General features: G+C 45.1%; 1 protein-coding gene across 2 annotated transcripts; it reads left to right on the top strand.

The window, feature by feature from the left end:
* Nucleotides 1-50,420: 50,420 nt before the first annotated feature.
* Nucleotides 50,421-119,305, top strand: Vrk1 (VRK serine/threonine kinase 1). 2 transcript variants are annotated; one of them, XM_038337802.1, is made up of 13 exons: nt 50,421-50,528; nt 79,030-79,194; nt 84,940-84,995; nt 91,672-91,741; nt 92,558-92,645; nt 96,365-96,473; nt 96,588-96,680; nt 98,992-99,124; nt 99,846-99,966; nt 100,334-100,392; nt 103,808-103,986; nt 114,140-114,227; nt 118,907-119,305. In XM_038337802.1, the coding sequence occupies exons 2-13, from the start codon at nt 79,035-79,037 to the stop codon at nt 118,936-118,938; spliced, it is 1,188 nt and encodes a 395-aa protein (XP_038193730.1). In that variant the 5' UTR covers nt 50,421-50,528; nt 79,030-79,034; the 3' UTR covers nt 118,939-119,305. The 2 variants fall into 2 exon arrangements, with proteins under 2 accessions (XP_038193730.1, XP_038193729.1); XM_038337801.1 differs by having other exon boundaries at nt 114,137-114,227.
* The last annotated feature ends 24,438 nt before the right edge of the window (nt 119,306-143,743 follow it).

Raw genomic sequence — 143,743 nt, 5'->3', positions numbered from 1 at the left:
TCTTTTTTTTTTTTTCTATTTTGTCTCCATTCAAGGTCTTTCTGCATCCTCTCCTTAGAGAACTTCTCACGTTTAGAACAGGGCTTCCCCCGCTGTCTCCTGGTCAGAGCCAGCCCTTGTTCTTATCTCTTAGAATGGGGTTTTATCATCAACAGGACATTGACACAGTTATTACAACACCCCCAGGGTTGTTTCAGCAGGATGGGGAGTCTGGCTGTGTTCTCTAGACAATAAGCATCTCTTTCTTCAAAAATAACTGTGATGCGATTCAACTCACATTTTACAGCCTATTTCCATTTGCAGGCATAAAGGACAATGGTCCCCAGTGCAAGGTACTCAGAAGCCAGGAGGCCATGGTAGTTGGCATTTCGATCGCTGTCACTCCAGAAGGCGTTTGCTCTCTTCCTGATGGAAGTAGCGGCACTGGCAGGTTGTTCTGCCTTCAGCTGTTATTAGTCCTCTATATGGACTTAGCTGATAGAGGAAACCCGAGAAGAAACAAATGTTGTACAGAAAGAAGTATTCCGCCCTTTTACGACAGTACCGAAGAAATGCTTCCTCTCTAAAGAAACACGTACCTCTCTGAGACCTACCTTCTAACGCTTCTCAATGTGCTTGATAACTTCCAAAGAGAAAGCTTACATTGAACTAGGAATTAAATTACCAAGCTAACCCGAGCACTCGACACCAGGAAGTTGTGCTGTGGATTGGCCAATGTCTTATTTGACCGAAGAAATATTTATATCAGGACCTTGCCTAAGGTATTTTAGAGGGCAGGGAAGCAAGCAGTGAAGCGAAGGGGTGTCTCATCCTCAGCTACACCCACAGGGAGCAGGGTGACCATCCGGAGGAACCTACCCACCAAGTCCTGTCCTCAGCTGTGCGGCAGCAAGGGTCACAGAAGGCAGCCAGCAGCCCTTTCTATAAAGTAACATTTGCTCCTTTTAGAGGAAACAACATTCAATCTCAGTGTGGGGGACAAGTGTGGAACTTTGGCATGCCTGCTCTTTATGGAGCATCTTATACTCCTTTTTTCCTCCCGAGCACCTCTTGGGCTGCTGAAGAAAGTGAAGAAAGATCCCCTCTCAAAATGCAACATATACATCTTAATGCAAGAACCAAATATCCCTAGCCTGTGCGCATTCTACCTCATCTGCCAAAAGAGACCCAACCGGCCTTCCATACTTTTTTTTTTTTCCTTTTTGCTTAGGCGCCTGCGGTAGCAAGCAGTTACAACAATCTGAAAATTAAGTTACCACAATTAGGAATTAGAAGCAGGTGGCATAATAATGGTGCTTTTTTTCATTTCATTTATTAGCAAAAAGAGGGAGAGGCGCTTCATTTATTTTCATCAGCCCTCAGTAAAAGCATAGCAATTTGCAACACAAAATCATTTCAAGTACCTCAGCCTCGTGCAACCTCGTTTTCCTTTTTCTGCTTAAAAGCCTTTTAAAGTTTGCCCCCCCCCCACCAAAGTGGAGTGTGTGTGTGCGCGCGCGCAGTAAGTACTGGTGGAATCAATCGGGCTGTTTCTCCCCTTAAGAAGTTTCAGAGACCACGGCTGGAGACTGGGGGGGACACTAGAATGCCCTGCCTGCCATTGCTCATTCTCTGTTTCTCACAGCTTGTTTCAATCTTGCAAAGATTTAGTTTAGGTACAACAACAAATAAGACACTTGACAGCTGTCTGCATAGTCCCCCAATCATCCACCTGGGCCGCGTCCGCATCCCTGCACCCCTATTATGTAGCCCAAAGATGCGCCAGGACCCCACAGTGAGACAACCCTTGCGCGCCCTCTAGCGTTAGTATCTGGGATCACCACGAGCCGGGCATAGCTGGGCTGCCTGCAACCCCGTGGTGTGGGAGAGGATGTGGAATGAATCCCGTTGCTGGATGCACCCGATGTGCAGGTGGATGGAGAGCACCCGGCTCAGGGAGCTCCTGGAGTCGAACGCATGCGTTTGCATGAGGCCGCTGCAACCCCGAGATGGGAGGTGTTAATTGCACGTTTTGGGTAGCTCTTTCCATGCCTGAGGCTCCCTTTTCGAGTTGCCCCCACATCCCAGGGGTAGGTTCCAGGTGAACCGCCGCCTGCTTTCCTCCCAGCTTTCAGCCTGCGGTTCCTTCCGGTCTCGAGGAGGTTGCAGTGCTAGGCGGTCCCAGCTCTGCGCACCCCTTCTCTGCCTGCGCCCTCAGCCTGATGCAGATTTGTCTTTGTCGTCTGGGATATCTCGCATCACGGGACTTCCTTTTCTAAGTGGTCTTGTTCCTGTTCTCGCATAATGCCACCTTCTAGGTCCATCCGTGGCCACCCACCGCAGGGCGCGGGATTTCTGCTTTCTTCTTTGCTCTGTACTTTTTCTTTGCATTCCAACCTTTGGTTTCAGCCTGCCTCTCACCGTTCACGACTAAAACGTGAGAAATGCAGGAAGGAGACACAGGCTAGGGGACCCCGAAGCTGGCCTTCCGGGGGAGCCCTCTGCAGGCTTCTGTGTCTTTCTCACATTAGTGTAAAGTTTGCTTGGTTTCTGTCCTTTCTGAGACTTTGCAAAGTTTGATTTGAGGAACATAAAGCGGCGGGCACACCAGCGGAGGGGGTCGGGGAAACAGATAAAAGTAGGCTGGTGGAACAAGAGAGGGAGGGAGACTTGGGGAAGCGAGGCAGCACTGCCCTTTTGGAATGAAATTTGGCAATTCATATCAAGAACTTTTTACACATTATCAGTAATGCTACTTCTTGGAATCCAGCCCAAAGAAATAATATGAAAGGTTAAAAAAATATTTTGGACCCAAAAACTGTTAATCATGGGCCTATGAGATAGCTCATCAACGAAAGAAGAAAGCCTGCTCAGCAAATTGTTCTCTGACCTCCCCAGGACGCCATCAGACTCACAGACCCGGCCTTCTGTAATAATAAACTAATAAATAAATGCAGTAATTTTCAAAAGAATCAAACTACAGGAGCACAAAGGAATCTTGGAAATACAGCAGTCCCTAAATGTCCAGCAGCAGTGGACTGTACCGAGTGGACTGTGCCGCCATTTCATGTTGACGCTGCCAGGAGTCATGGTTTTAACAGTGCCGATCCCAGGGGGAGCAGGCCATGGAGTGGTCAGCCTGAAAACAGGACTCAGGCCAGACCCAGAGCCCATCCTGGTGAGGCTGGATACAGGTGCATACAGAAAACGGCCCAACGGTGCCTGTCCTGGCAGCTGGAACAAAGGGTGATTTCCGTGATGTCTTCTTTCCCAACTTCTCTTCTGCCTTTCTGGAGGGGAGCACCCTGTTTTATTTTCAGATGGCGTGAAACAGCGACCTCTCTATTCCCTTTGAGAACAGTGAACCCCTGAGATGGAAGCTGGGGAAGGGATAAAATCCCAGAAAAGTGATGGAGATGAGGATGTCAGAGCGTGGGTTTGGGGAAACTGCCTGCACCCCATGAGCTGGGCAGTGCTGGCCTCCATGGAAACTGTCTGCCATACTGACGGTCACGGGTTCTGCTGGTTTCTTTGTTTAATGTTTACAGCTACATTTATTTATTTATGGGTGAGGCATCTGCTTACGATGGGGTGTGTGTGTGGTGTATATGTCTGTCTGTCTGTCTGTCAGAGGATAACTTGTAGGAGTCCTGTCCTTTATGTGGGTCCCGGGATTTGAACTCAGGCCATCAGGCTTAGCAGCAAGCACCTTTACCGACTCCGCCCACCTTGCCAGCCTGAGACTAATTCTTTAATGCTGATAAAAAATGAAGATGTCTTCTTCTGGCCTGGGGTTTTAATCAAAACCAGCCCCCCGTCTCCCGGCCCCTGACCACTTCTTTCAACAGTAGTCACAACTCCTGGCTTCTCTTGCCGTAAAAAAGGCTGTGTGTAGACAGGCACGCCTTAGAGCATGCTCCTTGTCCCACAGCTGGGCCAAAACACTGCGCACAAGAATGAACACCCACTGTGTGCCAGAGCTGTCAATTCTACACATGTGCCAAGGGCATGTCTCCTGCAGGGATCTCACTCCACACCCTCACTCAATCTGTCCTTCATCCGAGCTGACCCTTCACAATGAAACCGGAAGCTGAGGGAGTTCATTTCCCGTGACCTCTCACCTTCTACATCAGAGCTTCTGACCCTGCCTTCCCCTCCTCCATTTGCTGCTGTCCAGCAAGACATTGGACCATGATAGAAATATCCCTTAATTGTGCTGCCCATTATGACAGACACCCACCACATGTGACCAGTGAGCACTTGAAATGTGTCCAGGGCGACTGAGCAATTGAAGCTGCATTTTAATTAATTTTAATTGACATATCAACATATGGCTAGTAACGGCAGTATTGGACGGCACGGCTCATTCGGAACCTGTCCTTAGCTCTGCTTGTGACTCTGTCACTTGCATCTCGCCTTTCTGTGCGTCTGTCACTACCTCTGCCGTCTGAATGTCACTGCTGCGGCACGCCTGAGCAGGCGATGGCTTTCACCAGCTTGTGCCTGCTTGTGAGAGCCCACACGAGCATCTCTTCCAGTTCTTCAGGGACCATATGAGGGCTGTTAGCCATTGCGGAAGTCTTTACACCCTGGGAATGGGCATGGACAAGTGCGGTGAGAAGTTTCTTCTCCTTGGAGAAGCTCGTGCTGAACACCCACCAACAGCAGAGCCAAGACTTGCTGCGAGCAGCTCTAGCAAATGCGTTTTAAATTTTGCTCTCTTGGAACCTCCCTGTGACCCCAGTCTCTCTAGCCCTACTGAGTACCCCCACACCCAGCTTCTCTGCCCCGTCTTAGGTTGGGCCCAGCTCTATGATCCTGCAGCTTTTCTGTTTGATGTCTGTGTTTGTATCTGCCTTCTTTATTAAACTGAGAATCCCTGCAGGACATCCTGTGAAGACTGATCCCATGGGATCCACTGCACAGTGGGTATTTCATAATATTGTATGTGAATTAGCACAGCACACAGTATGTGCTCCTTGAGAACATACAAAAGCACAATACATGCATAGGAGTGTATGTCAGCCGGGACTTGAGAGCTGGCTCAGCAGTTAAGTGCAAAGGTTTCTCCAAGGACCCAGGTTCGATTCCTAGCCCCCACATGATGTCTTGCAACGTTCTATAACTCCTGTTCCAGAGGATACAACACCTCTGGCTTCTTTGGGCACCGGGCACACATGTGGTATACATACATGTAGGCAAAACACTCATACATATAAAATAAAAACGAAATACTTTTAAAAGAATAAAGTGGTTAAAAATAAGAATGTAACTATGAAAAAAGCAGGCACAGCACACAGTGGGTATTTCTATGGAACATGTATAGGAAACACAAAGACTTAGGGGAACGACTGTGTGGCTGGAGACCTAAACCTGGACTTCTGACTTCGACTCTTATTCCTATTCTAATGAGTTGTGTAATATGAGATACATCCCTGGGCTCAGTGTCCTTGACTGTTATTTCCACGGACATTCTAGTTTTCTTTCTGCTCACCTCATGGGGATACCGTAGGAGCAAATAAGATACCGTATGGTTTTTTTCTTTTTCCTTGTTTGAGACAGGGTTTCTTTCTTTGTGTAACAGTCCAGGCTGTCCTGGAACTCACTTTGTGGACCAGGCTGGCCTCCAACTCACAGAGATCTGCCTTCTTCTGCCTCTCGAGGGCTGGGATTAAAGGTGTGCACCACCACTGCCCAGTTGGTATAGTATGGATTTAAAAGGCCATTCCCATAAACAAATTGCTCTGAAAACCTGAAAACCTTTGAGTTCTTTTTTGACCTCTGGCCATTCTGTGCATGACTTGTCACATGGAGGAAAGTGGACCAAGGGTCTCTACTCTCTAACTGACTTACACAGAAACAGGACCAGCGCAGTAGCTAACATGCCAGGCAAGGAGGGTGTAGCTCACTGAGCACCAGTCCAGGGCACAGCTTGGAGGTCCTCACTCTTCCTCGGAGGGAAGTAAGGGCTGGCTGTACTGGAGGAGGACTGTTTGTCATGAAGGCGGGGCCCCCGGGGGAAAGCCAATCTCTCAGATGGGAACTTGTTCCTTCTGACTTTTAGGAAGTAAGTTTTCTCCTGAAACCCACAGATCTCTGTCACTTATTTCCCTGCTTGAGAATTTCTTCCAATCTGTGATTCTGAGAGCCGCGGTGGGCATCTGTGGCCTGTGTCAGTTACAGCGTCACCAGGACTGCTCCAGGGGGGTTAATTGCATCTAAGCGTTGGAAAGCGACTCTCTAATTAAACTTTGAAACGGAATGGCGAAATCACTGGGTGACAGACTGTCTGTGGGAGGGTCCCCTGAGGTGCTCTTCGTTTGTCGCTAATCATCCTCTGGGCCCAGGCTGTGCCTGTGTGTGGTGGGGCCCATGTTTAGACCTCACTCTCTAGAACTCTGGATTCCATTGGAGTTTTGTCAGACAGGCCCCCCACAGTGCTCTGTGCCCTGCCTGAACCGCACAGTTGGGCCTGGATATCTTGGAAAGACTTTCGTTGCTTGTCTTCGGCTCTCTGATTTCTATTTAAAACCAAAAGGTTATTTCTATACTTAGAACCATGACATCAAAGAAATTTGAATGTTGGAAGTTAATTCTGGATGTTTGTGAGTATTGCCCAAGAGACCGTTGGCACCAGCTATCAAATTCCCTCACATTGAAATCCTCAGGTTTGTTCGGCACCCTAAGCTAGGTCCCTGCCAGACATTTTTGGGGATGGCAGATGAGTCTACAAAACACCCTGCCATGAGGCTCCCTGCAGAGAGGTCAGGCAGGCCAGTGGACACTTCACATCATCCAGAACCATCCCGTTTGCTTCCCATACTTCCTTTTCCATTGCATGGGTGAGAACATTGGGTTGTCTCCTGATGAAGTGGCTTCTTGAACCACTCAAAGCCAGACTTCCCCATGGTAGGGCCTGTGCTTTTTTTGGTCTTTAACCCACTATAAGCATTAGTTTATACTGGCTGCCATAGAGACCCAGAGAAGATGGGGTTCATTTCTGCTAGGGGCAAAGTTTTCAGAGGGATGGCCTTTGGGGGCCATTTGATAAGAGGAGGGCTATTGCTCTCTCATTGCTGCCACCAAGTGCAGAAGAGGCAAACTAAGGGAGGCAGACTTACTTTGGCCTACAATGAGAGGGGACACCTCGCATTATGACAGCATCACGACAGGGGAAGGCATGTGTGTGCACATGCATGTGTGTGTGCGTGCGTGTGCATGCGTGTGGAGGTCAGAGGACAAACTGAGGGACCAAATCCTCTTCTTCTACCTTGTAGGTCCTAGGGCTTGCACTGTGGGCATCAGGCTGGTTGATGCCTTTATCCATGGCGCCGTCACTCTGCCCCCTTATGCTTTTTCTTTTGAAAGGATTCCTTTGCCCTGCAATGAATGTTTATCAAAGGCTGTGTTAGTTGCCCCTTTCTTGCTGTGCTAAAACATGATCAGAAGCAACTTAAAGAAGAGTTTATTTTTGTCTGTGGTTCAGGAGGGTAAATCCATCATGGAGAGGATAATATGTCAGCAGGCCACCAAGTGGAAAACTGGCTGATCCCATTTCATCGTACCAGGAGCCAGAGAGCGAACTGGAAGTGGGGTAAAACCATACACTCTCCAAGTTCTCCTTTCCCGCAGTGACACGCTTCCTTCAGCAAAGTTTTATACCCCAAAGGTTCCACCACCTTCCCGAACAACGCCACCAGCAGGGAACCAAGGGTTCAAACCCATGAGCCTGTGGGGGCCATTTCTCTTTCACATTACAGTACCCATCAGGTACCAGGGCCTGGAGATGAGCAGCTCTAAAAGGATGGGAGGTGTCCTCGGAGCATACAAGATGAGCATTGATCTGGGTGAGGACAGTCACTGTGGCAGAGGATGGCAAAGCTGGTGACTGGGGCGGAAGCTTGTAGACCCTTGAGAATGGCCAGGGGAGCCCTTTCTGAGTGGGGAGGTTTGTAGGCAGCTGGAGGTGCAACCTCACTCCTGTGAACTCTCCTGTCTTAAGCTCCACCCCCCCCCATGATTGCCTCACTGAGAATTTAACACATGTCCTTAGCCAAGGTCACACCGGGTGTCTGAAGAGCCACCCCACGAATACCACAGAATTATCTTATGCAATGACTATTAGGGATGTAGCACGTTACTCTGCTCAGTGCCACTTATGCAGATGTCCCTATGACAAATGCATGCTAGGGCACTGGGCCAAGAAAAATTGGTTCTCCTGACATCCGTTTGGATCCCAGCTCCAGTGAAGAAGAACACCACGGCCTGCTTGGCAGTGGGTAGGAGGAAAGACTCTGTGGGGAGGGAACTCAGAGATAAGGGTGGGTTGTGAATCTGTAATATTACCTGGAAGATTATGTCATTGCCCTCCCAGCTTGATCTAAGTGGTGTGTGTGTGTGTGTGTGTGTGTGTGTGTGTGTGTTTCTGTGTGTTTTAATCGTAAGCTGTTCTTTTGGATAAAGAAAGTCGGGGCAGGGGAGTGGTAAAATCAATCAATATGTGGTTTAGAATAGCGGATGGCAGCGCTAAATAGTTTGTAGCTGTCTCTCAAATGCCATTTGCTGAACTCCGTTCTGTGACACACAAAGCCTCTAGGAGATGCTCACGGGTGTTCCAAAGGCGAGAAACAATTGAAACTGATGGTGTGTGTCACCTACATCAGGAAAATAACAAATATCTTTCGAGTGCTAATGACAGAGCATGAGAGGCGGGACAGCGGAACAGGAGTGTGGGCTCTGGAGCCACAGCCCCCAGGTCCCATTTATCCGGAGAAATGACTCGATCTGCCTGTGCGTGCACATGTGCATGCATGTGTGTGTGTGCGTTTATGCATGTGTGTATATGTGTATGCATGTATGTTTTTGTTCATATGAGTGAGTGTGCACAAATGTGTGTGGTGTTGTCCATTTGAGTTTTTCGTTTGTTTTTGTTTGTTTGTTTGTTTGTTTTGGAAATAGTCCCTCATAGGAACTTTCCTAGCAGGCTAGCCTGGCCAGCAAGCTCCAGGAATCCCCCTGTCTCCCTCCACACACCCAGCAGTATAAGCACACACTGCCATGCCCTTCTTTAACATGAGTGCTGGGGATTGAACTCAGGTCCTTATGATCACAAGCCAGGCACTTTACGGGCTGAGTCATCTTCTCAACACGCTTGCTTGATCTCCTGAATGAGTTTCTTGTCCATGAAATATCCCCGGTTTAGAAGCTGCCTCTGGGGCTTAGGCCAGTGGTGAAGAGAGGGGCGCCCACAGCTTGAAGTAATGGCTTTTCTCACGTGTTTTTGTCTCTTTGGGAAAGGGTCCCCCGAACCTGATGACAGTGGTAGGAAGTCACATGGCAGATCACCCTCTTAGGAAGGAGGACAGTCAGCAACAGGCTGGGCTTTCCTCCTACCCATTGCCAAGCTGTGTGCTTCCCTGTTGACAAATGCCTATCTTTGCTACGCCTTTTATCTTGTAATTTTAACATTTATTGGTGCAATTATTCAATGTTTACTTTTTATGATGCATATGGATCAAATTTTGATCACTTCTCACAGCAATTAATTCTACTTCGAGACTTTTTTTTGCCGTCTCTGTTCATTTAAACAACACATGTGAGCCTCTGTTGGCACCCTGACAAAACAGTATCATTTAAATAACAAATACATCGTGGTCAAACAGGTTTGGGAAATGCTTCCTGGAGTTATGGTTTAGCTGTGTGTGACCTCTGTGAGAAGGACTGCACCAGCCGGCTTACGTCTTTGAAGTACCACCATCCTTTGCGTGAGAATGAGATCCTGCGAGCCATGGTGGGATTGTGGTTTTGTTCTCAGTATTATGGGGGCTGAACAGGAAACAGCCACCGGCTAGAAGCTCTTTGTCAGATGGTTTAGGTGGAGAGGCCAGCAAACCTCCATGTTCTGATGCTTCCCACACTTCCGCCCAGTTGTCCAGCTGTGCCTACAGGAGCTGTGTGTGTGTGTGTGTGTGTGTGTGTGTGTGTGCAGAAGAGACTATAAAAAGGAAGGGAGATGAATCTCCATTTTCCATTTCTGCCTCAACTTCCTCTTTCACCATTAAGCCTCTCTCTCTCTCTCTCTCTCTCTCTCTCTCTCTCTCTCTCTCTCTCTCTCTCTCTCTCTCTCTCTCTCTCTCTCTCTCTGTTATTACAACACCACAAAGGGAAGCAGGGTTCCACCCTGACAGCTGACAGACCACCAACCAACCAACAGCTATTTTTATGTCTATGGACAGAAACAGGGGGCCCAATCTCCACAGTAGAAGGGATCCATAAACATGAACACTGTATAACCAATAGAGGGAGGAAGAAAATCACCAGGGCATTATTCACACCCAGTAAAAGCTCAGGACCCCTGCCTCACCGAGAGTCATCAGTCTTTCTGGCTCTGGGAGCCCTTCTCTACTGGAGGGGTCAGTACACTTGCCAATAGACACTTAGACTTGGCACTGAAGTGTTTTCCCACCTTCTGATTCTTTAACCAACAGAGAAGCCCTAGCCAGCATCACTACTAATGTCCCATGAGTTAAAGCAAGTCCCACAACTGGGACAAAAATCTCAAGGAGGCAGAGCCCTCGTGGGGCTGGGAGGGTTCATCTGCATTGTTAATTTAGTGGGATTCGGTTACCGTGGAAATACAACTATGTGGGGCCATGAAGGCCTTTCCAGAGAGCTGTAAAGAAGGGAAGACACAGACAAGGTGAGCCCCCCCCCACGCCACCCCCCATCTCCCATCCCCAGCCCTAGACTACAAACAAAGGAGAAAGCAAGCTGAACATCACCAGCCTGCCTTTGGGCACATGACCAGCTGCCTCTAGCTCCTCCCACCATGGTTGGCCTGCAGTGAGGGACTGAGCGGGGAACAAACCTTTCCTTCTTTAAGCTGCTTCTGTCAGGCATTTTGTCACAGTAACACAGAAGAAAACTGACCCAGGGCCAAGTAAAGTTCTTCGGGCTGGGCTGCGTCCCTGTGCTTCTGCTGAGACAGTGTTACCTGAGCAGGAGTATGTACAGGAGGTAGTGAGCCCATCTCAAAACAGGAAACCAGAGAGTGAATGGGGGTCAAACTCTGACTTCTGTAATGATGGGCGCTTTCCAGAGCTAATCCAGTATCTCCTGAGAGGATCCTTAATCCCTTCCGAGATGGGTCTCCTGTGATATACGGATCTCACTAGTCTTCATCGCTCAAGATTCTAAGGCCTCATATCACTACCCTGGAGACCAGGCTTCCAAAATTTGAGCCCCTGGGTGGCGCATCATATTCAGGCTGCCGCGCGGAGGAAATAGCTAATTGTTTGTTTGTTTGCTTCATGGTAGGAATTCTAGACATGGTGCTCACACACTCACACACACCCCTTGCACATTTGTGAACTACATATCCCAGGCTCCTTTGTAATTAAGGGATGCCATATGACTGAGTTCTGGCCAATGGGATGTGGGGAAAATGATGCACAGGCTGCCCTTCCTACATGGCCATGGAAACCCGTCCTACAGTCCAATCCCCTAGACTCTTTGCCTTCGTCCACCCGCAGAGCTGATGGGGCAGTGGCAAGGACTGAACAAACCAGAGTGACTTCACCCATGTTGGATGGGGAGCATGCTGTAATAGGATACCGCTGTGATGTGAGAGTTCAGCATAGCAGATGGCTACTCTGACCTCAACAACCACTTCCCCGCTGCTAGGGCAGACTCCTCTGCAGACCAGGGAGCTCCATTAGGCTCAGGTCTCTGTGGGAGAGGACGGTAGCATCAGGTGGAAAGCCAGGCATGTGGTGGAGAGGAGGTTGTCTTCTTGATTGGGTTGATCTGGTGGAATCCCCAGGCGCACTTGCTAAGCATGTAAGTCTGACAGGCAGTAGAGGGGCTGAGAAATGGGGGTCCCAGTAAAAGACTCCAGATGGTGCCAGAATTCTCAGCAGCCATAGAAAGGTGACTGTTGAGGAAGAGGAAGGGAGGCCAAAGTCGGGATCTATGCTGGGCTCAGGTCAAAGTGGCTGAAGCGGAAGGAGAGGGATTCAGGCCCAGTACAGATGCAAAACACTTGGGGGAGCTCCTCGCGGCTGGGCCAGGATGTGAGTGAGATGAGGTGTCCTAGAGTACCCTGCTTCATAAAGCAGAACCCCACCGATGCCCTTATGGAGGAAGGGGCTCTCTTCTTCCTCCCTTCATCGTTCTGCTGAGACAATCGTCATCCAGGCGCCTTCTGTGTGTCTATGCCTGAGCCGGGGGTGGAAAGTGCGCCCAGTCCGATGTCTTTAAAGCAGAGCTCCACAGAGGGAGGGAAGAGGTGGGAGTAGAAGAGGCTCTGGAAGCCTGAGCAGGTGGCTGCGATCACAGTAGCTGCCCAGAACAGGAAGTGAACCCCCTCCTCCTTAGCCAGTTAGAGGGAAGCTGTGCTCTGCTCATTCCAGAGTGAATGAATGCCTCATTGTCCCTCTTCCTCTGGGAAGGACAATGACGTGGCATGGTCCCTTTATGCTCAGGGGCCAGCGGGCTCTTAGCAGATGTTAAATGCAATAACACCCACATGCGTTAGCAGCTTTGGTGCCACTGGTAAGAGCGCACGTGTACTTACACACCACCACACACACACACACACACACACACACACACACACACACACACACAAAACACAGAGCCGTGAGGTCTGGCAGATGCAATTAGCCTCTGGGTCCCTCAGAATTAGATGCAGGTGGCTAATTGTCCATGCCAGGAGGCAACTGTGGGCACAATTAGTCATGTCTCTTTCCCCACTTGGGGCTAATATTGGGGGATGGTGATGAGGGAGGGAGTCTGAGAAGCCTAATTTCCCTTCTCCATGGGCTGTGATGGGTGACTTTTGGTGGGGCTGTTCATCCTATGGGCTTGGGGGATGTTTTTGGAGTGGTCAAGGGCAGGAAGGCAGAGGAGGGAGGGTGGCAGCTGTTTTGAGAAGTCCCTGCGTTTGCCTCCTCACCCCGTCAGCACACTGGGCTCTAGATACTGACGCTGGGTTCCATGAATCCTCAAAGCCCTATGCCTGCATCATAGCTCCAAAGCCGCTCACTTAGCATGAGGCGTCTCCATGACATCCATTCTCGTGGGGGCAGAATGGTGGAACCCAAGCCTGCTCTTGTCAAGCTCCTTGGGTTGCTTTTATGTTCCTTCCTATAGTTTTTTCTCTCTTTTTTAAAAATTTATTTTATTTGTTATTGATTTTGTTTTTATGAGACAGGGTCTCACTATATAGCCCTGGCTGTCCTCAAACTCATGGAGGTCTGCCTGCTTTTACCTCCTGAGTGCTGAGATTAAAGGCATGTACCACTAGACTGACTCTTATTACTTTTTTTTTTTTTTTGTCTTTCCTGTCTGTACTGTCTTACCAGTCAGAGGGATGACTCCCAGGGACTAGTCACTGGCTTAGAACAGAGCAAGCCTGGGAAATTCCCAGTGAGGGGCTGAAAGTCTGCCCTTGCCTGCAAAGCTCTGGGGAAAAGGGCCATGGATGCAGAAGGCCCATGAGTTTATTACAGTCAGTGCAGAGAGCACGGGTGCATAGCACCCGTTATACGAGAGAGATGATGATAAACACTGGGTCTTACGAGAGAGATGATGATAAACACTGGGTCTTTCCTGAAGTTCAGTGACTCACTGAGTGTCGCCTGACTGTGCCTCAGTTTCGCAAGCTGTTAAAGTAGAGTGTTGGACCTCTGTAATGGCTTGGAGTCTACCCAGCTCTTTCTGTGGAGTTCAGGAGGGGATGACCTCTGAGTAGGAGAGGGAATATGGGAGGAGTACACTTAGAAGGGGGTTTGAGGCTAGCTTGGCAGGTGGGATGGAGGTGTGTGTGAGGGCAGAGCAGGTGGTGCCATGATGTAGGCTGGCTTCCACATTACCTGGGGTGGCAAGTGCCTACGAGCATCATGGGGAGTACACGGAGTGGCACATTCTAGCCTCTGCAGAGGATTCCCAATGTACGTTTACAGATCAAAGAAGTTAACTCCCTGGTTAACCCATAGATGCTACCTTCCTTCAGGGTCAGGCCTGAGCTATACAGTTTCTAGCTTCCTTTCTAAAGCCAGGCACTGTGTAAGAGGCCTCCATGTTCCTGTAGGCTGCATGGACAAGAGATGCTTCACTAGGCCCCATCCGGTCCAGAGAGGCTAACACTGCCAGCAGACATGTCTGTCTGGATAGCATCTTGCAAACCCACTTATAGAACACAATGGTATCAGGGGCTCCAAGCAAGATCCACATTGCTAGAAAAAAGAAAGAAAGAAGACCATTCCCTGAGTTGATCAACCCATACCCAGAACCATGAAGATAGTAATTGCTGCCTTTTATTGCACATGTGTTCACGTGTGTGCAGGTGCCAGTGTGCCAGTGCATGCAAAAGCCTGAGGTTGGCAGAAGCAGTCTTTCTGAATTGCTCTCCATCTTATTCATTGATGCAGGGCGTGGCACTGAACCCTGAGTTCACCTATAGTTCGTCTAGCCAGCCATCTTGCGCTTTCTCTGTTCCCCACTTACAGGGGCTGGAACCACAGGCAGGCTGCCATGCCCACCCTGGCCCTGTACCCCACTCCTCCTCTTTGTGAAGCAAGGACTTTAACCACTCTTCCATCTACCCAGCCCACATATTACTGTCTTAAGCCATGACCATTTGAGACTGTATGAGATGAAGCAATCACTGACCATAAAAGTCCAGGGAGGGCTGCTTTCAGACGGGGCTGGGTCTGAGGCCCAAGTAGCATTCCCTGGCTTTGTTTGCTTTCTCCGGTCTCACTCTCTTTTGTGCTGGTGTCTTTCCTATACTTCTCTGGTGATCACCCCTAGACCTTCTGCCTTGTGCCACCCCCAACTCTGACACCAGTAGAGGATGAGTTTTTTGTCTCAGCAGCTTGGTCACATGCTCTCTCTGGGACATTTCCTGATTGGCAGAGTAAAAAAGCAGAGGAGCACCCTGTCTCCCTCACGAGTGTCCAGTCTTTTGACACTACAACACAGAGTTGCTATCTCCAAAGCTCATGCACAATCGAGTTACACACACACACACACACACACACACTCACGAAATAATCTCATAATGTTTTAAGGAAACAGACAATTTTGCTTTGAACCATGTTCATCGCTATCGTGGGTTTGTATGCAGTCCATGAGGCACGGATTGGGCATGCCAGCCACGCTGTGATCTAAAGTCACTTGATGAACTTGGGCAAGAGCCCCACACAAGTCATGTCTTCAGCTTCGAAGCAACCCCTTCAGAAACGATGTCTAAAGGGGTTGGGCGTTACCCAAGTGCTGAAATGAATCCCGAGTAGACATAAACATATGTCCATTTCTGTGGCCCTAGGGACAAAACGATACTTTCCTCTATCTTTGTTTCCTCTTAATGTAGAAAAATTCAGGAAATAATTCTTGACAATCAACTTTGAGACAAGCCCATGATGACAGGGGTGACTTCTGGCCCTTGGTGGCTCTCTCGAGATGGTTTCAAAGCAGAGCAGTGTAGGATGGGTGTGAATCTTCCAAGCCCAAGCCTTCTCCATTGTGTGAGGAGGTTCCGCAGGGGAAGGCAGGAGGGGGCATGCTCCAAACAGGAGTATCTCCCCTGGGTTCTCAAGCCACATGCTCCTGCACTAGTCAAGTTTGGGTCCTCTGAGGCTTCCTGGAAATGAGTTCTTCCTGACTGTAAAGAAATGGGAAGAATCCCTGGGAGACAAAGGCCAGGTGGAGAAGCAGTCCCTCTCAAACTTACAGTGAATCGGAGACATTGCCCTGATGGCCTAGCCTGATCAGTACACCAATGTGTCCTGATTTTCTATACTGATTATCCTCAAAGGCCCTAAGCATATCTCAAGCCAAGGGAATTTTACTTTGAGCAGGAACACAAGACAAAAGCTCAAAGCAATATTAAAAATAAGAGAAACTCAGGCTGGGGACATAACTCAGGTGGTCGAGTACTTGCCTAGCATGAACAAAGCTGAGTTTTGTTTGATCCCCAGCACCACATAAAACCAGACATGGCGGCATGTGCCTATAATCTCAGCAGTTGGAATGTGAAGACAGGAGGCTAAGGAATTCAGGCTCATTCTTGGCTACATACATAGTGAGTTCCAAGTTGCACTACATGGGACACTGTCACAAAAACAAAGCAAAAATTAAAAATTTTCAACAGAAACTGAGCCCTGGAAGTAACAAGACCAGAACTCTTTCCATGATAAAAGCTACTTGAATTCTTAAGCTGAATTCTTAATTCTTCAGATCCAGGGTATAGTAATTGGTATCTCATTGATATGAGGATGAATCTTTCCATCAGCCAACCCATTCATCTATCCATCTACCCATCCATACAACCACCCACCCATCCATCTACCCATCCATCCATCCATCCCTCTATCCATCCATCCACCCATTTAATCACCCACCCACCCACCCACCCATACATACATACATACATACATACACACACATCTATCCACCCATCAACCTATCATCCATTGCCTTCATCATTCATCCATTTACCTATCTATCCACCATTCATCAACCCATCCATCCATCTTTAACTCACCCATCCATCTATCCATCATCCATCCATCCATCTATCTATCCACTATCAATCCAATCAATTCACCATCCATTCATCTACCCATCCATCCATCCATCATCCTTCCATCCATTTATCCAGCCTTCCACCTATTCATCCATTCTTCCACTGAGCCATCTACCCACTGCTCCATTCACTTAATGAACTACTCAGCAGGTCCTATCCATAACAGCATCAGTGAGAGAAAAATCCCAATGCCTGGGAAAGGCCTGGAGGAAAATCCTCGGAGCAAGGAAAAGGTTAAAATAAATCAAAATAAAATTGGAGCTGGCTGTGGGGTTTATTCTTAATGACACATGGAAGCAATAAAGCAGCTATGCTATGTAATGGACCACTGAGAATTTTTCGCTCTCAGTCAGTCCGAGATGTACCGAATCCAATATTCTATCAGTGATTTGATTTGTTAATAATCAAATTGCAAATACCTTTTCATTTGGCTTCAAAAAGCAAACAGCCATTCGGAATAATTTTTATGGGTCTTGGAATGCAAAATAAACTTAAAATATTGTGTTTGCAAGTCCTACTGGCATGACCGTATTATAATTTATATTGGCCTATTTTGATGTACAGTGGCGTAATGAAACTTTAAAAAATATATTCTGCAAAGCTGCATCTAAGCCCAAGCCGGCAGCACAGATTAATGTAAGAACATCATGGGGATTCTTTGCATATTTTGTACGGAAATTTCTAGAGAATGACTGTTCACCGAAACTTCAACATTGTGGGATCTGCAGAGTCTTGTCAGCTTGCCTGGCCCTCGGTCTGAGTCCTTCTCTAGCTCCGATCTTCTACCCCCAGCCCTCCAGCCCCTAAACTCCACCGTCCCATGCTCTGGACAGGCTGTGGTGTACACATGTCTGTATTCAGTGTTTTATATCCTCTGTCCTTGATACCTTTCCATTCCTCTCTTCTTGGATGGAATCTTTCAGACGCTTTCCAGCTTCCAGCTCAAACGCCATCCTTGTTGGGGCTGAACTCTGACCCTCCCGGATGTCATCACATCCTCTCTTCCACAGAAATTTGAAAGGAACTCAGAGGTAGCTCTTGGTAACAGTGCGCTATCATTTGTTTACGCTCACAAGACTGACTTCCTTGACAACCCAACCAAGACATGCTCAGTTCCAAAGCCTCAGCCCTGTGCCCGGGCACAGCTGTTCCCCTATAGATGTTAGTGTCACGGTGTTGTGGGTAGGTGGGAAAGTGGGTGAGGGATGGATGGGTGGACTTAGGTAATGAAGGAACATACAGATGGAAAGAGGAACAAGTATATGGGATACGCTGGATGGATAAATGAAAGGACGAGTGGGTTGCCAGTGGGTGGGTGGGCAGATGGATGGATGAGAGAATGTAGGGTGGGCTGGAGGAAAGATCGAAAGAACAGATCCTTCTAGAACATGACAATGTCTCTGAAACTGGAAGCATTCAAACACAAGCAATAGAGAGGCCTTGGAACATGGATGGGTGGTTGGATAAGCTAATCCATTCCTGTAGGGCACGCCTTAGCACACATGTGTTACAGAGGCTGACTGCCTTCTGGGCTTTTCTACAAGGGCCAGGAAGAGCCTCGCTAATAAGAGAACATTGAACAGAATCCTAGGGGAAGAACTTAACAGACATGGGAAAATGGCAGAAGGCGGGGTGGGGGAACTACAATATACCTGAGGTGAAGGCATGCTTAGACTGCCCAGAAACAGCTCAGGGATCTGTGTGGCTGAAGCAGAGGAGTGGCTGAAACTGCCCACCTCATGGCTTCCGTGTTTTGTGTCTCTCCTGGCAGGGTTTGCAGACTCGGCACTTAGAACTTTGCTCTTAGATCCTAGGTTTAACTAGACTCCATTGCATGATGGTGGACCATGGTTTCCAGCCTGGTTGGATTGAAAACCACCTAGCAGATTAGGAAAGCCCATGTCTGGGTGGATCTTGAGGATGTTCTTATTGGATCAACTGATCCTCTGGTGAGGTCACAATCTGAGGCAGTACTGTGAGAGGCAGAGCCTGGATGGAGGAAATTAGTTGCTTTGGGCGTGTATTTAGGAACTATATCTTGCCCTACCCCTTTCTGTCATGGTCCATTCTACTTTTTCTACCATGTACTCCCTCCAGGATCATTTCCTCCTCACTGCACACAGGTCCAGAATCTATGGAGCAAGGACTGTGGATCAAAATCTCTGAAGCCATGAATGAAAATAAATAATTCTTCTCTTTAAGTGTGCATCTCAGGTATTTGCCTTAGGTATAAAAACACCAAACAAAATATGTCATAGGACTTGAAAATTATTTCTAATGGAAAAAGTTGTCCCAAGGATATTTACTGAGCAGAGCGTTCCACCCTTTCACCAAGCGTCACCAGGTCCACTGCAAACTCGCCATCTGTCCAGTTGTTACCTAGGTCTCCGTAATGTTGATCTATGTTACTTGAACTACTGAATAGAAGCACAGGCCTTTCTGTAGCAGAGCACAGCTTCTACAAGCACTTTAGTATTCTTCAACACGACACACACATTTCTCATGGTAGCTATTTCTACATGTTTGTCCATTTGTTTGTTACAGTTGTTTGGATTTGGGTGAATATAACATCTTTTCCATTGTGTTGCTTAATTGGTCATTGTATGTATAAGAAAGCTGTGTGTGTATTGGTGTGTGTGTATTTGCGTGTGTGTATGTGTGAGTATATATATATATGTGTGTGTGTGTGTGTTGTGTTTATGTGTGTATATATTTGTATTGTATGTATATGTATGTGCTTGTGAGTGTATGTGTGTGTATGAATATTCCAACCACTTCATTGATACCTTTGTTTCAGTAGGAAATCAAAGGATCATATTGCTTATATATAATGGAATTTATTTAATTATTTCCATTGGTGTTTTGCCATGGTGTCAGGTCTCCTGGAACTGGAATTATAGTCTGTGAGCTGTCCTATGCTGGGAATTGAACCCAGGTCCTTTATAAGAGCAGTCAGTGCTCTTAACTATCGAGTTATCTCTCCAGCCCCCATAATGGAACTTTAGTTAACTTCTTTCTTACACTGATTATTTTTGTTCCTTTTCTGGCCTTATATCTTGGCTAGGACATGCAGTGCTGCAGTGTAGGTGTTGCTTCTGCTCACAGCCCATTGGCTGGAACTTACTCACCTGATTGCTTCCATAGTGAAGGAAAGCTTGGAGAAATAGTTTCTAACCCAGTGGCCAGAGACCCAGCTAATACGGGGTGGGAGTGGGGGGTGGGAGTGGGCAGTGGGTGAAAAGGGAGTGGGTGGGAGGATAGGTCCAATTATAAAAGGAACAAAGTAAAAAAACTAGAGCAAGCTGTCACACATAATAAAATCAACTTAATTTCCTTCCATTTTTGAGTAACAAGTAGTATCACTACTGGGACTGTTAGGAGCTAGACTCTAGCTGGAGGAAGTGGTGCCTGGGGGCGGGGTCCTGGAGGCTTTAGTCCTACCCACTTCTCCCCTCTGCTTCCTGATCCAACCAGATGCCAGCAAGCTCTGGCGGGTAAGCCCCTCATGCCTCCACCACATCTTCCCAGTCAAGATGGACTCGGACCGTGCACCCTTAAACCACAAGTCAAAAGAAATCTTTCCTCCCTCAAATGCCTTCTTGACAGGGATTTGTCCAAAACAATAAGAGAAATAAATAACAGATGAAGTTTAGTTTGTCTTGAGCCTGGGACTGGGGACTCCATCTTCCCAGATGTCGTTAGAGGTAACCACATGGTTCCTCTCCACTCTGTGGATGAAGTGGACACCTCAGTAGCTGAACAACTTCCTGTTTCTGGATGTAGAATCTGCTCCATGCTGCTGGGTTCCCTTAGCAGACCATGGGACATAGTTTATTTAGGGTGTGCATCTATGTGTATAAGTGCTGTCCACGTGCAGGTTTTTCTCTGCTAATCTTCCACATGAGGGTTGCACTAACCTGAAAGAGTGAGCTGGGGACTATGTCTCCCCCCCAAGTTCTTTCCCAGCTCCTGTATCTGCAACTCTTTTTTGAGAGTTTGGTTGGGAGGATTTGTTCTCGAAGCCATCTGGCGTGATGACTGTTTCTAAGGCTATAGCTTTGGCTAATGTGGCAGAGACTGCTAATTGTACACAAACAGGTTTTCTTTCTGTGATCAGAGAGCCCTGGGCTTGTAGGTGGACTCACATGGTTGGAATGAGACATTTGTCCTCACTCGCTTCTCTGATGGCGACATGTGGCTGAGTTTTCAAATTCAGACTGTGAGAGATTCCAGGATGTGGATTGCAGAGACCAGTGATGTGTGGGCCTGGAAATGTGGGCGCATTCTTCTCCCCTCAGTCTGCTGCCTGGAAGGGGGCCTGATGAAGAGGTAGCTGGCAGCAGGTCGGCCTGGCAGATCCAGACAGCAGAAGGAACCTGAGTCTGGGGTGCAGAATGGGCATGTGCCGGCTCTGGACAGTGACCTGACTGCGAAGCTTTCTTGGTTTGAGCCACTCCTGTGGTTCGCTATGACCTTTGAGTCTGTGCATAACGATGGAAGCTACCCTTTCTTAGAGCCCGTAACTATCTGCTCCAGACTATGTGCCTCTTTTTAGATGATATGTTTTTGTAGAAAATTCCCATTTCATCTAGACTTTAAATGTATCACGGTATAGCTATAATGTTTCTTTAGCCCAAAAATCGACACTGTCTCTAGTTCCATCTAATTCTTTCCCTTTCCTTCCTTCTCAACAGGATCTCTACCGCCAAGGCTGGTCTTGAACTTTACTACACAGACAAGAATGACCTTGCCTTCAATCCTCCTGCCTCTCCCTCCTGAGTCTTAGGATTACAGGCAAATGCCCTATTCCAGTTTACGTGGTGATGGGGACAACCCAGGCTTCCTGGATGCTAAGCAAGCCCTCTACAATCTGAGCGACATCTCCAGCCTTTCTTCTTCATTTCCGTCATGTCTTTTTCTTTACCATTTCCCCTCACCTCCCTCTCCCCCTGGTCCTTCCTGATCAGTACCTAGATTTCTCACCTCTTTTTAAAATAAATTTATTTTTATTTTCTTTACATGTCTTGCCTACATGTAGGTCTGTGCAGAACCTAAAGAGGCCAGGAGAGGGCATCTGATGCCCTGGGACAGGAGCTACAGATGGTTGTGAGCAGTCATGTGGGTGCCAGGGATTGAACCCAGATCCTCCACAAGAGCAGCCAGTCCTCCTAACCACTGAGCCGTCTCTCTAGCCTTCTCTTATGTCTTCAGCAAGTGAGCGAGTTAATCTGGAGCATTCACACTTCCTGCTTCCTCTACTTGGGATGTTCTTCTCAGGTAGCCGCGTGGTTCTGTCTTTCGTGGCAAAGGCCAGATATTTTTCCTCAGGATGGCAAAGTAACCTAGCCTGGGGCTCTGTGTGTACTTTCTCTCTCTCTCTCTCTCTCTCTCTCTCACACACACACACACACACACACACACACACACACACACACAGACCACTCACTGTCATCAGAGATGTGCTTAGAATTTACTTTTCTTTTTTGTTGTCTCCTCTCTGCTTCCTCCTTTGATCCCTGTGAGGGCAGAACCACACCTGAGATAGCTAGAGGGTGTTCAGAATTTTTCCATGAATTGATGAAGCATGCACTCGCAAGGGTGGCTGCTTTCTGAGGCCCAGGCTTCCCTTTCTACTGACTGCCACTCATTTGTTTCCTGCTTTATCTACTTCTGCTTTCTTTATTAATCTCTGCTGTCTTTAGGCTCACACTCTTCCTCCCCCTTCTCCACTCCCCAGAGTTAAATGCTCGGTTTTGTTTCCATCTTTCTTATTTCAACTAGAGGGTTTATGACTACCGGTTTTCCTCGGGGTCTTATTTTGCCTGTAAAACGTTGCTCATTATGCAATACTCCCTTTATTGTTCACGTCTAAATAGTTTTTAATTTCAGTTTGTTTTTCTCTGTGACCTGTGAGTATTTAGAAGGCATCTGACTATTTCAAGGCAGGTAGACTTTATTTCACCATCTTTAATGCTGTTATCATTTCCTACTTTTAATGAATTGTAGTCAGAAAAGCAGCTTGCATTGTTTTTCCTGTTTTTTTAAAAAATATTTCATAGTATATTCCATGATCAGATCTTGCGAGCAATCTGTGACAAACATAAATAATCCTCAGAAAAGACAATCTTGAAATCTGAAGTTCTGTGCACCTGTTTCTATCGCGCATGTAAAGGCATGTCATGTAAGTCTCTCTCTGCTTTTCTCTGTCCTCTATCCACTCATTTGAAAAAAAGAAAAAGAAATATTAAAAAAGACCACACTTCTAATGCTGTATGTAATTTCCTGCTTTACTCCTATTTTCATTAACATTTTCAAATGATTTCTTTTGCATATGCAACAATCTCCTGGTGGTCACATCTTAATAGACGTCTATCTGCTTGAGACACTTCTCACTTCCTATCTGGGTTTAAGGCGGTCACACAACTTCCTTCTGCTAAGGATTCCCCTGTCTTTCTCATGTTTCAGTGTCCAGGCTCCTCACCCTGCCTTTCAGCTCCTCCACCACGGAAGAGCAGACATCTGGGTGTCTGAAGACACACTCGTAGGCCCTGAGTGGCAATAACAGAACTTAATGCGCTCACATTTCGTTCTCCCCCAATCTTGTTAGGAGCTGCCCAGCTGCCCTACTCTGTGGGACCCCTCTGCCTTTTGTGACTCTCTCTTGGCTTTGAGCTGGAAGTTCCAATTCTCTTTCAGAGGAATTAGCAGTTACCTCTCATGGAGCATCATTGAAGCCTATCTTCTCATTGCCATCTAGGAAGAATAGTCTTGTTCTGCACCGACAAGAGCTATTTCCAATTTGTAAGTTCCCAGAGTCTCCCTGATACAGATATCATTGCAGTTGATGAAGTTCCAAGACTGATCTGTAGACTTGATGGCCTGTCGCTTCTCAATTATGGGCCTCGTATGGCAGGAGGAAGACCATCAAGGGAGGAGAGCCAGTGTCCTATGAAGACCCACTTTCTTGTTCTTGGATGAATGTCCTGCTCTTACAGGGTAGAGGGACGAAGAGGTCCTCTGTTAATCTTTTTATAAGTGCACTAAGCCCATTCATAAGGACTCCGTCCTCCTGGTCTAATCCCCTCCCAAGGCTCAACATCCAATTTTATTATATTGGGAGTTTCAGTCTAGGAACTGGGATCACAGCACAGCACAGCCAGAACATAGCAAGGGTGTTTCTTTCCCTTTCCCATCCTTTGAGGCCACATGGGCTCAAACCACCTATGTGAATGAGGATGACCTGAACTCCTGGTTCTTCACGTTTCTCACAGGAGAAATTGTATAACAAATGCAGAAGATGGTGGGCTACATTATAGTGCAGGGTATTGCAAGCTTCCTCCTGTGATCTGACACCCTGGTTATGTTAATACATTTGTCCTGAGCCCAGCCATGGACCGTCTTTGTTCTCTTGGCTCCGGCCCTGTCTCAGTCTAAGAGCTGAGTGGAGTGTTGCCTCTGTGGATGGGAAAATACTTGAAAATGATTCAATTGTGTCTTTTTGAGCAGTTATAGGCTTTTAAATTTTGGTTATGAGTCGGCGAACAGCATAGTTTACTAACTACCACCACGGCTTTGACATTGTGTGAAGTGTGTGAGTGAGCGGTGGGTAGAGAATGTGAGTAGGTGCCACACCTCTTTAAATGAGAGCTACAAATACCCGGAGATTCTGGAAAATGGTCCCACAAGGTTTCTCAGGGACAACTGGTTTGTACTGGATACTGACTCTGGGCCCAAAAGCCCAAGAAGCTTACTCTCTGTCTGTCACTCACAAATCATAAAGAATGTAATTAAGAAAGAAGAGCTGAAAGCCAGAGAAATGGCTTGGCAGTTACGAGCATGTAGTATGCTTACAAAAGACCTAAGTGCAGTTCCCAGCACCCACATCAGGCAGTTCACAGCCACCTGTCACTCCAGCTCCAGGGATCAACACCCTCTTCCGGCCTCCACTGGGGTCTGTATGCATTTGGTGCATATATCCACACATATACACATACTTGTGCACATAATTTTAAATATAAAATATACCCCTCCCCCATTTCTTTAAAGAAAGAAAAATAAAGATGCTGATCCTGGCATGGTTGGGGGTTTGGCCAAAGAGAGGACAGAGCCATGGTTGTGTAGGCGAGAAGTTGAAAGGGACAGAGGAAGTGGAAAGCTAAGAAGCAAAGAAACTTACGTTTTGAGGTCTAGGAGTTACACGTGGCTCTAACGAGATCTTCTAGAAGGATCCCAAACAGGAAGGCAGCTGCAGACCTCTAAGAGTAAGTGAGACAGTGAGAGTGTGGTTGGCTATGATCTGAGAGGAGAGCCCAGGAGATGGCCTGGAGGTGAGGCCTTCTCCTGTCCCCTCTTTCCTCCCCTTCTCCTTATCCCTACTGTGTAGCCACAGTACGGGAGGTACATAGGAGACCCCAGGGGGTACATGCCATGGTCACAGCTAGGAAATGAGGCCTAGAAGACACCCTTGGGTGCCTGTGTTGACTGCTCAGTAGCCTCTCTTTCAGTGGGTATGTGTGTGTGGCGGGGAGTCTTAGCAGATGTGATAAGTTCTCTTAAAATAGGAAGCTTATTTACTTTGGATTGCTCAGTGGGCCCTGACAGGCAGGGGATATTCGACATACATTAAAAGGGAAAGCAGCCGGGCGGTGGTGGCGCACGCCTTTAATCCCAGAACTCGGGAGGCAGAGGCAGGCGGATCTCTGTGAGTTTGAGTCAGCCCGGTCTGCAAGAGCTAGTTCCAGGACAGCCGGGGCTAAAAAGGAAAGCAACGGAGCTATGAAGCCGAGACTAAAGGGATGTAGTCAAAAGCCAAGGCAAACTGGATAGCACTTAGGAGAACTGTGGAGAGACAAAGCTCTTCCATCAGAGTTCTAGCCCGGAGCAAGTGGGAGGATGAGCTGCTGCTGTTCTACAACCCACTCCGTCCTCATTTGCTACAGTGGCTACAGGGGACTAACTCCAGGGTGATGGGAGCAGCCTCCGCAAGGTGCCCGGTGCCTGCCTGACTGCAGTCCCAGCACTGGGAAGTGGGGGCTGTGAAGACAGGTGGGGCTCAGGGGCTCACCAGCCAGCCAGCCCAGCCACACGGATGTATTTAACACCACTGAACTGTGCATTTAGAAGTGCTTACGATAGTACATTTCATGCTGAGCAAATTTCAATACATAATATGTGTGTGTTCAGGTGTGTGCAGGGAAACGTGTACACAGGTGTGCGAGCCAGAGGTCAGCTTTGGGCTTCATTTGTCAGACATTGTCCACCTAGATGATTTAAGACAGGGTCTCTCCCAGACCTGGAGCTTTCTGCTAGGCTAGGCTAATTCAGTGAGTTCCACCCACCTGCCTGCCCCCCTTCTCTCCTGCTGGGATTGCAAGTGTGCACCCCCACACCTAACTTCTTATGTAGGTTCTGGGGATCTAGACTCTGCTTCTCATGTTTGTGCAGAAAACTTGACCAACCAAACTCTCTCCCCAAGCCACTTGATACTCTCAAGTGTCAGACAATTCTGACTGGCTGTTTTAGTAGAAAGATATCCGTTCACATTGTGTCTAAAAACACTTTCGGCAAACATTTCTGTGGGCTGGCTCTATGCTGCCCATGTGATGTCTGCCTCCATGAGCCAGTGGAGTTTTCAGTGACCTTTGTGAGGAAGGGAGCAGGCGCTCTGCACTGTGTGGCCTCCTTTCAGGTCCTGCTAATCCTCACAGCCCGTCAACACTCTCCTCCATCCTCCACCCTCTGCTCAGGGTTTTGGTTTTGAGCCGAGCTCCTCTGTAGTCAATCATGACACACATTACATCTCCACTAGATTCTCAAGGGAGGATGGGGGAAGGCATCTCCCAGTCTCTTGCCTTCCCATGTTAAACACCTACTAAGTAGGGGAGGGAAGGCTCACAGAAAGGACTGTACCCCCAAAAAGGATAACTTGTTTGAGGATTTGTCTGAGGCTCCCAGCTTCTTCTGCCTAGAAAGAAAGAGAGAAAAGGTGGGGTTTGGGGGTAGCAGTGGAGATGGGGTTAGCGGTAGAGGTTGGGAGTGGGGTCACGGATGTGCCACCTGGAGAAGTTGAAAGTCAAAAGTGTACAGTTTCTCGCTGGCATGCTTCCTTGTGAGACTAGTGTGTGTGGGGATAAAATGGATCTACAGCAAGGCGCTAACAAGTAAAATGAGGTAAATTAGCATAAAAAGAGCCCTTCACAATAGGCCCCCTTCCCACAGTACCAGAGTACAAAGGCCCTGGGTTATGGTTTTCTTTCTGGGTTGGTGGCACCCTAAGAATAACCTGAAACTTACATGAATGAAAATGCCTCATTATGGTTTCACATGTGAGGCTGGTCCCCTGCCTCCCGTGAGTACCATTCCAGACAGTCTCTCTCCCCATCTCCAAGCGTGGGGGACACCCGGCCCTCCCGTCTGTCTGCCTGAACAAAAGCTATGGTGGATCTGTCAGGTCCCATTTGGAAACACAATATCAATCTTGCCTTATCCTAGTATTGATGGGTTATGGGTATTCTACTGTAATTATGTAAAAAATGAAATATTTCAATGTGATTGGCAGGCCGATTACAATAATGCATGTCATTAAACCCAGAGCTTGCTTGTGTAACTAGAGAGAATGCCAGTGGCAATTAGCTGTGTTTCCTTTAAAATTTGCCAAGATTTCACTTGGTTTCCATTGTGTCAATGTAAAGCACCCCACAGAGGCACCTGGTGGTAGGCATCTCCAGGATTCTCTGTTGGGGAGTCCATAGCACTGGAGGCAGGGACAGAAAGAGCTTCAATTGACAGGTGAACTTTGCTGTTTGTGTGTGAGTGTGTATGTGTGCACCTGCATGTGTGTGTGAATGGGTGTGGGGGTCCCATGTATACAGCTGTATGTGTGTGTCTAACAGGGGTGGGTCTAACTCCATCTCAGCTGTCTTTTCCATGATCTCTTTTTTTGTGTGTGTGTCTTCATTAAAAATATTTAAGTGAAGAGATTTATTGGGTCTACTTGGGTCAAACACCCAAGTGGCCACCATTGCACAAGTTGGAACCCCGGTATTCTAGCCCTGGCCCTTGGCATTTCTTGCAGATGTTTAGACTTGTTGAGTAGGTTATACCCAAATGCAAGGACGCAGGTTTGTGTGTGTGTGTGTGTAGGGGTCATAGTTGTCTACAAAAAATTGTGTAAGTGCTGAAACCCATCTTTCGGATGCATGATACCAGTAATGGACTGGGCTGGGTTTGGTACTATTCACATTTCAGTTTCATGAGCAAAGTATTCTGTTGCAGAACAAGAAAATTAACTGATATATCAGTAAGCACAGCCACATTCCAAAGCACTGGTGGTAAAAACTTCAGTACATGGGTGAGGAATGGGGTGGGCGTTTCTCCCTCAGGAAGCCCCGGGCACAGGAGAAACTGTCTGACTTGGCCCTGAGTAAGTGTCTTGGATACAGGAGGAGCATGACCTGGTAGTTTCTGCCTAAGCTTCCAGGAATAGATTCTCTGGAGGGGCAAGTATACATTGGTGCCTGGGCCTGGGATCCTGCAGCAAGGGACATGTGCACTCTCATGGGTCTGGAGACTCAAGGTCTGAGATCAAGGTGTATGTCAGGCTAAGCTCTCTCTGACAGTTATGGAAGGATGTAGACTTGGCCTCTCTTCAGGCTTCTGGTAGCATCCTGGCTTGTTGCAACAGAACTAATGTTGATGTGGCGGTCTTCCCGTCACATCCAGATGCCCCCTTTTGAGAAGAACATCAGTCACACTGGATGAAGGATCCACCCAACTTCTCCCCTAAACCAATACAATGACCCAAACTGCACATAAGCCATGGGGGGTTAGGATTGCTGCATAAACCCTGGAGACACTGTGCAATCCAGAAGAAAATTTAGATCAGGATCAAAGTTCCTTCTAGACTTGATGGACAGTTCGAAGGTTACCTCCCTCAGCCCTGTAGTGCCCCGTTACAGAGACTGAATGACTCAGAGCCAGGGTCTGGAAACAGGTGTGAACACAGAACAAGGCTCAGGAGGATACAGTGGCCCAATAAGGATGCTCACTCCTTCTCTCCCCTCCTGAGACCCCTTCTTCCAGCAGAAGAAAGATCCCTTTCCCAAGGCCTCTCTGGATTCTAGTTACCTCTGATGCAGAAGGTAAATTTTAGGCTGTGCTTTGCCTATGGCTGCTTAAGCCTGGGTTGGAACCTTACAGAGAGAAGAATACTTCCCCGGAAAGGAGGCTTTGCTTGGTTTTACAGCAGAGGTTTGAATCTAACCCTGGCAGATACAAGCCTGCTTTGGGAACGAAGCATCTGTTTCACAGTGACTGAGTCTTAAGGAGGGCCATTTGAGTGACTGGAGCTGCTTGGCCATCTCTGCAGGGGTTGGACTGGCAGGGTCCTGGTGGTCAGCTGACTCCTTGATTTTTCCCATTCCGTGTTCATTAGGACAGAGTTAGCCAAGAAGGAGCCCGCTCCGTGGCTGAGGATTGCACTGGGACAGCTGGGGCAGCAGGCTTGCTGGACAGCTCTCCCTCACACATTTCTCCATGTGACTAGGGGGAGCTTCCTTACAGCCCTGTAGATTTCCTCTTTCTGGTTGCTTCTTGGAATCCTCTTTCACAGGAGGCTTCCCTGTATGCCGCCCCACAAAGTCCACAGAGTGCACTTTGCCTCACAGACATTTTTTACTCCTGTGTGTTCATATGTCTGACTTCCTTTCAGGCAATCAAGTCTTTTCAGCCAGGAACTATGCATTTGTAGGGCTCTTCTTGTCTGGGACAGTGCAGGGAAGTGGGGTGGTACCTTTGGTCAACTAGTGTTCCATGCTTGCATGTGATTGACCCGAGAACAGTGGGTGGTGTGGCCTAAAAAATGGCTTTGCGTTGGAATACCCATATGTAAGTGTAAGAAGCACCTCTGCGCCTAGCCAAGGTAAGAAATACTTCAGAATTTCTGTTTGAGCTTCTGGAATCTTCTAGTCCTGTTTCCTCGATGTGCTCTGCGTTTCCTTGGGGCTAGGAAATGGTAATGGGTGCTGCCGGAGGGAAGGATGTTCTCTGGTGAAATATGCTAAGGAAGTCTGAGGTTTAATCAAAAATCGTGTTTCCTCTTTTTGGAGATGGACGTTTAAAATCTCTGCAGAAAGCATGGATGTGATGTGTCCAGTGCTTGTTGGCAAGACCACTGGTGCATAGGACATTCTTTAGGGAATGCTGGCTCATCACTCTTGATTTTGCTGCTATGTCATAGACTCTTTTTAAAAAAAGATTATTTACTTGTTATGTATACAGTGTTTTGCCTGCATGCATGCCGTAGACCAGAAGAGGATACCACATCTTACTACAGATGGTTGTGAGCCACCATGTGGTTGCTGAGAATTGCACTGGGGACTTTTGGAAGAGCAGGCATGGCTCTTAACTGCTGAGCCATCTCTCCGGCCCCCTCAAAGACTCTTACATAAGATATCCCTTCTATGTGTCTTGCTGACCAGGCAGTGCATCACACACCCCTCAGCCACTAGCAAAGGGTGTCATGGCATCCTCTCTTCCGTGGCAAGCGGCTGTGCTGACATGGCATGTGGAATTGAAGCTGCGGCCAGGTATCTCAGTCCGTGTATAGCACAAATGCTAGTGACAATTCCATGGTGAATTCCAGTGCTCCTCTGGAAGGAGGAAGCAGAGGACAGAGACTAGAATGACCTCCCCAGAGAAGCCTGGAGAACCATGGTCACCTGACTCAGTGTGGGCCTTTGTATTATGTCAGTGTTCTCAGTGGGACCTGAACCCCTTTAGTCATGAAGGAGAATGTCAACCAGAAACAAGGAATTGCAGATATTCACTGAGCACTAAGGACCCACAAGTCTCAGGTCAGTTACCCACTACTAATTGATTTATGCCTCCCGGGGACACTAGAAGCTGGTGTATTTTGAGCAAACTTATAGATGAGGTGATCAGTCCGAGCAAGGCTTTGCATTGGGAGTCGTGGGGGAAGTTCAGACCAAGCTCCGCGAGCTTTGCCTAGACTGCCATGCTATAAGACATTGTTAATGCGCTGCTCAGAAGGTTTCATATCTGCAAATGGGCCCCCAGAAAGCGCAGCCCACTGACATGCATCTCACTCACCCCATTGGAGATCTAGTCCTGCCATGGGATTTGCTGCTGCGTGGCTGCCTTCCAGCACAGCCTTCTGGGAAAGGGGGATCGATGGCAGAAGGGGTAGATCCAGCAAGGCTTTTTCAGTAAAAGCCTTTAATGCCTCTTGTTCAAAGCGTTTAAGTGCCTTTTAGATCACAGATTGAACCATCGACATTGTAAAGTGGAGTCTTTTAATACCAAAATACACTGTCAGAGTAAGATTCCATTATGGGAAAATGCATTTCCCTGCGCCAGCCTAGAGAATAATTCTCTCCGTGTAAATAGTTCGTGTGAAATGTTTGATGACAAACGCTTTCTCCGTATTATAATAAGGGACTCATAGGCTGTATGTGTGTGTGTGTGTGCGCGTGTGTGTGTGTGTGGTGTCTGTTGATTACACATAACAAGTCGTGTCTCATCCGTGGACACCGGTTTCTTCACGAGGGTTGGACTCAAAGGACTTCAGGTGTTTACATGATAAAATTTTGTTTCTACTCTGGGCATCCATATTGTCATCCTAAAATGGGGGCTTTGGAGTTTAGAAACTTTTGAGTTGAACCCTTAACTTGGAGCAGCTTAAGTGAAGGGGGAATAGAGTATAGGGGCTCATGCTGTGTAAGGAAATGGCCTCTGGAAAGGCTGGTGTTCCAGAAACCCAGAATTAACAGAGTTTGTTTTCCCCTGTTCTGAGGTTCGCCATCCAGGTCATCCTCCCTGCTACCCTCGCCCACCTCTGTCCTCACTGCCCTGGGACACTGGCAAAAGAGAACCTATTTCTCCCAATAGTTTCAAAAGCTTCCAGGTCAAATCTCATTGGCTTAGAGGGGACCGTGTATGCCACTTGACCCTGAGCAAATCACCATCTTTAGGGTGCCAACTCTATTGCTTGGCTGACCCTTGGTCACATGCTCGCTCCAGAGCAGAAGTGGTCAGTTCCTTTTATCCACAAGGTCCAAGTGATTGTGCTGGCTAGTTCTATGTCAGCTTGACACAAGCTGTAGTCATCTATGAGGATGGAAACGCGATTGAGAAAATATCTCTTTAAGATCGGGCTGTATGTAGGCAAGCTTGTGGGACATTTTCTTAATTAGAAATGGACGAGGAGTGCCCAGCCAATTGGGGGCTGGGACACCCTGAGGCTGGTGGTCTTGGAGTATATAAGAAATCAGACTGAGCAACCCGGGAGAGGGGGGTGAGGAGCCAGTAAGCAACAGTCCTTCTCCATGGCCTCTGTGTCAGCTCCTGCCTCTGGTTCCTGCTCAGTTTGAGTTCCTTCTCTGATTGCCTTTGAAAATGAATGGAAGCCGGGCGGTGGTGGCGCACGCCTTTAATCCCAGCACTCGGGAGGCAGAGGCAGGCGGATCTCTGAGTTTGAGGCCAGCCTGGTCTACAGGAGCTAGTTCCAGGACAGGCTCTAGAAACTACAGGGAAACCCTGTCTCGAAAAACCAAAAAAAAAAAAAAAAAAAAAAAAAAAAAAAAAAAAAAAAAGAAAGAAAATGAATGGAATTGTCATATGGAAATATGAACAAAATAAACCCTTTCCTTCCCGTGTTGTTTTTTGATCTTTCACCCCAGAAATATCATTTGTAACTGAGATGCCCACAGATGGTGGTGTGTTCCTGTTCCTCCCCTGTCCCCAACGCTAGATTAAAGAGGAAGGAAGGAAAGATGGAGGCAGTGGAATCCGGGCCATCTATCTGGCCTTTGGGCTACTCAGTCTCTGAGTGTTTTAGGGTTTCTGTTACTGTGAAGTGACAACATGACCTTGGGGACTCTGATAAAGAAAAGCATTTCCATTGAAGTGGAAGCTTACAGTTTCAGTGATTTGGTCCATGTGATCATGGTGGGGAGCACGGCAGCTGGGAGCATGGCAGCAACATGCAGGCAGATATAGTGCTAGAGAATTCTACATCTTGATCCACAGGCAACAGGAAGTGACCTGTCTCACTGGGCATGACTTGAGTATATATATATATATATATATATATATATATATATATATATATATATACACACATATGAGCCCTCAAAGCCCACCTCCACAGTGACACACTTCCTCCAACAAGACCACGCCTACTCCACAATGCCACACCTCCTAATAGTGCCCCTCTCTTTAGGGCCCATTTGCTTTCAAACCGCCATACTGAGCATGTGAGGCTTGAGAAAGCCCGTGTGTGTGTGTGTGTGTGTGTGTGTGTGTGTGTGTGTGTGTGTGTGTGTGTGTGTGGTTAGTGCTGGTACCTTTGAGCTGTTTCATTCCCATGTTTGCTCTCATTTCTCCTCTGGACTATTCATCTTGGAAGGCCTTTCTGGGAGGGTGGAGCCAGGGATTCTTCTGACAAATCATGGCCATGTCTTTGCTCTTTGAACCTGCTTTACTGATAGCAGTCTCCTGGCAGTGCAGCATCTCTTCGGTTGGCTGATGCTTTTCCAAGTATCCTTCTGCAAAGCCCGGTCTCCAGGCTGATTTCTGATCCCAGCATGGATTATCTGTGTACACATGGCCAAGGCTTTTCACCTCTCTGAATGCCACCTTCCTGATTTGTAAATTTACCTTTGCATAAAAGCTCCCTGGGGGGGGGTGGGGAGAGGTGACTCATTGGTGGTACTTGCCTGGGAAGTGTGAAGACCCGAGTTTGATGCCCAGAATCCACGTGGGGGGTGGGGGAAGAAGAACCTGGTGGGACACATTTGCAATCCTAGCACAGGGGAGGCAAAGACAGGAGCATCCCTGGGGCTCACTGGACAGTCAGCACAGCCTATTTGATGAGCTCCAAAGTAGGTAGACATGGTCTCAGAACATAGAGGGACGGTTCTTGAGTTATGACACCCACGGTAGTCCTCTGGCCTCTACACAGACATGTACTAACACACATGCATTAACAAGCATGCACACTCATACCACACACACACACACACACACTTCCTTTTTGCCCCTCCCCGCACACATATCTTAGGCTCTCTCTGGGTCTGGAAGCTGCTCTAGTACTCTCCCACAGCCTGGGTTTCTGAAGAGGCGGAGACAGCCTGTGTTAGGTAGTGTCTGCATTTTTACAGATGCGTCTACAGTACACGTGGGCTCTACCACAGCAGGCTGAGTCAGGTATTGAGGGACGGTCACATGCCTGGCTTTGCAGAGGACACTCCTGGATTCAAACCTGGACTGTTCTGCGGACAGGACTTTGTACAGATAGCTCAACCTTCTGGGCCTGTGCTGCCTGTTTAGAGACTGGGGGCTGTTGCAGAATGGTCATGAGGACATTCGCTGCTGAATTGAGGCCAGAGCAGAGTCCAGTTTGGGGAAGCAGGTAGCTGCAGGAGGGGTGTGCAGCGACACCTCAGAACCCGGAAAGCAGACTGTTATGCTATGGCCTTCTTTCAGTCCCGGTAGAGGGGATCACGGTGCTGACACCAGCTGTTCCTGCCACGAGAAACCAAACAGGTCTCACTCCAGAGGGATAGGAGATGGTTTATTCTAGAGCCATCTATGAATGACCATGGCCTGGGAACACATATCAGGTCACTCCGAATGCCATATTCCAATGTGAATGAAAAAAATGAGGACACGGTGCCTCTAGGCGTGGTTGAAGAGAAGCCTTATCGTAGTTATGAGGCAGAGCTGCCAGAGGCATTGGGAGAGTCCAGACTGAATCTGACCAGCAGACTGAATTGGGCCGTGGGTGCCGTGTGTGTGTGTGTGTGTGTGTGTGTGGTGAGAGAGAGGAAGAAGAAGGTTGGGAGTAGGAAGTGACTGGTGGCCCAAGTCCTCTTTGATACATTAAACAGGCACCTCAGTTTAGCTGGGGTCTCCTGGAGACCTAACACAATATGGCGAGAGATTCATGAAGTTTTTATAGTAACAAAACAGGGAAATAAGCCAAGACACTTTTCAGATATATTGGTGGGAACATCAAGTAGGTAGCTCTCAGCGAAGTGAGCTCCAGCTACAGGCCTCAGCTGCTGTCTGATGTCTGCGCTGTTAGGTTGATGGGTTCTAGGGGGTCTGTGTGTACATTCTAGAAGAGTTCACCTGGTGGTCACAAGGCTGTCAGGCCACACACAGAGCCGAGCAACAAATTACTATTTAGGGAGCTAAGCCCTAGATGGTTGGGATGGGAATCTGTGTCATCCCAATGCTCTACAGTGATTGGCGTTTTAATCAGCCAATGAACGTCAGAGAATGTTAATGCATAGGTAGTTCTTACCCTGGGAACTTCATCTCACAAGGCTTTAGTGGAGAGGTAAGATTGTTGCTGGGTTCTTGCTGTGACATCACCCGGGATTTATGGTGTACTCTTACAGATCTGAGATGAAAAACAAAAGGAGATCTAAGACACACAAGGAACATGGATGTGTGAAGACAGGCAAAAATTAGAGTGACTCCCAACCAAGGGATGTCAGGAGATGCTAGCAGCCGGGGTAGGTAGAAGGAAGGCTCTTCCCCTTGAGCCATGCCAGGGAGCAGTGCTCTGCTGCCACCTTGTTTCCAGAACTGCGGCAGGATTTCCAGGAGTGTTCAGGGAGTCCAAGGTAACGGTCGAAACACCTCTTAGAAACAACCAGAAAAAAAAAAAAGAAACAACCAGAAGGGCTGCCTAACTTCAGAGCAAAGGGATGGCTCGGTGGGTCCTGCAGCAGGCTCAGACTGGCTTTCTGTTTCCAGAGGGTTTCTTATCTCTCTTTCTCCCCTCCCTCCGTTCATTCGCAGCATGCACCCCATCTTGATGTTCGGTCTGATTACCCATGGAAATTTCCCCTACTGAGCTGATTAATCAAAATACCAAGTCATTCATATCACACTTCCTCCTGATCGGGCTTAAAAATAGTCAGTAACAGATATGTACAAATAGACCGGGCGACACACGGAGTGATTATCGGTGATTCAATTCACTCTGGGATCATGAGGAGGGTGAAATCGTTCGGCAGGAATGGGTTTTTAATGATATGTTTCTAACTAATAGGGAAGATAACACACATTATACACGCTTGGGCTTTAGTAAGTGAGCCATACCAAACGATGCATTCCTTCAATCAAGGGACACTTGGTATGGACTGCGTGCCAGACGCCATGCAAGAGCTCTGCCCTGGGGTCCTCAGTCTAGCACAGAGGACGGGCAACTGCGCATGCCACATTCGTCTGGAGCTTGGAGACAGTGACAAGTTGTTGAAGAAGGGTGCAGATGGCTGAGAGCAGCCATGGCTTATAGATTTGGAGGGCGTGGGCTTTGGGGCTAGACCTGGAGGTTTCGAATCCTAATCCCACCTTAGAAGAGCTGCTGAACACTACTGAGTTCTGTCTCCTCCTCTTCTTTCTCCTGAGTTTCAGCCTGAAATGTGTGTGTGTGTGTGTGTGTGTATGTATGTATGTATATATATATATATGTGTATATATATATATATATATATATATATATATATATATATAATTTTTTTTCAGTCCCAGGGATGGAATCTAGGGCTGCTAGGTGTGGTTTTGTCTGTTTTTCCAAATGAAATTATCTGGGAAGAGGAACCTTAATTACCTCTTTTTTTATTTTTTAAAAACATTTATTTATGTATGTGAGTGTTCTATTTGCATGTGTGCCTGTGTGGCAGATGAGGGAATTGGATAGATTTAGTTGCTGGGAACTGAACTCAGGAACATTTGAAGACCACTGAGCCATCTCTCCAGCCCCTTAACTGTCTCTTGAATGGATTGCCTTCTTTAGATTAGTCTATAGGCAGTTCTGTAGGGTGTTTTCTTGGTTAATGATTGAGGTGTGAGGGCCTAGTCCATTTTGGGTGGTGCCACCCCTGGGCAGGTGGTCGTGGGTTGTATAAGAAAGCAGACTGAATCACAAAGAACAAGCCAGTCAGCCTTGTTCCTCCACGGATTCTCTTTCACTTTCTGCCTTGGGTTCCTTCCCTGCTCTGTCTCATGATGGATGGGAACTGTGACACAGAAGCCAAGTAAACCTTTCCTTCCACAATGCTCTTGGCCACGGCATTCCATCATGGTCATAGAAAGCAAAATAGGACACTGAGCTAGCTCTCCACCACCGAGCTATACCTCAAATGTTTCTTAAAGGCTTTAACACAAACTAACATCAGTGTCCTCTGCAGGGGACAGCTGTTGACACCCGGGCTGGTTCACTAGCCTTCCAACTGCTGTTTCCCTGTCCAGACTCTGGAGACCTTGTTCCAACCTGTATGATTCATTAATCAGCCAGAATTTCAGGGATGCTATATGGAGGATTTAGGGCCACTCCTCATGAGTCCCTCCATTCTGTCATATGCTCTTTCCCCCCTTTTCCAGCTGTGCTGGAGTCCCATCCTCCGACTCCTCAGAAGAGACAGTGGTAGCTTTCCTTTCTGGGTCCAGCACCCTGCGGCAGGCACACTGGGTGCTATTGGTGTGAATGCCCTACATCAGGGGTCTCCTTAGGCAGTGCTCCCCTTCAAGGACAGGCCTTTTGGTTTTTGTCTGCTTTGACACAGTAGTAGTAGATGTTATGACCTGAGCTACTCCACCAACACCAACAGAGCCTCCTTCCCATCCTCACCCCTTCTCTCTCCTCCCTCCCCTCTTCTCCTCACTCCCAACATTTAAATTTGACCCTTCAGTCTTCCTTCTGACACCCTTCCTTTCTGTATGTTTGAATTTCTGACCCAAACTATTTTTTTTCATTCTGAATGACTGACTGTTTTTTGAAAGACAGTTCAAAGAGCAACTTATGTTTCCTTCTGCCCCAGAAAGGGCTCACTTCCCTTTTACTTTTGGAGGATGATTTCACAGGGTACAAAATCTAGATTTCTGTTCTCTCTCTCTCTCTTTCTCTCTCTCTCTCTCTCTCTCTTTCTCTCTTTCTATATTTCTTTTTTTGTTTGTCTGTTTGTTTGTATTTTTGAGACAGGGTTTCTCTGTGTAGCTTTGGAGCCAGTCCTGGAACTCACTCTGTAGACCAGGCTGGCCTTGAATTCACTGCCCAGCGGTTTCTGGTTTCTGAAGCACCATAAATACTGGACCATTGCTGAGGCTTGTCTCAGAGGTCCTGCTGCTACCCAGAGTCAGGCTGATGTTTCGGTCAGGCAGGATGTTAAGGGTGTTCTGTGAGATCGCCTGGCTGCGGCACACCTCTTCACCCTGAGTGACTGCTGCCCAGAGGCTCCTGGGTTCTCCTTTTGTGCTTTTAGCCTTTAGGTGGTATGTTGCCCTGCACTCTGTCTCCCAGCAGGACAAGCAGCATGAGCTGTAGCTGCAGTGGCTCCATGCTGGGGGCCAGGTGGCCTGTGGGCCTAGGAGCAGCCCTATTCAGTAATGACGAGTTTCCTTGGAAGCTCCAGGCTGCTGCTCACCACCCTGTCCTTGTTGCTGGCATGGGACATGGCTGTTGTGCTTGTCGGCTGTGGACATTGCTGCTGCCCCACACCCTCCAGCTCCCATGAGAGCAAGCAGCAAAAGCGGCAGAGCTGGCCTGTGGGCCTAGGGCCAACCCTATTCAGTACTGACCTGTTTCTGCGGGAGCTCCAGGGAGCAGCCGCACATCTTGTCCTTGGTGCTGGCAGCCCTACAGCCCATTGGGCACAGCCTCTGTTCTTGCTGCCTGCTGGCTGAGGTGCTGCAAAGGGTATAGATGCGTCATTCTCTGCTGCACATGGCTCTGTTCTGCCACCTTTCTTTCCAATTCCATGAGTCCACTTTTAAACAGCATCTTCCCCTAAGTCTTGCCCTTTTCTTTCTTTTAGTTGCTCTGGAGCTACTCCAGGCCCTTCAGACTCCTCTTCTGCCATGTCACCCCTCCGAGCCTCCATGGGTCTCTCAGGCTCCTCAGAACTCCGAGGTGAGTGCTGGTAGCTACCATCATCTTTGTTTTCACTCGAGATTTTTAAATTCTAATTAACTAATGAGTTTTTATGGGTGTTGTCTGTGTGTGTAGAGACTGGAAGAGAGTTTTCAGTTTTATCTTCAGGATGCTGTCCACTTCCTTTACCTCCTTTGATAAGGTTCTCTTACTGGCCTAAAGCATGCCAATTAAGCTCTGCCTGCTGGCTGGTCGCCTCCAGAAGTTGTTCTGTCTCAGCCTCCTCAGTGTGGTATTGCCAGCTCATCCTGCCATGCCCAGCATTTTCATGCGGGGTCTCAGGATTGAACCCAGGTCCTCACGCTTGTGCAACATCTGCTTTACCAACTAAGCTGTCTCCTCAGCTCTCTGTCTTTCTGGTGTATTGTCAGACAGTCCATAGAAGCCTGATGCTTTCTCATAAGGCTTGGCCTCACCTCATCTCCCCTCCCCTCCCCTCCCCTCTCCTCCCCTCCCCTCTCCTCCCCTTCCCTCCCCTCCTCTATTTCCCCTTATCTCTCATCTCCCCTCCCCTCCCCTCATCTCCCCTCCCCTCCTCTCACCTGCCCTCCCCACCCCTCCCCATCTCCCCTTATCTCTTCCCTCCCCTCCCCTCCCCTCTCCTCCCCTCATCTCTCATCTCCCTCATATCTCCTCATCCCCCTAATTTCTCCTCATCTCCCTTCCCCTCCTCTCATCTCTCCTCATCTCCCCTCACCTACTTCATACAGAAGAGTATAATATGATGAGAGGGAGAGATGGGTTGGGTTCTTTCTCAGAGAGGTTTGTGGAAAAGGAGCTGGACTTTCTTTCCAATAGCTTCCCCTCTTGGCTCATGGAAACTGGAAGGTGGGAGCACCAATCCCTACATGATGTGGCCATCCCCTACTCTATAACTGTCTGTCAATTTATGTCCATCACCCCTCAGGCATCAGTCTTGTCTCATTCATCCCTATCTTGAGATCCTGACAGTAAAGCCATACTGGTGCTCAGCCAACGTTTGTTTAATGGATGGATGAACTTTAGGAACCAAAGGGCTCTGCAATAGGACCAGGACCTTCCTAGGCAGCATAATGCCTTTCAAGACCTTTGGGGCTTAGCTCAGTGGTAAACTGGGGCCAAAAGTGATCACGGGACACAATGATCAAGTTCACAAATTATCCTTGGGTTTGTATTTAAATTCCCAGTGAAAAAATGTTACCTTCCTTAAGTCAGGCTTCATGCCTCTGATGCAGGTGTTAGAATGTGAAAATACTGGCTGAGCTCAGCTCCCTGGCGTGAAATGCAAAGTCTCGGGAAATTCAAACCTACTTGTCAATGGCAGCCCAGGTTTCTTTTATTAATGGTCACTAATGGTCTGCAATCAAGCCACACCTGTGAGAGGCAAAATACCAATTGCCTTGTTTGTGGGGAAGTGAGTATGCTTTATCAACTTGCTGATTATTCCTTCTCTCCCAAGGTACTGGGCAAGGGACATTTGTGCAGAGCGAGGGGGAAAATGGCCACTTAGCTGTCGAAGGAGGCGGCGTGGAGCTATCACCGTGTTAGAGGCACACAGCTGAGACTCTGAAAACCCTACTCTGTCACTAACTAGCTGTATTTGTCCCTTTTCCGTCCTTTTAATGGACTGCCGACAGCTGGGGAACTTGAACAGGAATGAGGCATATTTAGCTCTCTATACAGGAGGCTGACAGGGCGAGCTGTGTGATATTAGCAAGGACAACAAGGCCACATCAGCTTGTGGCAGACAATGGTGTGATGGTAGGAAGAAGTGGGGAGAACGAAAGCCTCGCCAGTCACTTCTGAGGACAGGTGACCCAATGGTCTCAGGGCCTACCACTACACCTGCTGCTTAAAGTGTCCTCTCCACTGTATCACTGTTGCCCAGGCTGGTCCTGAACTTGAGATCCTACTGCTTCAGCTCCCCAGATGCTGGAATTCCGTGCCTGGCTTTCACCATCTTTTAACGCTGCCACACTGGTGACCATCGATGAACCTTGGAGCAGTGACCCACACCAAGCCTTTACCAGAACCTCAGGCCAAGGCCCCTTTTCTTCCCCGTGAGGCTCTGCTAATCACAGTGTCTTCTGGGTTGATCATGAGGATTAAGTAGGTCAATGTCTTCCACCAGCCTCATGCGCTGCAGAATTTCAACACTTTCATTCCTGTTCTTTTTGATGTTTTCTAGGAATTCTGTCAATGCATTTAACTGTCTGAAGTCACATTCTGGCTTTATGGATGCTCCCTCCATCATAAGTGAAGAAGAAAGGATTTCTGACCTGGGTCACTGCTGCGCCAGCACGGCAACTGTCGTTCTGAGCGAGGGACATCGGGATTAACACACAACACAACTTCAGGTTCTGCAGACAAGCCTTTATTAGACTTTCTCACACAGTATATATAGCCCTCAGCAGGGGAGGCCGAGCCAGCAAAAGCAGGAAGTTCATCACCCTAACTCACATGGCTTAGAGGTAAACATCCTTGGAAACAGTGCTGGAAACAACAGATTGTTCCTGTTTTTGTTCCTGTTTTCAACCAACCTCAAGAGTGTAAAACAGATCAAGTGGGGGTGCGAAGGCCTGTCCTCTAGGGACCCAACAGGTCACAAATGAGTTGCTGGGAGACATTGGTGAGGGGGAGAGACGGACTGCTGACCTGAGATCAGTTTGGGGCAACAGCTCCTGGGGCCACAGACAGCCTCCAGGCAGGCCCAAGCAGCTCTGTGACTCTGAGTTTGGGTCCCATGTTCATTAGTTTGACAGGACGATCACTATAAAATATTCCAGACCTCGTGGTTTAAACAGTGGGGACCCATTTCCTCTCAGGACTGGAAGCAGAAGATCAAGACCAGGTTGCAGGCAGGGCTACTCTCTCTCTCTGACTTACCAGTGCTGTCTTCTCCAAGGCTTCATCATGGTCCCCACTTATTTCCCCTCTTCCTCAGTATGTCCTCATTTTCAAGGAAGGACAGTGTTGGAGCTGACAGTTGGAACTGAGAGTCCTGCTACACTCTAGCCTGTCTTCCAGGACCTGGACCTTCAGCCCTTGTCCTAGCGAGTTTTCTGTCTGCTTGATACAAGCTAGTCATTCCTGGACGAGAGAGCATCAACTGGGAAAAAGCCCCCACCAGATTGGCCTATAGGCAAGTCTGCGGGATGTTTTCTGGATTGAAGAAAGATGTGGGAGGAATCGGCTCACCATGGGTGATGCCATCCCTGGGCATCCCAGGTGGTCCTGGGGTTTGTAAGAAAGTAGGCTGAGCGAGGCGGTAGACAGCATTTCTCCACAGTCTTTGCTTCAGTTCCTGTCTCCAGGTTCCTGCAATGATGGGCATGGAAGTGTTAGCCAAATAAATCCTTTCTTCCCGGGACTGTTTTTGGTCACTGTCTTTATCACAACAATAGAAAGTAAACTAAGATAGACTTTTTTTTTCAAGACAGGATTTCTCTGTGTAGTTTTGGTGCCTGTCTTGGAACTAGGACTGCCTTGAACTCACAGAGATCTGCCTGCCTCTACCTCCCGTTTGCTGGGATTAAAAGCACGTGCCATCATCACCTGGCAAGATAATCTTTTAACACACAAGTTTAAGAAAGTCTCTGGATTCTATCACTTCTGCTGAGAGTTTCAAAAGTATGAAATCTTCAAAGAGTAATTAAAAAACAAAACAAAACAAACCGATAGCCTGTCCCCAAATTTCAAAGCTGAAAAGTGCTATCTCTGTCCTTTTTCTTATCGGATTCTTTCACTGGGGCTTCCAGCTGGGAAGTCATAGGGTCTGAGGTGCAGCAAACCCCCCTGACCAGCAGGGAAGAACAACCACCAGTCGAGGATTCTTCTCAAATCATGCTTTATTGGAGCCTCTTGGTTGAAGGGAGAGCAGGAAGCGAGGGGCCCCCGAGGGCTAAACGGCAGCCGCTTATATAGGGAGAGCGGACACAGGTCGTGCCTGGATTGGCTACTCGCTCATCTTTCGATGCCCCCGGCCACGGGATTGGCCATGATTACTGCGCACTACTGCACATGTGAGAGGTTCTGTCTACAGCCTTGCCTAATATGGAGTTGTTTACTCGGTGGTGCAGGGGTTCTGTGCCATCTTGTAATGGCGGCCGGCAAATCGGCTTCCTGCACTGAGGTCCTTAGGAAAATGAGGAGGGGCACTCAGTGGTTCATATGAGCCAAGCAGAGCCCTGAGTCCTGACTCTCGGTGAACCCTGGCCAGCCAAGATGTTCCCACCCTGAACCACTGGCAAAGCTGCTGTTGGATCACTGATTTTGCGCCTGCCTTGGCGACCAGGTGACTGCTACCTGAAGATCAGGGAGTATTCTCCCTGCTTTTTGGTGCCTCTCTTTGTTTCCTTTGCTACAAAGGAAGACAGCTGTTATTGATATTATATAGATGAATATTATAAATCCTGCTTCTGTGGCTTTGGATAAGTGGCCAGAAACCTCCAAGACTTAGTTTCCATAATGGTAAGATGGGCTAGCCATGGTGCCTTACCCCAAAGAGCTGCAAAGACCGAATGAGGTACTTAGGACCACATCCTATGCCTGTTGGCAACAAAATCCTATAGAAACATTCTGTACAGATTACTAATAGAGTCTAGGTGGTGGTAATAGTGGGTAAAAAAAAAGAAAGAAAAAAGAAAAAAATTTCCATGGAGTAACTATATTTAGCAACAAATCTCTCCAATTCTCTGGTAATAAAAGGACTTTGTTTTGTTCAGAGTCCCCTTGAGTCCCACAAGCACGCTTATATATAGTGTCTTTTGTCCCAGAATCTTGGAGAAGCTCTGAAATCAAAACATGACAAGAACTGGATGGTTGCAAAAAGAAAAGTGACAATTGGCTTTTGTTTTTGAACAAGCTCGCCTTCCCTTCCCAGTTTGCAACTTGGCAGCTGGGTATGAGCATGCGTCTGTATATGACCCCAGTCTAGCCATGAAGGCACAATGACAGCTGCTTGTAGCTGGGCTCTGGAGATGGAGGGATGAGAGAAGGGACCCCACAATGCTCAGAAGGTGGAATTAAGAAGGCTGAGCAGAAGGGGTGTCTAGGGGTGTCTGCCTTTCCTATCCATCAGGTCAAGCATTTTACATACGTACTCTCATCAGCTGATGTGATGGATGAAGATGGTGTGTGTGTGTGTGTGTGTGTGTGTGTGTGTGAAAGTGGCAGGTGTGGTGAAATCAGTCATTTATACAAGTGACAGAGGAGGGGGCCCATCCTGGGCCTGCCCTTCCTTTCTTTTTTCCTTCCTTCCTTCCTTCCTTCCTTCTTTTTTCTTCTTCCTTCCTTCCTTTTTTTTTTGTTTGTTTAGTTTTGTTTTTCGACACAGGTTTCTCTGTAGCTTTGGAGCCTATTCTAGAACTAGCTCATGTAGATCAGCCTCTGCCTCCTGAGTGCTGGGATTAAAGGCATGCGCCACCACAGCCCGGCCCTGGGCTCTTTCTTATTCACAAACCCACACTGGCTTCCATCAGCATTTGGTTTCTCTCTCTCCAGAGAGGTTTGTCTTTGCTTTCGCAAAAGCATGAAGCAGGAAGGAAGGTCCACCTGCGAAGACTCAGGGTATGTGAGATCAGTGGCATCGTATGGGGAAGAGAATGAAGAGTAGAAATGCTCTGGAGGGGATTTCCCGGGAGGATAACAAAGTTGCGGGCACCTGAGCATCTCATCAGATCTATGTCTTCATCCTGTGTAATATCCAACTTTATTATGTGCTCCTTAATAGAGAAATAAGATCATTGTTGACTTCGACAGGCACAGATGACAGACAAGAGGCATCCTGATATCAGAGGTTAAAAATGTGACGAGCATGCACCTCAGAACTGATGAGAGAGGGCAGGTGGCGTGGCTCTGTGAGTAAAGGCTCTTGTTGCCAAGTCTGAGAATTTGAGTTTGAGCCCAGAGCCCCCATGATAGAAGGAGAGAACTGGCTCCTGCGAACTGTCCTCTGACCCCCACATGTGCCCTGTGGCATGCACTCAAACTCAGACAATAAATAAACCAAAGTAGTTACGTTCGTTAATTAAATAACATAACTAAAATTGAAAAAGTAATTGGCGAGAGATTGCATGTGTGGGGCCAGCTTCTCTCCTGTAACAAAGTTGACCGTGGGAGGTAGAAACCATGGTAGATATTTTAGGGACAAAGGAACTTAACATGGGGAGTTAAGTAACTTTGACATCATTGACAGGCTGGGCTAGCAGGTTTTGGCTGGTGCTGCGGATGCCCACTGGATCCATAGCAGCTCTGACCTCCTTACATTTTCCAATATCAGAAGGTAAGGACTTGGAACAGTCAGCTCTGCAGGGTAGTGTTAATCCTACCGGGCGAGAATAAGAGCACAACCACAACTTTTAAGCCAAACTTGAAGCAAGCTTTATTAATATGGTAGTTTGAATGTAATTGACTCCCACTGGTTCATGGGGAGTCGCACTGTTGGGAGGCGTGGCCTTGTTGAAGTGGGTGTGGCCTTGTTGAGGTGTGTCACTGTGTGGGCAAGCTTGAAGTCTCTTTTGATTAAGTGTCACTTAGTGTCACAGACACTTTCTGTTGCTTTTTGATCAAGATGTAGCCAGCACCATGTCTGCCTGCATGCTGCCATTCCCCCACCATGATAATTATGGACTGAACCCCTGAAACTGTAAGTGAGTCACCCCGATTAAATGTTTTCCTTTATAAGACTTGCTGTGGTCATGGTGTTTCTTCACAGCAATAGAAATCCTAAAACGATTAAATGCTAGTTGGGGTGATGGACACTGGCCAGGTTCATATCTGGGATTGCCAGGATATGGCACCAAAGTACATTAGTTAGAGGCTTATAAGGCATAACCCACAAGGGTAGTACTTCCTGTTTTCATCCCATCAGGGACAAGTATACATCCTGATGTACTTCCTGCCTACGTATCTCTTTGATGTAGGATGTCCTCTATATGCTGTGACCATGTGTTTCTCTTATTGGTTGATGAAGAAAGCGTATTCAGCCAATGGCCATGCAGAATTTACCTCGTCAGGAAATCAAAACAAAGATAGGGAGAGAGAGAAGATGGAGTCAGAGAGATGCCATGTAGCCTCTGGGGAAGCAAGATATGAGGTAAAAGCCATGAGCCTCATGGTAAAATATAACCTAATAGAAATTGGTTAATTTATAGTTAGAGCTAGCCAGTAAGAAGCCTGAGCCATTGGCCGAACAGTTGTAGTTGAAATAAAGCCTCAGCTGGTTGGTTATTTCATGAGTGGTTGCAGGGACCAGGTAAACAGATAGATCCAGTCCAGCATGATCACGGCATGGAGAAAAAGCCCCATCTATACCTCCTGCAACTTACGATCAAGCACATCCTGTTAGTTGGGACCACCAAGCTTGTTTACAGAAGAAAGCATGTGGTTTGTTACTCTTTGTGAACAACAGACCCCAGCATTCCTGGAAGTCGTCAAAGGGCAAGTGGGGTTTACAGGTTAGAGGCATTCTTGCTTTATAGATCTCTTGAGCGTGGTAATTTAAACATAAAACATAGCTTTAGCCCTCACAGTAGTAGCCTTTAGTGGATCAAGGCCAGTTCACGATCATCTTAGTTACTTCTGTTCCTGGGATAAAATACCCTGACTAAAGAAACTTGACATAGGAAAGGTTTTACTCTGGCTCATAGTTCACAGTGAGGTCCACAGGGTGGGGCAGGAGGCCTTAATGCTTGAAGCAGCTCTTCACACCAAATTCTCAATCAGGAAGCAGAGAGCAATGCATGTACCAGTCCTTTGCCATTTACAACTGGGGATACCAGCCAGGGACCAGTGCCTCCCCCAGTGGACAGGTCTTCCCATCCCAGTTAAGATATTCGGGAAGATCTTTGCCATGAGCCCCCATCCCCACCCCAGGAAATTCCAGATCTTATGAAGTAGACAATTGAGATTAACTATCTTGGTGGCTTTGGAGCATGGTCTGTTTATCTAGACACTGAGATCCTATATAAGTTGCCTAGCAGAATTATAAGAGATCATTTTCTCAGAAAGTAATTGTTGGGGACTGTGGATCCCCAGACCCTGAATTTCTTTTTTTTTTTTTTTTTTTTTTTTTTTTTTTTTTTTTTTTTTTTTTTTTGGTTTTTCGAGACAGGGTTTTCCTGTAGTTTCTAGAGCCTGTCCTGGAACTAGCTCTTGTAGACCAGGCTGGCCTCGAACTCAGAGATCCGCCTGCCTCTGCCTCCCGAGTGCTGGGATTAAAGGCGTGCACCACCACCACCCGGCCAGACCCTGAATTTCTTGTAAACGACTTGTTATGCTTACAGCTGCTCTGAGCAAAACAACTTGTTTTCCAGAGCCTTCAGCTGCTCTGAGCACCCTGAAACCCTAAGGAGTTCCTGATGGCAGGGGAGTGGTTTCTGGTAGGTTTTGGCTGGGGCGTGGCTATCAGTTAAAGATCCCTATATAAGCTGCCCTGGAACACAATAAAGGGGGCATTCTTGGGGAATTTAAGGATGACACATGTGTCTGTGTGTGTGTATATATGTTTCACTTTCCGGACCCCTTGCCTGGTGAACTTGGTACTCTACAAGCGTAGTACCGTAGTACACGTAGTACAGGCGCTACAGGACCGTAGTATATGTAGTAGCTCGGATGTTACAAGTAATAGATTTTCACAACATACTGTTTATTGGAATTTGTGCATGTACCTAGCTCTCCCACTAGATCTTAAATGTATTGGGACACTATGCCTGACATATAGGAGATGCTCAAAAGGGCCTGGATGAGTACCAGCTGAAACTGGAGACTCCTACGTGTTCTGCTCCCCTCATTTTCCTCCTTACCAGAGACAGTATCTCCCTGCGTTACTGTAATTAGTAAGGACACTCAGTGGCTTTGTTCCAGAGGGATCAAAGCCTTTCTCAAGCTTAACCTCATTTTCTCCCATTGGTCTGGGAGAGGCAAATTGCTAGTTAGCCAAGGATGACTGTTCCCACTCCACAGATGAAAACAAGGGCCAGGACTAACTCTTGGGTGGAGCCAGCACCTGGTGGCAGCCTGCCAGGGCATTATTTCTTCCTAATGGCTCTCTTGGTTGCTTGGGTTTCCCAGATGGAGTTTCCACCGAGAGGGAAAACAGCACCGACCTCCACTCTTTTTCCCAAAGTGTCTCCTGCTGTTGACGTCTACCTGTCTCTGTATAGATACGGTTACCAGGAACATAGAGGCTCTCAGAACTAAAAGAGGGCAGCCTGGGGCCTGGCTCTGTGGCAAGCCAACGCAGACTTTACACACCAAATTGTAGTTAGTCTTCCTCGTGGAAAACTTGTTTATACTCCCTAACCTCCATGGGAGTCACCTGCTTGGTCCTCAATGGCCCTGAGCTAGGAGTCCCACGACTTAGCTCTGACCCTGTTCTCATCACATCTCTATTGCCATGCTAGAAGGATTTCTTTTTTGGTTTGGTTTTTCGAGACAGGGTTTCTCTGTGTTGTTTTGGAGCCTGTCCTGGAACTAGCTCTTGTAGACCAGGCTGGCCTCGAACTCACAGAGATATCGGCCTGCCTCTGCCTCCCGAGTGCTGGGATTAAAGGTGTGCGCTACCACTACCCGGCTAGGAAGGGTTTCTTTACAGGAACTGCCTGAGGCTGTTTATAAAATGGCCAAGAGAAGAACATCCAAAAGCAGATTCAGGAAACATGAATCCCTTAAATCAAAATGTACAGAAAAGTATAATTCCTGTCTAACAGATAGTAGGGTATCCTGAAGTATTAATTACATGAGCATCTTTCGTGGATACTCTAACCCCCGGTTCAAAGAAAATGTTGGAAAATATTTGTTAGGATTATAGTTTTTAGTTTTGCTTTGATTTTGAGACAAGGTTTCACTATGTCGCTCTGGCTGTCCTGGAATTCACTATCTAGACCAGTCTGGCCTCGAACTCACAGAGATTTATCTCTTTCTGTCTCAGGAGTGCTGGGATTAAAGGCATGTGCTCCCAGGCCTGGCTGGAGAGGTATTTCAAAATACATGGCAGGGTTATGCTCTCAAACCTTTCCTCCTGAGCTCAACTCTTAATTTCAAAAACTCAGTAGGTTGCCTGGCCCTCACACCAATCTATCAACTCATAGAATGTGCTGAAGGTCTCCTGTGTCCCAGGAGTCGCATTCTGACTGGTGGTATTTCAGACATGCTTGTCACCATGGCGGCAGCTTGGACTGGTCTCCTGCCATGCTCGGCACTGGTAGGACTTCTCAGCACGTGTGGGTGGTGTTGGAGGTGTTGGCAACGGCCTTGGAACATAGCCTCAGCAAAGCAGCATTTAACTGAGAGCCATCCGGCTGAGGGTGCCAGAGCCACGAGCTCTGGGATACGTTCTTTTCCCACCTCGGAACAGACAATACACTGGCGCTGACTTAACTGTGCTTTGAGGTCAGCCAATCGTCAACTCAGTGTGGAAGCAGGGACCTTTTTCTCTGCATGTCTGTGGCGAGGTCAGGGGAACACGGTCACACCGTAACAAGCGAATTGCACTCCGGGCTCAGATGTGTGGATGTGTTTGTACGTGCAGAATGTCTTTCACTCAAAGCATTCCGACCACAGAGCCTTGCTGTGGGACTTCACACTCGTGAGATGTGTGAATCTTGAGACCTCTTTACTGACGGATATTCATCAAGAGCTCACCTTGTGCCTGCATTTCCGTCAGGGCGTATACAGCAAGCAGATGCCACAAGAGGATCCGTGGAGGAGAGCTTCTATTCGATGAGGCTGTTGAGAAAGGTGTGGGGCTGGAGCCACACCGGACAGAGCAGTGACTTGTGGCTCAGAGACAGCCATTGTGTTTTCAGCTTTAGCCCCCCTTCCCCCCCCCCCCGCGCTCCCCCCTCTCCCCCCGCGCGCCAATCACAGGGGCCTCATTGCATACTTGTGGGAGGCCCAGGGAGCATGACCTTTTCAGTTAAGGGACTTCCTTGCCTGTGTGTGTCGTTGGGAAGAAATCAGAAGAAACATCACCTTCTTTAGCTGACCTTTCTTTTCTTTCAGTTCTCGGGATCCCCCACGGGTCAAATTCAACAGAAGCCCGGGAGCAGTGGGACACGTAGTGCAATTCTTTTATGGGTCTACTGCACCGGCAGAACCCAAGGCGGGGAAGAAGCGGGAGTAGGTGGAGCTACCTAGGGCAGTGGATTCAAGATATGAAGGTCAATGTTACACTGCACACTGGGCAGCGACTTCGGTTTTGTGAGGGCTATTTTTTTCTTATTTTTATTGTTTTAGGATCCGCTTTAAGAAAACAACACAGGCCATGTGTGGTGGCATGCACTTTTAACTCAGCACCTGTGAGACTGAGGCAGGTGGATCTCTGTGAGTTCCAGGTCAGATTGGTCTACATAGTAAATTCCAGGATAGCTAGAGTTAGTGAGACCCTGTCTCAAAGAAAAGGAAAAGGAACAAACAACCTCACCCCAAATTTTAAATTGGTAAAACAATAGTAGAAACAATAACACCGCCCAAACCCAAAGCCTTTCCCAGGGCTTCAGAAGACTCAGATCCAAATTGTAGCTTAACCCGGTCTTTCCACCCTAGGACGATGGAGACAGGTGAAACAGAGCAAAGAAGACGGGCTTCGAAATCTGAAATAAGTCTCTTTGTCTACATTTTAATAAATCAAGCTTCACTTAGCTCTGGTAATATTTATTTAGGTTCTTACAGCTTTGAGTGCCACACTGTTTAAAACAGCCATTGGGCCGAAAACCACATTTCCCAGAAGTCCTCGGGCTCAGAGAACACTATCCCCCCCCCCCCCAATCTCCGCTGCTCAAAGACTACAATTCCCAGCATGGAGCGAGAGTAAGGACCACAACTCCCGGCATGCTCTCAGAGGTGGCCGGGAAGCGCGGCTTTTCTCTCGCCCCGCCTTTCCCATCGCTCGCAGCCAATGGGAAGGCTCAGTACTGCACGGTGTGGCGGGGACAGCGCCGTAGACAACTTGCGAGTCGAGGGAAGCGGCGGGAAGTTCGTACTACGCTGTGGACGACTGATTGGCAACTCTGGGTAGGGAGCTAGGGGGTGGCGGCGGGACGGTGGGTACGGCGTCAATTCAGAGCGGCGCCTGCTCGTTAAGGCCTCGGGAGGCGCCGCGGATGAGTCGGGCCTGCCCGGGAACCCTCGCTTCTTAGCCTGCTCGCAGAGCTGCGGGAAGCCGGGTTCTTGAAGGATGCCCGAAACGGGGCGCGGGCCTGGGTGGCGGACAAGGGATGACAGGGGCCTGGACCCGGATTGAGCCCGTCCCTCCTCTAGCAGCGGTGCGGCGAGGCCCTGAGGCGAGCCCCCAGGGCTGCCAGCTTCTCGCCTCCTTCCTGGTTTTGCTCCTCTGGCCTCCATCGCAAGTTCTCTATTTCCCTGTCTTCAAAGGCAAAAGTTAGGTTTCCTCCAGCGTCAAAGTTTATTTTAGACCGTTTCCAGCCCGAATAGCCATAGGTGTAAAACTGCGCCAGTGTCTTTCGAGAGATGGGGAGAGTGACTGACACGCTCTAGTCCTGTTGAGGTTACCCGTTTTCTTCTGTTGTCTAATCTTTAAAATCAGCCATTCTTTATGTATGAATTCTTCCTTTCCCTCCCCTGCTGCTCTTGGAACAATTTGGAAAGACGATTTTGCTATTGGGAAGGTGGTGATTAAACTTAGGGGATCTTTGAAGAGCTTCATTAATCTCTCTCTCTCTCTCTCTCTCTCTCTCTCTCTCTCTCTCTCTCTCTCTCTCTCTCTCTCTCTCAAACTGGAATTGCCCATCTGTTGAGTCTGGATTCAAAATAGTAAAAAAACCACAATGTAGAGCAGCACTTATTTTTAAGAGTTCAGGAAGAAGGCATCTCACTTTTTTGTGATATGCTAATCATATTGTTTGAGGAGATTTAACTTACAATTATGACAGGCATTCAATTTCTGATCAGTTAAGATAATGCTCATCTACCTGTAGAAAGGAATGCAAGTTGACATCACTTAATAATGGCTTTCCTTGTTGTGCCACAGATGGCAGTCTCTGCGACTCAGCTTCGCTGATGCAGTGTCTGTGCTAACCCAGGAACATGGGTTGAGTTGGATAACAAATATGTGTTAGGCATTAGTGATTCGGTGCAGCGCTAGTATCCAGTACAGATATCACTTTGATAGCTGTAATGGCTGCTGCTTATACTTGGCATTGCAGAAATGATGAGAGTCTATTTGTTAAACAAATGAGATGATGGAGTTGATGTGTTAAGCAGGGAGCCTGGCATCTAATAAGTTACCGAGTGCCCAGGGAATGGTTATATGGAAAGCTTATGCCGAGTCTCATTCAAGTATGCCTGTGTATATTTTAAAAATAACAGCAGTGCATTTAAAATGTTGACAGGCCCTAAAATTAAACTTCTTACAGGAAATAGGCCAGCTTCTCTTAACTCTGAGAACTAACGTGAAATAATAATAAATGACTGTCCCAGATGTCTAGAGAAGACAAAGATTTAAATTTTGACTCCCCCCCCCTTAAAGACCTCTCTAATAGACGTGCTATGAATAGGATTTGATCTGAAAAATAAAAACCTTAAAGGCATTTTTGATTTGAAAGATAAACAGATTTGGAAGTGGAATTTACCTTGCATCAAATGCGGAGGGGTGACTCCTGAGTTTATGCAAACGAGCAAAGGCTCCCTCTCTCCATGCATCAGGCTGTGAGCCAGCTGGGAATGTGAGGGTGAAATGGGGCTGTCGGGAAGCTGGTTCGGTTGGGTCCCCAGTGGACTGGTAACTGGGTGGGCTGAAAGCCTGTGTTTTAGGCCGGTAGGGTATTTTTCATGCTTGTCAAGGTTCTGTTTGAGAGGGAGAGGACACAGACTGATTCCCTCATCTGAGACCAGACCACATGGCTACTGCTAAGCACAGACCTGTTCTGTCATACTGTTTTGTTAAAGCGATAGGAGGTGAGATGAGTTTAGAAGGGCGGTGTCTTCAGCAGCCAAGCCCTGAGATCAGTGGGGAAACTTTTAGCCCATGTTTCCTTGACTGTGTTTGCAGTTGTCATTGTAAAGCCGGAAGGATGGCTAGTGTCATTTAATCTCTCTGAGAATGGTGTCCGAGCCCCATGTTGCCGAGGTTGCTGCATTGAAGTGACTTGGTGCACTTTCCTGATAGTCTTACTGCATTTCTAAATGTTGCCTGTTTTTTTTTTTTTTTTTTTTTTTTTTTTTTTTTTTTTTTTTTTTTTTTTTTTTTTTTTTTTGGTGCTCAAATTCAAGCGCATAATTCTTTTGGGTAGTGCATATGTAGTACTTGATGGATTTTTATTAATTTCAGTTTTTATGAGAAGGATCTTACTGTGTAGTCTAGGCTGCCCAAGAACTCACTGTGTATTTCAGCTTGGCTGGAGCTCACAGCAATCTTCCTGGTTTACCGAAGTGTCCAGTTATGTGTAGTGGTGGGGGTGGAGGGGAGTATGCATGCCTCACCTGGTTAGGCAATGCTTTAAAAGAAACTCTTCAGAGCCTAGGGAGGTATGAGGAGTGTCCTGACCCCAGAGTAGTTAGTACATTTACCAACAAGTACTAACTGATGACAAGGACACTTTATTGCCATTCTTTAATAAACTTAAGAATTGTTTTAGGTGTAATATGTATGCCAACTTGGGAAAACTGATGTTATGAATCATATTTAGGCTTCAGGTAAGGTAGTCTTGTGTTATTAAATGACAAATGTTTGAACATATCATATTATCAGACGGACTGTGTGGCTATCTCAGTATGCTTATACAGATGAACTGTGTGGAAGGAACTGTAACAGTGCTTAGAAGTCTTTAGTCCCAGCTCCTGGGGAGGCAGAGGCAGGTAGATCTCTGTGAGTTCAAGGCCAGCACAGTCTACATAGTTCCAGATCAGCTTGAGCTTCAATAGTGAGACCCTGTCTTGAAATCAACAACAACAAAAAGGTAAGCTTGTACAAGCTGACTGCTGCAGACACCACAGTGCACTTGTACAATTGACTGCCTCCAGTGTCACTGGGTGACATTATTTTATGGGACTCCTCTGTGCTTAGTCGTTGTCTGACAGGCTGTTAGGTGACTGGTGACTGCATTTTGATAAGTCCGCATCAACTCCTGACTTTGTATGGGTGTCTGGTCCAGAGGATGGGTATCTGTGCTCTAGGATTCAAAAATTGAGATGGACATATTTTTCAAGTAGTACTATATGAGAATCAATATGTATCAGGAAGTTACGTGCATTAAGTAGGAAGAGAGACTGGATGGAGTCAGTAATTAAATGGCAGAGTAATTAGTTGGAAATTTCTGAATGTTCTGCCATGTACTTTTAAAGCATCCATCGCACTGACACTGGAAGGAAGCGCACCTCAGATAGCTCAGTATCAGGAGTGGTTGCTTGGACTAAAAACGAGGGCCTTCTAACTGCTGTCTGTGCGTCAGATTTCTCTGAATCAGCTGGCTGACTGCAGTTGATTGGTTAGCAGCTTCATCTCTAGACTTAACTTCTTATTTTAAGAACCTCAGAGAGACCGCATTATATAATTGTCGATTTTTACATAAGACTAAAAAACAATTGAGTTTGAAGTCTTATAACCAGGATAATGACAGCTTTACTTGAGGTTGCATTTCTCGTTATTTTACCAAGTAAGTGTTGAACAAGTCCCACCTTTTGGCCTTCCTCTATCTTGCTGCACTGTGGACCTGTCTCAGAAAACCGAGTACTTACAAAGTGTGATTGACCTTTAGTCTTCATGGACTGAACTTACTGTTTTACTGTAGGTATCAGTGCTTCCTAAACCCCCACGGTTTAGTGTTCTGTACGACAGTGGCCATCAGTGTGCAAATTCTGTATAGTTACAAGTTCTCTGCTGGAGGTAATGAGAAAAAGTCTTCTTAGACATCAGAAAAGTTTTTAAATTGTGTTTTGTTAAAGCTGAATTCATGTTATAATGCTTAAGAGATTTAGCCTTGTTTTTGTTTTTGTTGTTTTTCCCCCCAGGCTTGTAGAATATATTTCAGAAGTAATGACTTAGAAATTTATCTTCTTAGAACTTGCTAGTGGGTCTGTAAAATGTATAGATACAGACACTCTGAAATTAATTTGGCAGTTTCTCAAATATCTATCTATCTATCTATCTATCATCTATCTATCTATCTATCTATCTATCTATCTATCTATCTATCTATCTATCTATTTTGGTTTTTCGAGACAGGGTTTCTCTGTAGTTTTGGAGCCTGTCCTGGAACTAGCTCTTGTAGACCAGGCTGATCTCGAACCCACAGAGATCCGCCTGCCTCTGCCTCCCGAGTGCTGGGATTAAAGGCGTGTGCTACCACCACCCGGCTTCTCAAAAATTTAAACATAAGGTTTAACATAAGATCCCTCCGTTGCACTTGTGGACATTTATCCTAGATAAATGAAAGTTTGCATTTGTACAGAAACTTTTTCATTAATACTTGTAGACACTTTATAATAGCCCCAAACAGAAAGAGCTCCCCATCATCAAGTGGAACACCAGGCCGTGACAAAAGGAGTGGCTGTTGGTGCACATAGCAGTTAGCAGGGAGCTCACAGGCTTCGTGCAGAGCGCTAACTGAAGGCTGGGGACAGCTAGGAGATTCTAAAAGGCTAGAAAGAGGCTTTCATGCAAGGAGCAGAGCTCTGCAGGTAGTTTGCAGAGCCCTATTCTCTGCCAAACAAGCAAGGGACTTCTCTGGGAGGGAAGCTTGCACATCATCACGGGGAAGATGCCATGTATGGGGGCGCTACATTCATGAACATGCTCAGTGTGAGATTGTGATTACATTTGAATATTCAGCCACGAACAGCTCTCAGCAGCCATTAGGGTAATAATGAGGACAGCTATCCTGGTTCACCTGAAAGAGACGGAGGTTTTCGTTTCTTAGAAGTTTTTCTTAAGCACCTTAGATAAAACAAAAAGGAAAAAAACCTTGAGTTTTTTTTATGTTGATTTATTTATTATGTGAGTATGGGTCTACATGTTGAGGTCAGGGTACAGCTTGTGGGAGCTAGTTCTTTCCCTGTACCATGTGGGTCCTGGGGATTGAATTCACCTACCAGCCAAGCCATCTCCTGGCTCCACTACCAAAGTCTTTTTAAAGGAGCAGCAGCCTCCTTCCTCCAAATGTGTAGGAGCTCGGACTTAGAAAGTGGCCAGCCAAGCTGGGTTTTTTGTAGCATTCTCATTGACAACAGTGTAGAAATGGAAGGCAGGCTAGTACTTGTTAGGTTAGGGCTATTTCTTTGGGTGAAAGACAGTCTCATGCTCTGATTGTGGTGGTGGTTATGCGGATGTGTGAACTCAAAGTGTAGAAACACAATCTGAAAGCTGGAATTTGAATAAGGAGTTACTAGTGCTGAGTTGTCAGTTTGCTAGTTTTTTAGTGATTGCTTATCCATTGTATGACTGTCTGCCATTTTATGTAGCCATTGAAGGGTGTGGTAATTGTCAGTGAAGCTGCTATGAGTGTTCATTTTCAGGTTCTGTGTGAGCGTAAAGCTTCCGTTTTTCCTAGGATCAATGCCCATGAGTAACTGCTGGGTTGTGTGGTGTGTGCTCAGCTTAAGGAGCTGCCAGGCTCTGCTCGTGCAGCCGCGCTCTCATAGCCCCGCCATCACTGAGATCCAGCTCTCACTTCCATTTGCACTTCCCTAGGGCTGATCTCCTCTGCTTATTTGCCTCTCACATCTTCTTTGATGACTTGAATCTTAAAGTCTTTTGCCCACTTTATAATTGGATTGTTTGTTTTCTTAGAGCTTTTAAAATATGTTCTGGATTCATCTTTGCCAAACGCAGGGCTCGTGAGTATATTCTTTCAGTTCCGGGCTTGTCTTTGCGTTCTCCTGCAGTGTCTTTTGCAGCACACACACATCCTTTGTGGATTGTGCCCTTGGCGTCAGAATTCTGTGCTTAGCCCTTGGTCAGGAGGATGTTTGTATATTTTCTTCTAGGTAGTCCACCATTTTATGTTCCTGTTTCTCATATCTGTCATCTATTTGGGGCTAGTTTTTTGTACATGATTTGAGTTTAAATCTTGGTTCATTTTGTTTCATCTGTGAATGTCCACTTACTCCTAAACCATCTGTTGAAGACTTCTCTTTCTCTATAGAATGACTTTTTAAAATCTTTGCAAAACAATCAGTTGGCCATAGTTCATAAGTTGAATATCAAAATGAAGATGGGAGAAAATGAATGAGCAGTTATGACTACAGATATATGCAGGTAGACAATGACCTGAGTCGTGACAAAAATGGGAATATGTGTAGAGCAAAGTCGTCACAGGTAGGAGCTGGGTATTTTGGAGTGAGGAGTGAGGAGGTGCAGTTTAAGAATGGATGGTTATTGGTGAGTAGAAACAGCTGACCAGGTGGATGTTTGAGCAGGAAATGGTATTAAGAGAAGACTTTTAGGGCCATGTGAAGGAGGACCAGGGATAACCATGACTCTTGATTTACCACTATGTGTGACAGAGTTCTGCTGGAAAACTACGAGAGTGATATTTTGTCATGTTGTTCATCTCTAGTACTTCCTAGGAGCACGTGTTAGCTTTCTGTCACCTGAACAAAATAATCCAGGGAGAGTTTACTTTGGCTCAAGGAGATGCTAGCTCATTGTTGGTTGGCCTTGTTACTGTGGGGTCATGGCAGGGAAGACGATTGTGGCAAGAGTATGTGATGGGGGAAGCTGCTTACCTGCTAGTGTCCAGGGGCCAGAGGAAAACAGGAAGGGGGCAATGTCATTTTTAAGGGCACATCTTCAGTGACCTTCCTCCAACCTCCTAATGGTTTCACCGCCTCTCAGTATTACCATGGACTGGTGCCCAAGCCGGTACCACAAGGGCTTTTGAGAGGCAGTTATCCAGAATATAACAAAGGCTAACGGTACATTTTAGACTCTTGTTGTTGTGTTCAGTGATGGATATTGACAAATACGGACTTTAAGACTCCTTAGTGCTATCTGTATCAAATTGCACTTGGAAAGACAAATGGAGTCCATTGACTTGTTGTAGATGACTTTTGGACTAAATGTGAAAAGGGTCTGAGAGTTGAATCACTGAGGTGATAAAAGAGTTGAGAAGTAAATCTGTTGAGAAAAGTTGGTGGGACCAGATTTATTTGTGTTGACAGAGAAGGACTGTCAGGTGTTCCATAAGTATGTCCTGACTGTTAGGTGAGTGGTGATGCTCAGCTGCTCTTCCAGATCATACGGACCAAATGAAGAACACTGGCTCCTAATGTTGTGATGTGTTAGGATGATACTGCCATCCAAAAGTTCTTTACCAGTAGAATGGTAACTGGGTTAGGGCAGCTCCTGGTTGGGTGTGATGGGGAGTAGTCCTAAGCTTTTAATTCCTGACTTAAACTACTTGGCTTCTGTTTATCACCCACTAAAGTTCTTGATTTCTTTTCTCATACAAATTAAACCTTGTCCCTTTGTGCTCACCAGTGGGATTCTTATTTGTTTCTTGCATTTAAAAGATCATGTTGAATATATACATCAGACTCTGTCACTTTAAAAGTGACCGGCTAGCAAACAGCACTCACATAATGTTAGACAGACTACTAGAAAACAGTATAGTTTTTGCTTTAGTTAGAATGGAAGACAGAGCATTCCATTGCTTAAAAGTGATGACTTGTTGAGTAAAGGCTTTTGCTGCATAAGAGTCAGGATGGTGTGTATGGATGCAAGGTGGGCACGGCAGAGCTCTGCGTCCACTCACCTGTGCTCACCGTACCTTTCTGATGACTGACTTGGTCCGGTTTCCTTCTATAGTCCAGATCCTGTCTGCTTGTGTGTCGAGACTGATCAGAGTGTTACACTCCTGATTGCGACTCTTCGTAGTACTGTCACAGAGTTTCTCCCTCCAGAAGAGCAGGCTCTACAGTGCTGTGCAAGCTGCCCATTTAAAACTATCATTGCTTGGCACCTATGCCCTAGTGACAGTTTGACCAACATGTGAGCAGGCACACTGCCATCCTGACAGATGGGTGTGAGTACAGGCAGCCAAGAAACCATGTATCTGCATCTAGTGTATTTGTTAAGGGCAGGATTCCCAGTTGGGATGTTCAAACGTCTGTCCATCCTGAGCTTTCACGCCTGTGGATAAAGGGATGTCATCATTAATCCCAGCTCTGACTGAGATTGCATGGATTTGTAAGAGCTCCTTGGCTCTTACAGAAGTAGGCAATTGGGGACAATCAGGATAACTGTGTCTCCTTCATCACAGGAATATTTCAAATAATGCTTCCCTCTTTCTCCTAGCCAGAGAGGTTTGCAATGAGGGTAAACCTGCTTAGAAATTATTCTGGTACCTCTGGAATGAACGTGACTTGGTTTTCTGGAGCACGAAAGCTTCCAGAGCAATTTGTTTGTGTTCTGTGCAGCGATATATGTATGTACAAACCTACGTCTTTGAAATTGGAGTCAGATCTGAGATCAAGTATTGACTTCGATTATGACATTAGGGCAAGCTAATTCAACATCATATCAAGATAAAATAGTTCTGAGTTTTCAGTTGGTTGTGAAAATTACCTATGAAATGTGCACATAAGTCTGATTCTATCATTATTTGAGTATAATGGAAGGGAGCAGGGTTTTTGTTTTTTAGTTATGGAAACAGTATATATAAATATTTTTTCAACTCAGTTCTTTCTGTCTTCGGCCTTACCTAGACATTTCCTGGTGTGCATGGTGGGGAACTCTGGTGACAGCAAACTCATTACATCCAGTGCAGCACTTCTCAAGCCTGGGTTGTTGACTGTTTAGATGGTTCATCCTTTGGTTGGGGCCTCCCTGTGCTGTGGGATGTGTGGCAGCTGAAAGGGATAAATTCATTCTCAGTTGAGAGCCCTCACTCTAGAGTCAGCCTACAATACTTTAAATTAGAACTGTAAGAAAATTCTTATCCTCTCTGGAAACCTACACTGTTCTGTCTTGGAGTCATATAGTACTAGCATGCCCCTTCAAACGGGATCGGGTATTCTCAGTCATTCTGAATGGAAACACCTACAGTTTGTAAGCTCTTTGTTTGTTTTTTTTTTCTTGCTTCTTTTTTTGTTTTGGTTTTTTGAGACGGTTTCTCTGTAGCTTTGGATCCTGTCCTGGAACTAGCTCTTGTAGACCAGGCTGGTCCTGAACTCACAGAGATCCACCTGCCTCTGCCTCCTGAGTGCTGGGATAAAAGGCGTGCGCCACCACTTCCCTCCTGTAAGCTCTTAGTTATATGACTTGGCTCCATGTCTGTTCACCAGTGGTTTTCCTTTTTCTAAATTCTGTCTTTAAGCTGTAGTGTCTAAAATACAATCAACTCCCCATGCATGGTTTATGCAAAGATCTGGAGTTGCATGTCTTATAGATGTAGCTCCTTAATTGTGTTAGGAGTGGGTGTTGGCGTTCCACACACACCACATTATGTTAATATTTGCTTCCTCCTCACCACAGTGTGCACACAGCCTAGTGCTGAGTAAGTCTTCTCTGTACCAAACCGACTCTTCGTTGTGGTTCTGAATTAGTTTTGGACTGCAACTGTGGGAGATTATATTTTATTCTGTTAAATTCACTTTTATTGAATTTAGCTAACTTTGATATGCTTAGATATTTTAGAATCCCAACTTTTGGTCAGATTGGATGTTTCATTCTTAAGTATGTGATAATGCTGTCGGCTGAGACTGGAAATGTAAGAAAGCATATATACACGTCTCAGATTGAGAGGAAGACTGAGGAGAGAATCCTGGAGTCCTGGTGTGAACAGGGAGCTGGACAGAGAGGCTGCCCAGGAGACCTGGAAGGACAGTGATGGAAGGAGGAGCAGATGTAAATATTTCGTAAGCTGCCAGACTGTCCTCAGTACTGTAATGGGTTCTTGAGTTTACAACAGAGGGCCTGGTTGCTGTGCTCTGCTCCTCTTCTTCCACCTTTCTGCTTTACCTGTAACATTGGCACATAGAATGCATGACTGTAGTAAAGTGGCTTTGTGATAGTTTCTATACAGAGACAAACAGGCCACTAAGGCCTAATGAACCTGGGAAGTATGGACTTCTCCAAGATTGTAAGTTGTTCTGGAAGTAGATGGAAGTCTCTAGTTGTTAGAGGGGAAAGCCCTGGTAAGTCAGGGGTTTTCCTTGGCTGGGTGTAAGAGAGATGGTTAAGAGAACTCAAAAGCTGTGCTTGTTAGAAGTGTGGTGTATGGTTTTCTCAGACTTCTTCCAATGATTTGCCATCTGACCTATAACCATTCTTAAGCAGAAAGGGATTCATTATGATTACATTTGTTGCAAAAATGACAATCTGCTTAAGTATTGACCCCCTTTCCCCTTTGGTGCTGGGGATAGATTCTAACATGGGGCTTGTGCATGGGAGGCAAATCCTCTACTACAGAGCTACATTACCTGCCCTTCTGTGATAATCTCACAGTCCTTTGGACCAGAAGGAGCTCTTTAGAACCAAAGGGAAGAATCTTTAAAAGAAACCATGAGCTCTAAGTCAGATTTTTCTTAAAAGATCCTGGAAGAACAAGAATCCTTGGCAGTGTACAGTTTTCTTTTACAGTAGTTTTTGCATGAGTGATAATCTTGTCTCACAAAACAAGAAATCTTAATCCCACATCTAAACTAGCTGAGCTTCCAACAGCAAAGGCAATGCCAGTTCATTTGTACATCTTTCTTAGCTCGGTGATTATCTTTTACACTATAACAACAATTTATAACAATAAATCCATTTGCTTTTATGTTTTGGCACACATATTTTTTTAACTTGGGTATTTATCTAGAATAGCTGATTATGTGTGATATACCTTTAGTAGATCCTAGCATACTGTCAGTTTTCCAAAGTGGTTGACCAGTTGACATTTCTATTAGTATATGAGAGTTCCATTCACCAGTCATTCCTGCCTCCACATGCTGTAGTTTAGCTAAGTATTTTCTTGATTGTTTGAACAAGGGTCTCACCTCATAGCCGAAGCTGGCCTGAAACTTGCAGCAACCCTCCTGCCTCAGCCACCATGCCCAAGCAGCTAAACACTAAACAAATGAATAAAGAAATGCTCTTTCTCCTATTTTAATGAGTTGTCTCTTCTGTGTCTCACTGAAATGCTGGATTTTTTTTTTTTTTTTTTTTTTTTTTTTTTTTTTTTTTTTTTTTTTTTGGTTTTTCGAGACAGGGTTTCTCTGTGGCTTTGGAGCCTGTCCTGGAACTAGCGATTGTAGACCAGGCTGGTCTCGAACTCACAGAGATCCGCCTGCCTCTGCCTCCCGAGTGCTGGGATTAAAGGCGTGCGCCACCACTGCCCGGCGAAATGCTGGAATTTTATACATTCTGTGTGTGACTTGCCTCTTTGGTCTTGGAGCAGTTTTGGGTGACTGAAACTCTATAGTCACGTCCTGTCTTCCAGTCAGTGCTGTGTCCTCTTGTTGCTACCTTGTGGTCCCAAGGGTACTCTGGAATCAACTCTCCTATGTCTAGATAGGAAGCCTCCCTGATTTCTTTCACACTTAGACCCGGGTGCCTCAGAAGTATTTTTGTGTGTTATGTAATAGGAGTGGAGCCTGCCTATGTGGATGCAAAACCACCAGAGGTTCTCAGTCTCTGAAGGGCAGTAGCCTAGTGAGAGTGAAGTAAGTTGTGCCCTTTGTTTTCCTTCCCTGATCTGCTACATACTTTTTTATGCTTGTTAGGCCACCTGCGTGTCTGTGATCAATTGTTTATTTAATTCTTTGCCCACTTTTAATTTTTTTATTGAATTAATTAATGTGTCAGTGTTCATACTCTCTTCTCTTATTTTTTTGAGACAGGTTTCTCTGTGTAACAGAGATTCATCTGCCTCTTCCTCCCAAGTGCTGGGATTAAAGGAGTGCATCACCACCACCTGGTGTATTTGTTTTACTTCCATTCTGTTCAGGGAGTGTTCATTCTGCAGTAGCAGGTGGTTGAGAGAATTCTTAGGCTGTGTACATGCTTTTGGTGATCTCTCATGGCAGCACACAATCCTGGGTCCCTCAGCTTAGACCAACAGTCCACTGGGACCAACCCTGGGTATCTCAGATTAGAAATGCACACCTGCTGGTCATTTCAGTAGCACCTCGGTGGTTCACACATGCTTCTAGAACAAACTGCCGTTCTTTCTTCTTCAGACAGGTGGTAGAATGCCTGACTTAGAGTTTATTCCAAGTTTCTCATTTTATAGAAGAGAAAAAAGACCTGGAGAAGTGGGCTGTTAACTGAGCTCATGGGGTGGTAGTGGCGGAGGACCTGGGATGCATCAGCATGTTCTTAGGACAGTCTGCTAGTTTCTTGTCAATAGGTCCATTTACTAAATGAACTCAAGGGATTCCTCAGTAAGATGGGGTTCCTAGCTTTGAGACTGACACATGCATTGTGTTCTTGTGCTTTTGAGCTTTCTTGTTCTTTCTCTCTCCTTTTTTTTTTTTTTTTTTTCGAGGCAAGGTTACTTTTGTCTTAGAACTTGTCCTGGAACTAGCTCCTGTAGACCAGGCTGGCCTTGAACTCACAAAGATCCGCCTGCCTTTGCCTCTTGTGTGCTGGGATTAAAGGTGTGCTCCACCAACGCCTGGCTCTTTCTCTTTCTTTTGCTCTCATTCTTTCTCTCTTTCTCTGTTCAGACGGGGTCTCGCTGTATAGCTCTAGCTGGCCTAGAACTTGCTAGACCACAGTGACCTTGAACTCTGCCCCTGGAGTGCTGAGTTGAAAGGCAAGCACCATGCCTGGCAACACTGCTTTCTTCAGTAAGTAACCTAACATGACTTTTGAGTAGTCAGTTTTACTAGGGCTTTTTAGATGTTAAAACAAAAATGATGTTGTTTCCATGGCGGATTGCTGAAGAATCTGACTCTTGGAATACAGTCTTAGGACATCATGTTGACTGATAAATTGTTTTCTTTATATCATCTAGTAGTTTTATCTTGCCAACAAAATTTCTGTCAGTATATTCACACACACAGGGAACAGACATGGACAAATGGGCGCACACACTAACACATAAAAATTTGTTGTTACTGAGGCTGACCTCACACTTCCTGGCCCATGCGAGTTCTCTATTTTAGCTTTCCAAGTAGCTGGTGCCACAGGCACAAGCCCTGTCTGTGCCTGGTAAGCGTGTGATTTTAAAGTAGTGTCTTTCTGAAGCCCCTGAGCAGAGATTTTGTCACCCCCCCCCCCCCCCCCGTCATTACCATTCACTCTGCAGTCAGCTCCTAGAAGTGAATTTGCAGCAGCACGGTGTCTGCTCTTGTTTTCCCAAGTAGTTTTATGGCATTTATGTGTATGAGTATATTGTTAGTCATTAAAGGGAATATTTTATCAACTTTGGATTAATTTTTTGCAAAGGACTTGTTCTGCAATATTTACTCTTTAAGGGGCAGGAAGGTAGCTTTTTGCAACAGTTAACACTTTGTATAGGTGGTTTGCTTTGCTACTTAGTTATAAGGGCGTGAGGAAATTATTAACTTTCTCTTAAACAGTTTCCTTGTATGCACACTTACTGTAGTACTTACATTTTGTGGCTATTATAAAATCAGAGATAATGTGTTTAAGTCACTCAACATACAGCCTGCTGTGTAGTCGCTTAACAGTGATGGGTTTAGTTACACTCATTTGTATGTAAGAGCTGTGTGGTGTACTTAATGGTTAATTGAATCTTCCCACTGTAGATTCATTCATTCATATTTTTACTCATTTAGGGTTAATTGAGCAAAAATAACTGATGATACTAATGTAGGAACATTATGTCAATATTCAATTTCAGTTACTAGTCTTCAAGAGGTATTGCTGTTTTCAAGGTAGAGTCAGTATTCTGCAAAAAGTGGCTTAGACTTTATTATCAAAGCAGGAAGGTATGATTGTGTTTGGGGAAGGTGGTGAGAGTTGTATTCTACAGTTGATGCGTTGGTTGTGTGACCTGAGTCTGTGTGCAGGACTTGATTCATCTGGTTCTGCTGTGCAGAAGCATTAGCAAGTTCTAGATTAGGAGCACTGAAAAGCTACGATTGATATTAATAAGCTTTACTTTTCATGAAGAATTCTTTAAAATTAGCTTACTTTAAAAATTAATGCAGATACACAATAAAGTCAGTTATAAATGTTTAAAGAATGAAGACTAAACTTCCTCCCTCTAAGGCATTCTGTTATTAAATCATTATATGTGCTCACATTGACACAGTGATTCAAAGCTCTTGGAATTGCCAGTCACACACATCTCGGTATCTACAGTGCTTGCCGGTTGGCTGTCTGCATTATGTGACTAGGATGCTCACAGGCACATTTGTACTTTTCACTTATAGCATCTCTTTAGGACACTTTATAGCTGTTTAAGTAGAGCCACCTCACTTCCAGAATTGTTTTCTGGGCAGGAGTGGCGGTTGGTACACGCCTTTAATCCCAGCACTGGAAGTAGAGGCAGGGAGGCCTCTGTGAGTTTTGAGGCTACATAGTGAGATCTTATCTCAAAAAATTAAAAAAACAATTGTGTTCCATTGCTAAGTTCCCTGTGATATAAGCTGATGGTGTTTCCGGTCATTTCTCATGCTACAGGATGCTGCAGTTGTACAGACAGGATGATTGCTAGCAGTGAACTGAGGTGCCAAAGATGTTATCATTTACAGATTTGATAGATAATGCCAAATTGGTGTACCTTTTTTTCTTCATTCTCTTAGCAACCCAGTGTATTTTCTGACTTGGAATTTGAGTAATCTGTAGCTGAAACCATCAACTTGACAATAATTTTAATTTGTATTGAGCCTGTTTGCTGCAAGCATTCAGGATGTGCTGGTAATGAAAGAAGTTGTGTGAAGTGCACATAGGTAATATACTCGCCCTGTTACCTAGCAGCGACGCTGAGAAATGTCTGTTTTGTGTGGAGAGAACGAGAGGAATAATGTCCTCCTGAACCCACTTAACTGTGCTCGGCCTATGTCCCTGGCCTCATAAATGTTGTGTAGCATTTTGAAAATGCAAAGAGAAAAGCATACCCATTACAGTTAGGTAAAAATATTTAGGAAGCAAGATTATAATGGAAGAGAAAAGTAAGGTTCATGTGCTGTCTGAGGAGCTGGGAACACTGATTTTAAGTGTGAACAAGAAATGCCATTGTGAACTTGGGGTACGCTTTTGCTTTAAAATCAGCTTGTAGCTCCCTGTTCAAAGGACCTGGAAGTGATTATATCATACAGTGTTATGACAGTAGAGTAGCATTATTGTGATGACATTATGTCTAGCATCAAGGGCGGTGACAGCCAGGAAGTTTGAACCTCCAAATAGTCAACGTTCAGCTAAAAAGAAACAAGGTTTCCTGTAGAAGTGTAACTGAGGTTTGGAATAGGAATGGGGAAGGGGACCTGGAATATCTTGCTCCAAGGCTTCTGGACCTTGTCTCAAAAGGGCATGGTGGCCAACTTGAAGGACTGTTATAGTTTGGCAGATGTGACACACTTTGTATTGAGACACTGTTGTCATCTACAGAATTCATGCTGGAGAACCACTCAGTTGAGTTACAAAGAAATCTCATGTTTTAAGGAAGTTTGTGATTTTGTTTTGGGTCACATTTATAGCTACCTTGGTGCATGTGTGTTGCATGCTACAGATTGTTGTGTTCAAAAATGAAAGAACATTCCTGAGCTTCTGGAGTTGCTCTTTGCTCACAGGGACACCAGGGTAAGGGAGTGAAAGCAAAGACTAAACTAGGGTTGCTGCTGCCGGCTGAATCCCAGCCAAGGGCATGGCAGCTGCTCTGCACATGGTGGATAGTGGTGGAGCTGATCCACTTCTGCCGACAGCAGCCACTGCAGACTCTTCTGTCCCCAGTTACCGAACCAGTGCCAAGTCCTGAGACTCCAGGAACTTTTGTCTGTACTCGCTGTGCCCCTCCTGCAAGGGGTGGTAACTTACTTTAGCTGCTGTGTGTTCATGGCAGCCTTTGGCAGTGAATGGCAGCACCCGAGGAAGTATAATTTAAGCACAGCATCCAAAACAAAAAAAAACTACAGGAACATTATAGGGTCACCTTTAACAAATTCAAATTCATGGCTTTTTACGGGACAGATAGCAGAGGGTGAGGGAAGGCATAGGGAGGTGGCACTCAGATCAGGATTTGCTTTTGGGTCCTGAATAGCGGAGTACTCATGTAAAAAGAATCCTTTGGAGACTGGGGAGACTGGAATTCTTACTAGATGTTGTTGAGAAATGATTAATTTTGTTAGGTAATATAGATGGTGGATGTTTCATATGAAGTTGTATGATGTCTGCTGTAAGATGGTTTTAGGAGGGGCTGGTGGAGTAGACCCTGTGTTTACAGCTGTTGCGGGGTGCCACTCATCAGCTCTGAAACTCCTCTAGGAAGCTACTGTTAGAGCCAGGTGTGCTGTGTCTGTGACTCCGCCCGTCCTTGTCACTTCTTTTCTCTTCCTTGTTGGCTTCTGTCTACTTTTCCGTATAATTTAAAGGGTTCTTTCAATAATGCGAAACAAACCTTTTGTCATGGTTTGCAGATAGTTTTCATTTGTCTTTTGAGTTCATGGTGCTTTTCCTTTTGTTTTTTTTTTTTATAACCTGTGGTTGAATTTCCATTTTTATTTTGTCAATTTATTATTTTTCTTTATGGCTTAAGTGTTTTTGTGTGTTTCTTATGAAAAGCTTTTTTTTCAGAAATTGAAAAGTTCTTTCATGTTTTCATGATGTTTTAACGACTCCAGCACATTTTCATTGTATAGACATTTTCATTTTCCTAGCATATTTGAAGATATCCTCTTTAGAGCTGGGCTTCAAGCCTGTATCAGGACGAATGCTCCGTAGCTCTTCTGGGAAGATATTGATAGATTTAACCAGGATTCCCCAGAAGAATAGCTGTGGACAGAGTTTACAGGAAGGTTCAGGAAAGGTGTAACACGTCTGAGTTCTTTTTAAAAAGCTAAATACTGTGTAATGTATTAGTAATATTTTTTCTGCTGTAGACCTGTATTAGTAATATTGAGTAGCTAACTAATTGTCATGAAGGTTTAGCATTTACTTTCCCCAAACAAACATTTTAACATTTTCCCTTATGTTAAGGTAAGGAGTAGGGCTCCTCCCTGGAGGCAGCGTCTCAAGCTTGCCCTTTCCCACCCTGCCCCTGTGAAGAATGGAGCATTGGACAGTTGTGCTTCTGCAGTGGCCTCCTCACTGGGGGGTTGTTCTGGGAAACCTGTAGGCATCTTGGGGTAGATTATCTACTGCAGGTATCAACTTAGAAGGAGAAGTACATGTACAGGCCTGGCAGAAATCTTCCCTCTGAGGGGAAAGTGGTTGCAAGGAGGTGGCTTATATGTGTGTGTTCCCAGTTAAATATGAGTTCTGCTGTTAATTTTTAGAAATGAGTTAAGTTGAAATATATATACTACATTTTAAATATTTTATTCTACAAAATTTTTATAGTCTAATGTTAATTTTCTAATACAAGTGAAAAATAGGACTAGAAAACCTTTTTTTTTCTTCTGCCGATACCCACTTCCCTTTTCCAGGATTTGCAGTGTGAGTGTCACCTAGCTCTTCCCAGCTTAGGTGTGAAGCACAGTAGGCTTGACAGTCGTTGAAGACCCATCACAGTTTGCTCAGCTTAGTGCTTTCAGGAAGAAATCTATGACGTTCTGGGGTTGTCAGCTCCAGAGTTGCCTTCTGTAGTCTCAGTTTGATACTCACTTGGTTTATGTTACAAAAGGTACCATCTAGCCATGGATGTTTGCTGTGCTTTGATTGATATGAGTGAGTCTCCCCTAAAACTAGAACACTGTCTTGTACCCCAATGGGATCCCAGTGCTTTCCTGTACTGTGGGTTTTTATGTCAGATAGTATTGGTAATCGGTGCTTTTTCTCCCCTCCCCTCCCCTCCCCTCCCCTCCCCTCCCCTCCCCCCCCCTCCCCTCCCCTCCCCTCCCCTCCCTCCCTTCCCCGCCCCGCCCCTTCCCTCCTCTTCCCTTCCCTCCCCTTTCTTTCTCTTCCTTCTCATCCCTCCCTATCTCCCTCCCTCCTTCCCTCCCTCCCTCTCTTTCTTTTTTTAATCATTACTGAGAATTTCTTTTTTTGGGGGGGGGTGATGAGGAGTTTTGAGACAGGTTTTTCTGTGTAGTTCTGGCTGTTCTGGAACTTGCTCTGTAGACCAAGCTGTCCTCCAACTCTCAGCCTGTCCCAGCCTCCCAAGTGCTGGGATTAAAGGTGTAGCCACCTTGCCTGGCTTTACTTACGATCCTTACAGGTTTGTCTCAGTTGTACATTTGTGAGAACAAACCCTGTTGGTAGCATGTGGCTCTGTGAACTCAGTCTTTCTGTGTGACTTTTACATGTTTCTGAGCACTGCTCAGAGGTATCTGCCGGCTTCTGATTAGCTTGCTCACTTGTGAGAGAATTGTGTCTAGATATGTTGCTTTCAGATTGTTCCTGATAAAGTTTAGCAAAAGGAGTGAGGGAGTTCTTTGTTGACTTAACTATAGTTTGGCAGGAAGCCGTTTCTACCGAAACAAGTAATTATTTAATCCCCAAGAAGTTTAAAGTACATATGAGCCAGTGGGGCTGTGGATATGATGAGGTGGGGAAAAACATGGTTTTGGTTTTACCTGAATCATTCACTCAGTAATTTATATATATTTTAAACCCAATTTTTAAGATGCCACAGAGGGAGTCTTTATTACTTTTTAAAAATTATTTTATTTTCAAATTCTTTTAAAAATTATTTATTTTTCTTTTCTATGCATTGGTGTTTTTGCCTACATGTGTATCTGTGTGAGGGTGTCAGATCCCTTGGAGCTGGAGTTACACACAATGGTGAGTTGGGATATAGGTGCTGGGAATTGAACCCAGGTACTCTTACCACTGAGCCGTCTCTCCAGCCCCGGGGGTCTTTTGTTAAAGCCTTCTGGTGCCGCCATCTGTGGGTCCAGAGCAGAGCACTGAGAATGAACAACTTTCTGAACAAAGTGAGGCACAGCAGAAAGGCTCACAAATGCAGCCTCCGAGAACTTGCGTCATGGGAAGATGGGCCACTCTTCTCCATGTCCTGGGCAAGATTTGATCTCATGGCTGTCTATAGCTGCCCATTGTCTTTAATAAACAGTTCTGTCAAGGGTTTAGAAATGTCTCTTACCTGGAAGATTGTTGGCTCTTCCCTGAAGCTGGTGGAATGGCGCTGAATTCTAACTGATGTCTGCATGAAGCCAGCCATAGCTTACTGAGGCCAGAGGTTATGTTCTATTTGGTTTGGTTTCTGGCCTTTCAGTTTCCCATGCTTTGGAATCCTTGGGCTTATTTGATGTTTCTTGGTCAGCTGATTTGCTTTCCTCATAGAGCTTAGACACCCAGACTAAGGTGACGGGCATGCCTTAGGCTGCCTGTTAATATCAACTGCTCCTGCTTGGCACTGCAGACTTGTTTTTTAAGGGGAAGGTAGCTTATATAGAGTTAAAACAAAACCAACCAAACAAAAAACCAAGTTATTCTGTTAAGTAAAGTTATTCTGCTTAAAAGTCAAGTTTAGCTGCTAAAAGTTGGTACAATTACTTTTTTGAATTGACATTCTCATTGTTCAATAAAGATGAATGTGCCCATCGATTATTCCGTTAGCAATGTCCTTGCAGCAACTGGTAGCTGTTCCTGCCTTGCCCCCTCACAGGCTGCTTTCAGTGCTGCAGCTGAGTGATCCTGCTGACCTGCAAGCTAGCAAGTCATGTCAGTTCAAGACCTTCCAATCGCATGTCACTCACAGATAAGTCCTTACCATAAACCAGACGTGAATGTGCTCTCCACTGTGCTCCTTTGTGCCTGCTCTCAGCTTCTGTCTTGGCCAGTTCTTTTCCAGCCACACTGCACTGTTTGCAAGCACAAGCTGGCCATCTCCCACTCAAACTTGGCACGTATGTCTGCCTCAGTGTGGGATACTTTCTCTACAGCGTCTGGGTGGCTCATTGCTCTTCATTTTATTTCTTTGCTTAAATGTCCCTCCCTCCCTCCCTCCCTCCCTCCCTCCCTCCCTCCCTTCCTTCCTTCCTTCGGTTTTTCGAGACAGGGTTTCTCTGTAGCTTTGGAGCCTGTCCTGGAATTAGCTCTTGTAGACCAGGCTGGCCTCGAACTCACAGAGATCCACCTGCCTCTGCCTCCCGAGTGCTGGGATTAAAGGTGTGCGCCATTGCTGGCCGGCTCTAGCACTTAATTCTTAAAAAAATTGTGGTTTGTTTTCTGGCACAGTGTGCTGTCAGTGCTGCAGCAAGGACAGCGGTCACTTAAGACCGCACAGACAAAGGATAGAACAGCAGCAATAGTCTTCGTTTTAACTTCAGGTGGGTGTACGCTGTAAAAGTTCATCATTGTGGTAACACTGTCCAGTTAAAACTGGTGACTTTGTTAAAGGAGATAGGGCCTAGTCCTGTCTTCTGCTTTTTATGAGTGGAATTTGATCCCTTATAAACTCATTCCCACCTCAGTGTGACTTGTGACGGTGACACTATGAAACATTTATGACTTTGGGTTCAAGATTGTTTATATTCATTTTATAGATGGTGTAATGGTCTGCTCTGTCTCTTTAAGAAACAAGCCACTCCCCTTAATTCCCCCCCAGACAAACTGATCTTCAACTTGCAGCCTGAGTCCCTGCCTCCTCCCCCAGGCAGCTTCTGTCTCTCCCTTCTTCCCATTTTTCCCCTTCCCCTCCTCTCTGTGTCTCTCTGCCTTTTTCTCTGATCTTCTTCCCTTCTCCCCTCTCCCCTGTCTAACCCACTAAATAAATATCCAACCTTACTCTGCATGGCGTGCCTGTCCATGTCTCTGTCTCTTGCCTACTGCGTGGTTCCCTGCCTGGGACTTGTGGCCCACTGCAGCCACTTGGGGAACTGCACCATCCCTGCCTGGGACTGGCTGTTCTTGGGACCTGCTGCCCGCCGCTTCGGAGATCTGCGGCATGGTCTCATGGTCTGCTGCCTGCTACAGCCACTTTGGGGACCTGCAGCATTTTATTTAAACCTTAACAGATGGACTGTATGTTGAAAATGAATTCATATATATTACCAAAAAAAATGTGCTAAGAACTAGGCCAGTGGGAAGTTCTTTCTGACCTAGGTATTCAGAGAACTGTTCTGCTCTTGCTAAGTTTGTCAGTAACCTCCAAATCCAAGATCCAAATACATCTTTCCATCATCTCTCCTGATGTGTTCCTAAGCACACAGCACTGTTTCCAGGCACCCTTTGAACACAGCCAGCCTTCTACCCACTGCCTCTCTCTGACTCTGGCCATCTCACAGCACAGGGTTCCAATAAAGCCATATATGGAAGACTTACTTATTGAAGGTTCCAGGTTGAAGGTGAGCTGGAGGGAATGGAAGGACTTCATCTGTTGTGACAGGAGAGGCCAGATCTGGACAGCAAGTTGGACGTAGAGTGAGTGTAAGTGGTTTATGTGCTTGTGTCTTAGAAAAAAAGGGGTTTTCTTTCTGAAACTTGTGTTCTCTTCTTATACTAGGCTGTTGCATCATTTGCTGAGAATTACAGTTTAGAAAGGGCAATTGGAGATCATGAGCAAGGAAGTCAGGACCGTGAGGGGTGCGTTTACCCATTGAGACAGTGGGACAGAACTAACGGGAGACCACCAAGTTCAGTGGGAATGGGACTGATGGAACAGGCGACCAAACCAGATTCTCTGAATGTGGCCGACGGTGGAGGAGGACTGAGAAACCAAGGACAATGGCGATGGGCTTGGACTGTTCAGCATGGATGGGCTCACTGTGAGCCTTGTCAGCTTGGTTGCTCACCTTCCTGGACTTAGGGGGAGTTGGGAGGACTTTGGACTTAACATAGTGAAGGGAACCCTGATGGCTTTTTGACCCGGAGAGGGAGGGAGTGGGGGTATGAGTGGAAGGGAGGGGAGGGAAGGGGGAAGAGGAGGGGAGGAGATGGAAATCTTTAATAAAAAAATGAGAAAAAAATAAATACCATGACTAATCAGAAAAAAAAAGAAAGGGCAATTGGGATTTCGGAAGAAAAACAAAGGATTTGACATAGTCATTTTAGAGAGCAGTGGCTGAGTCTTTGAAAGGATTGCTGCCACCTACTGCAGTCTGCTGTGTGCAGTGAGCTTGGGCTTAGGAACTTGCATGGGAAAAACAACCAGAACATGTTACTCTTTGTAGAAATTTGTTTAGTTCTTGCAGAGTACACTAGAGAATACAATACAATAGGTGTTGTAGAGAAGATTGTTTCTGCATCTGGGGAGCTTATATACACAGAGAGGATTTGCTGTATGCTGCAAGAGGCACAGAGTCTACTTCACTAGCTGCTTCGAGAAAGGGAACAGTTTCAGTAAGGGTGTACAGGAAGCATGTGGGAGGAAGGCTAGTGCAGAGGTATTGGTACCGTGGTAATAGAAAGGCTTTAAGTTCTGGACAGAATGTGCTTCTGTACAGTATGAAATGGGTCAGAGAAGTTTATGGCTTTAAAGAAAATTTCATGAAAATATAAAACTCCCTAAAGGAGCTTATGCATACCTATTTTCGGGAAGATTTACGAGTTCATACAGTGTGTAGTGAACATCACACTGTACTGTGATTTCCCAGTGTGGCTGTGAATTGTATGACTTAGTGAGTGTGTCATTGTGTTCCATTCAAGCTTTTTTTTTACCCATTCTCCAGCTTAAAACACACACACACACACACACACACACACACACACACACACACCAAATTTGAATCCAGGGCTTGAAAAAAATGCCAGTTATCTAAATACAGTATCGTATTGTGATAAATATAGCCATTGAGATTTTAGATCTATTCACAAAACTTTATTTTAATATTCATAGGGAACTTTTTTGGACTGTTATCTGAAAAACTGAGGACCCATTTTATCATCAGAACTGACTATTAATTAGGGTATTGTTTCAGAAATAAAAGTTGATCTGCCGCTGAAACTCTCTTTGAATATGTATGGTTCCAAGCTTGCTTTTGTGTATTTAATAACTTTAGTACTATAATCACTCTGTTTACAATTAAATTTGGTGAATATGCTAATATAGAATGTAACAGTGGGTGATTTCAGCAAAGGGCAGTGTGGATTTGCATCTTGATGTGCTTTTCAGTTACATCTGCATTTCATTTAGAATCAAAGGGAAAAGAAACGGTTAGATTATGTAACAGTCATGTGATGATGAAGCAGCTTTCTTCCTTCTGTTGCATGGGCTGTTATTGCTGTAGGTTTGAGCGGAGTGTACTGAAATTACACAGATTGAAACTTTATTACAAGTTTGCTATTCTGTGTATTCCTTAGTAGAAACCCCCGTGCTGGGATTGGTTTCATTATTAGAAGAGGCCTCTAATGTACTTATGTAGTTCTTTAATTGAAATGAGTGTCTGCAGTTCCTCAGAGCACTCACTAACTTGTCAAGACAAGTATTTGTAGCTTTCTTATTTTCGTGAACATGGGTTCCTGGCTTAAGAAATTGTCCTTTTCAGAAATTGTGTGCAAAGCAACAGTAGATTGACACACCCTGTTTCCCTGTTGTCAGAAACTAGGAGACTTCCTGTTATTCTTAACTAGAAAATGAGAGAGGTTTCCAGTGCTGTGATGGTCAAACAGGGTCAGGACGTGTGGTGAAGGGTCTGGATCTCAGAAAGAGCTGGACAGTAGTGCTCGCCAAAGGTGGCTGTGCCTCCTGAAGTACACTCCAGAAAAGGGACATTAATGATGACAGGAAGAGGCTCTGTGGGCTCATGTGTGAAGTCCTTGTTGGGTGTTAGTCCTCAAAAGCCATGTACCTTCTTCTTTGAAACAGGGTCTCTCACTAGAATGTTGGCTGGCTAGTGAGCCAGGGGTCCACTTACGTCTGTCTCCTCTGTGCTGGGATGACCAGACATGCCACAGCAGCCAGCCTTTCCACCTGCATCCTATGGATTAAACGTAGGGCTTCATGCTTTCGTGGCAAGTTTGTTACTGGCTGAGCTCTCAGCCTGAGGCTGGTTTCTTTTAATGGAAATAGTATTTCAAGAATATAGTTCAGGGGAGGGGAGAGGAAGGGAGGGGAATGGAGAAAAATATGTAACTCAATAAAAACAATTAAAAATATCAAACAGTAAAAAAATAGTTCATATGGTAGGGAATACATGTATTAAATTACAGGGTTGGTTGTTTCTGCACTTTTTTTTGTGAGTGGGGTTACTAACTATGAAGGCTTGAGTATGTGTGTGTATGCTTTTCATACACATGAAAGGTAACTTCAAGAAGTTATGTTTCTTTAGACAGCATCTATCTTTGTAGCCTAGGCAGGCTCTTAACTCTTGATCCTTTTGCTTTTGACTCTAGCACTAGGCTTTAGTCATACACCTATGTCTAGTTCAAGTACAGCATTTTAAACCATCCCTCTCATTTCTGTCTCCTTTTCACATCTGTGGATTTAAGGAACAAAGGAATAATAGGTTAAAGATGTCACCTAATTATAGCAGTCCTCTGTTAGCCCAGGGGAGTCATTCTAAGATCCCAGTGGATCCTGGAAACCATGGCTGGTAGTGGAGCCTATACACAGTGCTGACCAGTGCATATAATATGGACCCAACTTCAGTTTATGAGGTGAGTGGAGTCAGTAATGGTAGTAACCAAGATCAGAGCAGTCAGCAGAGTGTCTGATAAGAGAGGTGCTTGTGGTTTCCGTGTCTCAGACATCTGTCTCTTGTGAGATGGGCATGTTGTGTCCTTAATGAGGTTAATGAGGTGAATGACCAAGCGTTGTGAGGTAGTGGAGAGCCCTAGACGGTGTTACTTAAACACAGCACTGTGATATCACAGTCACTTTGGTAACTGAGATGGCTCCTGGAACTCTGGAAGGGCAGCAAACATAGTGGGCATGCACTAGACAAAGGGGTGCCCACACAAAGGTCTGGGCAGAGTGATAGCTCTGGATGCATCCAGTACTTTGAATGGCACTCAGTATTAAACTTTATGAATTATTCTGGAATATTACATTTAGAATTTTGGACCTTGTTTGACCGTGGATATCATGATAATCTGTGGAAGGAGTAGTGAGAGGTTACTGGTCTCCGTGAGCCGTCCTGTGTTTATACACAGTATTCTGGCTTAAGAAAGCTACCGCACCCAGCTGGCACTTCTAGTTTACTTTGAAATAGCTATAGCTTGTTTTTTTTGGGGGGGGGGAGCGGGAGGGGGGGGGTAAGGAAATGTTTTTCTGAAAGGATATGTTGTGTCCATCCCATACCCTCCTCTTCCTTGCTCCTGGTGTCACTTTAGTGGACACAGCTTCCCAGTTGCAAATCGTTGCTTGCTGTTCTCCCTTTGGTTCAGTCTTGTGTTCTCGAAAACCTAGTCTTCCTTGTGAAGCTCACCCGGGTGTGTGCATAGGATGCACTGCTGAAGTTTTGAGAGTTGTAGCTACCAGTCTTGTTGGTGTCCACTTACACTGTGTTGTGGAGACAGGAGCCATTTTCCAGTTTTGCTGTGAATGGTCTGCTAAGGGTTTGGAGTTTGCTCTAGTGCTTTCTTGTATGGTTTGGGGGTATGAAGGGGAGGGAATTCAGGGAGGCCCAATGTTGCTTCAGAGTTTCCTAGAACTAGTTTTAAGAGTGACATTCCTGGTTTTAATTATTACAGTAAGCTCCAGATAGCCGGCCCTAAGAATAAAGTTAAAAATAAGAGCCAATAGTTTTATTTGGAGAAACACACACACACACACACACACACACACACACACACACACATCTTTTTTTAAAACACAATTTTTTTGTTTTTGTTTTAAAAACACAAATTTGTTTTTTTTAACCACAAATCTGTATGAAATAATGCTGAGGCAGATTTAATTTATAGTATGGTATCTTTATTGCACATAGAAAGGAATTCTAGAAAGAACCATTTGTCCAGGTACTTGAGTTACAGAAAGGAGATTTTTAAAGTCATTTAAAACTGTTTTGACAACCATAAGAAAATAATCCAACAGGAAATTGCTGTGATTTGATAAAGCTGGATGAAGTTGAGAAAATCATGTTAATGCTGGAGATTGCTGTGTGTCCGAGTTCATTCTTCTAGTGGAGTTGCCACCCAGGCACAGAAGTTAATCTCTTCTCAGTGTTTTGAGTCCTGGTTGCCGTGGCTGTTACCAAGATTCTGCTGGGCAAGATTTTGGCACAGATAAAGGCACCTTGAGAGAACTGGTCTGAGGAAGTGCCAGCACCAAGTTCTTTTGCTTTGAAGATGATTTTCACCTCAGAGAAGGTTGAAATTTGGGGAAATGCACAGTGATTTTTAGGGAAAAGTTAGATTTAAAGATTTCTCCATCAGTTAATAAAGTGTCTGCACTAGGGTTTCCTAAAGGATCAGGACTGGTACAGTGAATGCATACAGGGGAGGCTGTGGTCCTAGGAGTTCAGCAGTGACTGTCTCCTGATGGAAAAGAAAAGACTGGATGAAGCTGGGCGGTGGTGGCGCAGGCCTTTAATCCCAGCACTCAGGAGGCAGAAACAGGCAGATTTCTGTGAGTTGAGTCCAGCTTGGTCTACAAGAGCTAGTTCCAGGATAGAGATAAACCCTGTCTTGAAAAAAACAAAAGCTACAGAGAAACCCTGTCTTAAAAAAACAAAAACAATAAAACAAAACAAATAAACAAAAAGACTGGAAGTCTCAACAGTCCCTTTCAGACTGGTGCTGAAGTTCCGGGGAAGTCCTGGTCTTTAGTCTGAGTTGGAATCCTAAAGAAGTAGGTTTTAATACCAGCGAAGGGATGCCTTAGCAACAGGGTAGATGAACTTGCCAGTGATGCTAATGGCAGGCAGACAAAAACAAAAGCTTCCTTCTTCCATGTCCTTTTACATGGGCTGTCACCAGAAGGTGTGGCTCTGATTTAGAGCAGGTCTCCCCAATCAAATGATCCAGTCAAGAAAAGCCCTTCATAGTGTGCCCAGTTGAGCTGCTTCAGTTTTACTTGATTCCAGATGTAGTTAAGCTGACAGCCAGCATTAACTAGCACAGTATTTCTATTTGCATATATGGAATTCGTGCATGTGTAGTGATAGTTGGAGGGTATTTGCTGAAACTTTTCAGTCTAATACTCTGTGTGTGGGCGTGTGTTGAGGGTGGGAGCTAGGGTTAGAGAGACAGTCTAGCAGTTAAGAGCAAATACTGTTGGTGCAAAGGACCTGAGTTTGGTTTCTAGCACCCATGTCAGGTGACTCATAACAACCTGTGACTCCAGCTCCACTGATCTCAGTCTCCTGGCCTCTTCAGACACCCACACAGACATTCTATATACATGATTTAAAAAATAAGAAAATAAAGCACTGTTTTTTTTTTACTGCTTATTTTTATTTTGTGTATCTGGGCATTTTGCCCACATGTGTACACCATGTGCACACCTAGTTCCTAGAAAGCCAGAAGAGGACATGGAATCCCCTGGAACTAGAGTTACAGATGATTGTGAGCCATCATGTAGATGCTGGTAATTGAACCTGGAACATCTTAAGAGCAGCCAGTGCTCTTAACCACCGAACCACCACTCCAATCTCAAGAAAACAAATCTTTTAATAAAGTGTGTTTATTTATCTGGGTTCAGAATGTCGCGTCTTAACAGACCCCATTTGAAATAGCATTCTAAGTGCTGCAGCCAGGCTTTTTAGTTGCTCCCATCTCTCTGCTTTGTCTTCTGCTGTTTTTAGGGAAACCTTCGAGTTAGTATTTATAGAAAGAAGAACTTGAAATCATGCAACTTACCTTTATGTAGGTGAATAAAATTGTAGATGATGCAGTGAGTTATACCTGAGTGCATTTGAAGCTTAGGGAGATATGCTTTGATCAGGACTTCCCATTTAGCCAGTTACATCCTTGAGGTGCAGTCATGCTCTTCCCCAATAAAACTGTTTTCCTAGAACATTCTGTTACATTTGTGCTGGTGAGAGAAGTGAGCAAGCTGCTTTTCTAGGATGCCCAGGGAGAAGGGACACATTGGATGGTCGAGACTTTGTGGAGCTAGCTGGTGGTGTGTACCACTTCTCTGCTGAGCCTCTGTCCTCGTGTAAATGGTACTGGTGCAGCGTTCCTACTCATCACCTACTCTAGTGCCACAGATGTTCTGTCCTTCCCCCTTGGGCATACCTAATTGGGATTGTACCCCTTGGGCATACCTAATTGGGATTGTAGTCCGTGCTTGGACTTAGCACATCCCTACTACTTAGGATCTCTTGGCTGCATTACGAGGTGTTGTGCATTCTAATTGCATGTCTTCCCTCAGTTGCATAAAAACAGTTCTTGTTTTGTTGTTACTAAATAGTGTTTTAGTTATAGATGGTATGCCACTGGAACTTAAAGTGCTTTCCACAATTGCATTATATTTATGGTTTCCTATTCAAAGCTTAGCGACAATCAAATAGGATCCTAGCTGTTACAGACCAGAATTAGTAGACAGCCTTCTCTTTAGTCTTGGGCAGTCCTTGCTGAGTAGAAGCTTTCTGTAGGGAAATGTTTTGGACACTTCTAAGGTTATAATTGTGAGCATAATTGCTTTGTTTGTTATTACAGAGAAAATGCCACGTGTAAAAGCAGCTCAGGCTGGAAGACAGGGTCCTGCAAAGAGGCGCCTTGCAGAGCAGTTTGCTGCTGGGGAGATCATAACCGACATGTCTAAAAAAGAATGGAAACTAGGACTGCCTATTGGCCAGGGTGGCTTTGGCTGTATATATCTTGGTAAGTGTATGGTGATTACTAGTCGTCAGTTCATGAAATGATCACTTTGTTGTGATAAAATAACCCTTGGGGGTGGGAAGTGTGTGACAGCAGACACTGCCATTGTAGTTCCTTATTTTAGAGGGTTCAGTCCATGCTGTTTTGTCCCATGCCCATGTGTTTCCATGTGTTTGGGCAGAGTGTCATGATGGTAGGCTCATGTGACGGGAGAGTCTCCTCTGATGCACTGGAAGCAGAAGAAGGCTCCAGGGCAAGATTCCCCTGCTGGCCTACCACTGTCTTCTCCAGCTCTGTCCTACTTCCTAAAATTTCTAGAACTTACCATCAGCTCTGTATGCTGCAGCCTTTTATGGGGTCACTTGCTCCTCATTCCATTCCATTAATCATAGCAGCTGAATATGTATTTCAAGCTTCTGATTTAGGGGAGGTGCTGTAATCACTGCAGGACTTTGGAGTTCATTAACAGAAACCTGTTGCTAAGTAGGTTGTTCATTTCATCTCCTTAAAATCTGTGCTTGAGTCACCATGCTATCCTGTGCTCTTCACTATTGCATAGTATTGTTTCTATTTCAATGTCCTTGCTCTTATGACCTTTGTGAGTTTGGAACTTGCTTTGTGTGTATACTTGATGTTTTATTCTTTCCTTAGAATGTGCCATCAAGTTGTTAGAATTTTTAATACTTTTTTTTATTGATATTATTGAGATCTACATTTTTCTCTGCTCCCCTTTCTGCCTCTCTCCTCCCCACTTCAATCCTCCCCCAAGGTTCCCATGTTCCCAATTTACTCAGGAGATCTTGTCTTTTTCTACTTTCTACTTCCCATGTAGATTAGATCTATGTAAGTCTCTCTTAGTGTCCTTATTGTTGTCTAAGTTCTCTGGGATTGTGGTTTGTAGGCTGGCTTTCTTTTCTTTATGTTTAAAAACCACCTATGAGTGAGTACATGTGATAATTGTCTTTCTGTGTCTGGGTTGCCTCATTCAAAATTATGTTTTCTAGCTCTATCCATTTTCCTGCAAAATTCAAGATGTCAGTATTTTTTTCTACTGTGTAGTACTCTATTGTGTAAACGTACCACATTTTTCTAATCCATTCTTTGGTCGAGGGGCATTTAGGTTGTTTCCAGGTTCTGGCTATGACAAACAAAGCTGCTATGAACATAGTTGAGCACATGTCCTTGTGCTATGATTGAACATCCTTTGGATATATACCCAAAAGTGGTATTACTGGGTCTTGAGGAAGGTTGTTTCCCAATTTCCTGAGAAATCACCACACTGACATCCAGAGGGGTTGTACCAGCTTTCATTCCCACTGGCAGTGCAGAAGTGTTCCCTTTTCCCCACAACCTCTCCAGCATAAGTTGTCATCAGTGTTTTTGATCTTGGCCATTCTGACAGGTGTAAGATGGAATCTCAGAGTTGTTTTGATTTGCATTTCTCTGATGACTAAGGATGTTGAACATTTCCTTAAGTGTCTTTCAGCCATTTTAGATTCCTCTGTTGAAAGTTCTCTGTTTAGGTCTGTATACTATTTTTTTTATTGGATTATGTGATCTTTTGGTGTCCAATTTCTTGGAGTTCTTTGTATATTTTGGAGATCAGACCTCTGTCTGATGTGGGGTTAGTGAAGATCTTTTCCCATTCTGTAGGCTGTCATTTTGTCTTGTTGACTATGTCCTTTGCTTTACAGAAGCTTTTCAGTTTCAGGAGGTCCCATTTATTAATTGTTTCTCTCAGTGTCTGTGCTGCTGGGGTTATATTTAGGAAGTGGTTCCATGTGCCAATGCGTTCAAGTGTATTTCCCACTTTCTCTTCTATACGGTTCAGTGTGGTTGGCTTTATGTTGAGGTCTTTGATCCATTTGGAGTTGAGTTTTGTGCATGGAGATAGATATGGGTCTATTTTTATTCTTCTACATGTTGATATTCAGTTATGCCAGCACCACTTGTTAAATATGCTTTCTTTTTTCCATTTGATATTTTTTGCTTCTTGATCAAAAATCAAGATGTGTGGATTGATATCCAGGTCTTCTATTCGGTTCCATTGGTCCTCCTGTCTGTTCTTACGCCAATACCAGGCTATTTTCAGTACTGTAGCTCTGTAGTAGAGTTTGAAGTCAGGGATTGTGATGCCTCCAGAAGTTCTTTCATTGTACAGGATTGTTTTGGCTATCTTGGGTTTTTTGCTTTTCTATATGAAGTTGAGTATTGTTCTTTCGAGGTCTTTGAAGAATTTGGGATTTTGATGGGCATTGTGTTGAATCTGTAGATTGCTTTTGGTAAGATTGCCATTTTTACTATGTTAATTCTGCCTACCCAAGAGCATGGGAGATCTTTCCACTTCTTTCTTCAAAGATTTAAAGTTCTTGTCATACAAGTCTTCCACTTGTTTGGTTAGAGTTACTCTGAGATATTTTATGCTATTTGTGGCTATTGTGAAGGGTGTTGATTCTCTGATTTCTTCCCCAGCCCTTTTATCATCTGTGTACAGGAGGGCTGGTGATTTTTTTTTTTTTTGAGTTAATCTTGTATCCTGCTACATTGCTGAAAGTGTTTATGAGTTGTAGAAGTTCCTTCGTAGAATATGTGGGATCACTTATGTAGACTATCATATCATCAGCAAACAGTGAGAGTTTGACTTCTTCTTTTCCAATTTATATCCCCTTGATCTCCCTTTGGTGTCTTATTGCTCTAGCTCGGACTTCTAGAACTATATTGGATAGATATGGAGAGAGTGGATGACCTTGTCTTGTTCCTGATTTCAGTGGGATCTCTGGGAGTTTCTCTCCATTTAGTTTGATGTTTGCTGTTGGCTTGCTATATATTGCCTTTATTATGTTTAGGTACGTTCCTTGTATCCCTGCTCTCTCCAAGACCTTTATCTTGAAGGGATGTTGCATTTTGTCAAAAGCTTTTTCCGGCATCTAATGAGATGATCATGTGGTTTTTATTTTTCAGCTTGTTTATATAGTGGATTACATTGACAGATTTTCATATGTTGAAACATCCCTGCATCTGTGGGATGAAGCTGACTTGGTCATGGTAGATGATGGTTCTGATATGTTCTTGGATTTGAGTATTTTTAATACTTAACAATCTGTGAATTAGGACTTTGCTCTCTGTGTAGAGAAGGAGGATTTGCTTCAAGATTGATGCCTTCATTGCTTTGTACACTGATACATTGAAGCTGCCCGATGTGAGATCAGTGGTAACAATTGTGTATAATGCCTGAACTCAGAAGCGTTGAATCTCTCTCCATTTTGGTTTTACATAGAGCTTGTTGCTTTCCTTTTATAAAGCTGAGCTTCGGGCAGGGCTTGCACATGTTTATTCCCTTTATCCTCTTTCCTTTTCTCAGTTACAGGGTAAACCTCCTTGTTGACACGGCGTAGCTCTTGTCTTCTTTGTGTCTGGCATAGTGTGTGCATGTGTTGTGGAGAAACATTGTGTCTCTTCTCACTGGAGTATGCAGTAGTACTGGGATGCTATCTTCATTTTCATGTTTGTTAAAGATTCTGAACCTGCCTTATTCCTAATTCAGCATCTAAGTGCTGCTCCCTGGGGCTGTTCTTAGGGAGCTCAGAGCTCTTCCTTCACTGAGTGAGTGTTTCTAGAAGCTGGTGCTGGTCCTGTGTTTGAAGTGCTTTGGCTGCAACTCTTCTTTGGTTTTATTTTTTTTTTTTCTTGGTTTCCATTGCCTGTTTTCTCAGTCTGCCTATCTTCTGTTCTGAGGTGGGGGTGCCTTTGCGATCTGTCCTAGCATTTCTTTTCTCTCTCTGTTTGTTCCTGAGGAGATTTCTAAATAAATAATGTGAGGCTCTAAATAAATAGTCTCTTCATTTAAACTGTGCTGGAGACTGAACCTAGACCTCACCTATGCAGGGATGGATATTCTATTCTACTGAACTAGATCCTCAACCTGATAGGTAGCATTTCTCAGCTAATCACTTAAGACTTTGAGACATACATGCAGTGGTGACTAAGATCTGCATCAGCAGCTTTGTGTTGTTATGGTCAGACACCCTAAGGGGGAGGATTTGCTTTGGCTCACAGACCTTGAGTCTAGAGTTGCGGCTCATACATATGAGGGGAACCTGGTAGTAGCAGGAGTGCATAATGGAGGACAACCATCCACAGTGCAGCAGGCCAGGATGCAGAGAGTGTTGGTCTGAACTAGGGGGTTGTAACTGTCAGAGGTCCTCAGCCAGTAACCTACTTCCTGTTCAAGGTTTGCTGCCTCTCAAGGGTACCATCAGATGAGCATAAGTGTTCAAAATACAAGTCTGGGGACATTTTAGATTCAAACCATAGCAACATCTGAACTTGGATTAGTAGGTGTCCCAAACAAGATACCTCAAAGCACTCTCCTGCATTTCTCCATTTGCAGCTTTTGATGCAGTTTTGTGCCCAAACCCCAGAAATGCCTCATCCTCTGCATCCTGGTCCTGCATCGAGATTCCTGTTAGCTGCCTTTTGAGTCTATGATCACAGTCTGCTAGCACCACCTTGGTGGGCCCATGCAGTTGTCAGAGCACACTCTGCTCCACCCATTATACTATCAGAATCTCTTCATTGCTCTGCCTGCTTCTGTTCTTGGCCTGCCTGCACACAGTTCTCCCAAGCAGCCCCATCAAAGTTGGATTATGCTAGTCCTTTTGGCAAAACCCTGGAGGCTTCCTGTCTCTGTTACAGCAGCAGTCCTAATCTTGACATTGTCTGTTAAGCCCTTCATGTTTGATCCCTGCTGCTTTTTAATGGGTATTCTGCCTTTTTTGTATCATTGTCTTTCTCTGTCCATTGGTCTCCTGGCTTTACAAATGCTTGTAACACTCTCATATGGGGGCCTTTGGTGCTAGTCCATGTAGCTCTTCCTGTGAATTCCTGTGGCATAAACTATTTCATGGTTTAGCGATACCCCAGGCTCTTCTTAATACACTGCAACACTGCCTACCTCCTTCACTGTTTAAAATTTCCATCTCTCCTATCACATTAAACATGCTTTATATTTTATGTGATGTTTGTATTTTACTGCTCAAATGGCAGCTAGAAGAACTGTTTTTTTTCACCTGTCCACTTACAAATTGTCCCCCCCCCCATTTTTTTGGAGACAGGGTTCTGTGTAACAACTCTGGCTGTTCTAGAACTCACTGTGTAGACCAGGCTGTAGAACTCACTGTATAGACCAGGCTGGCCTCAGATTTACAGAGATCCACCTGCCTCTGCTGCCCGAGTTCTGGGATTAAAGGAATATGCCACCACCGCCCAGCTGGAAATTCCCATTTCTTAGAAAATGTCACAATGTAGGTACTTGTTGATGAGTTTGGAAAGGCTTCCTGTTCTGCATTGGTGGTGCCCCAAGTGTTGCTCTACATAACCAGTGTCTGGGGTCAGCACCTCTGCTTCTGGCTGTTCTTTCCTAAAGGGCTATACAGCTTGTTAGACCCTGGGCTTTCACTAGTCTGCATCCTTCAGGGATTCACTGTACAACATACCAACAACCAGAGAACTTCAGTATAAAAGAAATAGCCTTAACTTTGTATAACAGCTGATCAAATAGAAGAAACCAAAACTGCTAGATACATTCTACACATGAAAAAGTCTTTGACTAGGGTAGTGTTGTAGTGATGCCATTTGGGGACTGGGTTCACCCTTCCCAGGGCTGCAGGGCTGTAGGCCTATGTGTCTGTCATTTGCTGTCTGTGCAACACTGCTTGTTCTGATGTGAATGTCTCATTCTTTAAACAGCGGACACAAATTCTTCCAAACCGGTTGGCAGTGACGCACCCTGTGTTGTGAAAGTGGTAAGAAAATACTGCTCATTTTTTCTTTATCAGTGTAAGTTGGTATTTATTTTGTAAAACATCATTTTTGATGACTAGCATTAGTTAAACCATAAGGTATTGCATTGTTAATTATGTTTCATAAATATTTAATGAGGTACATAAGTAGTTTTATAGTTTTAAGTAACTTGAGTTCAGAGTCTTCAGTTCCTCTGAACTAGAGGGGCACAATTTGAGGGTATGTGGGAAATGACAGAGGTCTGCAGGGGTGGAAGTATCTGTTTTACACCAGGCAGGCACGTTTTATATTTATATCCTGGAACATGATGCTAAGCTGATTTTTATTTTTGTATTTTGTCCTGGGCGTTTTTTATACATCCATCCCTCTGTCTGTCCGTCTTTCTGTCCATCCTTTCATACATCCATATATTTATTTATTTTGCCTGCTGTCAGTTTTATTCCCTTCCATGTTCATTTTAAGTAGTTGTGATTCTCTCCCCTGGGGTGGTGGGGCCTTCTTTGCTGTTCTTATGCTGCAGTTAGTTGCATATGCAGGGATTGGCAGTGCCTCACTGGACACTGAGTAACTAGGCCAGTTACAGACTGGAGAACTGAGGCATCTTTATATTTAATCACCGTTTTTGTTTTCTCTGCACTTAGACATTGTTCTGCTCAGCAGAGCTTGTAGTACCCCTCACCCCATATTGATACATGTGTAGACCCTTAAATAGAGCCAGAAGAGGGGGTTGTGGAGAGCTGAGTACCCACTCCCTGTCATGTTTTTTTTCTTCACTAAAGGTTACATAGATCCTGGGAGTTAGAAGCGCCTCAGAATTTGTCGGTTCATTTTATTGTATTCAAATATAAATATATTTGACTCCCTCGGAGCCAATTTAGACTAGAATTGAGGGTTTTTTTTCTTTCTAATTTATTTATTTGATGTGTGTTTTCTTGCATCTATGGCTGTAAACCATGTGTGTGCCTGGTGCCCTGCAGGCCAAAGAGGGCATTGGATCCTCTGAAGCTGGAGGATGGTTGTTAGCCGCCATGTGAATCCTGGGAATACAACCCAAGTCCTCTGGAAGAGCAGCCAGCGCTCTTAACTGCTGAGCTATTGCTAGCCCTTGTTTTAGTGAGCTTCTAAAACACATTTACTAAGAAGTGTAATTTTTCAGTAAACATATAGCTAATAAATCAGTATTTGAAGACATGTGACAGGCATGTGCAAGTGTGTCACCCTTGTGCAGCAAGCAGTCTCTCATCTCTGCTGCCTCTAGAGAACTCTGTGTCCCGAGTTTGAGCCCTGTCCCCTTCTCAGTTATTTCCTTGTCTAGAGTTTATGTGAGATAAAATGCTGTGTGTTCAGCATGATATTTGTAAAGGGTCACTGTGTTTTTAGTTTATCAGTCATTCACTGCCTTTTATTGACCTGTTGAAGGCATTTGGGCTGTTTACAGTTCAGGCTGCTGTCAGGAAACCTTCCATGTAGGTTGTTGGAGTGATCTTTTGGTGGGGATAGGCTTTTGTTTCTCTTAGAAGCTGAATCACTTCTCTGTAGGAAGGATACACATTTACATTTTAAAACAGTTCCGGACCTATTTCCGAAGTGACTTGCTGGTTTTCACATCGCCAATGGTTGCTGACAGCCCACAGTGGGTGTGCCCAGTTTTGTGAGCTTGCTTACTTCCTAACCCTTATGGAAGGTTTGCGGTGGTGTCTTGTGGTTTCAGTTTGCGTTTACTGCATGCACATAAGTGAGCCCCCTTTCTTTGTGTGTCTCTACCATTTGTGCAGTTTTGTGTGATAAGTGCTTCTTCAGTCTCTTGCTTCTTTTTTACTTAAGAAAATTATTTTTAATAACTGGGTTGTGTTGCCTTTTATAGTTGAGTAGGATGAGTTATTCTGGCTAAATCTTATTTTCTGATATGTGTGTTATAACTATTTCCTTCTAGTTTGTAGTTTACTTGTCCATTTTTAAATGCTTTTATATATCTTTTTAGCTGACTTGTTAGATTTTTTTTCCTCTTTGGTTAATATGGCTTCTGATACTGAACTAAACCTGTAGCATATACCCCATTTAGGTAGACTGAAGTAGGCTTCTTATGTAGTTTGGAACTGCTTTGCTCAGGACTTTTGCGTCTTTATTCATAAGGCATCATGGTCTTTACTTTTTCCAGAAGCATTTCTATATTAGATTCTTTGAGTCTGACCGGCGTTGTTGTCAGCAGCACTGGCTGTTTGATCCCCAGTGGCTGCACTGGTTCCTTATCCCAAGGACCTCTGGGTGTGCACTCACGTCTCATCCTCTAGAGTGCAGGCAGGTCTTGAAGGCCTTTGGGGAATGTGTGAGATGAATGCTTCCACAGCCTTTGTTTATAGGCCTTAGTCAGCCTCTGCCCTTCCTGCGTGGCATGTTAATTAGTGCCTGTGTCTGTGTCTCCTGCCATTTGTTCCCTTGTCTCCTGTCCTTCCACTTTGGAGCTTTCTTTCTCCTTGTGGAATGGTGTTCCTTCTGAACTGCTGGGTTTGCTGGCAGGCGGAGAAACTAGAGTTCTTAGAGTGACACTAGTCATGTGCATCAGTTGCGGTGAGTTGTCTGTACCTGTACAGACGGAAACATGACACCTGTGGGTAAGATTAGTTTCTAAGTGTCTTTAGAGGATTCCATTGAGAAGGAAGTAAGCCTCCTATGACTCAAGACTGTGTGGAGCAAACTGGTCCAGGCTTTCAGACCCCTCTGCAGCTGGCTAATTTGCATACTTGTCTCCAAGTCTTAGAAGGAGAGTGCTAAGTGATGGTGTTTGTTTTGTTCTGTGTGAGCTGAACTTCTGGCAGCCTCTGTTTTATCTTAGAACTTTGAGCTTCATTGTAAGTGGAATGAGCTTCACTTTTCCACCTTTTTTACTTACCTGGCTGAGGGGAAATGGGTAGGATCAGTATATCCAGTTATTTAATCAGAGCACATTGAATTTCTACGTTTTATAAGGATGTTTATTTCCAGACCTAGTCTAGTATTCTGTGTCTTCTGTTGTCTTTTGTTCTTCTCTTTGTAATAGAGATGGTGACAAGTGCTTGGTTTCTTGTGATTCATATTTTAGTAGTTCTTCCAGCGATGTGGTCTGTGGTCCTGGAAGAACAGCTGCCCGGCCTTCAGAGGGGACTCCAGGCAGAGTTGGCTGCTGTTCTCTTGGTGACTAAAGCCTTTGGGTCCTTTAAATTCCTGTGTCAATCACTGTATTGTCACTTATTATACAGTTCCACTTCTAATATCCTTATGATGCCGTTTAAAAAAATTTGTGTGTATTTCTCTAAAATCTAAGTAGATTTTAAGTTACTCGATAATGACCTTTTTTCAAATGTCCTTTACTTATGCAATTCTTACATTGCTGTTTTGTTTGTTTGTTTGTTTTATAAGGTATAATTTTCTATCCCCTTTTGCCTGTTTTTCTGTTCATTTACTTTTATCATTCTGATTCACCTTTCTCTATTGGGAATAGACTGGATCATCATTTCTCTTCTTACAGCTTTGTAGTCTTCAAAGTGGAAGTAGACATCAAATACAAGCATGCAGGGTGATTAATAAATCTTTTCTTCATTAAAACCAGAACAGTTGCCATTCAGACATAAACATGAGGGTTGTGACAGGTGCTTGTATGTGCGGTGCTGAAATGGGTGCAAAGCCTGCTGGCTGCTAGGCAGGTTTCTGTGGCTGCTGCAGTGCTAGCTAAGGCTTGTGTTTTCAGAGAACATGAATGACTGCCTGGGCACGATACCAGAACAGCAAGATGTGAAGTTTAGTATGTAAGTTCTTTATAAGATGGTTCTATGAAGAGATACACCACGATACTTGTGCACTGGAAAAATGAGCATGCCTTTTATTTTTAGAACAAAAATAGGCAAGTTATTTAAGACATACAGCTAAGTTGGTTTTTACTGCAAAGTTATGTAATCACATAACTTTAACCAAGCCTTGATAAGTCTGTCAGGTGGAGATCCAGATTAGAACCTGCCACATTGTGCACCATTATCGTTTCGGATGGGATTATGTCTGCAGATCTGGACTTTGACTCTGAGATCCTTTCCCATGCTTCTGCTCTGAGTCTCCACCTTGAGAACTTGGTTACTTCTGACATGCCTGCTTTGTGAATGAGCTCTGTAGACCTGCATTTGGCATTGGTGTGAACGTAAGACACACATGCACGTTAGATGTCTCAGCATCTCCTACACACTGCCTCCTGTTTGTGTTTAGGGCCTTCTTCAACTTTGACTGATGTAAGATGCTGTAGGATAGTGCTTCTTTGTCATAAGTTAGCTTATCTCTACTTTCAGAGGCTGTGTGTGCGTGCGTGTATGCGTGTGTGCATATGAAATTAGGTGGTCAGGAAGAAGTAGTAAATAAGTAAACTGGCTAATATGGGCAGACTTTTTTCTAATTCTTCCCTTCCACAGCTAACCGAAGACTTAGTAAGACTTAGTTCTTTGAGTCATTCTCACCTTTGTGGGAACAGAATTGGAAGCCTGAAGATGGCTTCCAGTTGGTGTCACCAGAGCTGGTGCATGGTGGGCCTTTCTCGGAGAACGATGGTCTCTATCTCACAGCCTCCTGGGAAGGACTTTGCCTGATGTTATGATGTGTGTTGTGAATTTTCAATTCAGATATCTTAATTTTTTTAGTAAGAAGGAGAAACTTTGTACAGCTTCATTTTTAAATGGCAGCCAGTTGCTTTTGGATGGTGCCATTGAAATATATCACATTTTAATTTTTTTCCTGTTGTCATCGTCATTTTGACACTTAGAAGTCTTAAGGAAACGTTTAGTGATATTCTAGTTAAAATGTCAGTCCCAATTTCTTTTCTAAATCTTGGCTATTATAGAGTTGGCAAAGTATTTTAGATTTGAAATATGTTAATACAATTTTAGTTCTGAGATAAGGTATTTTCTCCACAGATAGCTCGCTTCAGCTAAAGCACAGTGCCAAGAAGTAGTTCCTTTACTTTGTCATAATGGAAGCCTATTGGATAGCTAATGTAAGAAAGTGCTCAGAAAGTCTGCATTATAGCTTTCTCACTTATATGGTTGAGTCACATTAGAAGTTTAATAAATTATTGCTTGAAGGAAACTTGAAAATTAAAGTTGATAGGATAGAGGTTGAAACTGAATAAATCAAAAGGCTTACATTGTTGGTAGTGAGCCAGGAGTGGTCTTGGGAAAGCGTCCTTTAAGCCTGGGTTTTATTAATGAGTCATTCTAAAAGTTATCTAGAATTCTTTTTCTTTAATTTCACTTATTCTGTGACTTGCTCAGTTCCATTTGCTCATGTTTCTGGCTCCCGGTGCAGCTGAGAAACAGGTACCAGAGAGTTTCTTGCTTAGCACATCAATTAGGCTCTTGACATTTGCACTTGAGTACAGGGACTTGATCCTGGGTTAGAGCCCTTGAACACTGCTCAGGAAAAGGCTGAGCTATATAGCAAGTATGGCAAACCATTTGCGTTCTTTCTGATCCGAGTGTTGCCCATTTGTGACTTACATGCTCTCTGGGGTTAGGTATGCTTGATTGCCGATGAGTAGAGTCCAGTAGACACGTTACCTGGAGACTTGTGAGCTGAGAGAACTGTCTATGGAATAAAGGTTTTAATTGACATCTCAAGGACCCAAATTAACTTCTGTAGTAGTGGAGGGTTTCTTCAGTGGAGAAAATGTAGGTGTACCTATTTCAGGGTTAGGAGCAGGTGCTGCTGAGGTGGGGAAGAGCTGCAGCTCAGATCTTTGCAGGCCTAATGAGCTCTGCACCTTAACTCCAACCATGCAGGTTTTCTGTCCAAAATACTTTGCTTAGATTAGTTTAGAAATGTTTGCTTTCCTATTTGAAGTTGTCATTTCTTTAAAATCAGTATAAAATATCAAACATTAAGTAAATAATACTTTATCAATAAGCCAGACCAAACTCAATATTTAAAAAACCAACAAAATTATAACTTATTTCTTATCCATATTTATTAAACAACGTGGGCTGTTATCTCTTGTTGTGTAAAATATCTCTTTGTACATGTTTGTCTTTTTACAAATAATTTAGATGGTTAATATCCCTTGAAATAGGAAATAGATACTGTCTCATAAAGTTGGGGAAAACAGTTATTTAGCTCTAATTTCCTTTTGACTTTACAAAAGTTGGAGGTTTCTTTGTCTGAGAAACGAAGGAGTCAGTGTCAGACAGCAAAGAGCAGAGTGCTGTTTTGCTCTGGAGATCCAGATCCATTCCTGCCGGTTCTGATAACTAGGTAGAACCAAGGGAAGAATGAAGGAAAGGAATGGGAGTCCAGCCTTAGTTGGTTAAATCAGGGTTGAATCTTATTAAATCTCAGAAATGTATTGTAGGCCCTTGGTGGTGATACATTTAGCATGGTTTCTGGCCTTTGCTTAATAAAGATGAAAATTAGTTTAAACATTTGTCTTAAACTTCTGCAAAGAGAACTAAATTTTTGATAATTCATCACTTATGAAAGTTGAGCTTCAGAGAAATAAAGATTATTGTGAAAACATGGAAAATATTTCTAAGGAGTTGAATTTAATCTTTTAATAGCTTAAAAATTTAAATACCAAAGTTACATTTTGTTGTAGGAAAAATTAGATTCACTCCATTTTTGAAGGCTTAGTGAAAATAATTCAATAATTTTAATTGACTCTTGTATTCTAAGGAACCCAGTGACAATGGACCTCTTTTCACTGAATTGAAGTTTTACCAGCGGGCTGCTAAACCAGAGCAAAGTAAGAAACAATAAATATGTTTAAAATTGTCTTGTTAAAGGTTTAAATATTTAAAAATAAGCAGTTTGCCTGACTTGATTTCACATAAGCTAGGTTAAAGTGTCACATCCTGTGGCTCTGTTTGCATTTGCTCCATACACAAATTCCATTTAAACGGTATTTGCAGGAAGTCATTCTGATGTATTGCTGTTTGGTTTGTTGGTATGTGAATAATCAATGGTATATGGCCTAGGAGATAACGAATTACCTTAACTGACAAGTGCGAGTACATGGTCTCTAACTCTTTTGAGCATTTTGCTAAAACCTGAAGCACATGAAGAGGGGTGGGCACTGGATCTGCTGAGACCCAGTGCAGTGAACAGCCTCCTGGCTGCTCTCATCCCTTGTTTATCTGAGGCCCCAACTCCTTACGGTAAGGGAGTGGGAGCAACACCTCCGTGGCTCCTACATCTTGATTTGCAAGGTGAGGAAGAGATGTAAATACTGAAGGAGACAGCCCTGTGTTTCTAGAGACTGGGGTGAGAGTAGGTCTTGTTGTGGAAGCAGGCAGACTGCATCATTAGGCCGTGCTGTTGCTGTGCACTTCAGAGCTGCTTTCACAGGGGGCCAGGTCAAGACAAGGGAACAGCAGAGCACTATTTTGCAGGTTGGTAAAATTTTTTATGATATCTTGTGTTCCTCTGTGCTCTTTTCATCCTGTTATGAGTAGGAGTGGTTTTGTTGCTCATGTAAGTATGCTCCACTCCTAGTCATTTGTTTTGAAATGATCATTTACGTACAAAAGTTGACATCACAGACCTCTCTTTCAACTTCTAGTTCAGAAATGGATTCGTACACATAAATTGAAGTATCTTGGTGTTCCTAAGTATTGGGGATCTGGTCTACATGATAAAAATGGAAAAAGGTAAAAATATACATTTTAAGCATTTCTTGTTGGGTTGGTTTAGTCGGGAGTTTATTGCTGAGCACCCGCAATAACTAGGTGTACATCTGTGCTGTGGGGCAGCAGAGGGGAGGATTCAGATCGAACTCTGCTTCCCTCTATCCACCATAGTGTGGGGCAGCCTAACTTGTGGACTTGTATGGAGGGAGCAGTGTCAGGTGGCTAGCTCCATTGACAGGAACAAAGCCAAAAGAGTGCACCCTCCCTCTTCCATTCTCATAGAGCCCTCGGGATCCCATTTGATATCTCATATTGAATGTCTAATCATTCAAGGAGACCAGAGCCTTGTTTTTTATGAGAGCTTTAGTCTAGCTGGTTAGAAGTGACAAACATTTAGAGACAACATTTTTGAAACATGGGAGAAAAGCTGGGTGCTAACTTGTGTAACCCTTCCTCTTAGATGTCTTAGGAGTTGGAGTTGAAGAAAACCCCTAATGCCTTTGTGCAGTCTGCTCTTTCAAAACCTGTAGGAGACCATGAAGGCCAGACCTAGTCAGAAACTGGAGGCCTACTAGTTAGAGTGTGTTTGTGTTAAGTGAAGAACAACTGTGATTCTGCTGCTTTAAGCAGTCACCAAAGGCCTAATTCCATCGCTTGTCCTTTTTTGAGCTAAGGTCTTGCTTTCTAGACTTACCTCAACTCACTGCAGAGCCCAGACTGACAGTGTCCTCTGGCCCGCTCCTCCTGAGTCTGGGGTTGTAGGTACATCTTTGCTTGTCTTGCACAGTTACCATCATTGTCTAGCTCTCTGTTAGTATCCTTTTGTGTCACTGGGAATGCTGCTCCATTTGACCGCACATGCAGACACAGTGCCAGTGTCAGAAATTGGTGTCAATGTCTTGTGCGTTTTCCTATCAAGGAACTTCTCCTGGAGTCCTGTGAGACTTCCTTATACATTTTCTTGGTCACAGTTTTGTAATTCTATGCCTAAACCTGCCACTGGAAAGGTCCAAGAAGCCTCACAGGCCACACGAGTTTCTTGGTCTCACAAGTTTCTTGGTTTCACTGTTACATGGAAGGGGAGGGAATGCCCAAGCCAAATTGGTACTGTGTTAGCAAAGACTTGAGAATGGGGCAACCAGTGTGTAAGCCTGTCGGTTTTATTTACATCTCCTCTTGGGGAGTTTGGGGCTCCCTGGAATCCAGAGAGAGGTAGTGGGTGGAAGACTGGTTGTTCAAAGGGTACCTGGCAGGAGCTTCAGAGGACTCAGAGTGGGTAACTATAGCTGAGCAAGTCTCCAACTGTGTCTCAGTTTATTGTTAGTAATGATTATTCCTTCTGAAACTGAGCTTACTAGACATTCCTCAGTGGAGCACAAGACTCAGACTGGCCATGGATGAAGTGTTGACTGTAGGTTGAAGCACTAAAAATAATCACATAAGTCTTTCAGAAGTAAAGAAATAGAACATAGGATTCTTCCAGCCGCCTCCACTGCCAGCCATCCTTACTTTTCCTTTAACTTGTTTGGGAGTGATGGGGAGTGATTAGGACAGTATGAGGACTGTAAAAAAAATACTTCAGTTGCCATTTGGGAATTGTTTGTTCTGATTAATATTTTCTCATTACTTGAAGCATTTAGCCAAGTCCCTGAAAAAGAAAGCATCAGAGGCCTTACCTGACATGTTTGGAAGCAGCTTTCTCTCAATATTCGGTCTTAGAGCTCTCTCTCAGGAGAACATGCTAACAGTTTGTGTGCATTATTTGTTTATAACTTAGGGATGTTGAGAAGATTTTAGGGCTGTTCTTTCAGAGTTAGTGAAAGGGTGATTCGCATGTAAAAACAAAGGCCTGGTTAATCTGCTTTAGTGGTGGACCTTGTGTTGATCAGACAGTGTTACCATCTTCCAGACTCTGCTGGCTAGGTCTGTGTCAACTGAACATAAGCTAGAGTTACCTGAGAGGAGGAAACTTGATTGAAAAAATACTTCCATAAGATTGATCTATGGGCCAGCCTGTAGAGCAGTTTGTTCATTAGTGATTGATGGGGAGGGTCTAGCCCATTGTGGTGGTGCCATCCCTGGTCTGGTGGTCCTGGGTTCTAAGAAAGCTGGCTAAGCAAGCCAGTAAGCAGCACCCCTCCTTGGCCTCTGTATAAGCTCCTGCCTCCAGGTTTCTGCCCTGCTTGAGTTCCTGCCCTGGCTTCCTTTAATGATAAACAATGATATGGAAGTGTAGGTTGAATAAACTCTTTTCTCCCCAGTTGCTTTGGTCATTGTGCTTCATCACAGGAGTAGTGACCCTAGGGCACAGACTGTTGGCAAAGGTCAAAGGTTACACTGTTATTCAGTTTTATAGTGATCACACAGGCTAACTCTTTGGAAGAGGCAGAGGTGTATATCCTGCTCCTCTCTCAGCTTTGCAAAACCTGCCTACTTAGGATATTGGGAAGTCACATGACTGTTATAATAATATCTGTTATATTAGAGGCCAGGGTTGTGGGAATCTTAATACAAATGGATTATTTTGCCCCTACTTGATAGTATGACTTTGACATAAATTTTACTTCCTAAAACATTACTATCTTATTAAAAAATGTACAGAGTCTCTAATTCTCTTCTGGTTCAAAAATGGATAGGACTCTTTATTTTATATTATGACACTGTCTTTTAGTATTAGCTGACTGTTTCCTTGTAACTCACCATATTTTATTGTTATAAAAACCTACATTATGGAAACGTGACTTTTGTGTTGTACAGTTATTACTCCAGTGTGTGGAAGACAGTGGTTCAAACCATGGGTCCACTTCGTTTGAGGGGAAGGCACTAAAATGTTCTTGTGTAAAATAGGATGGAAGAGCACCTGCCTGGCGAGTGCCCTGGCTAAGGTACACCGTGGGGTGAGGTGCACCAGCTGACTGTTGTGGCTATGTGCTCATCCCATGGGGAGTTTTGTCTTGTGTGTCTGTCTTCATGGACACAGTAGACTTTGGCCAACTCTTGAATGAGAGAGTGACATTTAGAGGAGTTGAGCAGTGCCATTACAGGTCTCTAGTGCGTCTCATATGCATGCTTAGAGTTCGAACCCCTAGGAAGGATGAGACCCATCTCCTCATTTCATTTCTAGAAGTTATGGCTTGAGGAAGTAGTATCACTTGGTCAAGGTGACATGCAAGTTAATGGTAAAACCAAAATTTGTCATTTCTGCAGGGTATTTTATTTCCAAATCTTGACCATTGAGTGTTTAATACATAATCGCTTTATACCATTTGGACAGTTTAACTGAATGTGATTTTTAAGCCTCCTCTTGACAGCCTAGATTTAACAGAGCATTTTATTGCTGAAATATACATTAAAAATGGAGACACAGTTACAGGAGGACGCTCCTGTTTAGAAACAGCAGGTAACTTCAGGAGAAGAATCAGTACCCACACTAAAAGCCAAGTGGATGTGTTTCACTGTAGATGGGTCTGCTCAAGTCTGTGTGGGCATTGTCTTAAATTGAGTGTTGTCTCCTGTAAAACTGGTTTGGACCCAGGAAGACAGTACAGTACAACATTCTGAATTCTTGAGATTTCTATCTGGATGGGAGAAATCTTCATGGTGTGTGTTTATGCCTCTTTCCTCCTCTCTTAAAATACTGCCTTATTAAGCATAATTTGACATAATCTGAAGGGAGAATATTCATTGCTAGTGCATGTTCCTAGTTATTTCCCTCACTGACTTTCCTTGTTTGTCTTCAGTTACAGGTTTATGATAATGGACCGCTTTGGGAGTGACCTTCAGAAAATATATGAAGCAAATGCCAAAAGGTTTTCTCGGAAAACTGTTTTGCAGCTAAGCTTAAGAATTGTATGTGAGCTCTGATCCTTGTTGTGGATGCAGTAAGGGCTGTTTCTGTCACAGCTCAGTCCTCTGCTGGCCATGTTTGGTACTGCATTAATTTACTGTGTGTGTTCTCCATAGCTGGATATCCTGGAATACATCCACGAGCATGAGTATGTACACGGGGACATCAAAGCCTCCAACCTTCTTCTGAGCTACAAGAACCCTGACCAGGTCCTTAGAACTTCAGTATTTGTTGTTGTAAAACATGCTGCACGAGCAAGTAGGGTGCTCTGGACTGAACTCTCCACAAGCTCTGCTTTTTTTTTTTTTTTTTTTTTTTTTTTGTAGATACACTAACAGTACTGTTTCTTCAGACACTTTTATACAGTTGTCATTCTGCATTTTTGCTGCAGTTTGAACTGCTGGCACTTTATCAAGTTAGCTGATTTGTCCTAAATAATATTCAAAAGTACTTGATACAAAATGAATTTCAAATAGCTATTTGGGGGTGGAAGCTTAAAATTATATAGTGCACCAATGAATTAGATTTGCCTGTCCGCTCTGTCACCTTTTAAAATTTCCTTTGTTCAAGAACTCCATCAGATGTGTCTGTTACTCGGAAAGTTTGGTATTTGGTGTACAGACTGCCAGAGCAGTCTGAGCTTGTCTGTCCTTACGGTGCAGTGCAGGTGTGCATTTTCAGTCTGCTTCGTTCCCTTTGCAGTTTTGTGTTTACGAGGAGGAAGCTCTATTGTATACCTGTGTTGGAGTTAGCTCGATTGTTGGTGACATACAGGATGCTTGCAGCCGTTTCCATGTTTTGTGCAAAGAAGATGCTGGAATAGCACTTCTTGGTGTTGTATAAGAAGGAAGTTCTGAGTGCTTGGTTTGCTGCGGTGGTCCGTCCACATTCTATGAACCTGGCTCTTTCTCATAGATCTACCTGTTTGCAACCACCTATGGCTTAGATTTCCCTTTTTCTTTTGATTGTCTCCTTTTCTACCACAGTGTGTTTGCTTCCCCTGGATAGGCTATGGAGATCATCAGGGGTGTGTGTAGTGCACCAAAAGAAAGAGAGTTGCAGTGCTCCGTGAGGCATTGCAGGCTTCACCTCTCCATAGCCATCTTATTTGAGCTGTTTCCTTGAACACAGCCAAGAAGCGGAACAGTAGAGGTCCCTTTAGCTGGAGTAGGAGGGACTTGCCTCGTCCTACTAAAAAACTGACTCCTGTTAGTTTGCACTTGACTAACATGAGCAGCTTTTTGTTCACATGACAGCCATGTGCATCTCTCCTACCTTTCAGGCATGCGTGGATGGGGTTACTTTCCCAGTACTCAGTCCATCTTTGTGCTCACATGTATATGGGCGCATGCATTTGTGACAGAGAATCAGGTATGTGTGGCTATCAGATGGGCGCCACATGTACTAATGTGTGCTAGTCAGAGCCACAGACTTTGCTCATTGGATTCCTCTGTGTGCATTCCAAATTAGCTTTAATCTGGAAGTCTCGACTTTAATATATAGTATTTTAAACTCATAAGAGTTTTGAATATTATTTTAGCCCTTGAACAATTTTTATGACTTAAATAGGCCTGCAGGTAAAGAATCAAGAGAAGACAGCTGTTGTATTGTGTGTTGACATTGTTCATCTCTCTCTCCTTTGTGGAAAGAGTCTTGAAAGCTTACTTTGTGTGATAGTTATGTTCTAGACTCGAAGAAAAACTTACACCAGTAAGCCTTGCTCAGGATTAGTTAGAAGTTTAGCACATACTTTTCTAAGAAAATATGCAAAGTGAAATAGTTTTCTAAGAACTGTCGTTTCATGGTCATTTAACATTTATCAAAAGTAAAAATTCTTGGCTTCGAGGGTTGGGTAGCTCAGTGGCAGAGGAAGGTCCTGAGTTAGACTCAATACTGCAAACAAAATAAGATTTCTTAAAAGTAAGAATTAGGGCTGGGCAATGATGACTCTCACCTGTAATCCCAGCACTTGGGAGGCAGAGGCAGGTGGATCTCTGTGAGTTCGAGGGTAGTCTGGTCTACAGAGTGAGTTCCAAGGCAGCCAAAGTTACACAGAGAAACCCTGCCTTGAAAAATGAAAAAAAAAGGGTAAGAATTACTCAGAGATAATAGCTCAGTGGCAGAGCTCATGTTTAGCATTTATGAAGCTTTAGGTGCAGTTCCCAGCGTTCCAGAGGAGGTAGGGGTCGGTTCAGTACTTCTACAGTGTTCACATTAGATTTGACTTGTTTGGAGAGCTGCTAATTTGCCCTCGTAGGTGAATCTACCCCCAAGTGGTTGTATTTGTTTCTGTACTTTTTTTGGTTTTTCGAGACAGGGTTTCTCTGTAGCTTTGGAGCCTGTCCTGGAACTAGTTCTTGTAGACCAGGCTGGCCTCGAACTCACAGAGATCCGCCTGCCTCTGCCTCCCGAGTGCTGGGATTAAAGGTGTGTACCACCACCGCCCGGCTATTTCTGTACTTTTTGAGTGATACATGTGGGTTGATTTTTGTCTTTAATTTGGCACTTGGAAATTTATAGGTGTACTTGGTAGACTATGGACTTGCTTATCGGTACTGCCCAGATGGAGTTCATAAAGAGTACAAAGAAGATCCCAAAAGATGCCATGATGGCACACTGGAGTTCACCAGCATCGATGCGCACAATGGCGTGGGTATGTCCACAGTGGCCTGTTGTGTCCACAGTAGCTTGCCGTGTCTACAGTGACTTGGTGTGTCCACCGTGGTCTGTACTTTTGTTTCCTTCTGAATTTCTATACTTAATTATGCTAAGTAAATAAATAGATTGATAAGAATATTGGAAGAAGCAGAGTGGGATGAGAAAGAGGGCAAAGGTTTGGCTCCTACAGTGGGCTAAGGCCCTTGTGCATGCCCCTGCCCTTCAGGGATAACTGGATCTTTGGGTTCCCATAGCTCATCTCTGTGCGGCTTTGTTTTCTACATCCTGGTTTCTTATGTACTATGCCTTTATGGCGAGTAGCTTTAGTGTAAGCTAGCTTAGTCCGGTGTCTGTGTCTTTTGCTGTGGTGGACCTCACAGTATTTAGAGTGTCAACATTTTAATAGCTCCCCGCCTCCCAAAGAGAGCAGTGCGTGTGAGCAGTGCATGCGAGGTGCTTTCAGACTTGTATTTCCTAGGCAGTAGTAGCAGTGCGAAACCTTAAGTTTCCTCAGTGTGGGTTTTAAGTAAGTTTGGGTTAATAAATTTAAGTCAGTTTGGGCTATTAGTTATAGATAAAGATTTCTTTTATACAGACCAGTGTTCAGTGTTTTCATTACATTCAGACAAAGGTTTCTGCCGCAAGGTAGACTTGAATGGACTGCTCTGTCTTTCTGGAAAGCTGTTGTGCTCTGCTTGATCTTGTTGTGTTTGTAGCCCCATCACGACGTGGCGATTTGGAAATACTTGGTTACTGCATGATCCAGTGGCTTAGTGGCTGTCTTCCTTGGGAGGATAACTTGAAAGATCCCAACTACGTTAGAGACTCTAAAATTAGGTAAGGGACATCTTACATTATTTTGGGTTGGGTGGTGATAGGGCAGAGGATTTTAGTCAGAATTTCCTGACAAGACCTATTGTTTTTTTCTAGATTATTTATTTTATTTTATTTTGCTTTATTTTATTTTTTTAGACAGTGCTTTGCTGAGCAGCCTTCCTGCCTCAGCCTCTTGAATGTGCTATTATAGACATGTCATAGTCACCACACCTGGCTCAGTGATGTTTAAAGTAGAAGGTGCTGGTGAGGTAGCAGGGCTCTTTGAACTTTGCCGTTTTTCTTGGAAGTGCTGCCTGCTGTGCTGTCCTGGCAGGGGACTTAGCTCAGAATGGCACTTGTCACTAAGCATTCCTTCCTTCCTCAACAGATACAGGGACAATGTTGCAGCTTTGATGGAGAAGTGCTTTCCTGAGAAGAACAAGCCAGGTAGGGAAGGTTTCCATAGACCTTCACAGAGCTTTTAGTTTCTGGAAGGAAAAATCCCTCAGCCTGTGAGCCTGGGCATTTTAGGACATTACTGTTGTTGGAGGTGTGCCTTCTTCCCAAAAGCAACTTTGCACAGTGAGCCGGTCAGCAAGCTGGTCAGTGAGCTTTGAAGCCTCATATGGTTACCCTGGGCTTTCATCAGGGGAAGCATGTTTTGTTCGCTTAGCCAGTGTTTATGGACGTTGTATTATGTGCCAGAGACTGCTGTCAGTGCAGGCTGCATCTTACCTCTGCCCACAGGATGCTGGCACTCTTGCTGCAGCTAAGTACACAACAGTGATTTTTGTTAGCACATTATGTTGTTAGTCCTCTGGAGAATAAGAAGACAGGCAATGGAATTGGGAATGTAGAGATGGCACAGAGAGTAGGAAGAGAGTTTAAATTTTGAGCAGCGTGGCCGAGGACAGCCTTGTGGATGGGACACTGCAGCACTGTGGGGAGGAGGTGAGGAGGAGCTGTGTGGAGGTTGGGAGACTGCTCTAGGGACCTGAGGACTGCCCTTTTTGGTCATCATGAGGTCACTGGTTTTTACTTTGATCAAGAATCTACAGCTCGAAATAGATGGGATGCCAATGGCTTTACTTTTTTGAGCAGTGGTTCTCAACCTTCCTAATGCTATGATCCTTTAATACACCTCATGTCATGGTTACCCCCAGGCATAAAATTATTTTCACTGCTACTTCATACCTGTATTTTTGCTACTGTTATGAATCATAATGTAAATATCTGCTATGCAGGATGGTCTTAGGCAACCCATGTGAAAGGGTCATTTGGACTCACCCCCCCCCACAAGGGGTTGTGGCCCACAGGTTGAGAACCACTGTTCTAGCGACAAGAACTACCTCTAGGTCCTGGTTGAGGGAAGACCGCTGAGGGTAGGACTGGGGAGCACTCTGCAGTGTGTCCTTCTGTCACCATCCATTTCTATCCTCAGTCTTGGGCTGAGTGCACTAAGGCTTCCGTTGTATGTCTGTGTGGTGCTCTGTTACATCTACATTCCATTGTTTATGTATGCTACTGCATATCTGGGTCTTGTCTGCTGCACAGGACCGATTTCCCATACAGACCGCCTGGGGTTCAGTTTGACTATGTGTGAGAAGGGTCATATTCAGTTGACTTTGTATCCTATCACTTCCTTTATCTTCTGGTGTTTCTTTTGTCAGAACTCTTGTGTGGACTCTGCTCTTCGAATTGTTCTTTTTGTCTCGTTCTCATCCATACTTACCAGATACTGCAGTTTTCTCTTCGGTATTGCTGCCTGGCAGTATCTGGTGGTTTAAGTAATTAAGTGTTGTTGTTGTTTTTTAAACCTGACTTTAATTTTTTTTTTTCAATAAAGAATTTTTTTACTGGTACACACTTTTAATCTCAACACTTGTGAGGCAGTGGCAGGCAGATCTCTGAGTTCAAGGCCAGCCTGGTCTACAGAGTGAGTTCCAGGAGAACCAGGACTACACAGAGAAACTGTCTCAAAAAATAAAAAAAAATTGTGTGTTTGGATTTTTTTCTCTGTCTAAATACTACAGGTATGCCTAGTGCCTGCAGAGACCAGTAGAGGGCATTGAATCTTCTAGGACTGGAGTTACAGATGGTTGTGAGTCACCATGTGGGTGCTGGGAATGGAACCCGCATCCATGGGGGAGCAGCCAGTGCTTTTAACTGCTGAGCCATCTCTCCAGCCCCTTGACTTTGATCTTGACCGCATTTCTGTTGAAGTTTTCACACCACTGTCAGTCCCCTCATGTTTTTTGGGTTTTGGAGTGAGTCTGCTGTGATTTGAAGAGCCACTGCCTTTGTAATCCTGTCTTCCAGCCCACTGTGGCGGCTCTTCCATTAAATTCCTCCTTAAATTCTGGTTGTATTTTGGTCTCCACAGAAATCTTGCTGTCATCATAACTGATTTTTTGTTGTTGTTGTTCTATGTTAAGTATTCTGGTTTGAACATTTTATTTCCAAGTTCTAACAGTATATAAAAATAGGGCAGATTTTTATGTATTTTTACCCTGTATTCTGTACTGTGCTGTAGGAATTTTGCTTTGTTGTTGCCTTTCCCTTTCCTTCCATCTCTTTGTGCCAGTACTTGGTTCCTCTGTGTAGCCCTGGCTGGCCTTGAACTTGCGTTCTTCCTGCCTCAGCTTCCTGAAAGCTAGGATTACAAGCTTGCATACAAAATCGTTTTTTTCATAGACCTTGATGCAAGCCCAGCCGTGCTGTTTGCTCCTGAAGGTACTCTGATGCCCTTTGACCTACTTTCTTGCTTTAGATGCCAGCTAAAGCAAACTTGGCTCTTGTGGTCTGCGTAGACAGACGGTGGTGAAGGTGGAGTTCTCTGCCTCTCATCTAAAACAGAAGCTTTTGGTTATTTTTGCCAGACATACTAATGTTTGTTTCAGGAGTTTTAAAAATATATTTTTATTAATTTTTCATGTTTTCATACAGTGTGTTTTGACCATACTGTCTTGGGTGTTTCAGATTTCTTTTTTTCCTGTTAAGATAGTAGAGATTTGAGATACAGCCCCTGCTATATCTCAGCTGTTCAGAATAGAGCCTGGCATACAGTGGCACGTACATAGTTAAACTAGTAGTTATATGTGCATCTGTGCATGGATACTGCTCTGGCAAAGGAGCATCATATACTGATGTTGAGTAGAGGGAAGACTGAGAAGGCGCTGGTCTGAGCTGGGAGGATAAGATTTCCAGTGACACACACCGGAGAGATTGATGGGGGGCAGGTTTTTTTTTTTTCGTGTGTGTGGTTTTTTTTTCTTTTTCTTTTCTTTTTTTTTTTTTTTTTTGAACTTGGTCAGGAATTGGGGTTTGTGGTAGTGGTTGTGTAATCAAGGCTCTGATGATGAAGCAGTGGATGCCTGTGTGTGTCAAGGGAAATTCTTTGTGAGGGGCTGATCCTGCCAGGCAGGTTTCTTCTCATGCAGAAACCCAGGCCTCTCTGGCCCTGTCTCGTTCTTTTGAATCTGCTCTCGGGCTCTGATTCTCACCTTATAGCGTACAGCTTTTCATTGCAGGACCGATAGCTTCTGGGGTCACTGCAGCTCGGGACAAACTACTTTCTGAGTTCCTTTATATTTACATTTTATGTGTATTTGAATGTGTTCTCTTATTGTCTCTTATGGTTGCAGAAATGTCTTTTATATGATATCTCAAAATATGTTGTTTTACTTACCTGTTGAGTTTTGGACTTAAAAGCATACTTTGCACTGAGCTTTGATTGAGAACAAGTTTTAACGCGTTGCCCACTTGTATTGTAATTTTACATTGGACATGGACTGTTTTCTTAGGAATGAGACAGACATATTGGGTTTGTGACTAAAAGTGATAAAATGTGTCATTGTTTTAGGTGAAATTGCTAAGTACATGGAAACTGTGAAATTACTGGACTACACTGAAAAACCTCTGTATCAAAATTTACGTGACATTCTTTCACAAGGACTAAAAGCTATAGGAAGTAAAGATGACGGTAAACTGGATTTTAGTGTTGTGGAGAACGGAAGTATGAAGACAAAGCCAGCTTCAAAGGTGAGTCTAGGTATTCTTTGGATTCATTTTAATAGGCCTTGAAGGCAGGGTTGCAGGTGAAGGGTTTGCTGCCATGTGGGGGCAGCCTGCAGCAGAGCAGGTGCAGAGGACTGGGGGCAGGAGGACATGGACTTCTTACATCGTTACAGGGGCAGGTTACTAAATGTCTGAACCACCTCCCTTGGGATCCGAGGACAGGTGTTGATGGGGCACTGAAGCTTGAATATAGGAGTTCTTTTCTGCTGGGTGACCTTTAGTCTTGCCTCAGTTTCTCTTTGTTTATGGATATGGTGAAAATGCCTCTGAAAGTTGGCATATGGCTTGGCTTGGCATGCCTTCAAACATGAACAGGATCTTTGAAGGAGTGTTGGGTTTATCTGCATTCAAGGGACTCAGCTGTTAGCAGAGAAATACTAAGAAGTAATGGCCAGTTCGGTGGAAGAACTGCTGGTGCCTTTATTGAGAACTGGGATTGGCATGTAAAATGAGAAAAGATAGTTTTGTTGTTGTTGTTGTTTTTTTAAGAAATTACAAAACACTCAGATTTGCCTGTGGCAAAATTATGAAGCTGCTTGGTAGTCATATAACTGAAGTAAGTTCTTAGTTTGACTGGATTTTCATCTTTTTGCTTGTAAAATGAAGTGGAGCGGATGAGGGGTGTTTCGTTTGCTTTGTCACCCCATCCCTGCTATCGTTCCCTGGAAGGTGGACCTGGGGTTCCATGCACACTATGTACATACTCCTACGGGACTGCATCACTGTTGATTTTCCCTAGAGGCTTTCACTAACTGCTAAGGCCGGCCTGAACTCACTGTGTAGTCCAGGCTGGCTTTAAACTTGGAGGCCCCTGCCTCAGCCTTGTCAGTGTTGTAATTGCAGATGGGGTCTCCCGTGGTGAATTGCTGGTTGATCTGCACTTACTGGAAAGACTCTCGGGTCCCCACAGTGTTGCAGTGACTCTCAGGTCACCATGTCTTGTCTGTTCTGGACACCTGCTATCCAGTGAGTGCCTACCTAGTGGTTCTCTTGCTAATGCTGACTTCATGATTACATCTGATAGTGAGGGTCCTTTAGCGTCACTCTCCAGAATTGACTTTGCTAATTTCACTTGCATGTAAATGTTAGAGCTAGAGTGTTCTCACATGTAAATGTTAGAGCTAGAGTATTCTCACATGTAAATGTTAGAGCTAGAGTGTTCTCACAAAAACAAGTGTGAGGCTTGATCGAGAGTGCTTGGATGTGATGGTCATCTCTGGAAGATGGCTGTCTTTGCAGCAGTCTCCCATGAACGGGGCTCACCTCAGCTTTCCTTCTGTGTTTTCTCACCTGCCTCTGCTGTGTCTCAATAGTTATTTTAAAGAACACACATGAACAACACACACACACACACACACTCTTTATGTCTCTCTCAGAGTGAGAGTGGGTGCCTAAAGGGTAAGTGTGTGTACATATGTGTGCACCATGTGCAGGCTAAGAGGGCAGCTTGTGGGGGAGTTTTGTTCATTCCTTCCACCATGTTTTGGGAATTGGACACAGATCATCAGGTTTGGTGGCAAGTGCCTGTACCCTCAAGCCAGCTCATTGGTTCCCTCCATGTGCCCTTTGTGGTTTTCTGCTGTGGAGACCTTACACATCTTCCATGTATAATTTGTCTCAGCGGTTTAATTATTTCTTTGTGTCTGATAATTCCCAACCTTCCCTTCATGCCATTCAGTCGTCCTCTAGATTTGGCTGTTTTTAATACATAAATTCTGTGATGGTTATTGCTCTATTTGTTTAGCTGGACATTTTCTTTTTTCTTTTTCTCTTCTCCTCTTGCCTCTTTTGATTCATTCTCCCTATGTAGCCCAGGTTGTATTCAAACTAGTTCTTCCTGCCTCAGCCCCCTACGTCCTGAGATTATAATCATGTAGTATCAAACTGAACTGCTTTTGCTTTTAAAAACAGTTTCAATGGGGTTAGAGAGATGACTCAGTGGTTAAGAGCACCTGCTTGAGCAGGGACCCAAGTTTGTTTCCCAGAACTTATGCTTGGCAGCACATAACTGTCTGTAACTCTAGCTCTAGGAGCATCCACGCCTCCAGCCTCTGTGAGTACCTGCTTTTCTGTGTGTGTGTGTGTCTGTGTGCGTGCGTGCGTGCATGTGCATACACCTAATAAAAATAAATCTGTAAAAACTTTCCATTAGCTTTTAAAATCCCTTTTTAATTGTCGAATAGATTTATAAAGTTTAGTTTTTTAACCACCGAGCCATCTCTCCAACCTTTTTTATTTTCTCCTTTTGCCTTTGGTGTTTAACTTGCTGGTGTGACTTTTCTCTTGATTGTACTTAATTGAGTGGGGAAAGCTCTGCCTGGATTGCTGGATTATTGTGTCTGTGTATCTGACTTTTATATCTTACAAAGCTGGTTTTTTCCCCTCATAGTTTGGGATTTGAGCTCAGTATTGTTAATCACATTACCTACCTGTTGGAGAACCTGTGCTGTCAGACCTATGATCTGTTTTTCCTTACTAGGTGCCTTAGTTCTCTCCCTAGTTAAAGGGGTGAGCTCTTGAGTCATTGCTTGGGTCTTGGGAAATCTGTCATAAAAGCAAGATCTGGTCTCTGACTTTTGCTCTGTGTGTCTCTTATTTTCTCTTCTGACACCTGTTCTGGTGACTCATACGTAATGAATGCTTTTGATTCTTCCGCTATCAGGCCTTGCTCTTGGTGGGCCACTGTGGAGGGTGTGTCTCCTTTGCAGAGGGGTTTTAAATGTACAGCCTCCCATTTCACCCCTGTTTCCCCTACCTGGCCAGCACTTTATTTTTTCATTTTGGTTTTTCGAGACAGGGTTTCTCTGTGTAGCTCTGACTGTCCTAGAACTAACTCTGTAGACCAGGCTGGTCTTGAACTCACAGATCATCTTTCCTCTGCCTCAAGTGCCTCTGGTACTGAGTGCCACTACCACCCAGCTGCACTTTCTGATTGGGGATTACTGGTGCAGGTTTTAGAAAGGTGTCCCCAGTGTGGTTCAGTGGTGAGTAGGACCACCCCTCAGTTCCTGGATGTGCCTCCATTCTTCTTGGTCACTGCTTTCAGCAGCTGTTTGTAAAGTGGTACCTTGGTGCCATAGTGCTTGTGGCAGAAATGCCCTAAATGGCTGTTTGGGGTTCATTTCTTCAGGTTTTAGATAGGAAGAAGCTGGGGATTCTTGTCTCCCAAATGTCCTCACCTTTATTTTCTAACACATTTTAACTTGTTTGTGTGTGAACATTTTAGACTTAATTAGAATCTGTATCCATTCCCCCATAAGAGGAATGTCTCCCTACAGCCCATATCTCAGGTTGTTAATGCAAGTCTCCTGTTGTTTCTTTGTGTGCTCCTTGTCCTTGGTGCTGTGGAATTCCTGAGTTTTGTATTTCTGTTGGTATTTTTTATTGTTACTGTGTCTTTTCTCTTGGACTCATTTTTTAGAATATGCGCTCAAATAAGTTTTTTTTGTTTTGAAGAGAGCTATAAATGGTAAACTTTATGAATCCACAATTTCCAAAAATGGTGCTATTTGTTCCGCTGAAAGAGTAATTTGGCCAAAGACACTGCTGTGTTGTCCCTCAGCTTCCAGTTTGTTACTAGATTTCTGCCCTCTGCTCCCCTCCCCACCCCCCCACCCCCGGTTTTGAGGCCTCTTGCTTTTTATTCTACCCCGTCATCATGCTTTTTCCCACAGAATGTGTGTGTGTGTGTGTGTGTGTGTGTGTGTGTGTGTGTGTGTGTGTGTGTATGTATGTATGGGTGTGTTAGTTTAAACCTCATGTATGCTTGGTACTTGGTGAACCCTTGTGTAAAGATGTAACACTCATCTTGGAACTTGAATTCATCTTTGTAAAAGTGCAAGTACCCTGCCTTCCAGTCCCCCGTCTTTGCTGGTATCTGGGAGAGCTGGAATCTAGCTTTCCTTTTTCACACCGAACTTTTGCACATTTTCTTCTCTCAGTGAAACTGCTCTCTGGACTTCTAGCTCACTCATCTCATTTGCTCTACTTTTCAGTCATATTTTAGGGGAAATGGTGATTTTCTTTGAGTCACGTTATTCTTTTTCATTAACTAAATTTATTCTTTAATACCGTAACAAGTGTACATATGCATGCTGACCTCTCACCCCACCCTGTCCAGACTTCTCCCACCATCTCCTTCTTCCTTCAGATCAATCTCTCTCACACCCGTCATTTGTTTTGTGACCCACTGAGTTTAACTAGGGCAGTCTGTGTGACCATAGTTTTGAGGTCTTTGTTGGAGCCTGGTGGGGTCACCCATTGGTACACAGCTGAGGACGGTGACTCCCCTTCTCCCAGAATTTGTTGATGGCCAATAGATCAGCAGGGATGGATAAGGTCCAGTAGCTTCTCTCCTATCCATAACTGACTGTGTTACCAGTGTGATAGCCTTTTATGTCTCTTTATGGATAGGAATTGCTATTTTTAATGATTCTGAACATAGAAATTCTATGTGCTGCTTGGGCTTGCTTAGTGTCTCTTTTTTGGTTTTGTAACTTTTCTTAGATTTTGTTCCTCACCCCAGTTGCCCATTTACCTATTTAAATGTTTTTCCTACAGTGTCTACTGCCACTGTGAGAGAATGAGAGAGATTGGTGGCATGGGGGTGGGGTGGACGGAGAGCAGCTCTTCTGCTCTCACGCCTTCAGGACAGGCTCATCTGCAGCTGACAACAGGGTCAGCCCTAGTATGCTGCCAGGTGGGATTTGCTTTTTTACTGATCATCATGGAGACAGACAGCTATAATGTGACCTTGTATCACATCTGCAATGGGTGCCTTAGGGTTTTCTTCTTATTTGAGAGTCTGCAGATGACTTGATGCTAGGAGTAAGTAATCCTTCAAGCGTCAGACTGTCAACTGGCTACTTCAGAACCGCCTTTCACCTACTTTCATATGGACAGTGTAGCCTTCACACGAGTCACTGTGGTATAGCTTATAAGAGGGGGCTGGCAGCTCTGCTGGCCTTCCAAGTCCAATGACCCAAGCTTGATCTCCAGACCCATGGAACTGTGAAGGAGAGCATTAACTCCATAAAGTTGTTCTCTGGCCTCCACGTGTTCTTTGGTTGCATATGCACACATCCATCCACCCAACCCCGCAATTACTAAATTATCTGTGTTGGGGTGGGGGGCGGTCTCAGAAAAGGCACCCTGGGTGCCTAGGGCCATTCTGCTAACATCTGTAGGGTAGTTTGCCTCAGAGAAGCTTAACGCACTTAGGAAATCTAGTGATTTTAGTCATAAAATATTATAGATAATTAAGGCATAACTAGCTGCCTATTTTTGCCTTTTCCCATGAATTGTCCTTAAAACATCTCACGTTTTTGACATTAATGGTACAAGTGACGGGCCCCCGAGGAAAGCATGAGCGACAGAGCTTCACATTAATTCCAACATGGCGAGAATATGCAGGCACCAGTCTCTAGAGCCCAGTTCACCGACTCTAGAACACTTGAGCTTAAGTGACTAGCAAGGTCGCTCGTGCCAGAGTTAGTCCAGGAGAGTCCTTGCTGCAAAGGTTAAGGTTGCACATGTTATCCTCAGATGTGCAGCCAAAGCCTTCCCGGCCTAAGCTGGTGCTTTACTAGGAACCTTCTGCAAGGAGTGTGTCTATAGGCTCTGGCTAGGTTTTCTGCTCACCTATTCATTAACTGATTTTCTAATAAAATGAGTATCAGGAGGGCTCCCAAACAGCTTTTTCTTTGGGTCTTCACGAGGCGAGCCAGAAGGGACACAAATATGCTCCATAATAAGCAAGTGGGTGATAAAGAGGGTGCCTGCCTATCCTGTGATGCCGGCACAGATGACTGCATCGGTAGGTAGTTGCACAGTTAAATGGTTGCTGGTGATTTCTGGTGTACCCTTTCAGGTGCTCATGGTAAACCCTTCCATGTAGGAACGAACACTGTGAATTTAAACATTTTCCTTTTTAAAACTCTCCTCCTTAAACTTGTTAATAGTTAGCAAAATTACTCGAATTGTATTTCTTCTTCCTATCCCCAGAGCAGATTAAAATTGTTAGTAAGAGAATTAAATTTAGACAAATGTCTAAATTTAGATAAATAACTGGAAAATTGGGAGTTGGCCATGAAGGCATGTTATGTTATACCTGCTTAAGAATGAATACTTCATAGAATGAAATTCCATGTATATAGGGTTATATGGAGCATCCGTTTGTGGAACATGGAAAGGATTTTTATACACAGTGTATTAAAAGGCAACCAGGTGTAGAGACTGAACATGTGTGTATTTAATGCTTTCATAAAAACTGCAGTACTTTTCTACTTTAATCCCCTCCTTTTTGGGGGTGAGACTGTGTCACTGTATAGCCCCGGCTGGCCTGGAACTCATTATGTAGACCAGTCTGCCCCTCCCCCCCAAAATCTGCCCTCCTTGAGTGCTGGGATTAAAGGTGTGTGGCATCATGTCAGATGGTTTTAATCTTATTTTATTTGTTTTTATAACGTTCAGAAGAAGCTAGTCACCGTGCTAGCCACACAGTAGATGCTGTCTTCACTTGGGTAGAGGCTGGTGCTCTGGGGAGAGATGTTACAGTGTCCCTTACTCTTGGAGCAGTCTTCGTCATTGCCCCACTTCAGACAACAAGCATTTTACTGTGTCCTATCAGTACTGGATGAGTCTTCAAACCATCCGTCTTTCTCAAAGAAGTCTTTTGTTCATTTCCTAGCCCACTTCCCACTTTTAATTTCTTCCTCTAACTGCGAATGATACTTTCTAATGTTTTCTTCAAATGTATCTTAATTATTTCGTTTCCACTTAAATAGTACAGCATTTGGCAGACCTAGGTAAGACTGCGCTAATCTCTGCCATGGTCGCCGTGGTTGAATAGCTGCTGTGTGTGCAGTCCATGTACAGTGCTGTGCTAAAGCTCAGCTAGGGTCAGGAATGGGTAGGACAGAGTCCCTGCCCTGGAAGAGCATACAGAGGAAATAGAGATGTGAAAGTAACTCTGACAGGAGCACAGTTTGTGCATTCTTCCTCCTTGGAAACATACACAGTGGTTAACAATGGCTATTCCATACTCACCAGTCACATAAGGAGGAGACATCTGCCTGAGGACTGCAGTGGGTTCTAGTCTCCTTGTTGCCCTGAGCTGAAAAACAAGGAGCACATTCTCCTTGGCTTTCCTGTGTCCCTCTCTTCATTTTTTCCCATCTCGTACTTTTTAACTGAGTCTTGTAGGCTGCAGGTTCTGTGGCACACCATGTTTGCTGTCCCTCATGTCATTCTCCCCCAGGTGCTCTTAGTAACTAATGTCCCATTGTAGTTGCTCTAGAGTAGAGCAGTCTGAATGTGTGCATTTGCATGGTGACTTTACTGGGCTCTGACAACTGAGATCAGCTGGTTTGTGCATATTTGTGCCTGGAGATCTTTGGCTGCGAATTTTAGGCTGTATGTTCTTTGTTTTTAAAATGAAAATGGTGCCTGTAGTAAGGGGAAGGGCACCCTGAGAGCATCACTTCCTTGTTTGGAGATGGCCATGGGTCTGGATGGTGTTTCCTAAAGGCTGTCACATGCTCTTGCATATGATTTTCTAGAGCTTGACTTGAGCAGAGAATTGGTCTGTGGTTTTGCCTCTGAAGATTTTTGTTGTCCTTTTTGTTGAAACAGCTCTCTTGGTCTCCAGTCAGTGTTTAGACTATTAGTAAATTATCAGTCCAGTACATTCAGCTGATTTGTCTTCCTGTTTCTAAATTGGAAGTGAGGAGCAACTAATTAACTGAATTTTAACCTAGCATATCTGAACACTTTAAAAATATAATGTGTAGAGTATATACTAATGTCCTTTAAAATAAACCTATTTTTTAAGACCTTTTTCTATGTTGAATTAAAAGCAAACTCTATCCCATGTGTATTTTGTAAGTTGCCCCTGTGTGTCATACAGTATTTTGGTTTCATTTATAAATGCAAATAAAGGTACCTGCGAGACATTGTGGAGACTGTCAGAGAATCAGAGATTGGCACAGCCACTTGGGAAGCTTTTCTTTTCGGATGGAACTCACACGCGCACACCCAGAGCATAAGGATGCTGGGAGAAAATGCTCAGAAGAGAGCCCAGCAGCTTGTTGTTTGGGATTTTGTGTGTTGCCCTATGAATCATGTGCCATCCTTACAGTGTTAAGCTAGACTGACTTCGTTTATTTTGCTAACTGGTGATCTTTAGATCTTGGGCCCTTTCTCCCCAGTCAGCATGTGCTGTCAGAAAGTTGTGTAGGAGCTTCCTGACTGGTGTGTGGGTGAATGTGACCACCACCTTCCTTGATGCACAGGTGTTCCTTTCCTCAGCTGAATGCTGTCTGATTTTCATTCCTTGTAATTCACCTGTATGGAGATTAAGAAAGCTCATTTTTTATTAAATAAGCTTCAAAACAGATTGAATGTGCTAGGCTCTTCAGTCAGAAATACTGGCTAGCTACCTTTATAATGAGCACTTCAAAACTACCCTCTAAAATCTGGAAACTGCTTTCTAGCCTATATGGAGCACAGAACAGTGCTGAAATATTCCTCCTTAATTTGGGTCTGAACGAACAAAAGTGTCTGTGTTTATCCCTGCCTAATGCATCACAAGTCTGCTGACACACTAACCTTGGAGTCTTGGCTGCCGTTAATCAGGCCTGTGAACCGGCAGGAAAGACGTACCTAACGCACTCCATCAGTGCACTTGCATATGGAGGCTCTCACAGGGGAGCTGCCCGTGCCAGCTGAGGGTTACCTGCCCACTGCAGTTATTGTATGTAATTATCGAGCCAATCTGTTCAGCCCAGCAGGGTTTAGATGGTAATCATGAAGCAACACTTTGGAAAAGAAAGATGTAAGGCATTCTCCCCTTCCCTCATCAGCTGTGTGAAGTTAGAACTGTTCTCATGGCTATGTTTAAGAAGCAGTACCTTCTTATACAAATCTCCTAAGTGAATGCCATTGAAAGTTCCTTAAGGTTTAATCGGTTTATTCATCGGGTACAGGCTAGTTCCTCTGAGTTCCTCTACAGCTATCTTATCCATGCCTTAAAACAGTGGGATTGGTCGTGATGCACCTACAGCGGCTCTAAGCACTGGGTATGAATCATGGTAGCTTGCACACGTTGGCTTTGTTATCTAGGGCAAAACCTGTGGTTACCATTAGGGAAAGATTGCTGTACTGTCAGTGGATATTATCTTCTGCAGTGTACACAAAATGGCCTGCAGCAAGGAACACTCTGAGATGAAGTTGAACTTAATTGCTAGACAGTGTAAGTGAGGACGTCCTGTTGCATCGTGCTGTGGAGTCTGGGACATGTCAGATGCATATCTAAATGATCCGGAATTACTTCAAGGAACTTAGAGAATCTTTGAATTGAAATTCGGACTGCTACACATTTTACTTTGGGCATACATAGGATAAGACTACATGAAAAATGTGTTTGATATTTATTGCCAACATCCCTCTATAAATAACACTTATAGAGAGATGTTAACTGATTAAATGACTCAGCACAGAGTTGGACCAGCTCAGTCTTGTGGGGTGTCTGTGAAGAGTGGAAGGCAAAGCAGTACAGACAGGCCCGTTCTCCAGATGCCTCAGCCAAGAACATGGAAGATGGAAGGGCCAGTGTGGAGAATCTGAACGACTTCCAGGCCATGGGGAGAGCTTGGTGCTTAGAATGTCACTCAGCAGTGTTTATGGCATTCCAGTATTTGCTAAGAAGCATTCTAAAGAAACACTGGTTCGTGGACAGAATTTGCCACCAGATTTAGACTCTAGGTGTGAGGTGAGGTGTGTGTGTGTTTCTGTTGCTCAGGCTCGCAGCCTCTGCATCCTCTCCCTCCATGTTGTGAAGAAGTATGTGTGTCACTGGCCTGTGGAGACATTTCATGTCCTGAAACATTTCATGTCCTGAAAGAATTTCTTCTTGATCAAGTGTGACTTAGTGGTCGACTAAAGCATGGGAAGTTAGAGCTGACTGCTGGAGGGCTGTGTTCCAGATCCTTCTGTTAGGTTCTTCTGTTTGTTTTGAGACTCATACACTGAGATATGCTAATTTATGTATATTTGCTTTGTGGGCAGAAGACTACATCTCTCTCTCTTGTTTTTTAAACTTTCTTTCATGTGTAAGAAGCGGAAGAAAGAAGTAGAAGAAAGCACGGTGTGCAGTGTGGAAGACATGGAGTGCTCGGATACACAGGTGGAAGAGGCCATACAGACTCGTAAGTGAGGAGCATTGTGCTTAGTCCTTTCTTGTACAGCCCCAAGTTGTACTTCCTCCCACATGACAGGCTAGCCACATGAGTCGTAGAATTTCCATTTGGTTATAAACTATCTTGTGGGTAGGTTTTGTGTTGCATAGTGTGTATTGGAGTGTCCTTCACAGCAGTCGTGACTGGGACTTAGGAGGTAGAGACCAGAACTGCCTGTCAGGCCCACAGCTTTCCACTCCCTCACAGTGAGTCACACACCTCGTGGCATGCTTGTGCCACAGTCCACTTCTCTGCAGCACATCCCAGCCAGTTAGGAAGTTTGGAAACTTCACTGTTTAGGGTGGTTGATGCAAAAGCAAAGATCTGAAGTTACGTCTAGTTTTAGAGGCTGGCACTGAAGGCAATGCCTGTAAAACCACAGTTAGAAATGGTGTCAGCAAAGGCAGCATCTGCACGGGCCAGCTAAAACGACTTGTCTCTGTGTTGGTGTCCCCATGCAGTGCTTTTCTGGACTGAGTGCTTTTTAAAGATTTCTTTCCTCTTTATCAACATTTTTTTTTTTATTTGTTGGTCTTAGGGCATTTCTTAATTTCTGATGAATAGCCATGTTTTGGGCAAAAATGTCAGGATAGCATAAATGCCCTGCTGACTTAGGCCAGCCCTGTATTTTGACAGTGGCTCTGGTACATGCTGGAAAGCAGCTTTTGAAAATCCGCCACCTTTATCCTGATTTTTATTAGCATTTAGTCCTTATATATTATGGATCCAACATGGTCGAGTTCTTCTGCATTTACCCAGAGAGTCCCTGGGATGTCAGGAGGGCGTCAGTTCACTCTGGAGGCCAAAGCTCTGCAGTAGTTCCTTTCCTTCTAATACTGCCATCTCCCATTTGCTACTGTTTGTTTTTTACTGCCTCCTTCCCTGTCTTGTTCATTTTGTTACTAGGAAGTGAGGAGTCCCAAGGTGCAATACATGGAAGCATGTCTCAGCCAGAGGCGAGCTGCAGCAGCTCCGACAGTGAGTGGGAACGAACTAAGTAGCACTGATGAAGACGTTCTGTTCTTACCTTTGAACACACCCTCAAGCTTTAAAGCAGCCTAGTCATTGCAGTTGATGCAAGCCTCATGTTGTAGTAGGCCAGACCAGGAGTCTGTCCAGGCGGGTCCCACATGTGCCTGAGTCAGACATGGGCTCTTAGCCTGTGGGTCGTTGGCGACCTGAATGCTGCTCGATAAACACAGAGGTCTTCGCTTTGAGAGTGTGTGACTTAAAATTCTCCATTTAACTATGAACACTTCAGTGCTGGCAGCTTTGATATAAGAATATAGTAACTCTTCACCAGGCAGTGGTGGTCTTTAATCCCAACACTGGGGGAGAAGGGGCAGAGGCAGGTGGATCTCTGTGAGTTTGAGGCCAGCCTGGTTTACAGGAGCTCGTTCCAGGACAGCTAGGGCTGTTACACAAAAAAAAACCCTGTCTCAAAAAACCAAAATAAATAAATTAAAAAAAAAGGAATGTAGTAACTGTAACTGGCAGTTCTTATGAGAAAGTATCACTGAGCTTAGATGGTACTCCTTATTTAGAACTGCTTGATTGCTTGAAAACTTTTTGTTTTGCTATTGAACACAGGATTTCTCTGTTGCAGCCCTAGACCAGGCTGGCCTAGAACTCAGAGATCCACCCACTTCTGCCTCCTGATTAAAAACGTGTGCAACCATGCCCGGCTGCTATAACTTCTTAAGAATAATCAGATTCTTCTGTATTCATGCAAACTCAGAATTACTTTGCTTAGCTAACACACACACGCACAACACACCCTGTTAAGATGGTCTTGCTATGTATGTCTGGCAGGCCTGTAGCTCTCTAAGTAGCCATGGCTGGCCATGAATTCAGAGATCCACTTGTCTCTGTGTCCCCACCCCCACCCCAAATTGGGATTAAAGGGGGTACACCACTATGCCCAACATTTTGCTTAAATGATTGTTTTGTTTTTTCATTGCAGGCCATTCCCCCCGCCCCGTCAAAGTACAAGGGTAGTTATTTTACTATTAGAATATTCATAGGGGAGAAGTATTGCCTGAGGTAGTTGGTAAATGTTGATTCTAGGGAAAGGAAAAAAAAAACAGGCCAAGGGTCATGTAAATGTATGCATTTATACATTTATAGTCATCAATTTAAGGCACTTCATGGAGAGGGCACATTGCTACTTTTGTGTTTTTTAATATTTTGAGAAATACGATAAATTCCATGAATTTTGCTTTTGGGGCTTTAGGATTTTGTGTCATAAATGTGTTTCAAGAATGGCTGCCTTTAGTGGCAGCTCTAGAAATGTCAGTTTCTTCATTAACAATTTTATTTTCAAACACAGTTTCTGGTTTACAATGTGGTGAGAGACTTTTCTCACCATGTGATCTTTTAGAATGCTGTGCCTCGCAAAATGGGAGCAACTCTCCTTTAATATCTATTTAGACCATTTTAAAACCGTGTGTAATTTTCTTGATACACCTAAACTCATTTTGAATAGTTGGGGGTCTATTGTGTGGGCACGCACTCTGAAAGCTTTCTCTGTGTTATTGTGCAGGCTGTGAGAGAAAGAGAGGGTGACGGGTGGTGCCCAGAACGAACTGAGGCCTCTAATCCTTTTATTTTTATGCAAGGCATAATTTTTACCAATTGAGAAAATTTGGTTATTTGCTGCAAGTAATTTCCCCCTCTTACAAAATGATAAGTCTTAAAAACCATGTATATTCTGGTATTTTAAAACTGTGCCAATATTTCAGAATTGTACTAAAAATTAGTTGATGTGGCCATGATCCTTATGGCTTATGTGCTTGTCCTTGTTGGACAGTGGGGGACCACTCTTCTGGGGGTTACTTAGTCGTCAAGCACTAAGGGCTGGGAAAATACCAAACAGTCAGGGATCAGATGTTTATAAGAAAACCCTGCTGGATGCTCCCCACGTTCACCTATTTATAAAACGGTGAAAGGGTTTCTCCAAACTTGTATATTTTATTTTTCAACTATCATATTTTACACGTTGATTTTATGATTAGATCTGTTGCCAGCAGTACTGTGTTGTGAATATGGTTTTATTTTAAAGAGACATATGTATAGCAGAACTGATCATTAGGGGAAACACTGAACTGCCCTGTGCAGCAGAGACTCCTGGATAAAGATTGGTTCTGAGTCTTTGGATTCCAAGAGGCAGTAGCATTCTGAACTGCAGCAAGCACTGCTAAGTATAGACCTCAGGGACAAGCAGTAATATTCAGCGTAAGAGTGAGCTGTCAAGTTAGGATGTTTGTAAGAGAGCATTGGTTAAGTCCAGCGTGGCAGTTACCTCGGTGTCTGCCGTGTGCCTTTGGGCTCGAAGCTCACCGGAAGTGAGCGCTTGGTGTTGATTTGGCGATGGCTGTCAGGACAGCCTCACAGTCACAACAGTTTTCGTTTTCTTTGTGGATTTAACTTTAACATGCCAGAAATGAGAACCTCAAAATATACCATGGAATTTATTTTGCAATATCAAAGCTTTTAATTTCTTTATGGGTCAGTCTTTTTAGCTTTTTTTTTTTTATTAGTGCAGGTTAATTATACATGATAATGGTTTTGTCGTGGTACTCATGCTTCTGTAGAATGTGGAGTGTGTTTGTTCTGGCCACTCTCCCATATATGCCTTTCCTCTTCCCACCTACTCCCTCTTCATCTGTTTACTTACCTGGTTACTTAGCTTCGTTAGGGCTGGTAGAGAGTCCTGGTTGAGGCCTTACTTATACAACCACCCCAGCAACCATTTCCGCCTGTATGCACTCATAGAGGGGCGGGGCTCTGTGAGCCCCTCTAGCGACCACTATATTACAGTTAAGAAAAGCCCCAGCTTGTTAGTCAGCCATAGTGGAGTGGCGGATGGTGCTCACGAAAGTCTGAGGTTTGCTGCGACTGAAGTGAAGTTGAACAGAAACTAACTGAAAAAAATTTAATTTTAAAACTGATTTTCCAGCTAAGTAACTAAAACCGCCCATGATCAGAATACCTTTAGAAACTATAATTACTTGTGTGGGATTAGAAATTTTATCTCAGATTCAAAGAAAATTCTGTTCTTTTTCAAAAAGAAGTTGATTAACTATCGACTACCAGGATGCCCTTATTCCAATACTGTGGGTCATTCTGGTCCAGAGAGCTTGAGGCTGGGGAAGACCCTAAGGTCAGTGCCGGGCATGTGGTCAGGCCAGGGAGAAGAATCCCCTTGTGAGGTGGATAGGAGCTGTTCCTAGGGCCTTAGATGAGGATTGGCTGTGAGGGGCAGCGGGGAGGACTGTCCTGTTAGCTCAGCTCAGTGCCCTGCTGCCTGTGAGCTTGGGGAGTAGGCTGTAAAAGGCGGCCCTCTTGCTTGTTGTGCCTTGTGTAACCCCAGTGGATCCCCAGGAGGTGTGAACTCGGAGTTGCCCTGGAAGTTAATGTTTTACATTTTATAGAACAAATCCTGGGGAGAAATGCTGGGTGTGCTTTCCTGGTGGGCTGCGGCTGGACGGTAACCTGACAGGGCCTGGACTCTCCAGCCACAGCCAGGCCCTGGGTGGAGTTCATTTCCACAGATGTCAGGCAGGCAGACATGAAGAGATTTGGGCTTCTGACCCTCCCTTTTGTGAAGTAATGATTACTGATGTGACTTTTTCTGATTCCTTTTCAAGGTTCAAGAACCAGAAAGAAAGCCCAGAAGTAAGCGAGCTGCCAGGAATCAACTTTTCTGCATACTCATTTGACTTTTCTCCTTTTCTACTTTATGTGTTATTTTCATGTGAGTCTTGTGGGGTCGTAGTAATAATTAAATGGCTATTTTTTTAAAAACAAACTTTATTAAAATGAATATTTTGTGTACTTTATTGAAGGATAGTTTATAAAATCCCTGAATCTTTAGTCGTTACAACCTGTGTGGTTTGGGGGCCTGAGAGTGTGTGCCGACCCTGGCTGCTGTGCACTCTCCAGAGTGGGTAGGCTCCTTGCTTTTAGGGAGGTGCAGAACTTAAAGGTCTCTTTTGCTCAGTGTAACTATACAGTTTGTTACAACAATAAAATTTGGTCTACATGGATTCTGTTCTTTTACACAAACATGAATTGAATGCCTGCTGTATGCACAAAGGAGGAGTTCAGTAAATCCAGTGTATCTGTGAGAAACATGCACATTTGAAAGTCAGATTATGTAAGACTAGCATGGAAGGTAAACGATAGGAGGCCTGTAGACAGTGATCACCCAGTGGTACAAGACCAAAGATGTTAAGTACCTGGCGCCTTCCAAGGAAGTCCCGTGTGCAGGGTGTGCAGAACCTTCCTGTGGTGGTCTCAATAGGAATGGCTCCTATAGACTCCTGTGTTTGAACGCACTATTAGGAGGTGTGACCTTGTTAGATGAAGTATGTCACTGTGGAAGTGGGCTTTGAGGTCTGATGCTCAAGCTGTGCCCAGTGTGGGCTGCTGTCTGCGGCTCAAGATGTAGACCTCTCAGCTCCTTCTCCAGCACCATGTCTGCCTGAGTGCTGCCATGAAGATGATGGACTGAACTCTGAACTGTAAGCCGCCCCAGTTACATGTTTGCCTTGGCAAGAACTGCCGTGCTCATGGTGTCTCTTCACAGCCATAGAAACCTAACTAAGATGCCCCCCATTTAGATGGGTTGTTTTGTTTTTTTCCAAGTTTCATTTTTGTAAAAATAATAATTTGTAAAACAAATTTAAGTTCTGTAGAGGTTTTTTTGTTTGTTTGTTTTTGTTTTTCTGGTGTTTTGAGTGATTTACATAGCTCATTTGTCCTCAAACTCCTGACCTGCCTGCCTCTACTTCCCAAAGGCTAGGATTACTGGTGTGCGCCTGCCCTACAGTAGTTGCAGAGAATACAGTCACGCACCACACACTAGCTGCAGGGGTTACAGCTGTGCACCTCACACTAGCTGCAGGGGTTACAGCTTTGTACCCCATACTCGCTTCAGGGGTTATAGGTGTGTACCCCACACTAGCTGCAGGGGTTATAGGCGTGTACCCCACACTAGCTGCAGGGGTTGCAGCTGTGAACCCCACACTAGCTAGAGTGGTTACAACTGTATACCCCACATTAACTGCAGGGATTATAGCTGTGTACACTCGTGCTAGATGGAAAATTTTCATGATTAGAAAACTTAAGATAATTTTCCAAGTTGTTTGAGGAATAAAGCTCAGAAAATGTAGCATGTTTCTGAACAATTTCAAGAGACATTTCTCAAAAATTAGTTAGAGTGATCACGATTAGACATAATGTTGTAATGGGTGAATAAGTTGCCTGCCTATACTGTGTGTAGTGTGTTTGGTACTGTGGGCAGCCATTGTGTATGCTCAGTATAACTGGCACAACCTAGGACAATCCTCAAGTCATCTCGTTGCTTAAAGACTGAATTGCTGTGTAGATAGCACTGAGTAAACCATTGTGTGGACGGACAGCAGGACAGAGCTGTGACTCTGGCTCTGTGAACTGTTAAGTTGTCACACGCCATGGTCATCTCTGGGACAAGCTGCTGTCAGAAGTGCAGAGCTGAGCTGCAGCCCCAGAGGCTGGTAAGTCAGCACTCCAGAGTTACAGCCGTGGGGCTGGGAGAAAGGAATTCATGAGGGACAGAGGCTGCTGCTTTCCTAGAATGCAGGATTACAATACTGAGCAGTGTGTTGGTCCTAAGTCTATTTGTAATACCTAAATCGACTCCCAAGTTCTGTCTTAAACACATTGATGCTTAAAATAGGATAAAATGTGTGTGATGTGTTTTTGTCTGTGTGCCGTAGCCTTTTTTATTTTTTAAAATACAAAACAGCACAACCTGTTGGTTAAATATTAAGAAAACAAATATTCCCTCACATATTGTTTTAAACAAGTGCTGACATTTCCTCAAATGTTACTATATTGGCAGGGCTACATAAACTAGCAAAAAACTACTAGCCAGAAGTAGCCCGATTGGTTACCACCAACTAGCTGGGTCTCTTGTTCTTCTGCCTTCACTCTCTATGGAGTACGGTTCTTCGCAGGTCCAGCCACGTCAGCACCTACAATTGCTGTCCTTGAGTTTTTATCTTCTTGCCAGTTCCTGAGAGGGTGGGTTTGCAGTCTCTATTCTCCTCTCGTAGTGTGGTGTTCACACTCTAACCTGTGCACTTTCGTTCTGTTCTCGGTGATGTGGTATTTCCTGGCCCCGAGGATCATCCTCTGTGACAGGCTCTTCTGTCGAGCACAGAAGGATTCAGCAGTAGTGGTAACCTGTTGAGCCCTAAGAAAAACAACTTCCTGTGTTCTTCCATGGTGATTTCTTAAGACAGAACACTGTTATTAGAACCGTAAACACAAGCTCATTTTCTTGAATTGCTGAATTAGCTGTGCCCATCCAGACCTGGGTTGCCCAGCACTGCTTCAGTGTGGGGTGCAAGGTTTGTCTTTGTGTATTTGGATACGTGCTGTAGAGTACTGTATTTTCTTTAATGTTGTGTATTACAGTGATTGGAGGGTTTTAATAATGCAGAGCCATTGTAGAAGATTTAAAATATATAAAAAAAAAAAAAAATGTCTTCACCACCACGTTCAGGTACTCACTGTTCACAGTCACACTTAATTTTGACTTTTTATACTTTATTTTAAATACCTTTTACCACTCCATGGTCTCCTTTTTAAGTCCTTTTTAATGTTGTCGTTATTTCATGGACATAACTATAGTGTGTCTTTCTTCTGGATTTTTGATCTCATCTTTTTATAACTTTAATATTGGACTTTAAATTCTTATCAGTGTTTCACATTATAAACAATATTCTTGAACAAAATTGGGCAGAAATCATTGTCAACATCTGTGACTGATTCCCTAGCTTTAAAGAAGTGAACACTAGGTTAAAGACTAGGGAAGCTGCTGGAGTGGTGTGTGCTCTCTTTTTTTTTTTTTTTTTTATCAAAGTCTGTTTGCACTTTACCTTCCTTTGCCTGGTCTCCATCTTGATGGCATCTAATTCTGTGGGCGAATCTTGGTGTCTCATCTGCCTTCTACCTGAGCCACACCTGTCCCTACCATAAGCTGAAGTCTAATCTCAGGTGTGAGAATTAGAAGGGGGTTTTGGAAAATAATGGTGGGACCTGCTAAGTGACATCAGTACCGTTCCTTGAAAGAGGAAGCAGAAGATGTGGTCTCTTTCCTATGTATGGCTTCACCAGGAATAGTGTCTACACCTTGGCCTTGGACCTGGTGCCCGTTGTATAAGCCACCAACTTCTGGGTTTGCTCTAGCTTCAGCCAAGCTGTGATTGTTTCCTTGATCAGATGAATTTGTTGTTGTTGCTAGCTAAACAGTTCTTTATTTGTAAATTAGCTTTCTGTCTTCTCTTCGGTGAGTTGTGTCTATTGCTTATAGAATAATGACCAGAGCCATTTGCCATGTCTTTTTGTCTTTCCAGTTTTCATAAGGATCTGGTTTTATGGCTTTGGTCTGTTGTTTTCCATTGTAATTTCTGCCAGTGTTTTCAACTATCTTCTAACCAGAAGTCAGAAGTATTTAATATGACTTGTGCTGTAAAGTTTCTGAATGTGCAGTTGAAGTAGGGTTTGTTGTGATGCATGTGTGCCATTAAGTGAGACTGACTGATCCTTTGGGGACGTCCGTTCAGTAGCCCCTCCCTCAGCTTCATTTCTCTCCAGTTCTCCTCTCAGGTCTGTTCCCTGGTAGGTTCTTGTGTCACCAGTGATGATTCTTAGTCATTGTCCAGGTTATGTTAACAGAAATGAAAGTGGGAAACATTTCGCTTATTCTGCCACCACTACAGAAGTCAAACTCTTGGGCCAGTGAGACGGCTCAGAAGGTAAAGGCAGTTCGTGAAAAGCCTGGTGACCTGAGCTCAATCGCCAGGACCCATGGATAGAACTGACTCCACAAAGTTATCTTTTGACCTCCACACACACATATCTGGCACACCCCTGTACCCCAAATAACAAACTTTTAAACTTCCAATTCCTACCTTTGACAATGCCATTTCTATCTATTTCATGCATATGTACTTACTTGTAGCAGAAGGTCAGATAATGGTTTTTAGTTTTTAAAGGTTGATGCATCGTTGTGTAACACACACATGCACACACATGCACGCACAGAAGGAGAAATTTTCTGTGGTTATTTTCTGCAATTGCTAACAGCTGAATTTGCTCAGTGCAGAAATGCTACTGCCTCCCAAGCTGCACTACAAATTTAGGAATGCTCAAAAGTTACAAACTGCTGCGGCCTCAGTAAGGACGCCCTAGAGCTGTGCCTGTGTCCATGTGAGTGCAGCCTTAGTAAGTGGGGGTGGCAGCACTTCACCTGTCGAAACCCCACAAGCAGTCAAGGGTGTGCCTGTGCGCAGCCACTGATAAGCACTACCAGACGCGTACATGAAAACCTTTTACAGCATTCACTTTTTGGGTCTTGTTCTTTAACTCCAGTTCCAGGGGATCCAATGCCCTCTTCTTCTCTCCTTGGGTACCCGACACTTGCATAGTGCACAGACATACACATAGGCAGAGCGTTTATACATATAATAATAAGATCTTACAAAATTGAGAAAATTACTCACTTTAACCTTCTGAACTTGGTGGAAATTGGTACAGAATTTGGGGTGACATAATTCTCAGCTCCGAGAGTGGTGCTACGTGTGTCCTCATACCTTCCCCATCCGGGGCCAGTGTGCTGTAGGCCTTATAGCATCCGAGCACCCGAGCACAACTAATGAGGACTGGAAGGTCCTAGGGTGGTCTGTTGGCTGGACAGGTTCCGGCTGGGTAGTGCACAGAGGTTCTGTCAGAGTGCCTGGAAAGAGAGGAGTGGCATTCTAACACCGGTGCACAGCAGCCCCAGAGAGCTGTCTGTCTGCTGCCTCCATTACATGCCTGAGGACTATTTGAAAGGTAGGAAACTGCCTGAGAGGAGTTTACATGCAGGAGATACATCTTTGGTGCCCCCAAGGCTGGGCAAGCAAGATGACTAGGCAGGTTAAAGGCACTTGGCCATGGATGCCTGAAAACCTGAGTTTGTACCAGAACTCATGGTAGAAAGAGAGAGCTTAACTTTAAAGTTGCCCTTTGACTTGCACACATATGTGCACAGAAGCCACTCACACACAAATGTACACCATGCAAATGTGCTCTCACACATGCATACCAACAATAAAACTTTATATACACACACATACATACATACTTGATGGGTTGTTTTACACCCAAACAAGAGTGTAAAAGCACCCTGACATTCTGTCTTCATTCAGCTGGAGAGGTCCATATCCTAGGCTGGTTGATATTGTAGTTCCAAGGTGTATCGTCTAGCTCCCATGTGCCTCTCGACACACGCACATTGTGAGTGCAGAAATCCTTAGCAGATAGTTAAAAGCTTATGAAAATATAATTTTCATACTACATAATTTGAAGAGTCATTCAAGTATTTTTTTAAGATGTGCATAGTTTTGGTTCAAAACCCCTGCTCCCCACTCCTAAGTTCCCAAACCAGGGATTTGAAAAGCTCATGTATCCAGGTGCTGCAGCCTACAAGGTGTGCTTTCAGTATGCCATACAAAGTGTTAAAAAAAATTAGGTGGCTGAAATTACATCAAAAATTGTGTCTGGGGCTCTGTCCCTGTAGAGGTCAGAGAAACTATAGTCTGCAGAAACACAATTTGAGATCAAGAATCCTAGCACCCGCTCTTCCCAGGGAACTGGTGATGCACAGGGTGTTGGAGGGGCCAGACTAAGTGAGCAGCTGCAGTAATGCCCAGTTGTCTGTCAGTGTAGCAAAATCGAGGGGAAATAGGAAACTTTAAGACGGGTGTCTTTTTTGGTGTTATTGTTGATAGCCCTATTTGAATGTAAAGTTCTGAGCACAAAAGAAGCAAGCCATCTTTGGGCTGCATTTGCTGCTCTTGATGACTCCAGTTGTGTGTAAATATTAGAAAACAGCAGGGTCCTGCATCCCAAGAATCACTTGAGCTGTGCCACAAGACAAGTGTCCTTCCTGGCGCTGTAGTCATACTACCCGGCTCTCCCGCTGTTTCTAATCTGTGCGCACAGCCGTGAAAAAACTGGACTGACATTTACAGGCACAGCAGGGAGACACTTGACTAGGGAATGTTAAAGACTCCAGTACCTCCATTCAAAGTGGCCACCGCACATGCGATAAATCTTCACAGGAGAGCTGGGCGGCACTCGGCTGATGCCATAACGAGGGGATCTGTAATGAAGCAAAGGAGCATGGCATCTCCTCAGCTCAGCTTCTGAGCAGTCCCGTATTTATTGTTGCCTTTATTTAGACCTAGATATTAGAGGGAGATGGAGTCTGAGGGGGTGAAGGAGCTCTTTCCTTTGCACTGTGCTTTTTGGAGGCCTTGCTCCTTCATCCACTGGAGTTATGCAGGATTGTTCCTCAGTCACAGCATTCGCTTTACAAGAGGAAGTGTTCCTGAAACAGGCTCGAGCCTGTGTGGAAAGAGGTCAGCTGCCTTCAGACTCGAGTTCCACAGGCCTTCCTCCCTGTCTGGTGGCAGCAAGCTGCCAGATTTGTATGCCGTAATACCAGGAATGCAATTAGGTTTGCTGCGCAGTGTCTGGTTGACTTCTCAGTTAAGAGTCTCTTTCCCTATGGGAATAAGACTAGACAGACTGTCATTTGCTGTTCCTAATTCTGCTTAGCATCATCACTGGCTTTTTTTTTATTTTGTAATTAGCTATCTTAGTTGGCTCTTAAATTTTAATAGCCAATTGAAGCTGTGTTTTAGCCAAGTTCCATATCTAAATTGCATTCAGTCCATTAACAAAGTTGGTTAAAAGGCTATTAAAACTGAAGCCAATGTATGGTGGCTCATGCTTGTGTCTTCACAGTAGCAGTTGCAGCCTAAAGGAATGTGCTCCCTTTCAACAAAGTTCTGTGTGCGCTGGACTCCGCCTCCCCAGGGGAGAAGGTGGTCAGCAAGATGTTTAGCGTGCGGGCATACCCTGCCAGGTCCAAGGCTGCTTTTCAGGTTTGGATTGTTTGGTTGGTGGTGATGGAGGGAGAAGGAAAGACAAACTGAATCCTCCAAATTGAAATTGACAGTTTTTGAAAAGGGAATAATTGAAATGATGTTTTTTTTCTCCTTTCAGCTGATCAAAATTATTAACAAAACCATCTGAGGCACCTTCTGGTAGGAGTGTAGTCTTGCTGGGTTCGCTTTGTGAAAGATTCTGGCAGACACTGAAAAAAAAAAAAAAAAAAAAGGAAAGCTGTAGTGGAGCCAGCCCATAGGCATAGAGCACTCTGCCTAATTGACAGCCATTGTTGCCCTGTTAGGAGCACCCCCACCCCGCCACCTCGCTTTATCAGGTTTTAGTTTCTGTGTTGAGTTCTTTCAATGCGTAACCTTGCTTTAGTTCTCTCGCCTCAGAGACACGCAGTTTCACAGATTTTCACAATTTGTGCTACAGACTGTCAAGAGAAATTAACCGTACTGGGGTGTGTTGGGTTTACATCTCTTAATCACTGTGACCCTGGAAATGGAGATTCAGGGAGAAGCCAGGATGCATCCTGCTCCTTGACTCAGCTCAGTGTCTAAAGTCCTCCCTTAAGCTGCTCCATTTTGCCACTGTCATGTTTTCTGCCTCAAAAATAGGCAAATTAAAAACCCAGCTCGAAGTGATAGCATTTCCCTTCACACAGAAGGTTCTGGGGTTGTGCCACACTGCTTTTGATGCAGACATGTTTGCTCTGAGTTCTTACGTCTCTGCACTCACTCCTAAAGTTAGTGCTGTTGTCCCGCTACTGAGCCAGTCCACTTCTGTGGCGCTGAGGCCACTTGACAGCTGCAGTGGAGATGGTTCTAGAGAAGCCCCTGTGTGCATTTTCATACCCCTCACCCCCGCTCCGTGTGTGCTGGGGTCCTCCTGTTTCCACCCCGTTCCCTTTCACAGCCTTTGCCTGAGGGCCGAGGCAAGTGGGAAGAGATGCTCCTGTCCGCGCAGGACTGCCAGCGCTGCAGGGCTCTCTGCTGACTCCTGCACCGCACCAGACGCTGGGAGAAAAGACAGAAGGGCCTGCGTTATCCACCCACATCAGTGCAGTGAGACCACCACAAGGAGAATGTGTGTGAAACATGAATCGGCCTTGGATGAAGCAGGACTAGCTTCGAAAGGAAGCTAGAGTACAGCAGAGTACAGCAGTTATCCCATACGGCTGCTTGACATGCAGAAGGTCCGGGTTTCAGCCCCCATGGAGCCATGGTTATAAACAAACTATTTTTATTTTGAAAGTACCCTGGGTGAAAACAAGGTGAGGTTTTTGGTGTTTTTTTTTTCCCCCAGGCGTGGTGATACGTTGATGCGATGCATGCATTTAGTCCCAGCATTTAGGAGGAATAGGCAGGCAGATCTCTCTGAGTTCAGTGCTAACCTGGTCTGCATTAGTAGTTCCAGGATAGCCAGAACTACAAAATAGAGACCTTGTCTTGAGAAAACAAACAGAAAATCAGACTACACCCCTCTGAGAGGATGGCTCCTGTGTGAAACAAGACCGGGTCCTGGAGGGCCCCCTAGCTGTTGACTGGCCCCATGGGCTCTGGATGCACAGCCCTCCTCTAACATTGGGAGCTTTTTCTCTCAGTGACACGTGTGCTCGTGGTGCATGACAAAAAGATGGGGATCGAGGTGAGCAGCGGGAATTCTAAACCTCTAACAACCTGGATAGAGAAAAATGCTGCTTATTGCGCTAAGAAAGGAAGAGAATTCCTGACCCAAATAAAATGTAACTGTGTCTATGCTATGGCAGCATGAGCCTGACAGAGCACCTCAGTGGACTGCATGCTAAGTCGCCCACCTTCACCCGAGAAAGTTTGGGGCAGTGGCTTCCTGGAGTCCACTCAGGCCTGAGCGCAGACCCACAAGCCCCCAGTGACCTGCTCCAGTTGCCACCATGTCCCAAGCGCTGGTCTCAGCTGGAGCCTGCCCATGCCTGCAGTGTTGGGTCACATTCCTGAGTCAGTGTGCTCTTCCTCAGTTTACCTGTCATCCCATGTGACTCGTCACCAGTTGCCTGAGGAATGGATATGTGGGAGGTGAACCCTTTTGAAGTCTTACTGATGTCAAATGCCTTTGTTCTGCCTTTCCTCTTGACTGATAGTTTGACTCATAGCGGATTATAGATAGGAATTAATTTTTCTCAAGAACTTTGCTGGCTCCATGACTGCTGTTTAGCAAACTCAAAGTGGCTCTGGCTTCTGTTCTGTGTGTGTCATTTCCCTCCCTGCTGTATGGCGGGCTGTCTTTCCCTGATTGTCTTCATTCTCATAGAGTGAGTTGGTGCAGGGCTGTTTCCTGGGTGTGTCCTGGAACTTTTGTTGAAATAACTTTTGACAGTTTCCCCTTTCCATTTCCTCTTTTCTCTTGGAGTTACAGAACATTCATTGTCTCCTCTCAGTTGCTGTACTGCCAAGGAGATTTTCTTAATGTTCTCTTCCAAATCTTTGGAATGAAAAAAAATCTATTATGTTTGTAATTTCCAGGGGTTCTTCTCTGTTTTCTAACTTAATTTTAAAAATATGATCCTGGTCTTCATTTTGTAGTTGCAGGCTTTTACATCCCCAAAGATTTTAATTGTAGTGCAGTAGTGCTTCCTGTCTCCATGTAGTTTATTCTATTCTATTTTATATGCGTGAGTGTTTGCCATGGGTGTCAGGTCCCCTGGAACTGGAGTTACAGACAGTTGTGAGCTGCCATATGGGTGCTGGGAATTGAACCTGGGTCCTCTGGAAGAGCAGTCAGTGCTCTTAACCACTGAGCGCTCTCTCCTGCCCCTCCACATAGTTTTTATTATTATTTTTTTAGTGGTGTGTGTGTCTGTATGTGTATATGTGTACTGGCAGCTGTCAGTTCTTTCCTTCTAATATGTACACTCTAGGGATGGAACTCGAGTCCTCAAGCCTTGGTGGCAAGTGCCTTTACCCACAGAGCCATCTCTCCAGTTCCAAATGTGTTTCTTCGAGGGATGTCATTTGTCTTGGTTGTCTTTCACTGGGAAGGCTTTCTCAGGTGCTCTGTGGCTGTGCAGGAATTAGCCTTCAGCCAAGTCAGGTGACTGGAATTTGGAGTCTCTATGAGGGGCGGTGTTTGGAGCTGTCATTTTTTTCATCTTGGCTGTTGGTTTTTAGAAGAATTTAATCCAACCCGCGATCTCCAGGAAGCTGAGCCTGACACGGAGGTTTTCATGCAGTGCAGATGGCTTCTGCATGTGGTCTCAGTGAGAAGAGAGGGGTACTCTGAGCATGGGGCAAAGGCCAGTCGTTCAGCAGACCACAGCTGAGAGCACCTGGCACTCGTGTTTCTCCAAAGTGCATCTCACAAGCTGGCCTTGGGGACCAGCATCCCTCCACTTCTGAGCTGCACCAAGGGAGGCGCACAGTTCCTGGCAGGTGTGCCACCCACCCCTAGAGAAGGAAGGAGAAGGCTGGCAGTCAGACTCGGGACGTCAGGGAAATTATGTCCTTGTGCCTGGGTAGGGATGGGAAGATTTGAAATGCTGCCTCCCCTCCATTTCTTGTCTCCTCTGGGACAGTGAGCCCAGTCATTTCCCTGGAGAAGACTTCCTGGCTTTCTAGCAGAGGTTCAGCTTTCTGCTTGTGGGTGGGAGGTGCTGCAGGGCAGTGTTTGCAAGAAACTTCTGCCGCTGACTCAAAATCGTTTAGGCGTGAATGAGTCTATTCTGGGATTTTTCTTTGGTTCTGCTGAATGCTGTGTTCTTGCTTCTGCCCCTGTCACTAAAAAGTCACTCTATCTGGGGGCTGAGGTGGTAGCCAGTCGGTAAAATATTTGCTGTTCAAGCCTTAGGACCTGCATTTGATCCCAGCAACTGTAAAAGACCAGGCGTGGTGGCGTACATGTATGATTCCACCCCGGGTAGATCTGGGGAGCTTCTGGTTAACCAGTGGAGACTGGTGGGTAAGCCCCAGGTCTGGTGAGAGATCCTGTCTCAGGAAAGCAGCAGCAAGGTGGGCGGCTTCTGAGGAACAACACTTGCAGTTGACCTGATCCTCACATGTGCACACGCACCCGCACACATGTGCAGCACATGTTTTCTAAGTAGTATCCCTTATTTCTCTGTTCTGGCCTCTTTTAAAGCTGGTGATAGCTGCTTGAGAACCTTTGCTTTTCAGGTTTTAGAATAAGTTTGATGTGTCTACAAAGCCCTAGGGATTGTGATAGGAACGGCATAAAAATTATCTGGCCCATTAAGGAGGAGCTGGGATTTTTCATATATGACTGACCTCATTTATCTGTCCGTTTGTTTCCAGCATTTTTGATTTCTTTCACTTGTTTTAAGTTTAGGTAACAAGTTTTGTACTCACTTTATTAAGTATACACCTATTTCATTTTCTTAGTTGCTGTATTTTAAAAAAATTCAACTTCCACAGATCATTGTTACATAAAATATAAATAATATATATGTCTAATATATGGTTCAGAATGAAGCCTCATGCCTGCAGCCCTAGCATTCTGGAGACTGAGGCAGGAAGATCATGAGGCCAGCCTGGTAAGATTGTACCTCAGTATGTAACAGTGACAGCTGAGGTGTGTGTCTGTGTGTCTGTGTCTAATGTGTGTGTGTGTGTGTGTGTGTGTGTGTGTGTTTGTCTCTGTGTGTTAAGTTGTGTGTATGTATGTGTCCCTGTGTTGATCTTGCATCCTATGACACTGATGATGTCTGTTATTCTGTAAGCTTAGATGCTGAGTCTTTCTTGTGGCCAGTGAGCTCTTCGCTCCCCTATGTCCACTTCTCAGTGCAGCAGTATCTTTAGATGAATGGCTGCTCTGTGGCTACCTTGATCCCACCAGGTACCACTGCTACTTTGGTGAAATGTAATACTGTTTCCTATTTTTAAAATAAAATTCCCCCTTTTCCCTCCTGAAACTAAAAGCTGCTCTACTAATTTTATTCTAAGTTCTCCGCATGTCGTTGCCTTTAGTTTTTGCACTGTGTCTATTATAACATCCCTTCTCCCTCCTAGGGCTGTTCTTTATGTTAGTTCAGTCTAATGTCAGGGAGTCCTAGGGCTCCTTCCCCTGCTCTCCAGCTGATGCTCCTCCTTTCGACGTCCCCCCCCCCCTTGTGTTCTGCTTTTCACTAGCATGTACTCAAAAGTTTCTTTTAAAAGGTTCATAGCAAGATATTTATATATTGTTTGAAAATATTTTTATCTGTCTTTGCATATAGAAGCTTAGCTGGGTATAGAATCTGGGTGCAAATAATTCTTCAGTTTTTGAAATGGCCACCTCTCCATCTTCTGTTTGGCATTTCAAGTATAGCAAGATCTCATTCAATCTTAACACCCCAAACAAGAGTGCTGTGATTTCCCAGTACTCTCGAGTGCCTTGCCCAATGCCACACAGTTAATGAACTATCTAATAGTGTCTGAGCCTCCATTAGCTACTACATGGAAAGGACTGGGTTTGACACAGCTGATTTAGAAGGATGTACATCTCCCAGATGTGAAGGAGGACTGGCCAGTGCTGTCACCTTCACACAGTTCTCGTACACTTTGTTCAGTGTTGTCCGATAAAATCCTGGATGTTGCCTTAGTCCCTTTCTGCTTCTGTAACAAAACACCACAGACTTTGTAATTTATAAATAATAGAAATTCATTTCTCACAGTTCTAGAAGCTGGCACTACCAGGTCAGGAAGCTGGGAGAGTCTGTGTTGCATAACCATGTCCACTGCTTCAAGAGACAGAAGGGATAATGGTGTCCTCGTGTGGCACAAAAGCAAAGTGCTGACGGGGCTCGAAGACCAGCTTGATAAGGACATTTCATCCCACCCCAAGAGTGGAGCCTTTGGGACTTAATCGTCTCCCCAAAGGCCCAGCGTCTGAGTTCTCAAAATCCTGAAGGGCATGAGCATTAGAAGCAAAGTGAGCTCTGCATTTCAGATAAACAGCAGATAGTTGTTTTTTGTTTTTAAATCACAAATATGACCTGACCTTTGAGGACATGTTTCTACCGAAGCCATGTTGCTTCATATGAAAGTGAGATTCAGCTGTGTTTAGAGTTGTTCACCCACATGCCACACTGGACTGCAAGGTCTGTGCTTGAGCCCAAGCTCCCCATGTTTTGGGCCCCAGAGATACAGCTCTACTGTGACACAGCGAGGATGCTGATTGAACTGGATACCAGCACAGTCTTCCCGTGACCTCTGACCTCTAGAGGGAAGCCTCCTCTTTATCCAAGAGCCTCCCCACTCCCCCAGGAATTTGAAGTTTAGAAACTTGTCACCTTGGCTGTCACCCCCCCCCCCCCCCCCCCCACATACACACACACACAGTTGCCTATTTTCTAGAGCAGATGGGGACACTAAGTGACCTCATTTACAGCTGTACCCTGAAGGTTCTGGAAAAGGATGGCAGAAGGAACTCCTCCCTCTGATGCACAAACACCCAGTGAGAGGCACGGAATTGGCACCCCAAACAAGCTGCCCTTCCCTAGAGTTGCCTCCCTGTTGTTGCAGGGGCCTCTTCATGACCCCACCCAGTTTCTGTTATCCTCTTAAGAGTCCAGCGTTGTTTCCTCTGGGAAGCCTTACCTGACCCCACCAATCAGGTGTCTCCTTATGCAAACAGCTCCTTTTGGGAACTAGGTACCTGCAGTTTCAGCAGGTCCATAGAAACACTTGAAAGCTTTGTTTTTCAGCTTCATCCTTGATGCCCAATGCCTAGAACACAACAGAACTGGATAAAGGAATTCCGAAGCGATTTTGAGAAGAATTATATTGCTTCAAAATGGGTTTGAGCTTTTAACTATGGATGGAGAACACAGTACCATTCCATCATGTTTCAAAGTTTGGCTAAATAGTGTGAAGTCAGCAAAATGAAATTTATCCAAATATTATGTGATACATGCCTCTGAACCGAATGGGTAGAATTTATACTTCTTGAGCCTCCATCATGAAAATTCAAGGCCAAGGGGAAAACCCATGATTAATCACGTCAGTTAAGTATGAAATGAACACAAAGATTTAGATACTTAGGGCATGTTCCTGCTGATTTTTAAGGCTGATTTATATGTAAGCATGGGCAGGGCTGGGGTCAACCTGGACTCTGATGAGTTTCGCCTGCTCTGAGATTGCTTTGCTGTCTCCAGTCTTGAGGGTGAGCCACTTAGAGGAATATTCTGCGCTTTTCAGTGTCTTCTCAGTAATTAGGCAATTCTTATGTACGAGGTGGCTGACACCACGCACACCTACACCACTCTGACCTTTTTTCCATTTACCTGCAGCATGTGGTATTTTGGGAAGTGACTTTTCCTGGTGAGTGACAGTGTCACACTGTTCGCCAGCTCCTGCTGTCCCAGGTGCCCTTGGGAGCAAGGGCCCAGGACCTCACCAAGGCAACTCAATCTGCGATTCCCAGCCCAGAAATGCCAGGGCTCCTCTCGGATGCCCTGGGTGACTCTGGTTTTCCTCTCAATAGTTCACAGCATGTAATTCTGAGAACTAGTTTCCTCCTCGGGTGATGCCTCTGGGCAGGTGGGGGTGGCGGGGCGCCGGGTTCCCTTATGCATGAAGACAGGTACACAGAGCATGGAAGGAGGAGCCTGTGACTAGCTGGCTTAGAAACGGGCTCTTCGTCCCTGTCACCTGTCTAGTTTTCAAATTGTGCTTCTCTGTTGAAACCGATTCTGGGAGTATTTTTAATAGAGAATGCTTTGCCATTCTCTTCAGAGTTGGCTATACTGAGTAACTGAGGATCAGACTTTTTGTTTTTTTGCTTTTGTTTGTTGATTTTGCTCATTTGTTTATTGTGTGTGTGTGTGTGTGTGTTTCTGCACGTGTGCGCCAGTTGTCTTCCTTTGTCTCTGCCTTATTCCCTTGACCTTGTTGCCACTTCCCTTAGGCTAACTGGCCAGAGACCCTGCTGTCTCTGCCCCTCAGGGCTGGAGTCGCAGGCACACATAGCCTTGCCCAGCTTTCATGGAGTGCCTGGGACTTGAACTCAGGATTTTATGTTTGAGTAGCCAGTTTTCTCACCTACTGAGCCCTCTCCCCAGCTCCTGATGAGGCTTCAAATTTTTATTTTTAGTTATTTATTAAATTAATAATTTTTTAATGATTACTTTAATTGTGAATATGTGGATATGCTTCCCATCTCACTCTTTCACAGCCTCAGTTTCCCCAGGGGAAGGAGTCAGGAGGATTGAATTAGGTGAAAAAAATGACAGCTCATGGGTTTTAAAAACCGTCCAGTGTGGTTATCTTGGTTAAGTGCTGGCTTAATTTGTTACTCCTCTATTTACCCTCCCTCCCCACAGGAAGGTTCTGTTTCCTGGGCCACATTGCTTTAGTTTGCCAATGTGTGGTTAGCATCTCCGGCCTGGTACTCTGTGACATGTTCTGTGTCAACGTCCTCCTTGTGTCTAGATGCCCACCAGTTCCACTTATGAATACCATGCCTTGGAGAGCCCACCGTGTAACACCCGAATCTGCTCAGCCTCTTATGCTTGCTGTGTGGGCTGTGATACGCTACTTCTCTGACCCCTCAAAAGCATTGCCTCATCTCTCCAGGGCTAGAGCTGCACAAATGACGACTGTAGCTTAGGAGAGTGTTGGGGATGGTGGTGGCGCATGCTAGGAGATGCCCAGTGATTCGAGTGTGTGTGTGCCCATGCGTGTGTAGTTCTGTCCACTTATGGAGCTGGGATTACAAGGTTTTTCTACCACACTCTTCATGATCCATGCCTATAACACTGCTGCTGTGTGGCACAAGCTGGCACTGATAACTTGTAGGTGAAGACTTAGAACACAATTGAGAACAAAAGCTAAGATGGAGGCATTGCTGCTCAATGTGTGCTGACATCAGAAGTGAGCACCTGGTTGTAACCAGGAAAGCCCTGGGAGTCGGCTGCCTGCATCCATGAGGAGCAGGGACCAAAAAGTCTTTGAGACTGAGATAAACCTTCGAAGGGCTCTGAAGGTTCATACAATCCCAGGCTCCAGGAGGCTGAGCAGACACTGGTCTCCAACATCCCTCAACACATAAAACCCCTATAGCAATAAGGGACCCTTCCAGTGACCGTATCCTCAGTCAGAATCTCCTGTCTCTGGCCTGGCTAAGTACAACCGAGGCCAAGCCCAGCTAGCCGCCATCATCCACAAGGACTATCCCTCCCAAGGAGCAGCTGCTGCAGAGACAGCATCCTTTCTCCCCCCTACACCCAACATTGGAGGTGGACATGGTGGCTTCCTGTGCACTGAGCAGTCAGACCTGCTTGTGCCAGCCCTACCCACTGTCTATGAGTGAGGTCCTGCCTTCAGATATCAGTGGCAGCACATAGAGCTGGATTAAGTTGTTAAACTCGTTTGCTGTGTTTCCCTCTCCCTGGAGTGTGATTTGTGAACAATAAATCATGCATTAAAAAGGGACACCAAGCCGGGCGGTGGTGGCGCACGCCTTTAATCCCAGCACTCGGGAGGCAGAGGCAGGCGGATCTCTGTGAGTTCGAGGCCAGCCTGGTCTACAAGAGCTAGTTCCAGGACAGGCTCTAAAAAAGCTTCAGAGAAACCCTGTCTCGAAAAACAAAAAAAAAAAAAACAAACAAAAAAAAAAAGGGACACCAGACTCTTCTTCTCTGTGACTCTAAGTGTCTAGGACACAACTCTGAGTTCAGAAAGCTCTGAGGTGGCGGTGACAGAGTAGAGTCTAGTACTAGTGTCTGCCTTTATATCTTCTTAAGAGTAGATCTAAAGATTAAACCCAGGATGAGAGAGTCCTTTAATGAAGATAAAAACTCAAAGTGATGTGAAGCTTTTGGCCCTTAATTGGAAGTATCTCTTCTTTTCTTAGTAAATTATAAAGTACAGGTGGGACTTGGAGAGCAGTGAGCTGCGGTGTCTATAAAATATAATGCTGCTACATTGGTATAGCACACACATTCCCTCTGGGCCAATGTGAGAATTCTTTTGGCTATGAACCCACCTGTGAGCTTGCTCATGGCAGGTGTCTACAGTGACCAAGTGGTCAGCATGGTTCTATGTTTTAGTTTCTTTAACACTCCCATGCATGATCAGATACCCTGACCAAAAGCAACTTAGGAAAGAAAGGATTTATTTGACTTGTGATTCCAGGTTGCATTCTATCATTGTGGGGAAGTTGAGGCAGCAATGTCAAAAGCTGATCACATGACATCCACAGTCAAGAACAGAGAGAAATGCCTGCAGGCTTAACTTGCTTGTTCTCAGCTTGGCTTCTCCATGGTTACAGTTCAGGACCCCTGCCTAGGGAATGATGCCACCCACAGGGGGCTGGACCTTTACACATCAATTAAGACAATTCCATATGAACATATGCCTACAGTCTAACCCAGTGTAGAGAGCCCCTCACTAAGATATTTCTCAGGTGGTTCTGGATTGTATCAAGTTGACAGTTAAAAGCAACCAGGACACTTTGCTTATTTTTGCATGTCATTACTTCACGATGCTTTTTTCTGGTTAATAACACGTGAGCACTTTTATGTGGCTCTTAGTTCTTTGTTTTCATTCTCTGAAGGTTACCTGTACTGTTCTTTGCATTTATCTATTTGGTCTACTCTCTTTCTTTTCCTCTTGTGGGAATTTCTTGAACACTTTATATAGTAATCAGTTGCTGGCTTAGATAGACAGACAGACAGAGTGAGTGTCGGCTAAAGGATGAACTTGTATTCAATTATCAGACACCATTTACTTTCTTTTCTTTAGAAAAGAAAGGGTTTCTCACTCTCCCGGAAGTCACCAGTTAGGCTCAGCTGGCTAGCACACAAGCTCCAGGGATCTCCTTGTTTCTGCCTCCATGTGCTGGGGTTAAAACAGCTCTGTCACCCCTGGCTTTCCTCAGGATTTCATGGCAAGCACTTACTAACTAAACCATTACTGGGCCTCAGACATTTCAACTCTGTGTTTCCTGTCTTCTGGAGTCTGGTTCCGCTTTGTTTGCCGCATGCCTTTTAGCTTGTTCCTTTAATTTCTCAGGGTGAGAGGGAGGCATGGCAGAGTTTAGCACTGCCCAGCGGTCCTGGCCCCTCAGCATCCCTCGCCTTCCTCTAAAGCAGCACAGAGATGCTTATGGAGAATGCTCACACTGTGTGGGGGCCTGGTTTCAACTCACAGTTTCTGACCAGCAGGCCAGAGCTGTTTAACTTAGAGTTGTATTTTGTCTGACCCCTGCTGTTCTGGCATCTCCATCATGCCGGCTAGTAATCTCTAAGCTTGGAAGGGACATTAAGCTCTGAGGAAGCATGGCAGAAGCACACAGACCCGCACACTGGTGACCAACACATGCTCGTTGTGGGGAAGCAGCAGAGAGTCACTCCAGGCACAGGGCACGAAGGATGACGAGTATCCTGAAGAAGACAGCAGGAGTGGAACTCTGCGTGTAGAAGAGAGGTCATGAAGCCCACCGGGAATCCCCAAGGCAGGAAATGATCCTCCCCGTCCCTGGCTCTGCGCCTAGAGTGCCTTCCGCTTCACCCCTGGCAGCTGCCCTCTTAGCATAGTGGGCTAAGAGGTGAGTGTATATCCATTTTCTATTACTACAGTGGAGTACATGAGGCTGAATAACTTACTTAGAAAGAAAAGAAATTTATTTAGTTTCATGGTTTTAGAAATTCAGTGGGCAGTCCCATTGAGGGACTTCTATAAGGAACTACTATGGATGGCGTCACTGTGTTGGCCCCAGAAGTTAGAGATCACGTGGTGACACAGGCAGGTGGGCAGGGCTGGGGTGGTGGGCAAGGGGAGGGATGGTGGGCAGGGCTGGGGTGGTGGACAAGGGGTAGGTAGATGGGCAGGGTTGGAGTAATTGGCAAGGGATGGGGTAGTAGGCAGGGCTGGGATAGTGGTGCAGACACACATCTTTACTACTCACTCTGGTGAGAGCCAGCACAGGTCCTAAAAGAACTAACTACCTTGATCCTTTCTTGGTACAGTGGCCCCCAAGACCCAGTCACCTCCTACCGGGCTCTGGCCCTTAAAGGTTCCTCCACGTCCTAGTGACTTGACACTGAGAATCAAGCCACCAGCACATGGGCCCTTAGCCGGTGCACTCTATGTCAAGCCAGAACATGGAATTGCTGGGACTGGGTCCAGAGTTACAAGTGCCCTGCTTCCCAGACCCAAATATGCAGAAGCTGGGGCATCCACAGACCTTCCCTGCCTTTCAGGCCTCTGGAGTCTCTTCACTAGGTGAGGTGTGAGACCGTCCCCCCAACCCCAAGGCCTATGGTCAGGCCCAGGTAAAAGAATCAATTCAACTTCATTTTGTTTTCCAAGTCAAGGGTACACCTGGGTCTGTGTGCTGTATACTCAAGTCAGAAATTCATTCATATTAAAGAGTCCCAAAAGATGAAAACCATGTAACTGGAACAAAGAACAGGTAAGGAATAACCTTCCATTCTCTGCATTCCACAGAACAGTGACTGTGGTTACAAGATGAGTTCAAACTGGAACCGCGTGTAATACTGATACCATAACTTTCTTTCTGGGGAGAGTACTGGGCTGTGTTTTATCAGGTTACTGTGTGTGTGTGTGTGTGTGTGTGTGTGTGTGTGTGTGTGTGTGTTTGGGGGTATGTTAACGAGAAAGGGAACAACTTCAGGTAGCCATGGTGGGAAGGTGTCCCAGCTTTCTTCCCTGGTTCATGTGTGGTTAACTCCAGGATACCGGGAATCCCTGCAAAAGGGCAGGTTAATCAGCATGGGTGGCCGTCCACAGCCAAATGTCTGAATGTTTGTCCTTTCCTTTCTCTATGGAAAGTACTGGACCCGAATCTGTGATACTTGCTTCACGGGCTGCTTCCAGAACTTTCCCCTGATTTCTGGAGTGTGACTCACTGGAGTTGAGTTGAGAATGGTCGGCTGGGTTTGGAGACTGGCACAGGGTGGTTCTAATCCAGTAATACTGAGGTCCGTGGGAGACAGAGCCCCAGGGAAACCAATGGAGGAAGAAGCAGCCTGTGAGGATGTGGCTCGAAGGCAGCACCCTGTGTGTGGGTTAGTGTGGAAGTCAGAAGTCAGCCCGGAGTCAGTTCTCAGCATCCATCCACCTAGCTTTGTGACTCACGTTCTCTCACTGGGACCTGTGTACTCTGGCTGGCTAGCCAGCCCCAGGGATCTGCCTAATTCTGCCTCCCCAGCATGAGGACTGCAAGCATGTGCTAGCATGCTTGAAGTTTTTATGTGGGTTCTCATGCTTGCAGGGCAGGCACTTCACCAACTAAGCTATCTCCCCAGGCCTCAAGCCATTGTGCTTCAGGGTTATTTGTTATGCAGCAATAGTAACTGATACAGTGTGTTTACCAATGAGAAACTCAGAAGGAAAGCTTCACGATTTGGGGTTCTGCCCCCCCCCCACCACTTTTGTCACTGCCTCCCTGACTGGTTTTAGCCTGTTCTTCCCTTTCATTTCTTAGGTCTCACCCTCTGTGTAGAGCCGTCTGGATGTATCCTAGGAAGCTGGTTAATAAAGAAAAATATGTAACCAGGATCTAACCACAGCCTGGGTCCTTCCATCGCAAACCCCAATCTCCATGCTGCTGCAGGTGATCACTAAGGGCAAAGACAATTAGGTGTCAGTTGTCCCTTCCCAAGGAAAGTATTCTGCCTATGAATGCCTACTAGCTTCATCTTAACTATCAGGGTGTCACCCCTCCCCTGCCTTCCTTAGGCAGAGTGGCAGTAAGGGACAGGTGACCATCCAGCAGGACACAGGGAGAATGCCTCTTGGCTAAGGCATGTGCGGAGGCCAAGCCAGGGAGAGCAAATCTCTGGGGCCCTCGGAGGGCTTGGCCCAGGGCAGGTGGCTGTCTGTCTTCTGTGACTTGATATGGAATTGTGCCAAGGGCAAGTTCAGACCAGGAGACTGTTGATGGCTTTTCCATCCAGATGTCAGGAAAATGAGCTCCCTAACAGTAGCCTCCCTCTGCCTCTCCATCCTCCTTACAAATTCTGCTTGTGTCTGATGGCTTTTGGTGACAGCTTGGTTGTGTGACTTAAGATGACAAAGACAGGATGCAGGGACAGAATCACGCTTTGAGGACGCTTCAGGTCAGATGCAGAAGGCTTGCAGGGTGAGACACTTACTGTGGTTTTGAACCTCTGTGATCTTGGGCAAACCACATTACATTTCTGAGCCTCAGTTTCTTCTCCTGTGCATTAGGGATGAAACTGCACACCCTGGGAGTGTATGCCAGGATGGCACAAAATTGTGTGGCTTGCATAGGTCAGCAAGCGCTCACATAATGCTAATTCTTTGTCCTCCACTTCTGCTCAGGGAATGACTTGAAGATTCATACATTTGCTCATTTTTAAAGCTTATTTATTTGCGTATGTGTATGCATGCCCACCAGCACATATACTGTAACACAGTATATGTATGGCATAGCAGGCATTTCTCCAAGTGTTTTTCTCTGCTTTGTTTTTGAGGCAGGGTCTCTCTTGTAGATTCTTATGCTGTGCTGTGGACATGAACTTCTGCTGATTGTCTCGTGTCCTCCTCTGGTCTTCTAGTAGGAGCAAACATGAGCCACCATATCTGGCTTTTTAAGCGTGTGTTTGGGAATTGCACTCGGCTCATGGAGCTTGCACAGCAAATGCTTCCTCCCGCTGTGCCATCTCACCTGTCCACACTTGCTTATTGACTAGGCTTTCATCGCATGCCTCCAGTGTCCGCAGCACTTCCTGCATGCTGTGGGTGTGAGGCCAGTGGGTGAAATGAGTTAGTAAGCCTCTCCTTTGAGGCAGAGAGGCATTGGGGAATGGGGAAGGGGTGGCAGTGCAAGAAAGAGAACTTACTAACCAGGTAAAGGTACTTGTCACCAGGGCTGGAGGCCTGAGTTCCATGCCTGGAACTCACATGGTGGAAGGAGAAAATCTGTTCCCACAAGTGCACACACACACACACACACACACACACACGCACGCACGCACGCACGCACGCACACACACACACTTATAAAAAGTGGGAAGGAATGACACCACAGGGAAGGGGCTGTGGTCTCTGGCAGAGTTCCTGGTGTGTTGGTGCATTGTCGTTGTCCATGAAAACGTTTCTTTCCAGCTTTAAAAGAACACTCATTGCGGTTTCCTTAACCCCAGTCAGGAAGGCTGCTTCCCCTTTTCACACCTGCTCCAAATTTCAATTACACAAAATATCTTTAACCCCTAGTTCAGCCAGATTCCTTAGGAGGAGGGGAAAATGGCGCTGTAAGGATTGGTAATGTGTTTGCATTATGGAATAATTACACATAATTGCGCCGCCTTGTAAATAAGTATAAAACGTTTGCCGTCGGCGGTGGGAGCAGCCGCGAACCCACCTTCTCCCATGGAGGATGTGCTGATGGGAACCAACTGCAGCATTGGGGAATCTTTCCAAATCACCAGGGGTATGGATTTTTCCGTGAGCAAGTGCAGCGAGGGTGTTGTAGCTACTCGCTCATGGCTCTGACAAGAAGGCAGTCATGGGAGAAGGCTTTCTTCTGAGGGGAGGGCCCGGCAGCTACAGCAGTGTGCTGTAGCTGATCGCATTGCTTCTGCAGTCAGGAAGCTGAGAGGACTGCGTGTGGGCGGGGCCAGTCAATAAACCTTAAGTGTCTGTCCCTTCCTTGACCCATTTCTTTCAGCAAATCGCTACCTCCTAAAACTTCCATGGCTTTCTAGAACAGCATCACTAACCAGAAACCAAGTGTTCAAACAAACGAGCCCGTGGGGACATTCTATAAGTGGCCTTTCAGAGCCTGTAAGTGGCATGCTCACCCACGGGCCTGTATGTCTGTCTTCCTCACCCTCTTGCTTTCTTACATGGGAGCTAAGCACGGGTTTGGCAGACACTGGTGGTGGGGAGCCGGTCAGTTATTGAAGATCACTGTGTGCTGGCACTGGCCCGGGCATCCCAGGCCGACTCACATGGAACTCTCATGGCGCTCTGGGACAGTACACGTTACCCTCCACCTACAGCAAAGAGAACTGAGGCTTATTTGGTTTAAAAGCAAAACTAAAACAACCCGCTCAAGTGTGAAGCTGTGATTAGAAGCTCACAGCACGGCCCTGGGCCTGGCCCCTCACTGTGTTGTCTCCACACAAGTCTCTTCCCTTTCCTCTCTTCACTTCCCCAGGAAATTGGAGGTGGACCGAGTTCTAGAAATGTCCAGGCTCTCCACTGGGTAAGGAGTTCCGGCTTTATTTGTTACATTACAGCCCCCCGCAAAGATATGGTCAAACCCCCCAGTTCCTGGGAGCATGGCTTTTGTTTAGAGACGGGTCTTCCCAGAGGTTCAGTGATGAAAGGAGGACTCGGAGGGGCCCTCGGGAGAGGGGTGTGATGTGGAGACACGGAGAAATGGGGCCACAGGTCCTGCCTCCTACCCCCAGAAGAAGCCAGCCCACCTGAAGTCTTGGTTTCGTGTTGCCAGCTCCAGAGCCGGGAGAGTATTTGGGTTGTTTTCTCTGTGCTATTTGTGACAGCACCCAATCTTCTCACTGCATCCTGGAAGCCACTTGTCCCAGGAGGAAAGGACACTGCGGTGACTGGCTCTGAGCCTTCTCAAGCCCGCACTGATGGCTCCTGAGGTCCAGCTGCCAACACATTTCTCAGTGAGGCTGCTGGCACATGGGCCCTGGTCTCCCAGAGGGGGAAACGTCAGACCCCAAATTGCATAGCTCGAAGCAAGGGTGCTGGAGCCAGACCCCACTGCAAATATGGCTTCCGTTCCTCTGTCTGTCGTGACTAAAGATCATGCATGTGCCTGTTACTTCCCTCAGATAAACCTCTGCGCCTAGAGAGGATGCTGATCCCTCACCAGAACGCTGTTATCTCAAGGCCTAAGCTGGCCTTCGGCCTTCAGTCCCCCGGGACTTCTGACAGGGCCCAGCCCTCGCTTACAGTATAGGAGCAGCTCTCTTTTTCTGTCTTCACGTCATACCCTTCTCTTCGGTTCTCTGTCTCAAATCCTTCACTGTCCGCCCTTCCACAAGGCTCACAGTCATGGGTCAGGGCCTGTTCTCAACCCAGCAGGACCTTAGGTGGCAATGCTCTCTAGAACAGCTTCTACAAATTCTCCATTTTCCAGAAATTTCTATGGCAAGCTGTAGGGGGTCCAGCTTGGACACACATCTTCCTAGACCCAATTCAATCCATTGTAGTGTCGGGGCCATCTCTGACCCTCACCCGCTCTCAGCCATGTTGAACCTCTCCTGACATAAAAGCCAGTGAGGGTAACATTCCTTGCAGTCTCGGGGGCAATCCATTCTGTCACCATCCCCAGCAGAGTGCATTCCTGGTTTACCTGGTTCTGCCCTCTCCCAGGCTCTGTGGTTACAGTCAGTAGCCTCATGACTTCACCCCACCCCAGGATAGTTCTATCTTCTGTAACCCTCAGGTCCCTAAATATCCTTAGGTCTGGCTCCTTAATGTGTCCAAGCTTTCTCAAGCACTTCCAATACCACAAGTAGCCAACAGCTGTGTTTAGTAAATATCAGAACCCCA

This window comes from Arvicola amphibius, chromosome 7, assembly GCF_903992535.2.
Source record: "Arvicola amphibius chromosome 7, mArvAmp1.2, whole genome shotgun sequence".
In the NCBI taxonomy this organism is placed as follows: Eukaryota; Metazoa; Chordata; class Mammalia; order Rodentia; family Cricetidae; genus Arvicola; species Arvicola amphibius.
Note: the sequence above shows the minus strand (reverse complement) of the source record. Positions and strands in the feature narration are given on the sequence as shown.

What these genes read in the sequence shown, in the direction of transcription:
- Vrk1 (XM_038337801.1), top strand. Translation starts at nt 79,035, where the DNA reads ATGCCACGTGTAAAAGCAGCTCAGGCTGGAAGACAGGGTCCTGCAAAG. An exon ending in CGATGCGCACAATGGCGTGG is followed by an intron (nt 99,125 to 99,845) that starts GTATGTCCACAG and finishes TTGTGTTTGTAG; the next exon opens with CCCCATCACGACGTGGCGAT. An exon ending in TCCTGAGAAGAACAAGCCAG is followed by an intron (nt 100,393 to 103,807) that starts GTAGGGAAGGTT and finishes TCATTGTTTTAG; the next exon opens with GTGAAATTGCTAAGTACATG.